Source organism: Centrocercus urophasianus, unplaced genomic scaffold, assembly GCF_019232065.1.
Source record: "Centrocercus urophasianus isolate 14NV4802_14NV808 unplaced genomic scaffold, USGS_Curo_1.0 seq_10, whole genome shotgun sequence".
Lineage (NCBI taxonomy): Eukaryota > Metazoa > Chordata > Aves > Galliformes > Phasianidae > Centrocercus > Centrocercus urophasianus.
This window is the reverse complement of record NW_024884142.1, coordinates 32983181-33127359: the sequence shown is the minus strand read 5'-3', so window position 1 is coordinate 33127359 and position 144179 is coordinate 32983181. Positions and strand designations below refer to the sequence as shown.

Below are 144179 nucleotides of genomic sequence, written 5' to 3'. Positions count from 1 at the left end.
AACCAATGCATCCCTAAACATTTAGTAATAAAAAATCTGTTGTTCTTTGGTCTCCAGGATTTAACAAGCCTAATCCCTGGGAGAGGTGATAAAAATTCATTAATCTAATTAAATACTTCTTATTGCCAAAGTGACTTTGTAGAGTAGCTTTGCTGAAGGATAAGTGCAAAGTAAAATGGAGTCCCAGCAGAGAAACAAATGTTAGACTTCAGCAAGCTGGTACACGCTTCATTAAACTCATAATTATCCTTTGGTTCTAAGTAGCTGATAATATTTAATGAGTATCCAAGATAATTTAAAGAAAATGTTTACTAATGAGGAACAAACAGTGCTACAGAAAACTGATATCTGGGGTACCATATCCGTGTATCTTACCTGTATCTTGTGTACTTGGTTTGGTACAAGTGATTTAAGTGTTCTTTTTAAGCTATTTAACCACAGGCTGCCACTGCTGGCTTCACTATGGCCCCCTGCACAGCACCAGGATCCCATGGCAGCAGGACTTGCTGCAAGGAAGGCAGTGCTGCAGGGGGTGGCAGTGTGAATCCCAGATGCTGAGCACCCTGAGATCTGGCCCTCTTAGTGATGCTGAGGGGTTTGCTTTGTCCAGAGCTTTCCCAAGCTTCTGGCTTCTCCATTTTATGCTGGGGGGATCTAATTTCTGGCTTCTGCAGGCAGATCAGTGGTCATGGCCCTGGCTGCACCAAAACTCGTTGTCAGGGCATCTTGTGTCTAGGTGACTTGCAAGATGGTCTGAGTGAGACCAGCACTCAATCACTTTCCTTCACTCCACAATATGGTTTTTGGAGGTGGCAAGCAGGGACAGCCAGTGCTGGCTTAAAGTCTTCACTGAAAGATGGAATCATAGAATGGCTAGTGTTGGAAGGGACTGTAAAGGGCAGGGCTTTGTCAGAGCTCGTTTGGGGTGAGCAGGGTGCCCGGAATGCTCTTTAGGTGCTGGGATCAGCACTGCTTCTTCTGCAGGAAAATAGGATTTCTCCTGGGAACTCATCTGGATTTAATTTTCCTCTTGGAAAATGTTACTCCTACCTTGAATGTCTCAGTGTCTGCAGTTTAATGTGTGCTTATTTACTTTCTTATCTTTTTTCCTTTCATATGGGAATTCTAGTGCTATGTACAGTAGTGACTCTCTCTAATTCACTGCAGCTTTTACAATCTTCAATTTTTATTTTTTTTACAACTTTGCAAAAATTTTCACAAACTTTAATAGGAAAATAATTGGACTCCTGGCAGACTACATCTTACCCATTTGTTGGTGAAGCAGTCAAGCACCAGCAGGTTGCTCTCCCCCAGTATTCCTTTATATGGATGATTTTCCTCAAGGGATATGTGACTTAAGCTCAGAACACTCCATGCAGAACACCCCAGTTTAACCCAGTAAACACCCTTTGGGGTGTTTACTGATCGGCCCATTTCTGGGAGCTTGGTCTACATTTCTCGACACCAAGTCTCTCTCTGCCCAATCATTTTCCTGAGGCTTTCCAGCTGGAGGGGCATTGTCCTGCCTCAAAACAGAGGTTGTCACCCCCATTTTGGTCAGGACTCCTTCTCTCAACCTTAACACTGAGATTCTGGAATGGATATTGACCACAGAGCCCTCCAAATCCACACAAGATTTACTGCAATGTGTGGTGAACCCAGATAGCAGCTGATGCTTTGAAACCAGATAGCAAACAGCAGAGCAGAAGCACACGTAAATATAAAATTAATGTAGATATTTCTCACTTTCATCATAACAAGAAAGCATTCTCTGTTCCAATATGCCAGCGTATAGCCTTGTATCCTGATGGCATACACGTATTATTGCAGGTATTCTGGAGCTGGAATAAAAGGAGAAGGGAACTGTGTGGATTAACAGACCACATGCATGTGCCTATTTTATGGCTGTGATTATCTTTATAAGGTGCTTAAATGTGGCAAGTGCAATATCCTATAAATGGGTAGGTAGATTAGATCTGCAGTTCACAACAAGGGGGTTTATACCTGCTTGGCTCACTTGGATGCTGCATTTCTCTTTAAATGCAGTATTGCTAGCTGCTTCTTTCTTCCTTTAACAACTGGGTTTCCAACTGGCAGCCTCATACGACTTGATGCTGCAACTTTGATCTCAGATAGATTTTTGTATATAGAAACATATTTCACAACAGCTTTACAAGCAGTTATGTTAATTCATTGCTTGTCTACTATCCTGGCTACAGTAAATTTTATGAATGTACATATGGAAAAATATAAGGAATATGTAGAGTACTACTCATCCTCGTACCCAACTCCGATCCCCAAATAAAATCCAGGGCAAACCCCTCACATGGAGAAAGAGGAAGATTTTGTTCCAACTCCTTGTGTACCAGATTGTACCTTTTTTTGGCTAATGGAAAGTTTATTTCAGAGAGGTTGAAAAATATCTGGTAGTTGGACCATAATGGCTGTGCTAGTGTCATATCACTGCGCTTCACTGCAGCCGAGGCTCTCGTTCAGATGCATTGGCAGCATGCCTGGACAAGGCGTTTTGTTGAGTTTGGTGGTCTGGAAGCAGGAATTGAGGAAGATTACTCTATAACAATATTTGTAAGCCTTGCAACCAGTTGATGGCTTTAAAGCAGAAAAAGCGTAATTCTAACAGCTGCCTTTGCTGTATTTGAGAAGGGCACTGCAGATGTGTTTCCTATTATGCTGCACAAAAGGTGCCAACCTAGCAAGCAGTCATCAGTCTATCGAAAAGAAACCTTCTGTTCACATTTTGTGAATGCAGGCATGTGAATGAGAATGGTTTATGCACCTCATCTTGGAGACAGGCAGGCTCCCAGCCAGTTCAAAAATGCCCTCTCCCTTAAAACTTGCTCTTTTCAAAATCCGAAGGACTCTTCCTATTTAGCATCTTAGAACTGAACAGAAACACTGATATGTTTACAGCTACAGTGAAGGGTAGAGTTAAGTACAGTGGTTATACGAACTGCAGATATCAGTGTAATATAACATTACCCTTGTGAAATGCAATTATTCTAGCTCTTGTTTTTAAATAGTTGTTTTTCTCAGTGTGAAAGCTAAATCACACAACATAACAATTTTGTATGTAAAGATGTAAGATTTCTGTTCCCAGCAAATTTCCTTGGATTTTACAGGTGAAATTACATGCAACTAAACCTTTTCTTAAAACCCACAGGGGATGCACAGAGCAAAACTGAAAAATGCCTTCCAACAATCCAGCTCAGGGGAGTGAGGCTAAAAGGGACGTCTTCTCCCCTTGTTTCACAGGGACAGGTAAGGGGGGGTGGATCACAGAATAGGAGCTTCCAGTGCATCCTTCACAGTGTGTCAATTTATCTGTTTACACAAAAGGTATCATTGGTTTCAGTGAGGGAATAATATGCAGATAGCACTAAAATTAGGCTGTGATTATAGGCTTAGAGCCTTAACCAGACTGTGATTCTTAACTCAGGATGTTTCAGTGAGATTATGACTGCAACTCTTGGCTGGAAGTGTTGAGAAAGAGTAGGAGCAATCAGGGGTCCAACTCTTCCATCCCAAAATATTCCACCTGAAATACTACAACACTGCAATTTTATCACATGAAGGGAAACAAAGGGATGTAAAAAGTTAAGAAAATTAGAAACTTTGGATAAAGGGTAGATCCCTTTTAACTTGTAAATTAATTCTCATGCATTCTTCATCATTCAGTATATAACATTTGACTCTCACAATTGAGATTTAATTACAAAACTGCACCTTTCACAGGTAACCTCTAAATGCAGCCATCATTTCAGCAGGACAGACTGAAGGGAAAGACGTTCTCCTCAATGATTTATGAGCAGCACGTATTAAGTATCCAATGCATGCCAGGTAATTGTACTGAGATACTAGGTTTTCACACCAGGTAAACAAATAAGAATAATGGAAAAACAACTGATTAACAGTTAGCTAAGTGCACCTGTGGGCAGCGTGCTTCGGCTCTGAAATGCAAAGCTTATCATGCAGACAATAGCTGCTGTCCCTTACAGGTCACCAGCTCTGCAGGGGTGAGAGCCAGAGGCTTGCAACAGGAGACCCTGAGAAAGGGAGGAAAAGATGGAGTGTGGGTGATGGTTTTTGTGGTAAAAAGGTGGGCAACTTGATGTCAGAGCTTCATCTATGGCAAGTTCAAGCATGACAGAAAATGTGCTGGCTCTGGCCATGCCATGGACAAGAGCACCAGTGCCTGACAGGCTGTGAGCATCCACATGAAATTATGCCTGCAAAGGCCCTGCTAGCGAACAGCCCTGCCTCAGCCCTAGATTTATTCCATCTGTTATTAATGATGACCCCGAAGAACTGAAAGGAAGCTGCCCCTGCTCCTCCTGAGGGTCACTGACACACCGGTGAACCCAGTTTGTTTTCCAGCATCAGGTGTCTGGGCCAAGGGCTTGCTGGCTGTCCCTCCCCAGCCAAGCTGTGGGAGCTCAGGGCTTGGCTGCCTGCAGCCCCTGGGCCTGGAGCAGGGCTGGGTGGGCTCACGCATGGGATGTGCAGCTTCCCAGGGTTGGGGTGAGGCTGGGGGTGCTGCTGGGGTGCACCCAAAGGCACTGCTTTATGCGGCAGCATGGTGGTACTTAGAGAATTGAGTTGAACCAGCCTATGGTGGGGACACGTTTGTTTTTGCATGTAAAACTTCACATCCATTATGTCAGGGATACAGCATAGCGTTCTCTCAAATTGTTTGTAATTCAGCATTTAAAATGATACGGTGTTGTAAGTTAAGCAATTATCAAGACCTCAATTCCAAGACACAGAGGTTCCAGGTTATAGGTCTCCTGAGTTTTATTTACTTTAATTCATGTCAGCTCATTATCAACCTCATCAGCAAGTGCAGACTTAAAAGTAAGCCTGGATCAGTCATTATTCTGGGTACACACATGTGGATTAGGGCTCTTTTCATCTGTGCAGTTTGGGAAAGGGGAGTGGAAATCTACATTGTTTCACTTTCCATTATTCAAATTTGGAAAATAATTTTTAAATGAGTCAGGAAGGCCACGGAGATCACTAATAACATCTTTTGTATCAGAAGTAATTTGGTTTGTAACTCTCTATGATAAAATCAAATAATCTTTTTATATCTGACCAAAATTACTTCGTAGAGTTCATGTTCTGTTGCTAATAATTATCATCCCAGTGTGTCTTTGAGCCATTAGGCAGTATGCTATGCCAATTTTCATGAGGAGGGTATGAGAACTAGAGACCCGATGGCTATGTCTGATGGATTCTCTGAGATGCACAAACTTTTCAGCTGGCTCCTGAGTAAGATGGGCACAAGTGGCCGAGCATAACTGAAATATCTCACAAACTACAGTCCACTCTGCATGTCCAGGAAGATGTCATAGTTCTCCATCACCCCATCCTCCACCATTCAGCCCAGCTTACTCCTTTTGAAGGATAACAACCAACTTTATAAATCATGTCACTCGGTCACTGATTAAGCACTATCATTCTCATTTAAAACCACGTTGTTTCAAACTAAGAACGCTGGATTTCTAAACTTCTGTGGGAAGGTGTCAACTTGAGGTTGAACTTGTTTCTTTTGTAAAACTGTGGGCAAACTTCTTCATCTTTGCAAAGTCATGTCTCTGTCCCAAGGGATTTCTTGCTGCACTAAATCTCATAGCTATGTTTCTCATTTTGGGCATCACTCTGCACAGGTGGAGAAATATGATTCTAGTTTCTTCTTGAAAGCTTTACTTTATTCAGATTTCAACATAAAACATAGTATGTATTGGTGTGCTAGTCAAAATTTCATAATTTATTGGCCTTGTGCTGATGAATGAAGAGGTGAAGCCTCTTTACTTTCCCTTCCACTCAGAGGTCAATCAAAAACCTACAAGCTGTTCTCTAATGTTAGCCACTGTATTAATTTCAATGTGGGGATGACATCCCTATGAGCATTTTCAAGCTGCATCCATCACCAGGATTTTGCCTGGAGCACAGGGCTGGTAATGCACTGCATATCTGCTACCAGAATGTGCACCGTGCATGTGGTAACAGCAATGGGACAGAAAGAGAAGCCCTCATGTTGCACTTTTAGAAACTATACACTCTTCTTCCAAAGGGCATGAAGTTGCAGAGCCTTAGGGTTGTCTGCTGCAGTCTCTGCCAGCTCGGCCATTGAGCTCAGCATGCATAGTGTCCTATTTAAAAGCAAATGTAAAAATGAGGCAGGCAAGGAGAGATCATTTCTCAGATAATCTGGAGTCAGGCCATTTGGGCCTCAGCAGATTGTAACTGATATCTTGATTTTCAGCAGGAAGGAAATGGGTGACCAGGACAGTGTAATGAAAGGCTTTATTACCATATGGCACCTTACAAAGCTTGACTACTGTAAAGCGACAAAGAATGAAAACTGCTTATTCAGATGAGCCCAAAAAGGAGAAAATAAAATCAAACTTTGCCAAGAGCCTAAAGACAGTATGAAAAAAGACCTTGGGTGGCACATCAAGTATGGTCCCCTCCCTTGTGGTCCTTGCTGAGATACTCCACTGAGGTGACATTACTCTTCTATCTAACATGGTATTGATACCAAAGTGCAGCTTTTGTCTGTGCAATCGCTGGATGACTGCTGGACTTTTTTTTTCTGTGGCAGAGCAATAGCAGGGAAGGCCAGCAAGGAGCAGCAGGTGCTGCAAGGAGTGCAAAGTTCTGGAGTGCGACAGAGCCTTGGCAGCAGCGGCTGGCGCTTGTTTTCCCTCACTTTTGGTGGAAAAGTGTGTCAATGGATGTCAAGGTAAATTCGTCTCTTTCTCCCTTTCTTCCCTTCCCCCTCACCTCCCTCTCTCAAGGCTGTCTTTGTGTCATCTCTTCAAAGTACACTACCTGTAAAATATTGATTCACAGCAGGCTGAGCTGGCAGGTTTAGATTTCTTTTTCACTGGCAGCAATAATAAACTACTACAGACAGTGCAGACTCAGTACCAGTCTCATCATTGCACCACAAGCACATCAGTCTGTCTTCTGCGTGACTCAAGATAATGAAAAAAAAGACCCAAAGGTATGTGGAAAGGAAGAAGAAGCTGAACAACAACCACCAGAGACATCAAAGGTGCCTAAGGAGGCTGTAAGTTGAGGATGTAGCAAGTGCCACCCTAAATAGCAGTAATAGCAGCTCTGTTTATTCAAAATAACTTGTCAGAAAAAAACAATACAATAAAACAACCAGTGCCACCTGAGACAACAAACTAGAATAAACAAACCCTCTCCTTCCTCTGTTCAGCTTGAAAACAGGAATACCACCCACTCCTAGCTTGGTCTTTATGTTGTTGAAAAAAGTGTCAGGAGTGATTACAGGAAGGTAAAAAGACCCTCAATAGCTTATGGCAGTGCTACGAAGATTGTGCCTGGTGGGAATGCAGGTAGACATACGTGTGCTATGAAATGTGTTCTGTTTTGATCACAGGCATTGCTTCTCTGGCTTACTAGCAACGAAAGGAGCAAGGAGAGGTCTTGACATAAGCCAGGTCCTGCTCTGCTGGCACTGCCCTACTCTGCAGAGCCGAGGTGACAGCAACACACAGGCAGGGGACAGAGCACATGCTGTCTGCAAACAGCTGGGGCCTGGGGACATGCTCAGGTTAAGCTGGAGCAGTGTATTCTTTTCTTTCGGTTAACACACCTGCTGTATTACTGTTCTGCTGGAATATATATGTATATATGTATGTATGTATGTATGACTTTTTTTCCATTCAACTGTCACTATTTTTATTCTAAACAGTTCTCAGGTAGGAAAAAAATAGGAAAACATTATCATTTCTGTTTCTTTTTTTGTTGCCATCTCCCTCACATTTAAGAGCTTGGTGGAAGGAAAAGCAAACTGATGATGCCTAGGATGACAGGGAGAGGCCAGGGCTCTAGCTCTGTGTTCTGCTTTTACTGAAGCTTTTAGAAAGTGGTTCAAGCAGTCTAGACAGAAATTGATCTAAATGTGGCTGGGGGCCTCCTCAACTGTCACCGCATAGGATCTTGTCCTCTGATGTCTTTTTTCTTCTCAGGGGCAAAGAGAGACAGGCTATGAGAGGAGAGCATTTTTGCAGCAAGTTGTCCATTGTGCAGGCTAGTCTCACCATGCTGCTCGTGGGGAGAGGTTTGCCATGTGAAGAACTAATCATACATTCTTGTTTTACTTATTTTGAAGGGTGTGGGGCAGCTTTTGGTTCCTCTTATTTAATGTCTGAGATTTGCACCTTGCACAGCTCCAGCAAAGCTGTTGATCAAAGGGGCCAGAAAGTACCTCTGAGTCCAGAAGAGACAGTCCTGCAGGCTACTCATCTACTCCTCAACTCCCAGGGCCACTGGGGAGCCCTTCCAGCAGGGGGATCTGGCTAGACCAAGGAGCCACTGCTACAATGTGGCCAGTGAGATGGAATTTTGGCTGTTTCTGAACCGACACTGAGGGACTTTGGAAGGTGTTGAGAGGAAGAATACTGCCCAGCTTTAGGTCTCTCCCCAGATGTCTGTGTCTAACTGATTCCCCAGATAGTCTGATGAAGATGAGGAAGCACTTTCAGTGTGTACTTTGCCTGGGCTGCTATGGGATTCTTGCTCAGGGAGTCATATCACAGCAATGTCAGTGCCCAGCCTCTAGTGGAGGGCTGTTCAGCTGCCATCTGACAAGGTGACCAAAAGGTGTCACACTCTGACAGTGCTGTAAAGTCTGTCTGAGTATGAAGTACTCAGAGACTACAGATGGTGTGACCAAAATAGTGAAGTTGCCTCAAGAACCCTTGATGCCTGGCCAGCAATGCTGATGGGCCTGGGGCTTGCAATGGATGTGTGTGCACCCACCAGGCATCCAAGGCCAGGCAGCATCTAACTGTGGAGCCCATGCTGAGCACAGCAGGGATTCATGTCCCTTGTTATTACTCAACCATTAATTTTCATGAAACCTGAAGGAATATTTTATCTTTCAGAAATCTTGCTCCTCTCATCAAGGGGATCAGAATTTACTAAGGAACAGCAGGTACATAAACATCATTTCCTTATGAACCAGGGCTTGTACTGAACACAAACTCATCTGGGTCTAGGAATAAACACTGTTTCCAAGATTCAGGTCTCAGCAACACAGACATCAGGAGGTGGTAATGCTGTGGTTACAATTTTGATGGTAATGCTGGGGTTGCAGTTTTCATGGGTACTACCATGGCTTTGGTGCTTGATGTCAATAATTTAGCATAAAGCTTTGTCAGTGGGGTTTTCTTGAGGCATCCACCAAGATGCAGACTAGAACTGGATGCAGGCTGTGTAATGTGTGTAGGGAAGGAAGCAGCTTCCTTCTCAGGTATCCTCTGCTTACTTGAATGTGTGTATTGCTGGCCAGGATTGTGGGCCTTCATTTTGTGCTTTCCTTGGCAGGAAGCCACACTCCCCTCTACAGGAAGGTGAGGATGAGGGAAACAAGGGGCTTGCATCCCTCTTGAGGCCATTCCCTGACTGTCTCAGCCATCAGGAAGATCCTTGAGCTTTAAGTGATCTTGGTAAACAGCTGAAGACCCAGTGGTTTGCTCTTCACCTGTGCCATTTACTCATTGCAAATACATGCCAGCCCTGCTGAGGGGGAGCTGGAGGCAGTGGTGCAATCTGGCCCCAGAGAGAGGGATAAGGATGCCCTGGGCACATGGTTGGCAGCGAACATTTATGAAATTTTCCTTTTTCATTCATTGCCAAATTTCAAACTTCTCTAAAATGAAGGAGAATAAGTGCTGGATAAGGCTCACAAGATGAAACTCTGAGAGAGAGTGACACATCTGAAATGAAGTCATTCTTTCTTTAAGTGTGGGCAGTGCCAAAGGCCTCTGCTCATGAAAAACTGCTTCCCTGCAGCTCTGGTGAGGACCAGCCCATTTCCACCCCACACCCATTCATTCTCACTTCTCCCCTTGGTTCCTGCATTCCCACCTTCAGTTCTGGGAGCTGTTTAAAGTACAAAAACTTCTGGGTTCATTAAAAACAAGTATGAGGGAGGAAACAACAGCCCCCGGTCCTTTTCTTTGAGAATGTCTCACCGTTTATGTACTGCCTCCTCTTAATCCGCTGTGCCTTTATGTGAGGTGGTGGAGCAGCTTTGGTGGAAGCTCTCCAGTCTGCACTACACTGCATGGGAGTTCAAGCGCCTCCTCTTGGTTCTCTTCTGGCTGTGGGCCCTGTGGGAGGAATTGTCTTCATGGGCTTCTGGTGAGAATGCTGGGTTTCAGTAATGCCAGCTTTCAGTAATGCCAACTTTATGGCAGAGGAGACAATGGAGAAGCAACGATGCTCTTGGTGCTTCTCCCCTCATGCCTGTCACTTAAGGATGTCTTCTGTCATTTTGCAGAAGGGGCCCACCACGAGGCAGGTGATACTGCTCCTTATGATGGTGAATTTGACTCTGCCTGCACCATTCAACACATGTCATTCCATGTGAAGTATATTTTCATTTCATTTCAGTTGAAACATGTTTTTCTCCTTCCTCTTCATCCTCTTCTCCCTTCCCCACCCCTAGGCCACAGACTATCTATGTCTTTTTTAACTTCTGCTTCACACCCCCTGAAACTTAAAACATTAGTAGCCAAGCACCATGTGCTTTATCTGCCTGAGCCTCTCAGGGCTGCTGCTATGATATCTTCTATTGCCACTGATCAAGGCAAGACAATGTTTCACCATATTCTCATTTGCACTGTATTTTTTTTTCATTTATTCTCTGACTTGATCAGTGCTTGCTTGCTTGCGTTTGGGTACAACAATCACATGGTGCTGCTTCTGCCCGTTGACAGGATATCTCATGCAATAAGGCTAGTACTGCAAACACTTGCTGAAAGTAAATGTTTGAAACGTGTTTGTGCCTCGGATAAAGGTATTTTGATGAGTGAGGCTGAAATTTGCTTTCTGTGGTCATTTAGCTCAGCACAGCTCAGTGAATGAAGCAGAATTCCAGGCCTGTCATTTACAAATTCTGTTTGTAATCTGGCGTTGCAATGAAGGCTAGACCACCATGTAGATGGTGAGGCAGTGGCACAGTTTGCCCAGAGAAATTGTCGATGTCCCATCCCTGAAAATGTTCAAGGCCAGGGTGGATGGGACTTGAAGCAACCAGGTCTAGCAGGAGGTTGGAATTGGGTGGTCTTCAGGGTCTCTTCCAATCCAAATTATTCTGTGATTCTATGAATTTCTGACTCCTCTATTAAGAAGCGATATTGCTCCAAAGAAATGAAAATAGAGACCTTTGCTTTTTCCAGATTCTGTTCAATGATGAATCCTGCATCTAATAACTACAGAGTTGGGATTCAGGTTGAAAAGAGTGATGGGGATTTCTTATGTCAAGACCCTGGAGAAAGCCCCAGCCTGGCCACAGCTGCAGAAATGAGCTGCAGTTCTCCTTGATCTTAAATTACATTTAGCAGGTCAAAATTATATTTTGCAGGAAAAAAATAATCTTTTTGCAAATTATTGTTTGTAACTCACCTTCTTTTTTTATGAATTCATTTCTTTTTTTGTCCTACGAAGAATAGTACTCACAGTCTTTCCCCTTTATTCCCAGTTTATAGTATATATTGAGCATGTCTGATTAATTTAGACTTAATTCAACTTAGTGTTTTAAAATCTTTTGTGTTTATATGCTCAGGCCTCCTTACTGGTGTCTCTGGTGTCTTTTAAATTCATTCTTGGTTTCATGCTGTAGACTTCAAAATTTTGCTTGTGATTTAATTCTGGATTCCTGTTCCTTGTTCTTCTTGGTTATTAAAAGCAGAGCCATTCACTAGAGGTTTGTCTCTTCTGGAATTGTTTTGTTTTTTGTTTTTTTTTTTGGTCACAGATTCTTTCCTCACTGAGGGAAGAGCCTCAATGAAGAGAAGTGATTTAAGAATCAATGTGATGGCTCTTGGCAAAAAGCATCCCAGAAAGCTTTTTTGATTTACTATTTTCACATGAAGGCTTTAAAGGATTTTTTTTGGAGGGGGAAATCCTCTGTTTTTGTTGAGATAGGATTGACAACACCCCTGGCAGTGCTGTCCCAATTAGAGGGTAAAGTCATTCTCAAAATTTGAAGCAGGGCATATTGTCACACACAGTATTTTTACTGTTTTCTCTTTCTCCAGCACTAGTTCTTCCTCATAATTTTTTTCTTGCATGATAACAAGGAAAAAAAAAAACATCCAGACAGTTTCATTTTCATCTTCTTTTTCATTAATTTCTTCATTTACACCAACTTTCTCTTTTCTACACTTCTGCACAGTGCACTCTGCACTGTGGTTGTTGACTCAACCACACCACGGCTTATCCATAACTATTCTACAAACATAAAGGAGTCTGCAGAGATGCAGTGTATTTTTCCATAACTAGCATCCTTCTCCAGGCTTTCCCAAACTGCTTTTCATGCTGTTAATGTTACATATGTGCAAACACTGTGCATGGCACTGAGAGCTTTACCATTCCTTGTGCAGGGCTATTGCTGAGAGTACTAATGCAAAGGGACGAGGCAAAGAGAAGTATCTAGTCAGTGCTAGGAAACAACATAGGAGAGAAAGAAACTCAGGAGTAAATAAAAAGCATGAAAAGCCATTTTAGGACAGTAACTTTGAAACAAGAAGTGGAAAGATGACTCTCAATGTTGCCTGACATTAACTTCCAAAACAAGCAGCTTTTAACTTTGGTTATGAAAATAGACATCTCTATTTTCTGCTTAGGGTAGTTTAGATTTTGGTTTTCCCAATGGAAGGTTTTCTCAATTCTGCCAATATGATCATTCCTGCATTAATGGCTGTTTATTGGTTAGTTTAAGCAGTCATAAGCTGAAGTGATCAAAAAGAGCATCTGCAGTGGGCTCTCAGCAAGCAGCAGGAAAGTGATGCCAGCAGTGGTGTAGCAGCGAAGATCGCACCTTGCTCTTGCTTTCACATACTTCTGCCCTTCCAAGTTATGGAGACTTATTTATTTTACAGACATTGGAAAGGAAAAGTAGGCACCTCCTGTACCACACTGCTGCAATGGGATTCTTCACTCATCAGACTACACAATTAAGAGTGGCTTGCTGAACACCAGAACTACACATGGAGCCTCCTGTAGCCAGTGTTCTTGTCTGGCTACTGAGCTTACTAATAGGGGATGCCCAGGTGGCTTGTGTACTTCAAGGGAATGGTTTGAGAGGAAAGCTGAGCAAATCAAGGAGAAAAGAGTATTATTTCATGGAAACAGAATTGCTGTTTAAATTATCACCTGTTGAGAAGCCTACATCTTCTAAAATAATACAAGGTAAACACATGGCTGCCAGGCAATTAAATCTCTTTTTAATTATTTTTTTTCTTTTAGAGCACTTCATGCAAATAGCAACTGAGGCAGAATCATGTCTTAATATTGCTAAACTCTGTGTTTCCTTGTGCAGTTCTATACACTGATGTATCAGGGAAATTTTTAATCCATTGTAGTGTTTATGTTAACAAGAGCACATGCAATGAATGCCAATAGCCAGAATTAAGGTTACCTTGGCTGCCAAATGGAAATTACCTTTTAACATATGGAAAATTACATTGAAGCATAAAAAACAGCCCTGCTGGCACGTAAGAGAGCATGAAGCATACACACAAGAGACCTTGGGTCTGAGCAGCTCCTGCATGGAGTCAGTGAGGGTTTTGCCAGGAAGAGAGGGGAGAGAAACTAATTCCTGTGTGCTGGAGTGAGTGCTGGGCCACTGCATCTTAACACTGTTAATGGTAGAATACAGTGCAACTTGGAATTGGACCTGCACAGCTGCAGCCATAGCACATATCTGCAGCTATCTGAAGCATCTGAAGCACTTCCAGCCTTGGTTAGGCATCTGCCTTATCTAGCATGGCTTGGGGCAGAAGCTGATGACACCAACATCATTTTGAGAAGGGGAGTTTCCTTAGTCTGACTCGGGTGATAGATAGCACTGAGATGTGGGTGGTGTAAGGTAGTGACCCAGGTGGCAGAAAGGAATGGCTGAATGGTGGCTCTGACTGAGAACAGCAGGAGCTGGGGATATTCCAGGAGTGGTGTCAGATCTGGCACAGACATTGTCCCCAGGCTGGCGCAGCACGCAGAGGGCAGTCTGGGCGCTCGCCCCTTCGCTCCTGGCTTGCAAAGGGAAGGACAAAAATGCACAAGCTGTTCTGAGCATTTCCAGCATTTAAGAGCTGATTGACTATCCTTTGCCGGGAAGTGGTGAGTGAGCAAGGGCAGCCAATCAGTGGGTTATGCTAAAAAAAATACTTGGGCTCCTCCTTGCATCCTGTTGGTACTCACAAACTATAGCCAACCTGCTTTTCCCATGGTTTTTTTTTTTTCTCCTCTTAAATGAGATTTGAGTGCTGCTTGGTAGCAGTCACAGTTTTCTCATTATTAGTGTTACTGTATGAGCAAAACACACTTGGAAGGAGATGCAGAACCTGAATAGTTTTAAAATAGAAGCACCAAGGTTTTCCTGTGAGTGTATATGTTTTCTCTGCCATTTAATTGATGGCCATATTCCCAAGAAAGCAAGTGCATGACGAGATGTTGATGTATCTCCCTTTAACTTGTTAACCCTAGCACTGACCTGTTACAATTCTCCACAAAAAGGACCAAATAAAACAGCACACTCACTGGAAATGTGAAAGATGGGACCCTGCTCCACGACTTGCACCAGAAAGCCAAAGCATTCATTGGGAGAAGCACACTGATAAAAACTGCACTGAACTTTGAATAAAGCAGAAGCATGGGTACTGCACATCTGAATACAAAGTAATCAGCTGTGAAGATTTTGTTCTCATTATACAGATGCAAGATGATGTGACTCAAACCACTGAAGTCATTTCACACTCAAGGCATATTCATAGGACCTCTCCACAAGATGGTAAGCAAAAGCCACATATAGAAATTTTGAAAAATATATCAAAATCAGTCTCTTAATTATTTGGTTATTATTCAAAATATTCTAGTGTTTGTGCAAGAAGACATGATGGACAGATGAGCCAGATTTTTACTATGCTAGTCCCTTTTTTTAAATCATATTTCTGAATTCAATGTAACACAATGATGATCACTCCACAGAGACACCCCTGGCCAACAGCATGACCAAAGCAGAGCGGAGGCTCACATTGCTTAGCTATTCTCCTGAAACAGTTTACTGTCTAAGCCCTTTCTACACAAGGGCATTGTAACAACTGCAATAGACACGTTGAAAACTTAGAAAATGAGGTGGTAGAAAGTCTTTGGGGGCAGGGCATCATCCTTGATCTTTTGCAAATCTTTTGCTAGGCATCAATAGTGGTCCCTGACAAGGGACATTACAAAGAGCCCATTGGCCCTGCTGTTTGCAGTAGAGGTACAACCCCTGTATTCTGTGCGTGGAAAAGTCTACCTCAGCTGAGTCTTAGGATGCAGTCTGCACAGTCTAGGAATGCTCAGACATCCTTGCTTGGCTGGTGCACACCAGCCTGGGGAAACCTCCTCTGCCATCTCTGGGCAGGTGCAAGTCTGCTCTGTCACATCCTCTTCTGTCTTTTTGTATTCCTGCAGTGCAAGACCAATACTGCAATGAAAACATAAGTCCAGAACAGTTAGAACTGAACAGATGAAATACTGTGAAAGCAAGGATATGTCTTATTCCTTTGACTAAAGGTAGATGGCACAGGAAATCTTTCAGCATTTTTGGTACAAATAGTTTCTGCCAGTGCTAGATATTGATTGCAGAAATGTATCTGCCACAAGACTGCTTTCAATTAAGCATTTCACCTTCAGAAGTGAAAATATCCATTAACCTTGTTGGCTACACTTCAATTGGCTCCCAAAGTGGAGTATAGGTTTGCATTGTTTTCTCTAGTCTTATTTGCCTGTTCCTGCAGTACTTGTTGGTCCAGTGACACACAGAGACTGCTGCTTCCTATGCTCTCCATTTTGCCGGTGGCAGGAAACACATCTGAGCAGGGGTGCTCCTGCAGCTCCTTGTTGTCCCTTTCCTAACTATCCTCTTGTTCAGGACCTGTGCTCTGGTCATGGTACCCTTGTATCCATGCACATGGCAGTGGGCTGTGGAGCTATTATAGGCTCATTCTTGTTTCAAATTGATGATGCAGGTGTCCTTCTAACTATCATAGAATCATAGCATGGCTTGGGTTGGAAGGGACCTCAAGGATCGTCAAGCTCCAACTCCTCTGCCACAAGCAGGGCTGCCAACCTCCATACAAAATACTAGACCAGGCTGCCCAGTGCCCCATCTAACCTGACCTTGAACACCTCCAGGGATGGAGCATCCACAACCTCTCTGGGTAGCTATGACTCTGTGTGGCCCTATGGGCTAATTCTCCTCAGGGTCAACAGGAGCCCTTACACCAGTGCTGCCCCAATGAGAGCCAGCTGTCATTGCTGAAGTCCTGTGATGCTGTTTTAGTGGTGTGAAGGGTCTCTAGGACTTGGTGTATCTCTGCCATCATTTCTGAAAGCATAGATGACCAAACCCTTATTAATAAAGAACAGTGGTGTTTAACATCACATCAGTAAGGGATTGTTCTTATCAAAAATATTGCAGTAAATGTGATTGGCAAAGGAGGTAGGATGTTATTAAATAGAAAGTGTTGTGATTACTTGTCGGACTTAAGTGTCTTTCATATAAAACAAACTGACACACAGGAGATTGGATTAATACTCCTTCTATTAGTGTCATGATCTTTTGCAATTTCAGATGTCCCAAAATTCCCCATTGCTTGTAGAACTGTAAATACGATATCAGGAATTATTGGTGTGATTATATTAGTTGATTGAAAGGCTGGCAAAAAGACACTGTTTCAGACTATTTAGAAGAGTATAATAATAATCAGCTGTGATTATATACCACTGTAAATTGAGGAGAAGTTAAAGATTTTTGCTCAGAAGCTCACAGTCCGTTACTGAAATTATTACCTTTAGACCAAGTACTTGTCAACAGATTGCATGTTTGAAAGTATCAAGCCACTGATCTTGGAGAATGTTTCTGGACATTAAGCACCTCTTACAACATGATTCTGGGAAGGGCAGCACTGCTGGGTCCTGCCCTCCTCTCTTGGGAATTGATGGCAGTTGTCTTCTAATGAGAAAAGCACTGAGACTCCGCACCAATGTCACAGTGGAGTCCCTGCTGAGAAAATGACACCAACAGAGAAAAACGTTCTTCTTTTGGTAGGGTGCATGAATATAAAGAGACTTATAATTGGATTTCCTTAAAGACTTGGAGAACTAACACTCTTACAACTCTTCACATTGAAAGGAAGTTCTTTTAAATTCTATTAGTTCTCCAGCCTACATTTTTTAGAAAAGTAAGATGAACGGCTTCTGAAGCAAACCAGGAACAATGAGGTGAGCAGCATTTGCATTCACAAGTAATTCTGTGGTGGCACATTGTCATCTTTTGTTGAAATATCGCAACTTTCAAAAAGAATCATTTGAAGCTAAAGAATTATGTTTCATCCTGTTTTCTAAAAAGTTACTCTGAATACACACTTTGAAATGACAATGTGAGATCTGACTGCCCTTTAGCATTGGTCTGTCACCTAAGATGCCTGCGTTCAAATCAAGGTCATTGTGTTTTCTCTCATCTTCTGATCACAGTATACATGAAACTGTATCTACACCACTGACATCCCAACATTTGGTCTGAAAGTCTGTGACATATTCCATTTAGAAAATGATCAAGAGTGAACTAATAAGGGCACTGGATTTAAATACCAATCTCTGCATTAAATGGTTCCTCCAGATCAAAGTTAAAATCAGTGCAGATAGATGTGCTATGTGCTATACAGTATTAATGCCTTACAAGATTGAAAAGGCGATGTTTTAAATATCTGAGGAGTGTGGTGCTGAAGGACTTCTGAGCTTACTAATTGGTGGGAGAGCGTTGTCCCAAACTTTTAAGACAAAGCAACTACTGCAGAGTTAGGAAACATAAGACTTCTCTAGTCTGCCAACAGTTTCTGCCTTTAGGCAAATTGAGGCAAATAGCAACAACAGTGTACAGTCTGGCTTAAAATGATCATTAAAAGTGTATCTGTTCTAGTATTGCAGTCTGGATCAGGTGTATGCCTTTGAAACAAGCCTTTACCCCATGCTGTGCTTTAGCTGTGCTGTGTAAAAGCCGCTGTTCTTACAAACTTTTAAATGAAGCTACACTTGCAGATGAGCTCCAGGAATGCACACCAGCCACACATGGGCATTCAGCTCATGGGACCAGACTCAGAACAGCCTGAATTAAGGAAACATGTCCTGGGATCAACATTAGATTCTCCAAAGTACCTGTTTCTCTCTTGCATCTGCAGTTTTCGCCCTGGTCTGCACTGTTGACTAATGTAATTGGCACAAATGAAAATATTTGGGCCTTTCACTGAAAAAGACCAAGAACTTCTGGATTTTCATTTACTTATTTACAGTCTCACTGCTGTCTTATTTATTAGCAGTGTGCTTTTGTTCAGAAAGATGTTTCCAGAGTCCAGTCCCATCTTCCATAACCTCTTCTCCACAACTCAGGCAGAAATCTTGCCTCAAGTACTGGTTTTTCCCCATTTACTAATGGGAGAATGGTAGATTTGGGGAAACTGGTGAGCCTTGTTTTATCATTCTGGGGAAAACAGGTTTTGAAAGTGAGCTATATAGGGATATTGTTTTCTTTTTTGTTATTTTTGGGCTAAGTTCTGAACACCTTACAGAGGCAAAGCCTCTGAGAAGAACTGGTGACTGAGCCAGTGTTTCAGTTTCTGATATCAGTTTGGTGCTGCACCAGAATTGCCAGGTCGATGAATCAATGAGCACTAGGTGAGAAGACATGGCTAATCCAGGAAGCTCAGGTGCAAGCAGTGCACCTGAGTGATGTGGGTCCACCCCTCCTCACTCTCATTTAAGTGTTAGCAGCCAAGGCAGCAATTCTTTAGGTGTTTCTTGGAAAAGTCTGTCTAAGATCTTTTTCCAGGTAAGGGAAAAGCAACCCCTTCTTTGTAGTGCTGTATGTCTTTGCTTCAGTACTGGAAGAACTTAGTTCCCAGGCCCCATAATGCCTCCAGTGAGGTCTCTGTGTTTTTCTTTCTAGTTTTTCTTTCTAGGGCTGAATATCTGCACTATAGAAGCATTGGGAAGATGCTGGGGTGCCAAGCATTTCAGTACCTAAATTCCAGAGGGATTTTAGCCCTTTTTTGGCTGCTGGGAACTCTCCATCTCTTTGTGTGTCAGTGCCTTATTTGTACAGTGGAAATAATAGCTCTACTCCATCCCATTTTGCAAGCTGAAATCCATGAATATAGTCTTTGGGGTTAGCAGAAAGACTATGAAGATTGGGACCGTATAAATAGCCAGATAGATCTGGAAACAGATGGTGGAGATATGGGAGGGATTTAATTTCCCTTTGAACAATTAAAATGAGAAAATGCCATAGTTCTAACTTACAAAATAAGGGAGTAAAAGTGGACTGGATTTTACTCTGCTAAAATGAAGTAATATGCAGATTTTGTAATTAGGAAGTGAAATTCTCTGATACATTGAGTTGCTTTTACTATCCAATGGTTTACAAAATCAGAGTTATCTCCAAGACTTATCGTAATGGGTTTAAATGTACCCAGTGCCAATTAAAATGAATGGAAAAGGTTGTACCTGAACAATCACAGGTCTGGAACAGTGTGAATGTTAGTAATGTAGCTTATGGAGAAGTTAGTTAGAAGTTAGCAGAATTTACTTGAGATTTAAGGAGGAATTAAATAATTTTCTGGTTCCTGCTGCTGAAGATCAGTGGGAACTGATGATAGGAAGGCACCAGATAAAAACCATACTACAGTGGCCTGTTTGGGCATTAGAAATGAAAATCATTTTAAAATCAGCAGAAAAGAATGTGTAGGCATTATGACTTCTAATGCATGCTACTCCATTTCTACTCTCCTGAGCTTCTATGCATGTGATTGCCATGTTGAGTCAGGTGACCAAACAGAGGGACCTCAGCTCAGCCACTGCACAAGCTTTCTCTTGATAGCAGTGTCTTGGGTGAGCAGATAGGTCCTGGTGGGCATTGTGTACCAGTGCCACAATGCACACTGACTTTGTTGCAGTAAATGCTGATGACATCTGCTGCTGACACTGTCTGTTGGTCCTGCTTCTTTTGGATTGAGTATTTCTTAATGTACCTCTGGTTTTTATTCTGTTTCCATCAACATTCATTTTGCAGCCTCCTAGCTTGCAATTATAAAGACTGAATGTTATGAATGATCACTCTTTGCTATAATAGCACCACTGTAATGGTCTCAGAATAATCTCAACTCTGTTGCTGTTTATTCTACTGACCTACAGAGACCTATGATGTGTGGCTACCACTCATTAAATCCTACCTGTCAGGAGCTGAACTTGCTGTTTGTGTCAGTCCCAGAATTAATGGGACGGTAGTAAGGAAACTCCTGGTGTATACAAAGGAATAGAAACTCTATCATCTGCTTTCTTGGAGTTCCCTATTTGGTAGTTCCTGGTAATTAAGAGAACAGGATGCAAGATGGGAAGATGAAACCATTTCCATGTGTTGCAGATGTTTGCAGGGCACATGTGGAGGAATGCAAGCAGAACCCCAGCATCTAGGAAGGATGGCATCCTGAATTTCCAGCCACCTGTGGTTGTAACGGAGTTTGTCAATAAAGATTAAGTAAACCTATGTTCAAGAAAAAAGACTGCTAGCTTGTAGGCTGGCAAATACATTAGTCCTCAAAACTGAGCCGACAATTATACCTTTTAATAATTACAGTCCTAGAAAAACCTTTCTGCTAATCTTAATACCTAGCAACCATTTTGAGACTTGTGATCTCATAAGCAAGTCAAGGAGTGAAATACTCCCTCACCAACTTTGCAGCTTAGAATTTGATGCTTATTGTCTGTGTTCAAAGCGGCCTCTCTGCATGCTTGCTGCACCTGTGCCTCCTGCACCAAAGTCATCTCCTGACAGAGCTCCTGTTAGACCAGTTCTCATGGTAGCTTCATGGATAGGACTTGACAAAACAGCCTGTCACTTACCTAGGAATCATAACATCCTCTCTTTTATTTTTTGTTTCGTGGAAATGAGACGTTGGGATGAATACAGGTGGGAAAATGATGTCAGAGGATAATCAGCCTTTGTTATAATGACAGTACTGGTGCATCTGTTTGCATGTTGCATGAGAATCTGAAACAATATGGTAATGTTAGTGTGTGTGGGAAGTATGCTTAGAGATTTCAGATTGTTCATCGCTGAAAATGCGGTCTGAGAGGAGAACATGACTGCATTTTATGTTTACTTCTAAAATCTCTTTTCCCCTGGGTTGTGTCCATAATTCAGCCCATTAATAATCAGGAACTTCCCATGAATCTATTTTATTTGGAAGCAGAACAGGTGTGAGGATTTAGTCACCCATTTAAATTGTATCATCCAGTGCGCAAGCTGGAACATATAGTTACACAAATACTTGCTGACATTTCACATAAATAAGGTGATCAAAGGCAAGACAAGTTCTCTTGGACTCTGAAATTAGGCAAACTATGTTTCCAGAAGACATCCTGTTCTGCCAGCAGCCATCTCCTAAGAGATTTTACCACGCACAAGGTACAATTCTCTAGGAAAATGACTTGGAAGCAAAGGTCCCAGGAGCAGCGTGTTCAATTAAGATCAACCAGTTTATTTCAAGCTCTGGCACACCGCTATTTCCTGCGTATGAAAGGAACAGTTCTGCAGGAGGAGGTGCTGGAGGAGATCACTTCACAACGGGGCCTCTGGAGGGGGCTGGGAGCTCGGGCCAGGAAGGAGGATAGGGAGGCACCTGCTTCATTGGGCTGAGGAGCTCTGATACTGCCTAGGCAGACAGCTGATGGGGGCACCGTGCCTTATAGAGTGTGTGGGCATTGTCTTTGACTCAATTGTCTCAATTGTCATTGTCTTTGACACTTACTTCTCTAGGAAAGGAAAGGCTGCATCCTGCCACCTTTCTTTGTTTGAATTCAAATAAGTCATGTACAAGAGAGCTTCACTGAGAATCAGCTAGAAGGGAGGAACCCAGGACTTAGTTTGGTTTGTTACAGCCACGCATCTCCTTTCTACACTAGCCATTATCATTATTTCGTTCCAGTTAATAACATAATATTTCTATCAGAAGCTTTTGTTTGGTAAAATCATGTTGCTCAAAGTGACTCCTAACTTTTCCAAATGTTGCATTCATTGTTTTCTGCTCAATGCAATCGGTAGATTCTCCCATGATTTGACAGGAACGTTAATAGAAATCACAGTTCCCTTTTACAAGAACAGACCCTTTGTGATTGGCCTCTTGCCCCCTTCTGTGGTTTTTCAGAAATTCTGTTTTAGAAGTCTTCAGGAATGGTATTAAATACTACTGTTGTCATTTTTTTCATTGAACGCTTTCTTATTCTGAAAAGAGATACCTCATCTTAGATACAGGATCTGCATAATATGAACAGCAAAGCCTAGCATCCAGGAGACCTTCCATGTTTTTTTCCTTATTTTCTTTCCTCCCCCTCTTGCATTATATTCTTCAGGTGCTCTTCTACTTGCTACAGAATAAATACTCCTTGCATAACTTAAAATTTGCTCTAAAAGCAAAGGCATTTGGGTTAAATTTAAGTTTTGTATATGCTTCCATAGCCTTCCCTATCTTCTCTCAGAGTTGATTATATAAAGATAAAATTTCTTTTTGAATCCATGTATGCTTGAGACAGTACTGAAAAGCATTTAAAAGTGGGAGAAAATATGAAATTTTCATGTTGCAAGAAATTCTGGAGAGTATTTGCTGAGAAATCTGCTGTTGTGCTCCACATCTAGGCATTTTTATGTTGAAAATGCTTCTGAAAGTGCAGTGTGCCTGAAAGCATGACATAAATGAGAAGTTGTGCTGGTGTTGCCTATAATTGTTTGAATCATTCTAAATCTTAAAAATGCCCAGGTATTTATATATATATTATATATATATATATATATATTTTTTTTTTTTTTTTGCCTTTGCCACTTTGTCTTGCAAATAAGTCTGTTTAGAACACAGTAAAAGACTGGGCTGAAAGTATCAGCCAGAAGGAAAAAAACCCCACTCAGCTTCCCTCATTCCCATCTCTCCCAATTTCCACCTATGTTTTGATATCAAAACACTCCTTTACTTCATATCCCATAGTTGGAGGCAGTAAATTTTCTGCACTTTTATTCATTTTCTTCTGTCTTAAGAAAAAGAAAAAAATCCATGTTCTTGCCAGAGAGGTACAGAGTGGATATTATCTAAACTTCCAGTGAATCACAGCTGACAGTGTTGCTATTTCTGGGCCACAGAATCACTCTTTGAACAAAATGCAATCGCTATGTCTTTTCAACCTGTGCTTCAGCAGAGTGAAACAGCAGGATTCCCGTACTGTATAATAACTGTCAGAAACAATTTCTGCTCTGTAAGTGAGGTGAAGCAAAATGTCAAAATATTTGAATACATTTCATTGAGGATATCTTCTTTTAAATTAGTGAAGGCTAGAGAAAGAGAATCCTATTCTCTCACATAATAAATATGCATGGAATAGAGGGGACAAGTGAATTCTAATAAAGCCTGGTCCTCGCTCGTTAATATGTTAGAGAACCACAACAATAAAACACAATAATTGTTAGTTAAAGAAATGCCAGCATCTGCCTTTTACCAGCACTCCTGAAAATATAAATTGCTATAAATTTGGCCTGTCTAAAGGCACTGTGTTAATTACCATATTTTATAAAACGTTGTGGGTAAAGGGGGGCGATCACAGGAATCCAGCCTAAGTATGTATATCTTGTCATAAGAACCACTGCATTCCTTGCTGCTCATTAAGTGACCTGCATTAGCTTTGCTTGTACACAGAGAAGAACGGTGAGGAAAACTTGCTAAACAAAACCTCATAGTTTTACAAGATTTTCCATCCCTGCACATTCTAAAGCGTCTTGTGAAGGAAATGGTTGAGGTTTTGCAAACTTATAGACTTGAGTTTCTTTCAATACTGTCTCAAACTTGCAAACAACTCTCTTGTGTTCTCATTTAGTGCTTGCGTGCAGGAACTGGAGAGAAGGCACATGTGTTAACAAACCGCATGCCCTCCACTTAGCAGCTGTACAGTGGATTCATGTTCAAGAGAGTGCATAGGTTGAATACCCAATCTATGTGCCCCAAGAGCTGCCAGCCATAAAACCCTTTTAGAAAAATTAATACCAGAGTCATGAAAGCTACAGAGTGCCACAAGAAAAGAGCAGCAACAGTGAAAGGTACAGCTGGCACCTGAAGTCCCTGCAGCAATGATGAAACTGTGCAAGTTCCTCAACTCTAAGAGACTAGACTTCACGTGTGCCATAGACAAATGAACCCGCTATTCTTCTAGAGTTCTGCCAATCTGGTGCACCAGAACACTAGGAACAGAGGTGCAGCTGACATGTTTAATCTCCAGCTACAGCCAGTCTGGCAAAATTCCCAGGGTAGTGAAAAAAGCCAAACTAAGTAATAAGGAAAGGAGAAGGTACCCCTAGCTCTTGCAGTCATCTGTGGGAAAGGAAATGTCACTCTGGTGTTATGTTAAAAGCAAGCTAAAGACGTGTTTGTAAGTATGATTCCAGTAAAAGGAATATGGGAGTCTACAAAAATTTTCACTCCGTTTTCCTGAATGAGTGTTCTTGGTGACTATATTGAAATGTTGAAGTGGCTTTATCCTTATGGTGTGTAGCAGAAATAACGAGTGCACTTTAATGAGATAGACGCACGTGTGCATGCACACATCCAAAGGCAGGAATTCTGTGTCAGTAAAAATTTGACTTGCCCCAAATTGATTTAGGATTCATTAGTTCACAGAGCTAATAATGGCACACTATGAAATAAGAGATCAGCCTTATTTATTATTGTATAATTCCTTCAGTATTTGATACTGATGGACAACCATCTAATTCCTACTGTTTGACATTATATCCTCTGCCTATCTAGAATCCACTCTAAAAGTCTGAGGATATAATCAGACCTTGCTATTGCAAATTACCATACAGTTTCAGAATGAAACACAAAAATTCTTTGTTAGTAAGTATACATTTATGTAGATATGAAAAATAACTTTGTTGTGTGGTTTTCTGCTGAAACTAGCATCAGTCAATAATGCTGTTTTGAAATGTTGATCAAATTGTTTGCATTCCCAACCTGTGGTATTAAGCTAGATTAAATCTAGTGAATATCTAGCTACCCAGCTATAAGGAGGCATTTTGAGAGTAGTCCAATGCAGAGTGGGTAATGATAGATTACAGCACAGTGCCTGCACCGAGTGCACTTCCAGTTCTACCAGTTCTGAGAAAAGACATTATTATTGAAGTTTTGGTTTTTGGGGGGGGTAGTTTTTGGTTTTTTTGCTTTTTTTTTTTTTTTTTTTTTGCATCTGACTGATACATTTCCCCTGTAGACAAGAAGAAAGCTGTGATTGCACTCGTTGCATTTACATTTTTAAGGCAAATGGGCTGTTTTATTCTGAAGGCAAGTGATAGCAAACAAATCATTTTGTTTTCTTCCAAATAAAGCCTTCCTTGTTTGTGAGAATTCTGATTGTTGATATGATTGCTGAGCTGTATTATTTAAAATCATGTATCTAGAGATTACAGGTTCTTTGGTAATACTGGGATGAAATTACAAACTATTTTGGCACCATTCAGGGGAAGATAATGGCAACTCTGGGTAATGTACAGCAGTCTGTCAAAATTGCTGAAAAGAAATGGGAAATATCATCTAATCCACATTAATCGAGTGTAGGGAATATCAGACTCTCTGGAAAATGCTTGCTTTAGTTCTGGTGTGTCACAGGTAGCTATCTAGGGTAGAATTTAATCTCAGCTCACCAAACCATAGCAAATGCAGGATTGGTCGCAATTGCATGTTTGCAAGTAGTTTGAGTAAATTCAATAATCATCATTGCCTTGTTTTCCTCCTCATTTCTTTCTGTTCACCACTCTGCCTAATCTCTCCCTTTTTCTTATATTGTCCCACCCCTAGAATCAAGGTTTTGTCACTAATATGGTTCAATACATCCTTCATTACCCATTTCTTCTCTTCTCCACGCCATTTAAACTCTGGCAAATTAAATCTTATTTTGTCTATAATATCCCTGGATATGGACTCCTTGGCAATTGCTTCTTGCCTTGCTTACACTTTTTTGCCATCAGCTCTGATAGCAGGTTCCAGAGGACTCACTTTTGAGCCTATGCTGTGCATGTAGCCAGATGGAAGCCATTCGAATGAGAAGTTCAGTACTTTTTTCTTAATGAACAACCTTTCAATGTATACTACTCTTTTTGCTCATTGCATAAAAGGTGCAATGTTGTTTTTTTTTCCTCCTTTTATTTGAAGATGATTGCTCAGGTTTTAGTGGTCTACCTGTTATGTTCAGGTAACCTTTCAGGTCAATCACGATGAGCAAATTTAAATGACAGATATTGCATTCAGTTAACATAGAACCATAGAATGATGGCTATTTTCATTCGTATATACACAAGGGTAACAACTTGCTTTTGGAAGAATTTACATGGCATATATTCAAATGGCTTAAATTCCTTGAACAGCATTTTAAGTGTATGAAAGAATATGCTCCTTGGTAAGCATTAGGGAACATGCCATTTGCATTTCATATGTCAGTACTTTTTTTTGCTGTTACCCTGGCACCAAAGCATAGACACAGTACTACCGTGAGGTTTTCAAAAGTTTAATGTTTAATAAAAAATAATAAAATAAATAAATAAAATAATGTTTATATGTTTTATGTTTTTCTGTATGCTTATTCTAAAATGTTGATGGGGTTCTATCTGAATTTTCAGAAAATGCTTTACTGAGAAGGAAATCAACCATAAAAAGGTTTGCAAAGGTGGATATTTTGCTAGAGTCATAACCTTTCCTTACTTGCTTACAATAAAAAAGTCTTTCAGACTTGAATGTGGGAGTTCGATAGACTCAGTGGAATAAAGATGGTTTTCAACAAATAAATAATCGAGGAGGTACCGTAAGTCTGCTGTTGCCTTTCATGTATGCAGTGAGTCCTGGCTAATGTCCCTCACAGAAGCCAAAGCAAGAGCTGATGAATATAATTGACCCTATTCCAATTTAAATTTCCTGGATGATTTGATGTAGAAGGTTTGGATCGAATGTATTGAAGCAGGATAGCAGGTTTGGATCAATGCTTTTTTATATTACTGTAAGAGTAGAGCATCAAAATTCCTGTAAATATTTCTCATGTGGTTGCCAGTAATTATCCATGTAAACTACAAATGAAAAGCTTTAAAACTCTCTATAATTTAAAGTATTAAATCAAGTGTATTCCCTATCTTTCTTACTTGTCCTGGGCTTTTATCTTTTTATCTCTTTCCTCCCATAGACTATCTTTGTATTTTCTATATCCCTTTTCCTTCAGTCTTTATCTGGTCACACATTTGTTTTTGAATACCAGCCAGATCCTCAGGTCTGTGGTCTCCTTAGAGCCTTCCATTTAAGCAACAAATGGAGTGCAGTGCAATAGAAACAGGACTGTAATGAGTGGATCTATAAACTAATTGCAAAACATCTCATATTGCGCCTTGGATGAAGAGTGGGATGAACAGCAGTGAGCATCAAGGTGAGGCCCCTGTTTTTGGAAAGGCAATATTTTGCTTGCCTGGGACAGCTGTAACTGTGTTAGCTCAAGAACCATCACAGTGAAAACCTTTGGAGGATGTTAAACATGTCCAAAAAGTTGTACCAGTTCCCAACAAATATTACATCTTTTGCCTTTGTGCATTTGTAGGTTAGCAGAAATAACAGCTGCACACTTTCTCATTTCCATAAAGAAACAAGGTTTCTTTTCACCTAAGTCTTTCAAATAATCACAATATTCTCCGGTGATATTCATTATACTAGAAATACCTCTTTGGAGGTAGATTAAGAACTTACGTGTTTTGGTTACTAATAGGATTCTACAACAACTTCTTTCTTAAATTCCAGTACATGCAGTTCCTTAAAGACTACTAGAATTGGTAAAAGAAACAACCAGATTTCTAGAAGTATCCTAAGTTATGAAGTCTGCTTTGCTGTAGGAACATCATATTTGTAGTGAGATATATTTGTTGTACACCCAGTGAGTTAAATGTTGTGTTTCTGGTGTGTATGATGTCTAACAGAAGACCTGGGACTTGTGCCATCCAACCCATCTCAACGCTTCAGCCATCAGAAGAGCCTGAAGATGAGTCAGGTACAAAAGGATGCAATCTGAGCAAGCTTTAACTCACTGAGATGCGGAAGATAAGGCAAACAAATTGTATCTTCTAGATGGAGCGTTTTCTCCCTTGGGCACAGATGCAAAAAAAAATCCCCTACAAAATCTATATACTGTGTGAAGATGTATTTCCATGACTGAGACACATATAGCTTGGAAAAAAATGTTACTAATGAAAAATACTATTCTGAAGAGCACAAAAAACCAAACCAAAACAAAACAAAAAAACAACCCAAACTAAAAGTAACTGAGTAGAGCAATCAATAATGGCAAAAGGCTAATTAGCTATGAAATTGAGAATAAAAATGTCTATAGGATTTGACAGTAGAGCAGCATCTTATCGAGAAAAAGAAAGTCTTGGACCCTCTCAGAAGGATTTTGGTGCAGACATAATTCAGGAGAAAATGAATTCATTTAAGGCACTTCCTTAATCATAAGATTCTGTGTTACAGGAGAAACGAGACCTACAAAAATAATTAGGGGCATAGAGTGAATTCATTTACAAGGCGAAAGATAACTAGTTATCTTTGGTAGGTGATGATTAAGAGCAGAGAGGGATGAATAATAAGAATTTACAAATATTACAGGCATAAATATACAAAAAGCAGATTATGAATATGCAGTGAAGTATTTTTAAATCCAAGGACCAATGTTTGGACTGTAGGTGACTTATTTGCTAAGGGAAAAAATACATCAAATAGAGCCTTTCCTCTGCTCGAATCTGTCCCTGACATGGTGTAACTTTGTTATCTAAAGGCTATTTAGGATTCTGCTTGAAATGGATTTACTCCTCTTTTGGAAGAAAGTGTCTTCATTACAAAGCCCTTAGCGTGAACCTGTGCTGCTTCTCATTGTCTCAGCAAGGCAGCAGTGGAATGCCCTGCCCCTTCCAAATGCTGTTGTACTGGTGTGGAAAAGGCTGGGAGCCTTGTATCACCCTGTGCACTTGCTCTTTTACTGGGTGCAAGGAAACTGTCCCTCAGGAGCATCAGGAACTTAACTGTAATAAGCACAGGTAGGTCGTGAACCAGAAAGTGGTTTTATGAACTCACATTTCTGCAAAAATTGCCCATGTATGAAAGTCAATGGGAAAGTCTTTGCAGAAACAAGTTGTCATTAATTGCATGATATGGAGAATAGCGGGTATTAAATTCCAGACAGATGAAAGAAATGTATTAAGTACCTCTCTCATATAATCCTAAAGTTTCATCATAACAGGAGTTCTGTGCTCCTCAGTGACACCCAGACCAGCATGAGGATTTTTTGAAAGCATCTCTACTTAAGGATTGAACCATCTGCTGCACTGGGCAATGTCAGCACAACAAAGAGGCATTGCAAGCCAGCGTCCTCCCTACTTGTCTTGCCACCAAGCCAGAAGTGTCCAACCTAGCAAGCTCTAACCCACTGTGTAATCACAGCTGATCTTCTTGGTAGGCAGGATGTTTCACAATAGCTGCAGGCTGTATCACTGGTATGAGCATCCAGAAGACACACTAAGAAAACAATAAAACGAGAATAAACAACACTAGCAGGTAGTTTGGCTGCTGCCAGCAATATCTGTGAATTAACTTGTTCTTTTAGAGTAGGCTGGAAAGCATTTCCTGTAACAGAACGAAAAGCAGTTTTTGAGCTGCCTTCTCTCTGACAAAATCTGCTGTGTACACCCGTTCTAATCCTGGTGGCATGAAACACTCCTCTCAGAAGTGCTGCATGTCAATTTTATTTAGAAGGGGAAGAGCAGCTATCTCATTTGCTGAAAGTGAGAAAGGTTTGTGGTGTTCCCTTCTGCTGCACAAGAGCAAAAATCCAGTGCATTAGCTCTCCTCAGATAGATATTAATTCACTGTGAAAGAATTCTGAAACTTAGAGTTCCTTAGAAAGTGGGTTTGATGATAATTAAATATGTCCAAATAGGAATAAGCTAATCTCTAAGAAATATAGCAGTATATTTAATTTCCCAGTCCTCAGGTTCCTTTCCAGACCATAACATGCACGATCCTTTTAAGCAGAAGTCTCCACTGATTTGGGCTTTACTGTCTTTAATCAAGCAAATCCACCTCTGCATCAATTAAGACCTGAAGAATTAGCTCTGAATGTCATAAAAAATGTGTATTTTAATTACATCTACAATGCATAAATTGATTACATAAAGCAATCTGTTCCCCCAGTTTTCAGCTCTCCTCGTGTGTCCTCCATCCTGCCATTTGAGTAATACGGTTTGGAGCAAGAAAGGTCAGGATTGTGATACCTGTGTCAATGAGCTCCTCTGCAGTACAACAAGGGACCTCTTTTTATTCAGTTTTAGAAGTCAGAATATATTTTTTCATTTCTTCATCACTATGCTTAGGTCTTCACAGTGTGAAATGTGATCTCGACCTGTTTGAATTATCGTTATTGATCACCAAAGATTTTTAAAGAGATGGTGGAAAAATGCAGGCATCCTTTACTGCTGCTGCAATTCTAAGAACAGATGTTTTGGAATTTCCCTAAAATATCAGAGCATGCATTTTGTTGTTTGTTTGTTTGTTTATTTCATTTATTTTGTTCTTTGCTTTTAATTTTATTTTAATCTTTCTAAGAAAGCTGGAGTTTGGGGAGCGGGCAGAGATTGTCTTCTGTGAATTAATGCCTACAGCTGCAGGCCATATGGGTTGAAATGAAGCTATTTCACAGCTCTTTTTCAGGTAAGTGGTTATGGTTGGAAGACTCTCTTGTTACCAGATACAGTCCTAATAACTATTATACGAGCTGGCTTTCTTCTGCAAATGTGAATACACAGAGACGATTTAAAATGTTGTACCTGCCCTGGCTTGGGAATAGCCATAAATGGCCTATTTCCTTTACACTAGCTGCAGGCTTTCTGAAGAACTGCTTCTATGTTGTTTTCAGGGAGTCCAGATGCTCAATAACAGTGGGAAAAAGAAAAGGTTCTTAACATTTCACTCTCAGTTTTATCAGCATATTAATGCTTGTACTGTTGAAGGCTTCTCTTTCGGCCCTTTGCTGTCAATACATTTAAAACCCAGCATCTAGCGGTACAAGCCAATTAAATCCCAAATTCACTTGTCAGAGCATTCCCTCTATGTGTCTGCCATGTTCTGGAGCCAAGTTCTTCAGTTTCTTGGTTTTAGTCCAAGAGGAAACATTAACAATAAATAACTATGAAGATCAGTGTGCTGGGAATTAAAATGGTATCTATTAAAAGCACTCCATTAAAATGATCTTGAAATACATTATGTGAAAATTAAATAAAAGCTGTAATATTAAATCTCCAAAGAAATAAATGGAATAACTCCTGAAAAAAAAACCAAAAAAAAAAAAAACCAAAAAAACCCAAAAAACCAAAAAAAAATCCAAACCAACCCAAACCAACTGTAAATGAGGTGCCTGGTGTTTTTAAACTGTTCAGATATTTTTGGCAGCTTACACAGTAAGGCAGTGCTGTAAATCAGAGAATTCCAAACAACTTTCAATTGCCTTTAAGCGTATTTTGGCCTCAGCTCTCAGTGTGGACAAATGTCACAGAGGAGAAGAAATCTGGCTCAAAACTAGTGAAGTATGAGCTCTGAAAAAAACTTACATATGCACAATATGTGACATTCTATTATATTTTTAACAACATTTCAAGGTTGGATACATAATTCATGGCATTTTTGATGTCTTGAGAGAAAGTGTAGTGGTGTAAAATTTCTGGATCAGCATATTTTGGCTTGGGAGTGTACCCATACCTCTGAAATTTTTTCAGTTCCCTTGAAACTATTACGAATATAAAAACTCCAGTGCTACGATCCAAAGCCCACCGAAAAATCATCCCACTTATTCCAAAATGTCATCTGAATCTGCGTGCACTTTTTAACAGAAGGGATTCATTCCTTGTGCTGAGTAGGTTATGTAGAAATAAAAGGCAATATAGCAGCATCCATTTCAGTGAGCTGCTCCTTCAGAAAGCAGTCATCACTTAGAGAGGGGCCCACAGTCTTCTGAGTTTTCTATTGTACTTTTCACCACAATGGTAACACAAAATGCCCCATACCCAGCAGGTATTCTTGGCTTGGCATCGCATGAGCTTTGTTTTTAAGGCAATGTCCAGACAGTCACTGCCCTCAGTCCACTCACTGTCTTGGTGTGATGCAGCATCCCCCATGCTCATCCTACAGCTGGGCCTTGTCTGGAAGTGTTGAGAAATGGGTAAATCTCCGTGTCAGCAAACTCCTGAGAGTTTGTTTTCCCTTGAGTGGTCTAAATCTGTTCATTTTTTTGTTGGTGGAAATGAAAACTGAGTTATACGGCTGTATACAGCTCTGACTCACGTTGGTGCTGAGGTCAGCCTGAACTGAAGCACGGTTCACCCCTTTGGCATGCCCTGGCAACCAACCAGGACTGAAGCACTCGCAGTGCAGACACTTTCATCAGCTCTGAGAGGCTCCCTGGACTGTGTCAACTCCCCTGAAGCTCTGTCATGGAGGCTTGCCATCTTAGTGTGCTGGGCTGGAGGCCCATAGGGAAGCCCTTCAGGGAAATCAGGCAGTAGCAAGCAGCAGCAGAAGGAAGAGTGCAGGAAGAGGGAGCACTGTGACAGTAAGTACTGTGTTATGTGCTTGAGACTTGAAAAGAAAGTGCTGTTAGAAATGAAAATAAAGAATAGGTAATGTCCTTAGTCTCAGGAATGAAATATCCCTTTAATAACTGTTTTCCTTTGCTATTTTTATGGTGATGTCAAAGTCTTGTGATTTTGCACAGATCTCTGGTGGACTAGAATGACTCAGGGCCAGTCACACCCAACGCCCATAGCACATAACAGCAGAACAGTCAGATTCTTAGGGGGCTTGTGAGCATCACTCAGCTGGTGCACTCTTCTCTCCCTCCCCACAATAGATCAATTTACAACCAGGAAACATAATAAATATTATAATAATATAAATTATTATAATATATATATAATAAAATATTTCATATTATTATAATAATATAAATAATAAATATAATAAATATCCACCCTAGAGGCTCTTTAACTGTAGATGTCCCTGTTCATTGCAGGAGAATTGGACTAGATGACCTTTAAAGGTCCCTTCGAAATCAAATGATTCCATGATTCTATTATTCTAGGGTGATTCTTTAATCCAACTCCTTGCCATTGTGCTTTATTGCTTTACTCCATGGTGATGCATTCCTTGGGGTTCAGCCCTGCAAGTTGTCCCCCTACAGGTGTGGTTGCTGTGAGAACAAGACTGGGTGGAGAGTTCTCATACAAGTATATTGTGCACAACTGTTCTAAAAAGCCTCTTCCGTAAGTAGCATTACCAATAGGGAGTGCCAAATTAAGAGCAATGTGAAATCCTTGCAAATAGTGACTAAATGATGGAGACAATAACAGTGTAAATAACTTGGTAATTTAAATAGCCGGTTTATAAATAAACCAGAGTCAATATATATTCCTGCTGGTCTCTAAAGAAATTAGACCAGTAAATTCCTGTGAATCACAATAAGGAACATATTTTGTGCATTTAAAATAAATCTCAAAGCTGCATGATGAAGTACTTTTAATTATTGCAGAGTGGTACAGGCAGCAGCTTTATATATTTTATCTCTCAAATCAATAACAAAAGAAGTGCTCTGTAGGAACTGATGCAGTACTTTCACAAGAAAAGAAGTTGTACTTAAAATGATACAGTCAAATGCTAACCTCGGTTTGTCCTTGCTAGTCATTTTATTTGGAATATATCCTAAAATGCAGTTGGTTACTTCATGAAGGGTTACCATACTTAGAAGAATGTGATGTACCTTAAGCTGGTTAAAATTTTGGTGGGGTTTGCATTTTAGTTATAACTTAAAGGAAAAAAATGCAGAAATACTACTCTTTGACTTTATAAGCAACAGGCATGGAAGCAGGGATAATTTCTCTAAACACTCTTTGTATTTAAAATATTTGAAAGGAGCTCTGCAAGGTGGGCACTTGAGAACAGTATTTTATTTTAAAAGAAGCTAAAAAGTGCTCACAGTAGGCAAAATCCCCAAATGGAGCCTTTAGGCCGTTGCATTCAGCAGGTAGCCTGGATTGTTAGCATAATAGTAAAACTCCAACAGTGACACTTGAAGCAAAACTTTATGCATTTTTAAAGACAGCTAAAAAAATGAATCCGATCCTTGCATTCCTGTTTTCAGACACCACTGGAAAAAATAAGCCAATTTACAGCCTTGGTAAACCAAGATCAGCATTCCAGAGTGACCTCTGAATGCCTCCTATTCTTGCAGCACGGATGCTTAGGGGATACTGGTGCCCTCTGAGGTCAGCGTAGATCCATCTTCAGAAAATTCAACTTACTTATAAGCTTCTTCATGATCAAATGACCCCCATCTGTCCTACAGACCTTCATGACTGTTTAGGGCCATTCTTTTGCAGTCTCTTCAAAAATACGTGGTCAGTGTTTGTTGCTGAGCACATGTGCATGAACTACATGTACACGGGGCACCATGTAGCTCTAAAGAGCAAACAGCTGTGGTGTCTTCTGCCCAGCTTGTCCCAGCCAGCCTCTCTCCTCCCACAGGAGGAAGCACAGCAGGAAGGAGCACTTTTCCCAAGAAAAGCTTGGCCATGGGAGGGGCACTGATTTCAGAAGGCACACAGGAGCATTGACTCAGCTCAGGTCATCAATCCTCACCCAGTAGAGACAGATGCACTGCTTCAGAGTGAAAGAGAGCCACGTTCTGAATAGCAGCACTTTCTACTGCTTTTTCCTTTTGCCTATGTGTGCCAGCCAGGCTCCATGCAGAGTAACTCTTTTTAGCTGACAAGAGTCAGCATGATCTCAGTGCAAAGCGACACGTTTGCCATCTGCAGAAAGCCATGGGTTAAAGCACAACTGACCTTCAAACCTTGCCAGCATTCGCAGTGCTCTGCTGAAGCTAAATGCTAGGCTAATTTATGAATGGGACAACTCATCAGCAGAATTGTAATGAATAGACGATGTGCCCATTCATTATTTTTCCATCTCTAACTGTTCATAAACAGCCCAGTGATAATTAACTGAAATTCTGCCTTTATAGAAAAGTGACACTCCATAAATGCCAAATTGTGCAATTGTCATATGTACACACTGGGTTTCCATGAATGTATAAATTCAACAATTACCTCTGGAAAAGTAGTTTATTAAAGAAGAGGAAAGTCATACAGCAATTAAAATCCAAGAAACAAACAGAACGTCCTCCTGATTCAAACATTCAATGACAGTAAACAGGGCAATACAATCAGGAAGAAAGGCCCTGCCCTAATCAGTGAAGGTGATTTTTCACATAGCTAAAGATGCTGCTCAGTGAGGGATGGTTCAGCCCATCTGCAATCAGCTGAGGGAGGCTTTGAGACACTCAGCATCAGAAATTTATGCCTGGGGAAGCAGGACCTCAACTCACACAACTCTATCAGAAGGTCAGCTCTCTTTTACAGAACAAACAGAAGCCCCCAAATTTTTCAGCCTTCCTAGAAAATTACCCTCCAAAAGATGAACTGACCTTTACCAGCCCTGGACTTCACACGTGGCTGAAGGAGGTGTGAGCTGCTGCTTTCATCTCAATGAGATGTTAATTCTAATTTCTTGTTTCTCAGGGGAAACACTGACTCCCACCAGTAGGGGTGGCTGTGGGAGTTGGGTGGATGTAGGAAGTGCGACATTTCTGGGCACTTAGGGTACAGCTGTGACAGGAGAAGGGAGGAGGATGCTACTGCTGAGAAGGAAAATTTTCCTCTAAATGCTGATGAGCTGTGGGGTGGTAGGGAAAGAGACTGTGGCTGACACCTTGGTTCATCATCTCTGGAAAGATGAGTAAAAATAGAGTCAGTTGAATATTCAGCATACGATTCTAGAGGAAATTGGGGAGTACAAAAAGCGATGCTGACCCCAGCTCTGTTAGTGTGGGTGCACGAGCAGTTCTGGAGACAAAGCTCTCCTATCCTGTCCTCAGTACTGGCTGTGTTTGGCTGAACTCCCCACCAGAGCTGTGCAAGCTGGGAGCATGCCTGCACAGAGTGGCTAATGGTGCCTTCTTGCTGGACCGAGGTGCTGTGCCCAGCTGCTTGAAGGAGTTTGTCCTGTATCTCCATCTCTGCATGGGGAGGTGGGGGACACTGACACAATCAGCTAGTGACACTGGTGGCACAAGCATGTTCAGCTGCACTGCCCTTTCCCATTGCAAAGAGGTGCCTTGCGCCACAGCACTCTTTTATCGGGGGAATACCTGGGCTCTCCAGCTCCCACGTGAGTGCAGGTGCTGGTGGGACGAAGAGTAGCACTGCAATGTGAGTGAGGAGCAGAGGATTTTCTGTTTTTCCAGACATGCCACTTGGCTTATATTGCTACTTCACTTGCAAGCCCAAAGTATGAGTCTGAGGCCCAGGGCAGTCAGGAAATGGATCCCCCATGCTGACTTGGTGTGTGCACACACAACTTGAACAGTGTGGTGCTGCTTTTAGACAACTCTTTGCGAGCCCTTGTCTGCAGGCAGCAGTTTTCCAGCGGTCAGAGTGATGAGGAGATCCTCCTGTCCACAGCAGGTGCCAGTGTTGATTCATGGCTCAGCCTGCACGGTTGCTTAGCTATGCAGCTGCCAACCCCCTGCTTCCCACATCTCCAAGCAGTTCCTGAAGTGAAGACTTCTCCAGCGAGGGAATGCACTGGGCCTAGAGAGGCAACTTCTTTTGATGAGGACCTTTCAAACCTCTTTGACCTGACCTCCCTGACAAAAGAGCCCTTCAAAGAAGATGAACTGTTTCATGTGGCAGCAATTTCTCATGTCAATCAAGAAGATTTTTTTTCTTATAGCAACAACTCTCTATCCTTTCCCCACAAAATTATTCACTTTAATACAGCTATCCTCCTCTCTACAGTGAACACCCTTGGGTAGCATCTTCCAGTGTGTCACAGACACACTTTTCTATTCATAATTTCCATATTTTATTTTCTTTTAAAAAGGGGGGAAAGGGAGTGAATTGAGCTTTCTTTGATTAATATTCTTCTTTTGCATTTTTAAAATACACATCTTCTGAAGAGCAAGCTGCTGCTTGAGATCTGGTGGTCTTCTGAATATCTTTTAAGGAATAGATGCTCAACTTTCTCTTTAAAAAAAAAAAAAAAAAGGTGGAATGTTTGACCTGTTGGCCTTGAATTTTTAACTCAGCTTTCTGCCTTAAAATATCACTGCAGCACTATTTGAACTTCTATGACATTGGGAGATAGAAGTCAGATAAATATTTTTGATCTTGAAATAACTATTAAATTGCAACGGGAATCTGTAACCTTGAACCCATATTTCAGCCATGAAGGAAATAATATGGCTGCACAATTCAGAGGAAGTCATAAAATCTGCTTAAAATGCCCTACAACAGATTTCCAGCACATGAAATTTTCCAGTTTTGAAAGGCCATTCTCTTACATTCCTGCCAGGCTCAGAGGGAGCCTTGGCCTCATCTGTGACTCAGGAAACTTCTATGTCTTTGGGACGGAGAGATTTCCTTCACGGTGATTTAAAGCATCTGTCATGATCCTTGAGGAGGAAACACAAAAGCAAGAAGAAGAAAAGAAATTCTCTAGTAGATTAGTACGGAAGAAAATAATATGTCCTCCTTAATCTGTTTAGAGATCTGCAACACCTCAAGAGCTTCAGCCGAGATGGATGGATGGTCAGGAAATCAATGAGGTGGTCAAATACATATCCATGGTTTAGTTGTGTTGTCATTGTTCCAGGACTTCCCTCACATTTCCACTTTCCACCATATGGCTGTCATTACCTCAAATGTGCGATATTCATAAGTGCTGGAGATGTTCATAAATAGAATTCTATGATGCTAATAGTTAAGAATGTGTATAGCCTATGTCCATCCTCTTAGCTGCTTCTAATTACTCTCCACCTCCTTTCCTATGAGGAAAGGTTGAGGAAACTGTGCTTGTTTAGCTTGGAGAAGAGAAAGCTCTGTGAGGACCTCATTGTGGCCTTCCAACATTTGAAAGGAGTGTATTTTACAAGGTTGGATAGTGACAGGACAAGGGGGAATGGTTTTAAACTAAGACAGGGGAGGTTTAGGTTAGATATTAGGGGGAAGTTTTTCACTTCCACAGAGGGTGGTGACACACTGGAACAAGGAGGTTGTGGATGCCCCATCCCTGGAGGCATTCAAGGCCAGGCTGGATGTGGCTCTGGGCAGCCTGGTCTGGTGGTTGGCAACACTGCACGTAGCAGGGGGGTTGAAACTTGATGATCATTGTGGTCTTTTTCAACCCAGGCCATTCTATGATTCTATGATTAATCTCCTGCCCAAACATGGATTTCTAACTCCTCCTGCTTATTCCCCACGCTGCATGCATTGGTGTACAGGCATTTCAGGGAGCGAGCTGAGCATGCCCATTTCACCCTAGTGGAGTGGGAGGCTAACTGGCCTTAATCAATACTAGAGTGCTGCCCCACCAGTGCAAGTCCAGCTGCAACCTCATCCCCTTTCAAATCCAGCTTTAAGCTCTCAGCATGAGCCCTGCTAATTCCCGTCCCAGAACCCCTTTGCCACTGTGACATAAGCCTTTTCCATGCATTCCTGTCAGGTCTGGTGACTTACAAAACCATCCACTATCAAAGAATCCAAAGCCCTGCCTGTAGCACCAGTCTCATAGCCAGGCATTTGTGCATTGGCAGAGGCTCAACACCCCGCCAGAAAGGCTGCAGCCAGCAAGGTGCGCACACCAACACCGTTTGCTCACCCTGTGCGCTCTGTGGGTGGCAGCTAGCTGCTGCCCTCCCGGAGGCTACTTATGGCCAGGTAGCCTGCTCCACAGTGGGCAGTGCCAGCTGCGCCCTTGCGAGCTTGGCAGCCTGACCACAAGCTGGCAGCCCCCTGACACAGGCAAAGCACTTTTGCTGGCTGGCTTCAAGAAGCCCCCAGAGGAGCATTTCATCGGCCCTTTTTGCTTCAGATCCCTTCCCCAGCGCAGTCTTACATGCTCTGAAGCTGTTCATTGCAGAAAGAGCTTGCTCTTATTGCTAAAAGAAATAAGGATAACAATTCTCTGAAGGGTAGCGAGACTTTTATTAAATTATCTTTTTAAAAATCTGAAAGATCTCAGTCTGAAATGGTATGATGCAAACGATGATCTTAGGGCTGAGATTCAGTTCTCGCTTAGTATGTTGACAATAAATCCATAACAATGACAGCAGTGTTTAGGTGCTGGCAGGTTTCAGTACTGCTGTCTCCTTTTCTGCAGGCTTGAAGCTGGTCCTGGTGTTGGTCCTGCAGCTTCTCCAGCTTCCATCTAGACTCTGGGAAGTGCTGGGGAGGCAATGCAATGCTCAGAAGACCACTTGGTCTTGCTCTTCCACCAGCATTTCCCCTCCTCTGTTTGAAGGATGTCCTCATGCTCGTTTGTCCCTTTCATTGGTGGCAGCGTGCAGGAAGAGCTGTCAGGTGGCTGCTCTTCAGTTCCGCTGCCTGATTTGTAGCAATCGTTGTTAGTCTTGGATCGTTTTAGGGACACCAGGAGCTGCCGGTACAGCCTTTCCATAGCGAGCAAGTCCGATTTCTCTGTGCTCCTCTTCTCACGGAAGCTGGAGTTGAAAGACTGGCGGGTTTCAGTTTTGCCAACTGCTTTTCTCTCCAGGCTCAAAGCTGGTCCCCGGGATGGTCTTGCTATTGGTCCTGCTTTCTTGTGCACTTTGGGAAGTGCTGGGGAGAGCATACGCCAAAAACGCCTCTTGGTCTCGTAGTCCCGCCAGCGTTTTCTCTCCTCTGTTTGAACGAGGCCCACCTGGAAGACCTTCCCTTTCACTGGTGGCTTTGTGAAGTTGGAGATCTCAGGTGGCAGGTCTTCAACTCCACCGCCTAGCCTAGGACGCTGACTGAGCGTCCCGGGGGTCCCGCGTGCCACCAGAATCTGCGGGCGCTGGTCCTGTCTGGGAAGCCTGCCGGGTTTCCCCGCAGAGCTCGTGGTACCAGTGGCAGAGTCCGTGTGTAGAGAGGGGCACCGACTGCGCAGCAAGAAAGGCCGGATCTTTCCTGGCTGGATGAGATGGGGCAGGATGGGACTGCCCTGCCGTGGCGATGCTTGCTGCTGGGAGCAACGTGGCCTGCACAGGGGGCTCCTGTGCCTGCCTGCCTGCCTCTCAGCACCTGTAAAACAGGGAGCGGGCATGAGCCACAGTAGAGTAGGGGGGCACCAGGGATCTTCCAGGCCCACCCAGCCTGGCTGCTACGTGACAGAGGCTGGTATGAAGCTTGGCTTCTCCCAGGGGGCTGGCCCATCCTGGGAACGTGCCAGGCTGACCCTCAGGGGACTCACCTGACTTCGATGTCACCACTTGCAGCCACCATGTCCACCATTGCTGGCGCCGGTCAGAACCCTACGGGCACATGAACGTGGCACAGTGAAAGGACTTGCGGGGCAGCCCTCACCCCCACCCCAAAGCCCTTAGTCACCTAGCCTCAAGTGACTCCCATCCTCAAATTTCCCTACCTGTCGGCGCCAGGAAACGGTGAGCAGAGACACCCCAGCCACCAGGAGCAGGAGGCTGAGGATAAGGAGAACGCTGTCGACAACCATCGCTCAAAGCTGGTCACGACCGCACTGGCAGAAGCAAAGTGCTGACTGCTGGATGACATGAGCAGAGCCATGAGATCATAATCCAGCGGGTGGGGATAACTCTGTGAGGTCACAGCCCACATGGAAGTAGGCTGGCAATAGCCCCCAGCATGGGGATGGGGGGAGTTATGGACATAACTTGAGTATAATAAAAAATACATAAAATTGGAGCTTTGACAACAAGTGAACACGTGTCCCAGTTTGGGGAGCATCCTTGAGATGTGCTGCTGCCATCCTTGCTTCAAACACCTGAATTAGGCTCAAGTTAGAATGGGAAAGCGGTTGGAGTTTGCTTTTAGTTCTCACCATCCCAGTTCTTTTCAATGGGTAATTAAATGAATCCTCTTCAAACTGAAACTGCTTTGTGCAGAGTTGTACCTGGTGTGTAACCTCCCCCTCCTTATCTGAGCTGTTCCATCATATCGTTCACCCCACCACTGTGAGCAGGGTAAGCAAGAGAGCAGTTGGGGGGCGGGGGCATGGCAGTCAAGGTCAGTGCCCCCACAACTTCAGGATTCTCATAAGGTAGCATTCCAGGCACTGGTGTAATTGCTTTTGTCTGAGCAATGCAGATCTGGGCTCCTCAGGACAGCCTCCAGCACTACAGACAGAGACAGTGAAGGCATTTAGTAACTCCGCCTTCTCTGTATCTTCTGTTACCAGGGCACCCACCTCATTCATCAGTGGGCCTACACTGCCCCTGCTGTTAGTTTTGTCTGCAGTGTACTTGAAGAAGCCCTTTCTGTTGTCCTTGCCCGCTCTTGCCAGGTTAAACTCTAAGGAGGCCTTAGCTTTCCTAGTTGCCTCCCTTCGTCCTCTGACAATACTCTTATATTCCTCCCAGGTGGCCAGCCCTCCTTCCGTGATCTGTAGACTCTCCTCTTCGACTCGAGTTAGCCCAGCAGTTCCCTCTTTATCCACACAGGTTTCCTGACTCCCTTTCTTGACCTGCTACCTGTTTGGGATGCTCTGATCATGAGCTTGGAAGCTGCAGCCCTTGAATGCTAACCAACTATCTCGGGCCCCTTTACCTTCAAGTACCCTGTCCCATGGGATTTCCCCTAGCAATTGCTAGAAAAGGACCAAGTTGGCCCTACTGAAGTCCAGGGTGGTGAATCTGCTTAGTTTTCTATTCCTGCCATATGAGATCCTCAACTCCATCATCTCCTGGTCACTGCAACCAAGGCTGCCCTCAACCTTCACCACTTCAACTGTGCCCTCCTTGTTAGTGAGAACAAGATCCAGCAGCGCTCCTCTCCTACTTGGCTCATCCACCGTTTGCATCAGGAAGTTATCATCAGTGCACTGGAGGAACCTCTTGGATGGCTTGTGGATGGCTGGCTGAGTAGACCTTCTGGCAAAGATCAGGGTAGTTAAAATCCCCCCTGATAACCAGGGCTTGTAATTGCGAGGCTGATACCACCTGCCTGTAGAAGGCCTTGGTGGCTTCCTAGTTCTGATCCAGCGGCCTGTAATAGACACCCACAACAGTGCCACCCATGCCAGTCTGCCCCTTAATTCCCACCCACAGTCCCTCAGCCCGCTCCTCATCCAGCCCTGGACAGTACTCCATGCATTCCAGTTGCTCTCTCACATAACGAGCAACTCCACCACCTCGCCTTGCTGGCCTGTCTTTCCTGGGAAGGACACAGCCATCTACGACCACATTCCAGCCATGTGATCTGTCCCACCAGGTCTCTGTAATTGCCACCAGATCTCAGGGTGGAGGCCAGTCACAAGCGGTGTCCCCCAGAGGTCGGTCTTGGGACCGGTCCTCCGCAACATCTTCATCAGTGACACAGACGAAGGCGCCGAGTGCACCTTCAGCAAGTTTGCAGGTGACACCAAGCTGAGTAGTGCAGGCGATACACTGGGAGGAAGGGAAGCCATCGAGAGGGACCTGGACAGGCTGGAGAAGCGGGGCCATGAAAACCTAATGAGGTTCAATAAGGCCAAGTGCAGGGAGTTGCACTTGGGTCGGGGCAATCCCAGGTATTTATACAAACTGGGGGCACATCTCCTTGAGAGCAGCCCTGCGGAGAAGGACTTGGGGATCCGGTAGATGGGAAGCTGGACATGAGCCAGCAGTGTGCGCCCGCAGCTCGGGAGGCCAACTGTGTTCTGGGCTGCATTAAAAAGGGGTGGCCAGCAGGGAGAGGGAGGTGATTGTCCCCCTCTACTCGGCTCTTGTGAGGCCCCATCTGGAGCACTGCGTCCAGGCCTGGAGCCTCCAGTACAGGAAGGACATGGAGCTCTGGGAATGGTCCAGAGCAGGGCCACTAAGATGAACAGAGGGCTGGAGCACCTGTCCTATGAGGAAAGGTTGAGGGACCTGGGCTTGTTTAGCGTGGAGAAGAGAAGGCTCCAGGGAGACCTCATTGCGACCTTCCAGTACTGGAAGGGAGCATATAAACAGAAGGTGGAACAGCTGTTTACAAGGATGGATAGTGAGAGGACAAGGGGGAATGGTTTTAAGCTGAGACAGGGGAGGTTTAGGTTAGATATTGGGAGGAAGTTTTTCACCCAGAGGGTGGTGACGCACTGGAACTGGTTGCCCAAGGAGGTTGTGGATGCCCCATCTCTGGAGGCATTCAAGGCTGGGCTGGATGTGGCTCTGGGTTGAAACTCGATGATCATTGTGGTCCCTTTCAATGCTGGCCATTCTATGATTCTATGATTCTATGATTTTTTTAGGTACCAGTAAACATAACCATTCTGTGCTAGAACATACCTAACCTGTTTATTATTTCTTTAAAGGTAAAATGAGAATTTGAAATTACCTTTGTTGTAGCTCTTCTTTGGACACGTAGATAAGGGGCAGGAATTCTCACCCAGGTCTCTAGTTTCCCCAGAAACTTGCACTGCCTGAACTTCCACCTCTAATATATGTATATATATATTTCAATCCAGAGATCATTGATGCAAGCAGTTTTTACAGACTACAGCTGTCCAACAGATGAATTTATGAGAACTCTTGAGGATCAGCACCTGCACAGGGCAGTGACAGGGAGTGCTGTGCAGGAGGTCTCCTGGTGGAGGAGCTCGGAGGCAGGAGTGGGAGCACCGCAGCAGCCGCGGCCGCGGCGCCCGGCCACCGGCTGCTCGCTGGCCAGTCCTGGGACACGGCCGCTTTGGGATGGCAGGGAGGTGACAAACGGGGCGGGGGGCGAGAGGACGAGGGGGCTGGGGAGTGCCGAGGGAGGGTGCTGAGGCTGTAAGCGGTGCGCGGTGAAGATTTGGGGTTGTTGCACGCAGGCGGAGGAGGAGGGGAATGAGAATATAGGACACGGTTTCATCGTAAACTAGGCTTCACTAATGATGCGGCTCTCAGAACTGCTTGTTTTCAAACTTGCAAAGAGTCTGTCAAGTGCTGCCTTTTTTTCTCTCTTAGGCTTTTCTCCTCATTACTGTGTTCTTTTCTTTATTGCTGTCCCATGCTGTGACTTTGATTCTCCTCTCTGAGTCACAATGCATCAGCTGCCTCTTCATATCTCGAAACACATTTACATCAGCGTTAATATAAAAGTGTATTTTGGCATAGTAATTATATCCAGTTATTGACCATGTAATCAGTAGTGCAGTTCTGGTAGAACCTTTGCTGTTGGCTCAATCAAGTCATCAATCAAAGCAATAAGAGTTTGAATATATAGCCCTGCAAAGGTCCTAACAGTTGCTTTATTTTCAAAGGGCAAAAGGGGACATGAGTTTTGTTTTTTCTCCTCCTGACCACATACAAAGCTGCCACATAAGATAATTTCATCCTTTTGTTCATACTTCAAGCCACCCTGGGATGAGGCACAGACCACCCCAGGTGCTGGAAGCAGATCACGGGTAGCCCTGGGCTGCACAGAGGAGGACAGCAGGCCACATCACACCTGGACATGGCAGGGCTTTGGGGGGGGGGGACCTCAGCCCCCTCCCACCATGAGGGCACTGCATTCCCTCAAGAAGTGAAAATCAAGCTGTCACATCAACATGGGACTAGGGAGCAGGCCTGACCTCCCGCCAGCCACACACCTTGGCATGCCCTTGGTGCATGGCAGATTCTTTCTTTCCCCCCCAGTACAGCTGGGATGTGCCTGGCCCCTGTTCTCAGCCCTCCTCTCAGCCATCTTGCACCAAGTCTGGATTATCTGTCCGTCCTGCAGCTCCCCTGTGTGAGCACCAGGCCTCTGCTTCCTGCTGGGACAATGCTACTGTCCCAGTCTGCAGATCCTCCTGTTGTTTCAGGGCCAAATGCAGTAATGGCAAAACCAGAGTGCCACGTTTACCTGTTAGGTCAGTAGGAGCATCCCAGCGGGCCCCCAGTAGACACAGCATCAAATGCCACACAGTGTGTGTTGGTCAGTCTGTGCCTTTTTGAGCCTTAGAGCCAGAGCCAGCTTCTGGATAGCTGTATAGACACCACGGCTGTGGCTAGGCAATGAGAGCACTTGGGTGGAGCACACTTCTGCAAGAGTGTGTGAACTGGTGGGAGGCAATGCACAGCTCTCTCATCCTGTATAAGGTGTCTGAGCTATTCTGCTGTCTTAAAGGAACTTGATGTTCAGGTAAAGTGAATTAGCACTATAGAAACTAAGACACTTAACAGAGCTTTATGCCAGGCATCCAAGGGGACTGGTTTGCTGTCTTCTGCTCCTATAGGATACGTCATTATGATATAGGAGAATCTCTAAATGATGCACTCTTTCCAGCAGCATGACTTGGTTCTTGCACATTCCAGTTTAGAGGTGAATTACTTTAATTAACAAGTTTTACCAATATGAAGTTTCAGTGCCAACATACATGAAATAAGAGGTGGACGATGGTTTCCAGGGTTCAGAAGAGATTGCCCACTGCTAGCACTAACCTCTCTGTTGCCAGCTGTCAGACTGACGCCACAGCAGTTCCGTGTTGGTTTGTACTCTTTGCAGGGTATATGGGCTATGATAGATGTGTACACATCCTTAAAACTCTTCAGTGCATCTGAGACTGCTTGTTTGATCAAAGTGCTTCAGGAAAGCTGTGTTTTTAAAAGGCAGTTCAGAGACTTTTGAGAAAAGAGTATACAACGTGTTGCTTTTGTTCCTTTAAGACTTTCAGTATAATGAAGGCAACATCGTTTATGTACTCCAGAGTCAGCCTTGCCCTGTGTGCATAACACCTGTAGCTCAGGCTTTGCGGTCTCACCCTCTGCAGTGAGATTTCCTGACCATGGGTTCTCCCTCCTTCTCCCCTTCATTCACAGTCATCAGGCCAACTGAGGAACACAGGAGAGTCCCCAGAGTTGGGCTGCAGCAGGGTTGTTCAAGGTACCTTCTAGGTAGGGGCAGCTCCCAAAGCCCCTTGCAGATCTCTCCCCACCTCTCATCTCAGCCCTCAGTCCACATGAATGCTTCCTGTGTCAGGTGGGACTTTTACAGTCTGAACAGGTGGCACAACGTGGTTAAAGCTATAGTTCAGATGTGAATTTAATGTACGACATAAATGCAGCCTGTGAGTAAAACAGGGAGGCTCAAAGTTTGGACTGTAGTCTGAGACACTTGTTATGTGTACTTTTACAACCATGAGCTGGCCACAAGTGGTCCTCCACTACCAGTTTACAGATCTTTCTGAAATCTGACTGCAGCATCTGCTGGCAATGTTGTCAACATATATGTTAGTTTTGTTTTGTTTTTTTTTTGTTTTTTTTTTTAAATGCATATTCATGTGGTAGGTCACTTATACATAGTATAAACAATAACAGACCAAGGACTATGTCTGGTGGAACCCAACAGAACTAGGCTGAAAAGAAGATTTAGTGCTTCTCGCAACAATATTTTGTTGGCAATTTGACAGCTTTGACCTAAGCCAAGTGACAGTGTTAGGTGATACACAGTATGCTGACAACTTATTACATAAAGTATCATGGTTGGCTGTCAAAAGCTTTCTTGGAATCTAGAAATATAGCTCTGGCCAATTTTTATGGCAGTGAAAATGTGTTCAGTAATTTCTACCAAGGCAGTTGCTGAGTGGGAAGGCTGAAAGACAGAGCTGATGGAGAGTTATTTGATAGCAACAACAAGTTGGCCACCTACAATTGGGCAGGTTTATCCACATGGTTTTGTAACCTTCTCAGCGGTGATTCAGACTTTATGATAGTGTGGATGATTCCCTTTATTCTCAGGGGAAAAAAAAACCCATAACCCCAGAGAAAATAACATGCTACCTATTTCCTTTTTAATGTAAACGTGCATTGGGCAGGAGTAGCAATGGATGTGAATAATGAAGTGATGGCAGGTAGAGTCTGACTCAGAAATAGAGGGCAGCAGGCTCATGCTGTGGAGCTGTGGAGCTCTGTGATGGCCAGTGGGCTCTGGTAGCCTTGTGTGACCTGCTAGAATTTAAAGAGCCCAGAATCTGGTCCCACAGGAGTCAAAGGTTCTCTGAAATTTTGCTTGTAATAAAGAAGAGATGAAACTTAGACTGTGTCATACAGTTTTGATAGGAGGATTAATATGACAGGAGTGGTCAGTTTGGGGCACCAAAAGACCAAAAGCACTGGGGCTTTCCTGAGCATCCCTCCCTTTGCTCTTGCGGAGTTCAGTGCACATCCAAGCAGCTGGAAGAATGCAAAGTGCACAGGAAAGGGCAGGTAACTGTACTGCAGAAGCATAAGGCAGCAGGCACACGACCCACATACCCATCAACAGAGGTACCCTACAAACTTTGTCCAGATTGAGGCTTTTTGATGTAGTCCCTTTCCAACCTCAACCATTCTGTGACCCTATGAAGACCCACTGCCCATTTATGCACTTGCTGGTTGCTGGCCACCAACCCTAGCTCTTTGGCCATGGTTTGGTGGCTGTGCAGGAGCCTGACCCATGGGACATGGAAAAGAAGCAAAACTGGAGTTGAGGCACAAGGGTTATCAGTGTCACTCTCTCCTTTATGTGTAGCATTATAAAACAAACCAGCATGGTGACTGAGGTAGCCACAGGCAAACATTTTTGACTGTCTGCACATGATCAGACAGGCAGACCCGTTCTCCTGGCATGTCTGGCACAGCCTTAATTAAGGAAGTCAGGAGCTGGAGTTGAAACTGCGGTATCACATTTCACATAATGTGAGAATTGATGGTTTCCTACAGTCAGCACTGACAAAAATCTTTCCTTCCTCCAAGTTCAAAGCAATTGTTGAACATGCAGATGGGTCGTATCTACACCTTTCCCCTCACAGCAGAAAGTGCGTTAGATGATTAAGAATTTAAACTGCATTGTGAGTGAGGATCCCTGCAGTTCTGAGGAATAAGGGTTTCCTTAGAAACCAAGAAATGTAGTTTAGGAGCAGACGTTTATGAGGGTGAATATGTACACCATCAATTAACACCTTGTTTCGTTCACAAGTTCAGTTATATTTACAACACTGCTATGAATCAGTGAAAGCAGACAGTTTTGTGTGTGCATCAGGGCTGTGAAAGATGTACTCTGTGCTACCAGACAAACAGGGATTCACACCATATGGCTGATTCAGGAGTTTTGACCGATTTAGAGCAAATGCACAGTAATTTCCCCCTGGGCTGGTTAGAATGAATATTAATAAAGATCAGAAATGACAAATAGGGGAATGGACAGTGATTGTTCCCAGGTTACAGCCCTCTAAACCTCATGCAAGCTTTTGAAGCTGCTAACTTGGCAAAGCCAGTGGTTTGCACCTGGCTTCCGTGGTATTTTCGTCTGGTCACAGTAAAATCCCACCAACTGTTCCCGGGTCAGAGTGGAGGACAGTTGGCTGCAGTCTGATGTCTGGAGGAGCTCATAGGCTGAACGTGCTCAAAAAGCAGCCAGGAAGGCCACAAGGAGACTGCGGAAGATGAACTCGGCACAGACAACCAACCTCTGGTGTTGGTTTCCCTGGAGCCAGTTCTGTGTCCATCCTGGTACTTGGGCACCCTCACATCACACGTCCACAACCTGAGATACGGCCATTACAAATAGCGCAGCAGTGCAGCTGACAACCAGAAGAGTAAACGATTGTGGATCCAGCTGGCATAAAATTAACTCTGGTTTTATCTTGCTTTCACTGAAGGAGATTTATTCTCCTCCTTTGCAAGAAGATAATTTAGAAGATAGTTTATAATTGGCTACGAGAGTGTTCTCAATTCAATTTCTGATCAGCTTGTGTAGTGGAAATAATGAATAATGGGTTTAGAGCCCAAACTTGAATTCCGTGTTTGGTGCTAAAGCAGAATTTTGTGTCCCCCCCTGTGCTCACCAGCTGCCACAATCAGAGCGCAGCACCCCCTGCCTGCAGAAGCACCATCGAGGCTGCACCCAAGGCAGGCTGATCCCTGAAGGACAGACTCTGCTTGCAGCTGGAGGAGGTGGGAGATGAAATTTTTCATCCAGTGGCTTATTTCAGGAGAGGTGAGCTGAAAGAATTCAATTAAAAATGGCTCAGCTAATTCTGAGAGGTGGTTAATAGAAGGAATGCTTTCCTGTGTTAAAAAATTCATCTGTTTGAGGAACTCTCTCACAAATGCTCTGGAGTAGTGTCTTCCTATTTGGCAGGATGTGTGACTTCCCTATGAGAGATTTGGGTTGTTTTTTTGTTTGTTTGTTTTTTTTTGCAGTAGTTCTGAATATTCTCATATACGGGAAAACTGGAATTAATACACAACCTCTAACGTGAGAGTTGGTTTTCTTAAACTGAATGATTAAGTAAGTTGATGACACTTTGGGAATTTTATATGACTTCTTAATATTCTCTTCTATTAATTCTCTATTTGGATTTTGGGCACCAGTGTTCTACAGTATTCATTTTGTATGCATTTTACTTCCCAAGAGAATACATGAGGGAATATTAAGTTAAAAATTCAAACCTTAAATAATACCCAAACTTCATCATCCCTTGTCCACCAGTGTGCACACCAAACTGTAAAGAAAAACAACTTTTTCATCAACTATGTGCCATTTTATGGTTAATAAATCATAGAATCATAGAATGGCCTGGGCTGAAAAGGACCACAATGATCATCAAGTTTCAACCCCCTGCTACGTGCAGGGTCGCCAACCAGCAGACCAGGCTGCCCGGAGCCACATCCAGCCTGGCCTTGAATGCCTCCAGGGATGGGGCATCCACAGCCTCCTTGGGCAACCAGTTCCAGTGCGTCACCACCCCCTGAGTGAAAAACTTCCTCATTTATTTCATTTCCCTTTTTCAGACTGCTTTATTTTATGCCATTGTGTTTTCTATATGTTTAATTTCTGGTCCAAAAGTAGGTTTTCTTATTTTCCCATGGCTTGCAAGGTGCTCCTCATGGAAATAGCTTCCTGATTCAAATACAGCTTTAATTTTGCAACACTATTGGCATCAGATAGGAGTGGAAAGACAACCACAGCCTGGAAATGGTCTCCTTTCTTCTGGAGATGCACTGCCTCATCTGCAACCACTTGAGCAGAAGAAGCAGAAGTCCTGCACAGGCTGCTCTGTTTTGGACACAAGCTTGTTTCAAAATCTTCTGGCTGATGGTAGTAAAATCAGTTTTGAACTAAAAAATATAGTTATGAAAGTAATACCTAATGCAGATAATTACAAAGAGTTCAAGCTAAGGTTTTTCAAACAGTCTCCACTGTCACATAACCTATGTTTTAGGATTTGATTTCCCCACCTGTGCAATATTCTCATTCAGTTGCTGTGTAGCAAGTAGATTGTCTATCCGTTAACAGGAAATAAAAACATAACAGACCTAAGATCTATGTAATCAGAAGAACATGTAGGAAGGAAAAAAAAGCATGGCCAGGCTGGGCGTGAAGGACCACATCCTGAATGGGATCTTTGCGACTTTTGACCCACTGCAAACATGAGACCTCAGTCTGTGAAAATACAGTGGGCGTAAAAATCCAGTCAGCCCATGGCAGCCGGGGGAGCCAAAGAGTGGCTTTCCATCTGCCTTTCCATCAGGGAGGCTGGTGGGCACCTTGTGAATGCTTCCGTCAGGCCTCTGGCAGATGTGCTTGCGTGTGCTCTGTCTGCTCAGCCCAGCTCCCAGTGCCTCTTGGCAGAGCCACGACAAAGATAAATGGAGGTGTGAAAGCTATATTTACACAGCTTTAAACATACTCTGTGCTGAAGATTTAAGGGCTTGCTGAGAGGTGATGCGACAGGCTTCAACGGGGAGCGTGTCCCGCGGAGCCCTGATGCCTCATTCAGGTCATGCCTCTCCTATGACTTCTCTGAAGAGAAATCTTCCTAAGGGAAGAGATGCAGCGTGTTGTTTGGATGTTTGAAAAACAGACTTTTTTCTTTTTTTTGTGGGCAAAATCCATTTGGTAATGAAGTTTGATCCCTAATCTCAAGAAAGCAGGAACGTTGCTCTCCCAGAAATGTTCTTAACTATTCAAAAAATCATTTTAATCTTCCAGATAGCAAATAAATCATATATGAAAAGAAGTGAACACTGGAAGCTGAAATCCTACAAAAAAGTTACTTTAAAAAAGAAGCTGATTTCGCATCATTTGTCAAAAAGCAAACAAACAAACAAACAAAAAAGCAAAGGTAGAAGTATTGCATTAAGTTTTCATTGTTTGCCATTTAAATAACATCTTAATTTGGCGTACCTTTAAACATTAGTCTTACACTTTATAGCCTTAATATTAAAGCTGGAAAAACAGAAGCTGCAAGAAATCTTTGTGGCAACGTACATTTTCACTGAGATGAGTCTGTTTTCAAATTCACATAATAATGACAAAGCTGGAGTAAATTGTTGATATATTTTGAGGACTGTCAACCTATTTTTCCTTCAGGATGACTTTGGAATTTTATGACAGAGAGTGGCATAAAGCAGATATTGAGACAAAAACATGTCTTTAATAAACAGTACTTTACTGCATAAAGAAATCAGCATCCATTCCACATCTCCTTTCAAGAAATCCCTTTTTGATTCTGAGTCACTGATAGAGAACACAGGGTATGAATGGCAATAAACATCGTGATATAAAATAAGAAATAAATTTTCATTGTAAAATATTATTTGGCTAGGTCTTGGATGCTGAATAAAATATTTATGCATCAAGGCAGTCAAAATCTTCATGCTGCTGCTTTGCATGTGCAAGGGATGAAGTACTGCTGCTGTTACCAGACAGTAAGAAAGGGATGTGGGCCATTTGTGCTACTAGCACAGGTAGTGAGTCAGCACTAGCTTTTACACTGAAGCAAATGAGGTGGGATTCAACTGTCCAGATTGCAGCCAGAGGCATGTGAGAGTTCTGGCCACTGCTGTGGGAGGCTGTTTTTCTCAAAAGCCAGTTCTGATCCTCAGAGGATGAAGTTCCAATGAGTCTGCAGTCCCTGGAGAGATGAAGGAGACAGTGACAGAGAGGTCTGGCTGCTCTCCATTGCATGCAGGAGTTACAGCCCTTCCAGCTCCGGCTCTTCTTCCCTGGCCTTATTGTACAGCAAAATAATTCAGCAGAAAGAAAAGTAAAACGCTTGAACCAGGTGAAACTTAAATAGTATAAAATTGTGATTTGTGAAGCAAAACTGCTGAATGAGTAAAAGAAAAAGAACCATGAAAGATCTCATATTAGGTTTTCCATTTCAAAAGACTTGCCTGTAGAGTGACCCTCCCTGCATTCTTCAGGCTTTAATTAATTAAAAGCAGGGAGAAAGTTAGGATTTTGGTTCAGGTTAAATATTCCAGACTCGAACAGAAGATGTTGCTTTAATGACCTGGACACTATCCAGGAAGTATGCAAAGGCTAGCAGGCACTTTTGACAGCTAATATATCTGATAAAAAAGAGCATTCTGGCCAATTAAAGAACTGGGGTAGAAATAATGGTTTGTCACCAAGTGTGTAGCTGAGGCCAATTGGTCCAGATTAACCAATGGGTTATCCTTTGTAAGTGAATTTAAAGGTCACAATGAGCTGTCTTGGTGGGTAAAAGATAAAAATGTTAAATTAATATGGTGGCAAAAGATTTTCAAATGTGAGACACGGAAATAAAAATTAGATTTGCAAATCATGCAGAATCACCTGGAGTGGACTAAGCAAATTGCTCTTATGGTAGAAGGTCATTAAGAAAAAAGTGTGAATAACAGTACGAATTCCATCCACTATAGAAAGCAGAGGTTTCCTTAAATGTATGCAGGTAAATATTCTCCTGAAGGTCTTCAGTATAAACTAACAACTGGGAGCATATGCATCTGTACTCTTGCACAGAGCAAGGGGGGACTTTTTGGGGCTGTCTAGTTTCCACTTTCTACAATACAACACATCATTATATTATTAATAGCTGACCTACACAACACTACTTCATCATGAAGGGACCACCTCTATTCTCACTGCATGTGTCAGTATTTTTATTTTAGTTAGTATTTTAGCACAGACTGGTCTGGGGACAAATCCCACCAAGGAGGACTTTTCCATCCTGTTTTTCTCTACAATTTTCCATTGCACAGAGAGGTGAAGTTTGACACTTGCTCTGGACAAAGAAGACTCCAGCATGTCCATGTGTTGTATTGGGAACTCTAGGATGGCTGTGGTGCTACTGCTTTGGTGTCTGTGTTTTGGCCATGGTAGCCTGTAGTCTAATGCAGTAACAATAAGTCTAATGGTCAGACCAGAGTCACTAAGGTTGTGTTGATTGAGTATACGGAACCCAGGCAGCAGGGGATAAAGAACTGAACACAAAAGCTTACACTCGGTGCTGGGTGTGATACCTGTTCCTCCCAGCCTTGCTCTACACTTGCTTCTTGCTTGGTCCTGCTCACTCCTGATACTCTGATAAAGATGGGGATGTGAAAAGCCACTGTGGGCTGAAAGGATGTTTATATTGTAAATATTGACTGGTCAGCCAAGAACTGAACAAGGAAAGATTGCATCTTCCTGCTCCTTCCATTCTGGTACTGTTCTGTGCGCATATGTGTATTTCAACATCCTTCTTACAACCGCAGGTCCAACTGTGGTGTGCAAACTGCCATTCCAGCAGGACTGCCCACCAGAAAGCAGCAGAATCCCTGAGGGGGCTCAAAACTCCTTTTAAAAGCATCAAACTCCACTTGGGCACATAGCATTGAAATACTGATGCCAAGCTTTGAGATTTTGGGACTTCAAGAATGGATTATTACATGCATGCAACCAGTGATCATAAACTGTATTTATTTTACTCTATGTGAGTGCAAAGAATACCCCAAACACACATAAAGCAGCTATTTATTTCTTTGTGGAGCGTTTAAAATACTTGTTCTTCCATGGATTACCCATATGAGTGAATGAACTTAAACCAATAAGCAGCTGATTCTGAGCCAAATTTTCAGTGGATATTAAAAAAAGATGTACACGTATCTATGAAAGTGTGCATTGCCACATGAGGTAAATGCATGTAAATGAAGATATCCAAGTACAATGTCCATAAACTGTTGATGAAAGGTTCTTTATTGACACTGAAGTCACCTTGTTGAATTGCAAATTTTGGCTTCATTTCCTTTTCTGTAACCAGTGCAAAAGCAAAGAAAGGATCTGATTTCCTGGAAGCAGGTTTGTCTTATCTGTTAATATATGGCCCCACCTTTTACACTGGATGAATATATTTGTACGTCCTTCGTTGGCATAACTTGGAACAAAAAGGAGGAGATATCTTGATTTTACGGAGAGAAACAGCTATTTTGAGAATGAATTCTAGGGAAGTATTCTAATATTTCTTTAAAGAAAATGTGGAAATAAATCACATCTAGCCAGAGCAGTAGGAAATTGTCCTTTCAGTAGAAGGAATTACAGCTTTTAGTACATGGCAGGGGAATATATACTGCTTTATGGGGCTTTGTAAAAGATAGCCATGTTAAAGTTAGTTAAAGTTATGTGGGAGATTCTTAAGGATGGGAACTTTAGAGACAGTGAATGATACATTAGTCTAATTCTCATTTTTGAAAGTAATTGAAGAACTTGGACCTATGCTGAATTTAGAGAGCACATGAGAGCACACCTTGGTGATGGTGTTGAGGATCCCAACTGCTGCTCCAGCTCTGATGTGATTTGTGCCAACCTGCAGCACCGCATTCAGCTCTGAGGTCCCTAGCATAAGAAAAGCATGGACCTGTCAGAACAAGTCCAGAGGAGGGCCATGAGGATGATCAGACATCTGGGGCACCTCTCCTATGAGGACAGGCTGGGAGAGTTGGGATTGTTCAGCCTTGAGCAGGTCATGGCTTTGGGCAGACTTCATTGCAGCTTTCCACCTACAGAGGGTCTATAGAAAAGATGGGGAGGGACTCTTTTTCAGAGAATCTAATGATAGGACAAGTGGAAACGGTTAAAAACTGAACGAGATATTATTAGATATTATTAGATATTATGAAGAAATTCTTCATTATGAAGATGTTGAGGCACTGGTAGGTTGCCCAGAGAAGCTGTGAATATCCCATTCTTGGAAGTTCAAGGCCAGATTAGATGGAGCTTTGGTCAGCCTGATCTACTGGGAGGTGTTCCTGTCCATCGCAGGGGTATGGAGCTAGATAGTCTTTATTGTTCCTTCCAATGCAATCTATTCCATGATTCTCTGATCCACTGTTTGCAGTGCTGTAGAGAATCTAGAAATTATGTTTAGTACTTGATACTCAACATTGTTTTCAAGACAGCACTCAGGCAGTGCCATTTTATCATTTTCTGCACCAACTTAGTTTTACCAAAGTCCTACTCGTACTTAATTTTGTGCAAGCTCCTAAATGCCTTGCTCATTTTTGTAGGATTGTTTAGGATGCTTCTGAAACCCCGAGAAAGTGAGGTAATTGATGCAATACAAAATACATAAATATACCTATTCAATATTTGACATTTCAATGAAAACACTATTCTGCTTAGAGATAGTATTGTCTAGAGTGCTAGAGTGAGAAACATCGCAACTTAAATTCACAGAACTGGCAAAAACTCCTTCTGAAATCAAAATATTTCTTTCATGAGATGCAAAATACAAAGCAATAAAGCTCAGTCAAACTTTTCCTCCACTCCTGGTAAGTAATGTGTAAAATGAAAAAAAACCCTATCCAACAACAACAAACAGAGCCTCCTTGACCCGGCTGACTTCACTTGCTGGTGCTGTTTCTCCCTATCCTCAGCTGTCATTGCATCTCACCTCCTGTAAGCAGCTCAGTCTCATTAAAAGCAATATGGTGAAACTAGCCACATCATTATACTCACTTAGACCAAGCTCTTGTAGCCAGCACTTACTGCTCATAATAACTGCCACTTAGGATTTGTGAACCCCTATTGGCACCTTCATGGTGGTTTGTTGTTTGTTTGTTTTTTGTGCGTGTGTGTTTTATTTTTTTCTTTCTTGGAAATTTACATGTCTTCAGAACAACTAAAATTCACAAGAACAAACTAATTAATGGATTCCAATTTTGACAGCTACAAGAAGACAGATGAGAAAGTAACATGCTTCTGGCAGCGTGTTATCAATTGGGAGGCACCAGTGCATTGCCTCTACGTGGCACAGTGAGCTGGAACCGACACTGACAGATGACACAGCCCTTGACAGTGAAGCCTGTATGAGCTGACAGCTCCACTCCCGCTCAGGCAGGTCCACATTCGGCACTGGAACTGAACCAGGATGATTTGCAGAATATGCTTGCTTTTATCTTCCCCTGGATATACAGTGGGCAAGCGGAATAATACTGCCAAGTTCTTTACATCCAGCAGTGGATCCCAGGATGCGCGCTAGAAAATTACAGCTATAACATGCATTAAGACTTTACTATCTGAACATAAAAATGAACTAAAACAATTAACAAGCATAATTACCTCCCTGGCTTCCCACAGACTCGTCCGTGTCTCCTAGCTGAGCTCTCCAGCATGCACCATGGGGCTTGCTTCAAGTAAGCCTCTGCTGCATCTAGGCACCTGAACCGACCCCTGTTACGTGGATCCTGCAGTGTCAACAAAGGGGTGAATACACACTCCTGCCTTTCTTTCAGGTGGATATTAATTGGGTTTCTCCTCAGACTTGTAGGAACTTGTACCTGCAGGCCTACACCCCTCTGCCAAACTTGGTAGGAGTTGGCCAAAGGCTTAAAGGGGTGGAGAGAGGATGTGGATGCACATTCAAAGACAGAGCATGACAACATAAAGTGAATTTCCTGCGAAAACAAGGCTAATATGGCAAAGTCAGGGTTTTGTCATTCCAGTGATTCAAGAGAGATATCTACTCTTAAGAGTAAATTTAGTTGGAGTGCAGAGGCCCTGACAGCCTTATCTAACTCTTCTCTAAGGGGACAGGGATGCTGGAGGCACCTGCGTAAGTGCTCTATGCTGTGGTGAATTACATCCCAACAGCAAGTATCTCGTCATTAGTGTGGTAGGTAATAGGTCTTAGTATGATAGGTCTTTGTTCCAGTTCTCCTCACTTAGAGTCCATATATGAACTCAGGCAGAGACTGTACTTATTCAAACGGAGCAGAATACAGAACCAGTGTTCTCTTGTGGATTTAAGAGTTTTGACTTAATGAAGAAACAGTCCAGACAAATTAGCTTTAATCCGCCCAGATCTTCAAGAAGTTTTTTTCCTTCATCTCTAATACTATATTTTTTTTTCTCAGATAACATTACAGAGGAACTGAGAGCCCTATTAAAGGGAAAATACATGTTTTATGGCCCTGGTGAGGAGGTTTATTGCAGCCAGCATATCTAAGTCCCTCACTCCCTACAGCTCCATGTGGCCCCTCTGGCCACTTCCATCCTGTTCATTACGGCCTCCTTTGGCCCCTCAGAGCAGCTGTCAGTGCTCCCCTGGCCCTGCACTGAGGTGACACGGGCAATAATGCCAGCATGAGCCAGAGCAGCATTGGGCACACTTGGTCACGCTCAGCACCTGTCAGTGGGAGCTATTGAGAAGATTGATGGGGGGTTATATAGCCTTGTTTGTGCACATGTGCTTCAGAATAGGGTGTATAACTAGAGAGAGCATAATTCTGCTAGCTTCAGAGGGACCATTTGTATCCTTAATATCATGTTCATGTTTTAAGGACTTAGCCGATTTGGGACCTAAATATGAAATTTGTGTTGGAGGCGCATTTGCCTGGCTTTCTCTGTGAGAGCATGGCCCATGCATAATGTCATTTCATCTGCTTGGGGTTTTGTAGGACCACAGAATAGGAAGTGCTTTTCCTACAGCCTGTTTTTGACTTTTTTGAAGTTTGTAAGAAAAGAAAAAAGTTCATTAAAAGATGGTCTATACCAAGGCGGCTGTTTTCTTCTTTTAAGTGCTTTTCTCAGTGAAGATCTATGATGAAAACACTGTTTTTTTTAGATACTGATATTTTTGCTTACTGTTATGCTTTCAGGTGATGTATGTAAAAAATTCCGCTGGATGTTCTCAGGAAAAGCTATTTAGGGAGGATCCAGATCAACAAGACTTCCCCTTGAGTCAACAAGAAGGAATCTGTACTTCTTCTTCCAGGCTGCCTCTGTGCATCACACTCTCTTTCCTGAGAAAGTAAACAGAATCCACAGCCTGGGTTACTCCAGCTTCTCAAGTGGATCCTGTCATTGGGAAAAAGCATGTTAGTATTACTGCTTGTCTTATGCTAATGTGCATACAGTCCTATCCCAACTTCACAGTTAAGGACAGGGAGGGAAGAAGAAGCATTTCTCTAAAGCTGTGTTACCATCCCGTGTCAGGCCATGAAGCTCCAGGTTCTTCTGAAGCAATGGCACAAGGCACAGAAAGCCATATTCTCATCTCTATTTGTTCTGAGTGCAGAGTTACTGCTAAGTACTTCTTTCCAATACCTTATAAATATCTGAGAAGTTTCCTCCCAGAAGGAAATTTCAAATCTCTCTCTTCTTAGCCCAAAACTGTTTGAAACAGAAGAACAATGGCTTTCACCATGAAATTATTTTCAAAGTCAAAAGCATTACATTTCCTGGATCTAGGTCCTCAAACACATATGTTGCGTCAGGTTAATATTCTAAGGAGAAAATGTTTGGATAAGCTAAGGATATGTGAGGAGATCTCCTTCTCTCTTAGTTCATGCCAGTGAAAACTTGTTTCAAAGAACCAGATAGAAAAACATCAGTGGTGTTCTAAATTTGTAGGCATTTAAAAAAGAAACACACCCTTGTATGGGGATGAAAGTATCTTACGGATACTGCTTCTGATTTAGGAAAAGCCTTCCCAAGCACAAAACAAACATGCTGTGGAGGTGCTCAGCAGCATTATAACTGAGTGCCCTGGATGTTCTTCTGTAAAGGTCAACTGAAATAGTTATTTAGAAATCAGGTCCTCACTTCAGTCCCTCCAATATGAAATTGAGCAGTGAATTGACTACCCTTCATAAAGCACCTTGTGACAAGAAGCTCAGCTGTTTGGCTATTCAGTACTGAAAGTATTGCCATTCCAGGCTTTTTTTTTCTTCGCTCTGATATCAGTTGTGAGAGTTGCATCCTTGTACACTTACAAAACAAAGCAAGATCACTCAACAGGCAATTTGTGAACTCTGCCTATCTAGGGTAGGAGCTGAATCCAAATTCAAACTAGATCCAGATGAAATATTTATGAGTACTCACAGATAGATATTTGCACAGAGGTACATGGATATAGACAAATTCAGATTATCTGGTTTTCTCCCCCATAATCAGACTGTTCCTGGATGACTCACTTAGATATATTTTAAATGGCTTGTATTTATATTCATGGTGTTATACATATCTGTGTTCTTGCTGGCTTAGATAGATTTTAAAATGCCACAATGAAATTTCATGGAGCCTGATAAAGCTGGATAGCAAACTTTCTTAAACAGAATGAAATGGTACTAACATCATACAAGGCTATCCAAGATATTCTTCAGCATCTTTAAATGCAACACTAAATGTGCTGTTATTTTTCCTTGACATTTTTTGATCAAGTTTTCTTTAAAAAATCCATCATTTATATCTACAGCCCAGGAATACAGCAATATTTCTTTACAGCCTTGCTTATCAAGAAACTCTCGAACAGGGGAAGCTATGGTGAGCCATGTTTTGTAATGCTGTAAGTGAGGAAGCTCACTGACCTCATGAAGGCTCTGGCAGTTCAAGTCAGTAGGACCTGACTTCTCTGCAGGATCCAAATTATGGAGATCAACATAACACACACTTAACATACACAAGCTGAGTATGTACTGTGATACTGTCAGAAAAGAAAAAAAAAAAAGGTACATTATGCACACAGAAGGAAAAACTAGCATAAGTTTTTTTGTGGCATTTTCACTCTCTTTCCTCCATCCTGCACTGAGACACATACAAGTGGTGTCCTTGATTGTTTCCTGTCTTTGCTAGGAAGCCACCCATGGAAGAGAAGTCCACCAAAAGCTGTTAAAAGCAGAACAATATCTCTGTCTCAGAAGAGATGCATATTCATGGTTTCTAGGAGAGAATTTGGGGAAATTTTGACTTTATGTTTTCCCTATTCTCATACTTTTCTGTAGACACCTGCCCTTGGACACTGCTGATAACTGCATGTTGGGCTAGATGATCTTTTACTCTTTAGAATCGAAGAGGCTGAGAGCTGATGTAAACCCACACAGTTTAAATTCTGAAAGTAGAAATGCTAGCTGATATTTGGAGTGCATTAAATGCTGATAATGACATTTTGCACTTTTCTAGAGAACACACTCTCCAGGATTTTTGTTGAGTAATCAGACTCACCTACTTGGAATATTCTTGCAAAGCTCCTTGTTGTTTGGCTCTTTTATCTGGAAGGGGCTAGTGTGTTGCTTTTTGTGGTGAAATCACAGCTGGCATGTGGCTGATGGGATTCCATGCTGCATGAAAAGTTTTTCTGCTGTACCTTTGAAAGACAGAAATGAGCAGTAGGGAAAATGCAACGCAGATAAAAAGAAATGAGTAAGTGGGAAAGAGTTTATTCTTCTGTGAGCATTACACATTAATGACATTGGAATACCCTTTTTTTTTTTTTTTAAACGTGGTTTCTTTTGTGGTGAGGAAGAGATTTTCCAGTGGTTGAGTAACAGAGCAGAGATTCAGGTTATTTGGCTTGAGTTTTTGCCCTCTCCCAATAACTTCATGCACATCTATATTGCTAAATGAACGAGGACCAAAGATGAAGCATTCACTCTGGACCCAGCAACCCACCCTACTGGTTGTTTTCCCACTCTTGGCTGTGTTTGGATCCCTGCAGACAGCTCATTCAAAAACAAGTCACCAGCACCTTCTCCACTGAACTTGTTCCCTGAAGGGCAGTGGGGAGGGGACTGCCTTAGCCCTGGCTCTGTGAACCCAATGCAGCCCTTGTCTGCAAAGTGGAAGTGATAACTCCTTCTGCTGTCCTCTCTGACAAATCTGAGTCAGGAGCTGTCTTTAACAACAGTTTTTAGGCAGCTATATTAACAATGTCATGATCCCAGCTGGAAACAAGAAACACTACTGTAAGCTTACTAAATAATAAAAATGTAGGTAGTTTTTGATGAAGTGACTCTAGTAGAAAATTACAAGATTTCCCTTTACTCTTCCTGAATGCGACTGCTTTTGAAAGATGTTTGGAGGGATCATCAGAAATATACATAGGAATTCTGCTTCAAAGCATTCTCAATAATTTCCTCAATTAGCCATCCATGTTTACTGTACTCACAATATGTGCTGTGTTACATTTGTTATCTGTAATCTCTTTGTTGTTTTTGATTCTCCTGAAAAGCATTTTCCCTTCCAATGAGAAGCAACCAAAAAGACTTTCATTCAGGGAAATATGTTTGGCATCCAAACGTCCGGGATACGTAGGAGTTGTATCCTTTCTATGCAGTTGCATTTAGTGCAGCTTAACTCTTTCCTGTCTCTGCATAGTGAGGTCAGACTTAGGAATGCTGCTGTAGAAAATGATGCTGCTGCTGCACCAGAGTGCCTGCCAGCTCTGACCCAGCTGAGCATCTGCCCCAAGCTGGGGCTGCGGGAGGCAGGGAGCTCAGTGGGTGCTGGCAACACGGGGCTGGCTGACCTGAGGAACTGGCTGAGATCCTTACAGGCTTTTTCACTCTGAGAGAGAAATATAGAAGAGAAGGCAGGAACTAGCATCTGGCTCACCAGCAGAAAGGTTTCAAGCCAAATGACTCACTTCTGGAGGAGTCAGAGCTCTTCAGAGAATATGACTTATGAGGGAATTCAGTAGCTGGGATTTATTTATTGTTCAGGACTTGTTGAGCTTTTTGTAGATCTTAAACAGTACTGCATACAGAAAGAATATAGACTTCAGGTTCATGTGCTTTACTTTGAGGACAAACTTCATAAATGGTCACTTGCTGTGAAATACCCATAAGAGATAGCCAGTTTTAAAATTCTTATTGTTTTCCAGATCGTAAGAGCTTGATACCTATTTATGTGAAGATGGGAAAACAAGCACCCGCCTATGTTTGTGGACATGTTGTTTGTGAAATTGTTCTGCCTGGATGAGAGAAGGACCTTCTTATGAGGTCTCCTCTTTTTTTTTTTTTTTTTTCTTTTTTTTTTTTTTTCCCTTGGTTCTGCAGATAAAGCTTTGCCAAAGAGGTTGTGTAGACATCAATCTCACAAAACTGAGTCACCTCATGTACTAACCACTCTGCTTCCCTGCCTCCCGCAGCCCCCGCTTGGGACCAGTGTGGTCAGGAAAAAGCTAAACTGATGAAAATGTGAACATCCATTTCAAACAGCTGGACACAAAGTAAGATCATAGACTCAGAGGATTGTGGAATCATAAATTTGTAGAACCGTTTGAGATGGAAGAGATCTTTAGACATCATCTAGTCCAACTCCCCTGCAGTGAACAGGGACATCTAGGTCAGGCTGCTCAGAGCCTCGTTCAGCCTTGAATATCTTCAAGGATAGATTTAGATTGGAAAAGACCCATAAGATCAGAAGGTCCAACCATCACATAACAAGACGTACCATTGTAACACAACGGATTACTTTGAGCACAATTTGATTTTCATTACCTTTAATATTTCACATGATCTGCAACAGCTTATGCCTTTAGGACCTTCAAGTGTTTGCTGCAGCATAATAATATATATCAGAATAAATCCACAATTTACTCTGGGTGTCGCTGAAAATTAAATGGAACGTAAGCCCGAAATCAGGGACATTATCCTATATAATAATCTTAGTGGAGCGCTTACCTTTGCAGTAATAACCAGAAGTGATTATACTGTATGATTTTAGAGAAGAACCTCCCCACTGAAAATTGCTTGACACGTGTTGGTATCTTTTCCCTTCAACAAGTGACATAATTTGGGCCCCTCACTGCAAGAAAGATATTGAGGCCCTGGAACGTGTTCAAAGGAGGGCAACAAAGCTGGTGAGGGGTCTGGAACACAGGCCATATGAGGAGAGGCTGAAGGAGCTGGGAATGTTCAGCCTGGAGAAGAGGAGGCTCAGGGAAGACCTCATTGCTCTCTATAACTTCCTGAAGGGAGGTTGTAGTGAGCTGGGGGTCGGCCTCTTCTCTCGTGTCATTAGTGATAGGACCAGGGGGAATGGCTTCAAGCTACAGCAGGGGAGATTCAGGCTGGACATTAGGAAGTATTACTTTTCAGAAAGGGTGGTCAGGCACTGGAACGGACTGCCCAGGGAGGTGGTGGAATCACCGAGCCTGGGGGTGTTCAAGGAAAGGCTGGATGTTGTGTTGAGGGACATGGTTTAGTAGGAGCTATTGGGAATAGGTGAACGGTTGGACTGGGTGATCTTTTAGGTCTTTTCCAACCTTGGTGATTCTATGATTCTATGATTCTATAAAAGATTTTTTGAGTAGCTTTTTCCACAACACTTCGCAGCTTCAGAACAACCCCTTCCACATGGGACAGAGAATGATCTGATATCTGCTTGTGATAAACTTACTGCATATCATTGCTGCTTCACTGCAATATGACTTGAAACAATCTGAATTGAACTCTTTAACAGCAGCAGTCCCAGCATGGCAGTTTTGGAGTAATTTGCAAGTCTGTTTTTAATTAACTGATTTCATTGTATTTACTATAACTGCAAACAAAACACACTAACAGAAAGATTTTGTGTTTAGAATTTTTAAATTTACTGGTAAAAACCTTGCCAGACCATTGTCTAGGGGAAAAAAAAAAGTTGCATTTTTCTGTTCCGTGAGTGTTCATTGTTTTGTTTGTCTGTTTGTTTTCTTGTCACAATGAAGGATAATAGGAAAAGGTGATCTAAAGCAACTTCATACAGTCCACTGTATGAAGTCCACTTGCAGGTGGCACTTTTACTACTACTGCCCTGATTTACTCATTTCAGTAAGTTTACATAGTATTTCCATATTTATCTGTTATGGAAGTGAAGAACGGTCATAAATAATGCAAGAAGTCTCCTAATTATGAAGAAAAACATATCTAAGAAATTTTAAAACTATTTTACCAACAGACTGTAGCTACATTTTATAATTACAAGGAAGTGTAATGTTTTAATGAGCTAAATAGTATTGTTTGTCTAAGCACAAGGAGATGAGCTAGAAGAGTAAAAATTTCTGTCAGTAGCTGCTATTCTTGGACCACATCTCCTACTCTATTGCAAGGTAGAGCTGACATTACAAACATTTGCCTTTTGACACCAAGCAAGCCAGAATAAAAGAAGGCAAAATTGCTACATGAAGTTTTATCTCTTTCCCCCTGGAAAGCAGATGCAGGCAAAGAAAATGATTTTGAATGTGTTGTCCTGGTGCTGGAGAGCTGCTGGCCTCCCACACACTGCGTATGATCAGACCCTGCCAGCTGTATTTGCAGCTAGGAAAGGAGCAGGTGGAAAGACTTCAGTGACGAGGCACCCTGCTAAGCAGACCCTGCCTGGGCCCTGCAAATTCCCCTATCCAAAACACAAGGGGTTTCCTCTTTTCTGAATGATGGGTCCCCCAGGGATCCCAGATCTTCTGAGAGGGCAGGGCTGGGGCCTTCATCTTCATAGCTGCAATAAAAGGAGGTGCTGGCAATGCTTCTGTGATTGACACAGTATAATGCTACTGTTCCCCTGCTCCTTGTCCCAGCAGCAAGAAAGCAGGAGTGGGGATATGCAGGGAAGGTGCTAGATGCCCAAGAAGCTGCTTTAATGTGCTATTTTCCTGCCAGCAGCAGTGTGAGGCATTAGACAAACTGCCTACGCACGCAGCCAGCTCTAACCAGAGCACTTGGGTTTTGGTGGGGCTGGGATTTTCAGTGTTTCTGAGTTTGGACACCTGAGGAAGGATTCATCTGCATTAAGATACATTTATTTAGGGTTGCAAACATGGGGGTTTAGTGGCATCTTACACTAGGCTTCCAGTTGCTGGTCCAGAGGAATGAGAGTTGCTCATAGGTGCTAGGTCATGTCTGCCAGTCACAGCATCACAGAATGGCCAGGGTTGGAAGGGACCTCAAGGATCATGATATTACAGGACATCTCAAATAACATCAAGTGTTTATATTTAGGTAACTAAACATGGAGATTGCTACAGGTGTCCACCAACAAGATGTCTATTTATTGAGACAAGATCTTACCTACCCCCTATGCAGGCACTTAAACATATGCATATGTATCTGGAGCTGAGAATCCTCCCACATTCTTTTTTCTTTATCCATCTAATTGGCCATCCTTAATTGTTGATGAAATTGTGGTGACGTCTAAGAGGTACACAATTTGAGATTAAGTAATGAATTAGCAAAGTTAGCTTTAAAGATAGGTGTGATGATGGCAGACAGAGAATACTCATCTGTAGCACACTGGCTTACGTGGCAGCAATATGAGCTACTTACTGCAGAAGACTACAGAGAGTTAACTGACTTTTAGTGTCAGCATGCAGGTTGTCCTCCTGCTGACAGTAAAATGGACTGCTGTGGAAAGCAGCATTTCTTCTAACTGAGCTTTTACCATACTCCATTGCAAGATAGTCAGCTTTTGTCAGTCTGCCAAAATGTGGGTCTACTACATAGAAGGTGTACCTGGTTGTCTGTGCTTGAATTTGGACAATCCTGTTTGTTCCTGTTCAGTCAACACCACATCAGATCAGAAATTTTAAACATATATCTGCCAATGTAGGAATCATGATGAGATTTCTTAATTTCTTTCTGATGCTGCAATTGAAAGTCCAAAAAGGAGAACAAGAAATAGTCTGTTTCATCTAGATGTTGACTACATATTAGAGAAACAGCAGGAGGAAAAAAAGTTAATACTAGACTGGGCTGAACTTGAAAAGTCTTGGTGGGTGATGAAGAAATGCCATTGGATAAACTTGGAAAGCTAAAGAACGTTGTGCAATTTATTCAAGCAACTTTATTCACTTGCATTCAGCTCACAAAGCTTGGTGCTTAAATAGGATATATAATCCCAAATTTAGGTGCTGTAATGGGCAATTATCCCTGGGTGAATAAAAATAAGACAGAATTTGTGCCCCCTATTGCAAATACCTACGTATGAAAAGTTGGATTCTAAATATTTGCTTCCCTCGCTCAGAACAATTATCAGACTTCATATTTTAAGTACTACACTTTATAGCTTGCAAACAACAGTCATGGGTTTTAATGTATTTAATTTTACTGGCCTGGCTTTCAGATATTTTAAGAGCTTTCTACATTGCATTGGCAGCACCGAAAAAAAATTAACTTGCCAGAGGGGAATAAAGGGTCTCTAAATGAAAGTCAGGTCTCAGTTACTCTATTTCCCAACATCAAAGTCCCGGGTATTAGGCTGTTTGAGGTTTCTGCTACCTACCCTACATCCATATGAAAGTGAAATTATGCAGTGAAAAATGTGCTAGGATGAGTGAAATATTTTCCCCTTCTGTTGTTGTGTTTTGTCTCCTTGCAGTTAAAAGCAGCATAAAATGTGCAATTGAATCCTGTTCGCTTGATATTAAGATAATAATTTCATGCACTTGCCCATACAAACAATACTGCAATGAAAACTGAATACATTCCTGCAGCCTAGAAGCACTCATAGTAAATAGCTCTGATCTAAATTAAATAATAAAACTTTTCTAATTAGGCATGGTAGAAAGGCTAAAGAAGAGTGATGGCAGGAAATACCTTTTTCCTCATGCTATGGGGATGGAAATGCAGTGACATCATTTCTGTTGCCAAGCTCTAGAGGAGATTATAATAGGATATAATTGTTGCTTGCTCATTTGATTGAACTCCAAAACTATATCAAATAACACTTAATTATACACATGAATATCGTTTCGGAAGAGAACTCAGAACTGAGAGCTCGGTGTAAGCAGAAGCATTTAATAATTATACAACTCCTGTAGATGCAAATAGATAACTCACTGCTAATTAGTCTGCAGTTTTATGCTTGCAATATCGTAAGTAAATTTGGTGAAAATTAGTCAGGAGCCTGAACATACAGTTTTACTATAGCTCCATCTGGTACGTGCCCTCCGATTACCCAGCACGTTGGCTAGCTGTTTGAGGGATGCATTTGATATCTGGCCAAGTTGAAAGGTCTACCGGAGGTAAAACAATGCCCACCCTTTTACAAGGGGATCATTGTTGTTTAACAATAAAGCTCTCTGGCTTATTTGAATGTCAACAATTCAGAAAAGTTGATGTTTGGAGCCATCAAATAAAATGTTTTTGTGAAACAGTTTATTATTTCAGTGGTAATTATTTGAATCATTCATGGTAAAGGATGTTTGCTAATGAGAGCTTGGCTGCTGTAAATTCCAGGGAGACTGAATGCTCTTTGTGCTGACAAAAAGGCCCAAATCACTGGAGAGAGACTGACTGGACAAATCATTCATCTATGCAAATGCCAGCTGAAATGGTCAGATGCATTTATTACCCTCCTCATTATAGTAAACAAGGCAGAAATCGTGACTGGCAGTTATCAACTTGCCCTGAAGTATGATTTGTTCTCCTACCACTATTTAAATGAGAGGAAGAAAGGCATGCCACCAGGGACTTTGTCGGTTTATAAAAGAGTAAATGTCACATAGCTCAGTGCTTAAAGACTTTTGATTGACAAATGTTTTATTTGACATATCAAACAATAATGGTTTTCATATCAAATAGTTCATATTTGTTAGCAGAAATTTAACCCTTGAAAGAGTGAGCACTGACTTTTCAGATTGCTCTGAATCCAGATGGAAAGTTACAAATAAAAAGAAACTCCAACTGGGTGCACTGGAAAGACTCACACAGCATCAAGAAAGATGTTCTTTAACAGAGGCTTCAAAAGAACTGCTGTCATAAGGAAGTGGTATACAACTGAAGAAAATGAAAGACCTGAAGAAAATACTGTATCAGTTTGAAGAAGCTCTAAAAAGAATCTGTCTCACCCTCTGACCACGTCCCCAGGACATCAGTGGCTATATCAGAACAGGCTACAGCCCAACTTGTCTGAGGAATGTATGAGCTTTGATTACCAGAAATAATACTGGGGGGGGGGAAGGAAAAACAAGAAAAAAAAGAGGCAAATAAATATAAAAGCAGTTGTGGCTTATTTATTTATTGCGTACGTTTCTGTGTTGGTGATCTGTCATTATTGAATATGAACCTATTATGATATAGATGGTTCCAAGAGCCCATATAAATGTCTACAAAATCATGCCTCGTCTACTGTAATTATATGTCACTAAGTGATGTATTTCACATCATTTGCTGATTATATCTTTTCACCTTTGTTAGTTGGTACAAGAATCAGATGGAAAGAGTATGAATGCTATAACCAAAGGTGAATGCACAGTTTTAGCATTTGAGAATGATCTCTTTCAGCTTTATAGGAAAAGAGGACAAACTCTAAGTCGGGTCCTTTAAAGCTTTTTCCATCCAGAACACTGAACTGGATCTCAAGAAAAAAATCCTGATGCAGAGGAAAAATGAAAGATTGTAAGGTATTGTAAGAGGAAAATAAACTTCTTTGATAGTGACTTGATGGGAGAGAGAAAACCCACAAAACTTCCTACCTACCTATATCTTCTAACATATGCATACTGTTGAGATGACATTCTGCACTTCAAGTAGCCTTGTAGAGAAATATTAAGTGGAAAAGAAGCAAGAAAAAACCTACCAGAAGGATGCTCTGCGCTACTGCTGGAATATAATGTGATTTTAATAATAGCATGAAAATGAATAATACTGCCTATTAGCTAGCATGATAGAGCAACGAGTTAAAAGCAAACAATGTCTATATAATGCTTTATGGCTCTTGTGAATCAAACATTAACTGATTCGTTTTTTCATTAGCTCTATGAAGTAGAACTATTAATCCTCCTTTGTGATGAGAGAACATCTGCATATGTAGATAGGTGATAGATATTTAAGGTCACTTAGCTAGCTGCAGCAGACCCAGGTGTTACTACTTAGAGCATCTGATTGCTGCTTACATGCATGGCTATTACAGTATGCTAAGACTATGTATGGAGACATTTCCTGCTGAAAATGGATTGCCACAGCATTTACTTGTACTGCATCTCTCTGATAGGATCATTTAAAAATCCCTCTCATTAACATAATTTTAAAAACACTTCTTGTCATCATAGCTGTTGATACTGTCATTAGAAATGCAGTATTTTTCATTGCAACCTGAGTTACTGATTCCAAGTACCAGTTTCCTACATGTGGGAACGGGCTGGCCTGGCACATCAAAGTAATAGCCTCTGATAGTTGGGCTGTGACACCAAGTATATGGCAGGAGAAGTCCTCCTCCGATATGATGGAACCACAAGGACATCTGATGAGAAACACATTAGGACAGAAGACTGCGAGCATTCTGGCTGATCATAAAATAATCCGACAGTGCAGAGAAGAAAACATCCCCTCCCCCTTTTTTTCCCTAACTTAGCTTCTATTATTATATACAAGTTCCTCTTGCATTCTGTTCCTAATGCAGTCTGAATACACCTATAAAAGTCATTTGTTACCAGCATTTTATAGGCATTTTGAGATTACCTTTCTGTCTCAGGATACAGCCAAATTTATTTACGAGAGTTCCTGCTTCTCCTTCTTTCTACACCCCCATATTTCCCTTTTATCATCCTTCTGCTCCTAAATCCTTCCTCTGTCTCAGAATCTGGGGTGTTTAACTACTCCCATTGGCCCTGTGTTCTGGCTGTCATCAATCTCCTTCAGAACTGCCACATCATTCCAGAGCCACCCTTTCTGCAGGTGGTGAGGGTGCTATCACCACGGTGCAAGAGGCAGACAAATGCTTAGTTGTGGAGACAGGACAAGGCACTGCAACCTTGCAAAAGCTATAAATAGCATTCTTGGCTCCAAGATTTTGCAACTGAAGAGGAAAAGCAAGGTGCTAATGAGGCAGGGTGGAGCTCTTGCTCTTTGATGACATTGCTGGTCTCCATTTTCTCCACTGGAGAAAAAGCTAAAGAAGTTGATTAATGTAGCACAGGAAGGTTTCAGGATTAACTTTCAGGAATGTGAAGAGAAACAACATTTTCTCAAGCAGTCAGTATGTTGCATCTACAGCAATGCCACCTTCAAGATTTACAGAGTGCCCAGAAATAGTGATTGTCAGGAAACTACGAACAGGACAACACTGGGTCCACAGGATTGTAACATCAGGAGAGAGAGAAAATCTCACTGGCAGTGCTGAATAACTTGCATTAGTACGTACTGGAAGCTAACAGCAAGAAGGAAAAAGCTGTCTCATCTTTGCCAGCTGCTCCAAGTGACTTGGTGTCACTTGGAGGTGAGTGTGTCACACATACACAGTTTTCTGTACATCCCAAGCCTCCCGAGGTTGAACAGGAACTGCAGATGTCACTGCAGCTTCAGGCTTGGACTGCTGGTCCCCAAGTATGCCCTGCAAATAGCACAGAAAGCTTTTGGTACCAGCAAGTACAGAAACCATAAGCAAAAACAAACAAAAATCAACCAAACAAACCAAACCAAACCCCACTCTTCTGGTGACTCTGCTGTATTTAAAAGCTGAGGATGAAGTAGTTCTCCCATGAAAAGACATTCCAGCGTTCTTAGCAACTCCACTTCGTTACCTTGTTTTTGGATGAACCAATTATTTACAGTACCAGTAATTCACTGGCAAATCTCAGGCATGACATATTGGAGGAAAGAGCTCCAGGAAGAACTGACCTACCTACAATCTTCCTTAAATGACTTTATAATGGGGTAATTCCAGACACTTCAAAGGACTTACCCTCAGTCAGAAGTGCATAAATCAGTATGGAAGTAGGCCAAATATTTATATATATTTGTAGTCAAAAAAATATTTAACAGTATTGTAATTATCTGAAGTCATTGGCAGATATGCTGAATAGCCTCAAACATAAGAGAGAGTGGAAGAAATAAAACTGCAAAGACAGTTTTACATTAAAAAATGGTTACTTACTCACTCTGATCTGTACCCCATACAAAGATATTAATACCAGTATTTTCATTATTCAGAACTCTTTCACTGCATCCAAATTAACATAACCATCTATTTCCATGTGAGCAAGAATTCATGCTAATTGTACATTAATTCCGAGGATGAATAATTGAGGTATCAGATGCAACAGCTCAAAAACCTAAATCTTGTTTAGTGCTAAAGTAGCAAGTTCTAAGCCTTAAGTTAATCAAGAAAACTATACATAGGTCTTCATTAACACACCAGGAATCAATCCCCAGCTGATAAAATCATAGACCACACAGGCTTAACTCTATCATACTTCAGTTATTCTGAACACCTCTGTGTGTTTCAACTTCCACGGCACTGATAATGCTACAGTTTGAAACTGCAGCCACACATTGTGCTTTGAGTCCTTTTTCCAAAGCAATAATGGAATGTGTAGATCTGGAAAATAATTATTTTTAAACTGCGCCTACTCTTTTTTGTTTGTTTTGTTTGTTTGGGATCTTGTTTGTTTGGAAGCTAGCATTTACTTCTGCTTCTTTAAGTTTCTCTATAGCAGTGCTGCACAAAGAGCTACGTGTAGATATCCTGCAGTGTATGATTGCTCTACATACACATATGACATTATGTTGCTTGATAATGTTGTTTATTCATGCTTTCTCTATAAAAATGATCTACATCACAAACCTTCATCACCTACGAAAAACAGCCAAATTCCTGCAAGAAAATATGATGTTTTAAAAAGCTCTAACCATACAAAATAGAAAGGAGCTGGCTAAATAAATAAGATGCAAAAGCTGATGAACTACTTTTAACTAAGAGCTAGCTTATTAATGTCTAGATGTAAGATGGAAAGAGAGAATTCAATTCACTAAGGTAGAAAATCCCACTGTAATTAATAGATAATAAAAAAGTCAGAACCTTGAGTTCTACGTTCTGACTGTTGGAATACTATGGTGGTATCCAAGCTCACTGACGAAATGTCAGTCCAGTTGTTTCTGTTGATATAGAAAATTCCTTCTTAGATGGAGATCCAGATACATTATTTTGTACTTGCACCGTGTCCCTAACTTGTGGGACATCAACAAATTGAAAAATCAAAGGTATTTCCTGCAAACATGTGTGCATGTGTGCACACCTACACAGGAGCTGTTGGTTGCAAGGAAGGGGGGGTGGCTACAAGCTCCTTAGAAGCCAGAGCTCATGAAGTCTTTCCTGAAATTGGCTGCTAAAAGCTTATATATTTTATATATTACAAATAATCTGCTGGAAACAAAAAGTAGAAGAAACACCAGAGACTTCTTGCCAGTAGCAAGTCCTCTTTCTCAGTACATTCTTCTAGTTTGCTCGATATTCTGGAAAAATGCTTAAATGACAAACTCAGATGGATCACCTGAACCCACTTACCCCTCATTTGGGAGGACTGAACTTCTGATGATGAATAAACCTTATCTCTTTGAGATGTGTTCCTTTTTTTGTGTCCTTGCATTCTGAAGAACTCATTAGGTTAATCAAGAGGCCATTAGGTCATTAAGTGCCTAAATTTTGTTAGATTTCCCACAACTTTTTTCGAGTTTTTCAGGAATTATTTTGTTTTAGAACAAGGCAATAAAATAAGATGCTATATTGTAATCTGTAGTCTGATCTGTTCCATCACAAAATAAGTGCTGCAAAATGTTTTCTGTATTTCCACTTTATTCATTTATTTAACTATTTATTAATAAAACATAGCAAGAAGTAAAACCTCCTTCAATATTTGTGGGTAGCATTTTCAATACTGCTTTTAAACATATCACTTTTGGTCTCATGCTGATGCGATATCTTTAGCAGTGGATAAATGTCCTAGTTAATAAGCACATGTCTTTATGTTAGCGTATTCATATAGGTGACAGTGGCTTTTCTGCATGTAGCTGATGCACACATTATTTCTGAAAGAAAACTTCTGCACATCCGATCCTTCATTGGAAGCTTAAGACACTGGTTGAAAAGCACTGGCAACTCTGAGTTCATTGGCACTGATAATAATGCTCCTATTGAACTGACTGGAACAGTGATAGGAACTTCACAGTACGTTTCACAGTTCTCCAGATTTCTGACCCTTGGGTGGAATCAACTTACTGTTTGTCTTCTGTAAGCATTCAGCTTTGCTGAGCTCTTCTCTGACTGATGTTGCCATTGTGAGATGTGACAGCATTTGGATGAGCCACAGATAGTTTTGCCACCATGGAACTCAACTGGCATATAAAAATATATCTGGTCACATGAACATGTTATAAAGGACTGAAAATAGTTATGTGATGCTCGATGAGAGGCTAACAATGTGTTTTTGTGAAGCTAAATGACATTATCTCCATTTTAAAAAAATGTGGTATTGAAGTACTGCATTGCACCTGTATATATTCCCTTGGCTTTTGTGCTAAAAAAAAAAAAAAAAAAAAAAAAAGCAGTGTAGCCTTTACACATAACTATTTCAGAACTACCAGTCATCTGCCCCTTGCTGCCAGTCAGGCTCACACAGCCATTATACAAGAAAATATGAGAAACTACTGGAGTGATAAAGGAAACTTCAGCCGATCAATGATTACAACCGATTGATATAATGAACTCAATAAAACAGAGTCTTGCTAATTATTAGGACATTCCTTTCATCATGAAAAACAAGACCTTGCTCAAATGTACCTTACAGCTCTTTCCAGTTGTAATGTGAAGAGAGAATCGACTATCCTCATTCCTTGAGCACAGACTCCCGTGATACTGTTCTGCACTCCTAGCAGCCTGCAAGGAAAGCCCAGAGACTAGAAGCAGCTGGCAGTGCAGCAGAAGCACTTGGCTTCAGAAATCTGACATTCAGAAGGTTAAAGCAATGGGTCCGGTGTGAGGAAAGTAGGTGTTTTGCCAGAACTGCCTCTGGGAAAGTTTTTACGACATAGACACCTACAGCATTTACTTGTCTGCTGGAATAGAGAAGGGGTGGTAGCCCAAGGGCTAAGGGAATTTCTTACTTATTCTTTCAATTGTTATTCAGGTTTCAATGTTACTGTATATCTTACTAAAATGTTATGCGAGCTTTACATTCCCACTCTTAAATTTCAATTGAGTACAGTAACAAGCTGTGCAGTGTCAACACAAAAGCTTAATAAGATCGTATCTCTCTCTGTCTCTTTAGATCCCTATACGAAGACTATTGCTGGTTAAAATTAGCATATTATCCTTACTGGATCCTGCTGTTGCTGACAAAGGATTCTGATTTAAAACTTGTCTGAAGATTCTTGCACAACAACCTCCTTGGATACAGTGCTTTTTATTATCTCACATTTCCTAATCCTCATTAAAAACCTTAAGAAATCTTCAGTTAACACATCCTTTCCAGGCTCCAGGATTACTGCTCATAGGTATATTTCTGCAGAAAGATAAAAAAGAAAGAATTTTTAACTATGATAAGACAGGTAATGCTGTATTTTGTTAAATTATTTTTTTTTTCTGATTCTTTCTGTTTTTTTTTTTAAAAAAGTTTAATTACATCTCAGGCTGAGTGCTTCTGCATTAGTCGCAGTCTTTAGGTACTCAAATGCTGCAACATATCTTGTTGTATAATTTGATAATACATACTAGGTGCTTTGCAGAAGACAGAGCAAGATATTGCTCCTGCCCCAGTTACTGCAGAGTCTAAATTGTGTGTGACCTGCTGAGAACCAGTGCCAAGCAGCAGAGAGACTGTTAGACGAAGTACTGCAGAGGCTTAACTGTATATAATGTTTAAGGACATACTTTGATTGTGGCATATCCTTCTCTTTATCTTTTAATAAAAGCACAGGAGAAAAAAAAAAAAAGATAAAATGCAGCAAATGTAATTAACTACAAAATTTGGTGCTTTCACAGAGCATAGCTGAGGATGCTATGCAAAACAGTGTGACGTGGGAAAACATAAAAGAGAAAATAAAAAATTTCCTCTGCAAAAACAGCCAGAGGAATAGAAGGGAATTCTTTTCTCACTTCATTCAGGCTGGCACGGAAAGCAAGGACTTGTTAGCTCTGGTTCATGAAAACACTTACAAACATTTAAACTGAGTGAAGAGTCTCATTGACTTCACATACTATCTCTTCCACTTCAAAGAATATATGTAATTTCACAAATCAAAAAGCAGGAATGCTAGCCCAAGAGGCAGCGAGCTGTTTCCTATGGTGGGTTAATATCCTGGGATGTGGAGGAAAACAGAGAGAACAACTCACTCCAATAGCAACAGTGCCCTGTGTACACAGTGCTGCTTTGTGGTTAACACTTGGCTAAGTCTGTTGTATTAAAAATAATCCACTGATTAAAATGATCTCATCATTTTTATAGTTTCACTGAATACTTAAAATACAAAACTTTGCTAAGGGATAACAATAACCAGTTTCCTACTGGGAGCAGAAAATGATGACTTTTAAAGTTGGGTATTTTTTTCCATGCTTTATTTACAGAATGTTTTCAGAAAACAAACTCAGGTCTCCCTCTTTTTTGGCAAATTTCAGTAAAGTGATACCCTGTTTCAGGAGGAGCTCTTTTATGACTCTTTACCCCAAGCTCAGGTAAAGCTTCCTTGCTGAATAAGCACATTTTTCCTTCTCACTACAAACATTTTTGTCACATACTTGCACTTCTGCTATGAGAAAAGGTTGAGGGAACTGGGATTGTTTAGCATGGAGAAGAGAAGGTTCTGGGGAGACCTCGTAGTCTTCCAGTACGTGCAGGGAGCATATAAACAGGAGGTGGAACAGCTGTTTATGAGGGTGGATAGTGATAGGACAAGGGGGAAAAGGTCTTAAACTGAGACAGGGGAGGTTTAGGTTACATATTAGGAGGAAGTTTTTCACCCAGAGGGTGGTGACACACTGGAACAGGTTGCCCAAGGAGGTTGTGGATGCCCCATCCCTGGAGGCATTCAAGGCCAGGCTGGATGTGGCTCTGGGCAGCCTGGTCTGATGGTTGGAGATCCTGCACATAGCAGGGGGATTGAAACTGGATGATCACTGTGGGTCCTTTTCAACTCAGGCCATTCTATGATTCTATGATTCTGTGATTCTATGATATACATTTTCAAAGGTTAGCTTGGAGGTTTATAATTGTTTTGAAGACGTGGTCAAAATCAGCACCAGTATTTCCTGCCCTAAGTGCAGTGTACTGGGGCAGTGCATATGCTAACATGACTTTGGGTGATATTTGCATCTGTTTCAGCTTTATTTCATTTTATTAATGTGTGTGTATCTTAATGTAATACTGCTTAAGGATTGGGAGTAAGTTAAAAAAAAAAGGTACTCATCACGTTTTGCAGCTTTCCTTTAGTCACTGTTCGGAAAAGATTAAATAATAGACTTCTTTTGCATTATGTCTCACAATAGACCTGTTTTGTGTTATGCATCACAACTAATTTCTTGTGCCCGTGCTGCAGATTGCCTCATTTAATGATCACTGTTTTCCACGTGCTCTAATTGCCTGCACATGAAACCGCTGTATGCGTACAAAAAAACAGATATCGATGAGCTTGGGTGGTATTTTCCGAAAACATTAAAGATGATTAAAGATCTCTTACCTAAAGGCAAGTGCCAGGCAGCACAAGGACTGCCCAAGAGCTTCCTAGTGGCACGGTGCACCACCACCACAGCCTGTCAATGCCTTCTGCAGCCCCACCTCCTGCGGAGCGCTGCTGGGAGGAATGCATGGCCTGACAGTCATCTCCGTGAGCACCGCAGGACCTGGAAACTGGGCTTCAAAAAGCACGAGTGCTTGGGCATGTGTATCAAATTAAGGAGTACGGAAGCAAAAGATGACACTTATTTTGCAATGTGCCAGTTAGGGCCCCCAGAGCCACAGCGATGCGCTGGAGCAAGTACTCATTAGGCTCAGCTAAAATCAGGGCTCCCTGATGGCATGCCGGCACCTCAGCACGACTGGTCTGGTCTAAGAGCCTGGTCAGGCTGGGGCTGGAGTTACAAGCCGCTTTTTCCCAAGTCTTAAGGACTAAGTACCACGGACACAGGCCGGACAAGAGCGGAAGGGCTTCCAGACAGCCGTGACAGCCAGCAAGCATCAGGCAAAGGAGAGAAAACAAGAAAGACATAAGCGAGAAAGGACTCAGCTCAACCCCCTCCATTGCTTTGACTGCACGCGGCAATTAAAACCACCGAACGCCGGGCCGAGCACACCGCGCGGCCCAAAGCCCATCCACCGCCCCTCCTCAGCGCCCCGCCCGTCACGGCCGTAGCGCCCGCCCCCGCCGCGCCGCGGGCACGCGCAGCCTGCAGCCCCGCCCCTTGCGGCGACGCCCCGCCCTCCCTCGCCGTGCGGGGCTTCCGGCGGTGTTAGGCGCGGCGGCGCGGGGGGCTCCGCCCTGCGGACGGGTACGACGGCGGCGGCTCAGCGCGGGGCGGCGGGGCGGGGCCGGGTGGCCCGTCGGGGCTCCTCCTCTCGGGGCAGAGCGGGGAGGGGGCGGCCGGCGGTAGGCCGGGCGGGCGCAGGTGTGTGTGCGCGCCGGGCCGCGTGGGCTGACGGGGCGCGGGCGGGTGGCGGCGGGGTGCGGGAGCTCGGCTGCGTGCCGGAGCTTGGCTTCGTGCCACGCTCCGGTGTGCGGTCCTAGTGCTAGGCCTCGGCCCGGAGTTGCGGAGAGCTGGGCGTTGGGCGGGCAGCTGGGGGAGCGCACGTGTCTGGGGAGCTCGAAGGTGTGCGAGGTGTGCCTACGGCGTGCGTAGCGGGGCGGCGCCGGTGGCGTTGGAACGCGTGGCGTTAATGTGCTCGGAGCAGCGGGCTGTCCGCTGGTACCGGCTGCTGCCCGCGGGGGGCACGTGTAGTGCTGCAGCTGGCGGGGCGAAGCAAGGCCAGCGGGGGTACTGCCGAGTGGTGGTGGGTGTCTGCGTTGGGCTGATGCGTGCCTTGTGAGCTGTATGTCATCCGTGAGGTCTGAGGATGGGCGGTCGCAGCGTGGCCTGATGGCCGCAGGGCGATGACCTGCAGGAAGGAAGCGGTTGGGCGGCCGGTCAGCGGTGTGCAGAGTATGAACGTGTGGGGTGGTGTGAATTAACAGTGAGAGAGTGGCCTCGGTCCGCTTACTGGGAGCGGTGCTGAGTGAGGTGGTGCACAGGTTTGGTGTGCTGCTTGCGCGTTGCTCATACCTGGGCTTCCTGAAGCTTGGGGCTGCAAGGTGTTGGGCTTTTACACAGTGACAAGAGAGAGCTGGCTGGAGCAATGTGAGCGACACGTGGCTTTCTTTTTTCCTGAAAGTGGGGGTTTCCAGTGCAGGCAATAGGCCAGAATGAAGTGGTACAATGCTGTTGGCTTTATGCTTTGTTTAGGAGCTATTTTTAAAAAGGCTTACCTGGTGATTTGCACGTAGTGGGAAGTAGTTTCTGCGATGTCTAGACAAACTCCAACAGGCAGTGTGGTCACCTTGGATACATAACAAATGCTCAAGAAACATTTGTCTCAGCAGTACTTGCATTCTAAGCCATTCAATGAGCTCTGGTCCTTGCAGGGAGGAGGAGCAACTTGTGAAATAATTTGAGATGCTCAGCTTGTGAATGTTTTGTTGCTCATGACAACAGCACAGTCAAGATTTTAAATGGACAGAATTGTCTTCACATTCTGTTGTTGTTGCAAGCTCTATGTTGAGAAGTTTCACATATGTGAAATGGCAGAGTTTTACTGCCAGATGACATTGCACGAAGAAACAGAAAGTAGGGCCTGAGTATAAAGTACATTGTAAGAGCTTACTGATTTCTAATTAATATCAGCTCCAAATCTCAATAGTTTGAGTGCAGACACTGATATAATCTTCATAATCAATAGTGACAGATGCTCACCTATGGTAAAAATGCTCTGTTTTAGCCTATAATGTAAGGCTCCAGTATTCTCTCTGTGCATTGATGTGTGAAGAGATTTCTCCCTGATCATCTTTTAGCTGATACACATACACTAAATCACATTAATCTGTTGTTTCTGTCATTTATGTATTCAAGTTGTCATTGTTGCTGTTTCTTTTATATTCAAGTGAAAGGAAAGTACAGAGACACCAGTTTGAGATTGGCAAAGCTGCTGTAAAGAGAAGTTATTGCCTGTCTGTCTTTTAAAAATCAAATTTGGTGTACCAGTGGCTCATATATACAGCATTTACTTCTCTTGAAACAGGATGAACTCTGCTCTAACACAGTGTGTTGCTCAGGGGTGAAATATGCCAGCCTCTATTTTTCTAGGTATTATGTATGCTTTTTACACATATCCTTTGCTTGGGTGCCCTCCAATATTTTTGGTATGTACTTCCCACATTTTTCTAGCTTTCTGGCTGGTAAATACCTATGTATTGCCCACATGCCCTACTTCTGTACTTGTAGGAGAAGATTGAATACTAGAGAGTGGAATTGATATGCCCTGTAAAAGAGGATGAAGTAGCATAGAATCAACAGGGTAGGAAAAGACCTCCAAGATGATCTAGTCCTACCATCCACCTACAACCAATATTTCCCTACTACATCATGTCCTTTAGTGCAATATATAAACATTTCTTGACCACCTCCAGGGATGGTGGCTCAAGCACCACCCTGGGCAGCCCATTCCAGTTCTTGACCAAAGAGTCACACAAAGAAATCTAGCGCTCCTGAATGCTTTTGTTTAGTCAGTGCCTGTTCCAATTAAATATGTGAACAAACAACATTTTTCTTTAGCAAGATGTGTTGAAAGAAAAAGAGGTGAATTAGTCTCAGAAGGCTTTTCATGTGTATAGTTAATTATATAGAAGGGAATTTCCTTGCACAGTTGTCAATTAAGTAATTGATGAATTTTGAAAGAAAGTAGCATTTCTTTACAAAGGAAGTTTTACTCTAGATCTAGCTTAATTTGATTCTCAGAGTCCCATCTCTTGTGTAAAATTGAAGGCACCCCTTCCATGGTGCTTTGAGCTTGGTGGCTTGGGGATGTTGTAGTCTGGCTACCCCTTTGTGCCAGCCCTGATTTCTGTGAGGCAGCCATGAGGCTTCCGTGAGGAGCTGAGCTGCCTGAAGTTGGCCCTGGCAGGAGAGAGGCAGAATGGATCTGAGTAGGCCCCAGAGCTGAAGCTGCTGCAGAAACAGGGCCTGCTCTGTGGCTATGAAGCAGGAGTGTAGGCAGGGTGAGGGTGTAGGCAGCTGAGCTGGGGGGTGCAGGGGCAGCCCTACCCAAAGCAGGGGGTTGGGGCTGGGTGGACCTTAAGGTCTCTTCCAGCCTGAACTGTTCTGTAATTCTATGAATTTTCTATGACTGTACAACAGCACAGAGGTACTGTCAGTGATTGAAGATAGAGCTGAATGTGTCCAAGTGGATTTCTTAAAAATTATCAAGCAGTTTAGGAAGGAAAAAAAAATTCTCCACGTAAACTCCAGAGATGTTTATCCTGATGCTTTGCCTAGCCCTGGGCCTGCTTTTTTATGCTTGCTGGATTAGATCCCTTTAATCAGAAGTCTAACCAAGTGGTAGTTTCTGAGCATCTGTCTGTATCACCTGGCCATACTGATCTATGTTTAATGTAATTCTTCACTAGCTTATTATCCTTCCACTTTCTCAGCAATTTTTCGTTGGTCTTTTAAATCCTCATAATTCTTAATGCTTTTAAAATGTCAGAGGAAGAATTTATACTTTTACGGTAGTCCTAGTCTTTATTTATCCTAGTCTTTATTTATCCTTCTTTTGTGATATTTTTCTCTTTCCTCTTACTTTACGTAAGCTATTATATCCTGTATTACTTTTAACTCTTTAATATCCCTTTACTTGCATTGCTCAGACTTGAGTGTTTATATGAAAAGCCATGTTCTGTGCTCTTTTTCTTCATACTTCCCAACTTGAGCCTGTTGGCTCATATCAGCCAAAATAGAAGAAACAGTGTCAATCTCAAGGCTATCAGATTCTTATCGATTTTACAAAAGTCATTAAAGTTGACAGGGGGAATGGCCCTCAGCCAGCTGGTTTCCCTCCTTGTTGTGAGCTACTAGGAAGCGTGCCTGAGTTTGTGCTGCTCATCACGAGCAGGTCGGTAATGTGTTGGGCTGTGACTGGAGGAACCTCAGAGTTCACACTGCAGGCGTGAAGTCATGCAGGGTGCTTGTGTGAGATCAGTGATTTGCAATTCTCTTGACATACTCCCAACTGGTTGACTCAGAATTGAGCTCTGTGAAGTCCTAAGTTATGTGGAGCAGGTTTCAAACTGTGCTCGTCAGTGAAACTTTGTGAGAAGCTCATGTCTGTGCTGATTGGCACATGATGCTGGGGCTTGGCACCAGTGAGTTTGTTGACGTTTAATGTCTGTTGGCATAACTGTAAAGAGACTTCATTTAAGAGGGGGGAAACTGCAGAAGAGGAATGTATTTTTAAACTTCACTTGTGTCTTATGGCAGCCCCATGCCCAAATTATAATCTTACTATTATTATTTTAGAAGAGATCAGGAGGGTTAGCACTTTTCATTCCTCAGTGTCTTTTCTAAAAGATGGTTCAAATGGGATGTTTGGGGAAAATGTGACATTATTTGGCTTTGGCATTCCAGCAGAGCTTAAAGTGGATCCAGAATGCCATCTTATGCATTTCCTTCTGCTCTGAATGTCAGGAGCAATTCATGTTGTTGACAGCTATGTCAACACGTGAAGCTGAATGAAGGACAGGAGCTAAACAACAAGCTAATAATAGAAGAGGCAAAGAAGTGAGAACTGAACACTTCATTAGTAAACTTTCTCACTGTCTTGAGTAAGAGGACCAAACAGTGCAGCCAGCCTTATCCATTCCTGCATGTGCCTTGTTGACAGTGTTCTAACGGAAGAGAGCTGTTCGTATGTGCATTTTGTGAGTATAAGTTACCCAAGTAACATGCACGCTGACCTGCATACAAAAGCTACTCTGTTTCCTGTCTATTTTGCTTATTCATGTACTGTAGTTTAAACTTCTACTTTGAAAAGAACTCTCAAGTCTGGCCCCTTATCTTCCTGTTCCGTATGGCAAAATATGGCCCCACATGCACCCATTCCAAATGGTACAAGTGCTTTTTGTCTCCCAGGCAATGAAGAGGCATCATGTTAATTATGTTTGATACATTTTCTGCAGTTGAAGAGTCCTCGCTGTTGGTTCAGCGGTTAGCACATACTCTGAGATACGCTAACTGGCAACCCCAGCACAGGCTGTTGAAGACATTTATTCTGAGATAGGCTTAGTCATCTCTGTGCCAGCCCCTAGCAGGTTGCAGGCACTGCTCCTTGTTTTTCCTAGTAAAGCAGACAAATAAGCTAATCTGGAAGCTGGCAGAAAAACAGTCTGCAGTAGTGGAGGGTGTGATTATGTAGTGTGGTATTATTGTCCTAGAGTGTGGTGTACCACTAGCAGAAATCAGAGAATACAGTCCAAGTTCTGTTGTGTGGTGGTAAATCTGACAGTTTACGTCATGCAGGTATGGAGTGGCTGCTAAATATGGGACAAGCATGTGTAAGAGGATCTGTATTAGTAGGGAGTATGATACAGCCCTTCTGTGTCCTGAAAAAACAAATAAACATTCAGCTATGAATATTTCTTCACTGTTGTAAAGCTTTACTACAGAGGCTTATCTTGATTTTGTCTTTTTCTAGTAGTTATACCTACTTGTTTGTCTTACTTGTGGCTCAGTTTAGGCTATGTACAACACACTGGTATCTTTAATTGTGCTGATTTTTATTTTTTTTTTCAGAGTGCATCTTGAGTACTGTTGAATTGTTACATAAATTATTTCCTTTATCAGAATTGAAATGCTTTCAATGGGCACTTCTGCTTCTGATGCCTTCACTCTTCTGAAGACTTACTTTGTTGCATGGCTTAAAAGAAGATGATACTGTTAATGAATTGTGAACATCCTTCAGGAGGCTGGCTACCCTTCAGTGGTTGGTTAATGCTGTCATGGACAACTTCAAAGGGTAATGGCAGTATTTTTGTGAAACTGTTTGGTCTAGTTCTCTGATCTGGGAAGGATTGAGTTAAGTTTATGGTTTAGATGAATTGCCTGTAGCAATTTTGTTTTACTCTGAATAAAAATGACAAGCTGGAGTAATAGGTTTGCTGTCCGACTTCCTGTATGAACTGTCTTTGAGCAGTGTGTTTATTCTCCACACTTCGTTATAGTCTAGATATATTTGAGCTCTCTTTAAATTAAGTAATCTGGGTCCTGGGAACAGTTTTGGTGGGAATTGCAAGCAGTGAAGTAACTTAGGTTTTGTTGCACTGTATTTTGCTGCAGCTTGTCTTGGTATCCAGCTACTTATTTCAAAAGTTGGTTTTTCTTTAAATTATTTTAAAAGTACACCACGGGTAGTTTTATTTGTAAATTTGGAAACAACTTCTGTAGTTGTTTAGAAGTTTTAATTTTGTACTTGACTTTGTGAGTCAGTGAAATATTTTTTCTTTTATTGCTCTTGGTAGATCCTTGAAAATAACAATTTCAGTATTGATGTTTTTGTTACTTGAGGGTTAGTTTTGGCTAATCTTTCTTCATAATCTTCTTTTTTAAATGTAGTAAGTGGTAAGCCACACTTAGTAACTTGCAAATAAATAATTGTTATAAAATGTGATAGTTTGTTAATGTTTTAATAACAGTATGTTGTTTAAGAGATATTTGAAAGACTAAAGTTTGTTTCCTAGGACATATTTTATCTGCTTACTGTGTTTCTTCATTCTGTTTTGTCAGCTCTATTTCAAAACACCACAAGCTGTTATTGCACCTTATAAAGGACTCCTGACCTTTTGCATCTTCATGAGTCATATCTAGATGCCACCGGTGTTTCCCATGTTAACAGTTCTGAGCATGTTTTACTATATGTGCCTTCGGCGCCGAGCTAGGACAGCTACAAGAGGGGAGATGAACAGCCGGAGGGCTATTGAATCAAACACCCGAGCCTTACCTATCAATGTTGAGATAGTTCAGTATGCCAAAGAAGTGTTGGATTTCAGCTCTCATTATGGTAGTGAAAACAGCATGTCTTATACCATGTGGAATCTGGCAGGTATTCCAAACGTGTACCCTAGCTCTGGTGACTTTACTCAGACTGCCGTGTTTCGAACTTATGGGACCTGGTGGGATCACTGCCCTAGCGCTCGGCTGCCGTTTAAGAGGACTCCAACCACCTTCTGTAGCCAGGACTATGTGGAACTTGCTTTTGAGGAGCCAGTGTATCCCACTGCAGTGCACATTCTGGAAACGTATCATCCTGGAGCTGTAGTTAGGATTTTGGCGTGCTCTGCAAATCCTTATTCACAAAACCCACCAGCTGAAGTAAGGTAATTTTTCTTTTTCTTTTTGTGCTTTAGAACAGGCTTTTATCCTATAAGATGTTAAATATCTGACCTCGATGTTTTATTTCTATGTGTGTTTAAAGCTATGGTGACCTGTCTTTGTAGCGACTTCAGAGATGTGGATTTATTTCCTTGTATCAGTTAACACAGATCCTACTATCAGATTTAATTTGGATAAAGACAGTTTGTGTTGGAATTTTCAGAGCAATTATTGCTACGTATGCTCAAAAGTCCCTTGTGAATTGGCACTTCTCAGTAACTCTCCAATAATAAGGGAAAATTGCCCAGAAGGTACTCGGGATTTGTGGCTGCAGTATCACCCTGCTGCAAGTAGCCATAAACTGTTCTGTCTGCATGCAGTAGGTTGTAGGTTGTATGTACGGTAGAATTAGGCACTGTAACACATTTCATGTGGAAATAAGGGTAAAACCAGAAGTATAGAATGGTCAGACAGAAGGTGATGTCATCAGTCTGATATTTATTTTTGATCTGATCGACAAGTGTGAGTCGCACTTGATTTTAGGTTTGTTTCACAGACCAAAAGCAATCCATTTGTTTTTCCTCATAGCTGGAACTTGTGATGAATCATAGAATCACTACGGTTGGAAAGGAACTTAAAGATCATGAAGTTTCAGTTTGGGAGCTGGGAAGATGGAGCTGGGGAGAAGAAAGAGTAAGACTGGGGGAATGTAATTACGATGATAAAGGAAAAGTGAGGTGTGATGAGGTGTGAAGCTCATAGAGAGGAGGTCTGGAAATAGGACAAAGAGAGAACATGTTAAAGTACAGTGGAGAAAAGCTGTAGATACATGCAAAGTATTATCAAAAAGGGATGAAATTATACCAGACTTCCAAAGGAAGGGAGAACTATTGGACGAAGGACCTAACAAGACATGTGCTATGGAAAACAGAATAGCAGCAAATGGTATATTCACCTGAAGTGCATACTTTGGCAGTATAAACCAAAGTATAAGCTAATGCTTAGGTGTTGGATGTTTTTTCTCTAACCTGTTTTTTAAAGATAAAACTAGAAAGCATACTTTAAAGTTTTAGTATTCCATGCTTCCTACTAGTAGTCTGTTGATATTTATTCATATGTCCTAGAAAATAGCTGTCATGTTATGCATTCAGAATTCCCAGGTAATCTGTTTAGTGTGGTTCTGTCAATTATTGTTGATTAGTGAATTATACAGCTCTGTAATGCAATGAGTAGATACTGTGTGGGTCTAAATTAAACTTCTGAATTCAAGGAACAGTGATAGGTCAAACTATTAATGGTAGGTCTAACTTAAGAAGTAGGAGTGTTTGGCACTAATATAGAACTTATTTATAGTACCGTCTGATGTAAACACAGCTTTTCAAATTAAGAACCTAATATGTAATGACATCTGGCCAATTTTCTGTGAATTTTAATTTTACTTGTTTCTTTAATGATATAGGATAAATTTTATGTAGAGATTATTTCTGTAACTGTTGACAATATTGCATTAGAGCCATAGTAAGATAGGGTGCTTCAGTGCAATGCAAGGATATACTTTTGAGAAATAACATATGCTGTCTTATGGAAGTCTCTAACTAGTTCTTTCTTCCTAAAATTAAATTTGTTTCAGTTTAATGTAAAGATCCAGAAGTTTTCAAGAAATGTTATGAGAAGAAGCTATTATAGTGCACTGAGGGGGAAAAAAAAAAATTAAAAGGTGCAGATAGCTGAAAGAAAATATAAGAGAAAAATACTCATTAAAATCTTTAGGATTTGTTTTATAGCTCTTGGGGTGTGGTCAGCTCTGAGATAAAGGAGACCAAATTAATTGTGGAATCTAATCTGTTGTAAGAGGGAGAAGGTCTGTTGAGATGTTTAAATGTTGTATTTAGTGGGTTGTACTAGGCCAGCTGAATAATCTTTTTTTCCTCCTTGAACTCAATATTTAAAATGTCGCCATGTCCAAGAATTTGCTGTGTGCAAAAGCTTATAAACTGCAAGAGGCTCTGTAAGGACTTGGTGTACTGCAGTCCTTGTGTAAGAAGATTTCATGTATTTTTTGTAGAAAAACATCTGTAGCCCATAGCTGGCCCACAGGTTGCCCTGTTGTTCACCAGATACTTATGTCAGTGAATCTTCTGGGGAAGAGGAGGCTAAGGGGAGACCTTATTGCTCTCTTCAAATACCTGATAGGGGATTATGGTGAGTGTGGGGTTGGTTTCTTCTCACTGGTGGCAGGGGACAAAGTGAGGGGAAATGGCCTCAAGTTGCACCAGAGGAGGGTTAGGTTGGATATCAGGAAAAACTTCTTTACAGGTTGTTATGCACTGGAATAGGATCCCCAGGGAGGTGATTGAGTCAACGTTCCTGGACGTGTTTAAAAACCATTTGGATGTGGTGCTCAGAGATGTGGTTTAGTGGAGGGTTGTTAGAGCTAGGATAGTATGGTCAGGTTGTGGTTGGACTTTGATAATCTTGAAGGTCTTTTCCAACCTGAGCAATTCTGTGATTCTATGAATGATGTGTTGTAGGTGTTCAGAAAAGGATTCTCAGTGATGGACTTCTAGTAGTGGTGAATTATATATTTTTGTCAATTACAACTTTACATGGCACTACTCAGATCAGGTTTTTTCAGTCTTTTTACAGGTGGGATCAACTCTTCATGTAGTGGGAGAAAGCATTAATTTATGTTTGAGATTGGGATGTAATTGTGCCTAACTAATTCTAGTGCTTACACACAACAATTAATTTGATTTTTTTCATTATACTTTATCCACAACTTTCAGCAATTACAGTACTGTCATCTCATCTTTTTTGTGATGAAGAAATCTCCCCTGGTTTTGTTATATTATGCTTACTTTGTTATATATGATATATTTGTATCATAATGCACAAAAATGTTTGTTCTGGACTTGCTGGTGGAGATGAGTCCCTCTTCAGCCAGCAGAAGAATCACAGCTCTATACAGCAGTAATGGGGCCATTGCAGCTGATCTGGCTTCAGCTGAGCCTAGCCAGGAAAGGGAGACCTTTTGTTTTATTTCTCATACTGTATTTGATGAATAAGATATAGGTAGATTCTGTAATGAGGACAGCGTTTCGTTTTCCTCCTCATCTATCCAGAATGTTTACTCCTGACAATTCCCTACTGACTTCTTTGGTATCAATCCTTTTGAAACATTCTGATTCTCCCAATGCTTTGTTAGTTGCTGTCAGACAGGAAGAGTTTGTGTGTGTTTAAATGGGAGCTTTCAAGTCAGAATTTTTTTTTCCTAAAGTTTTCAACTTTTTCCCTTTACAAAAATAACTTTGATTTTTAAATTTAGAATATAAAAGAAAAAAATGGTCCTTGTTCTTCTTCAATCATTTTTTTTTTAACTTAATTTGACAGTTTCTCTTATCTCATGTACCTTATAGCGACACCACATATTCATGTACTTTTATAAGAGCTCTAAAGCAGCTTTCTAACTAGTCTGTGGCAGTGTTTGGGGATGTTTCATACTGTATGTCCTCACTGTTATGCAATGATTACTTTTTTTGTAGATTGGGATGTTTTATGTGGTTTTTTTGCTTATTTACTTTAGTGTCTTTAAAATTTTTAATTCCTCTTCCCCTGGCTTGTTTTCCACAGATGAAGTATAACACTAATAAGGTTGTTTTTCAAAGGTGAGATGCTAAGCATTCTACTGGCTGGGAGCAGTTCCGGAACTACCAGTGGCAACATTCTGCTTCTTGTGGTCATACCATTTCACAGAATCAGAATCATAGGGGGTTCAAAGGGGCCTTCAGAAATCAAGCCCAATCCCTCAGCAAAGCAGGCCCCTACAGCAGGCTGCACAGGTAGGCATCCAGGATGGTCTTGAATACCTCCAGAGAACGTGAATTCACAACCTCCCTGAGCAGCCTGTTCCAGTGCTCTGTCACCCTTACTGTGAAGAAGTTCTTTTGTATACTGGTGTGGTTCCTATGCTTCATTTTATGGACATTTTCCATTGTCCTGTCCCCACAGACTGCTGAAAAGAGGTTGGCCGTGTCTCCTTGACTTCCACACTTAAGATATAAAGATTAATAAGATCCCCTCTCAGTTGTCTTTTCTCAAGGCTGAACAGATCCAGGTTGCTCAGCTTTTCCTCATGAGGGAGATGCTCCAGGCCCTTCATTATCTTTGTGGCTCTCTGCACATTCATTACTGTTTAATTTTTTTTCATGTTTAGAATTTTGCTTGATGTTCTTATGAAGTTGAAGTTCAAAATTTGATTTTGTTTTTGTAGATGAACAGCCTGGCTCAGTATTTTCAGCATTAGCTGTGCTTGCTGCAGTCAAGTCTCATTTTCTTTCTTAAGGTCTTGAAGCCTATAAGCTGCTGCAACGAGATCAGCAGGCTAAGGAGATTGGATAGTGTGGAAGATTCAGTGTCCTTAGTTAAGGGAACTCATTTTATATAGGCAATAGACTCTCTGGAAGTCTAAACAGGTGTGAATGTCATTAATTTCTTTTGCTAGCAGATGTTTTTGAATTAAAAAATAAGAAAATAAAAAACTTCTATTCCGATAAATGGAATGAAAATAGGAAGATAGTGTACTGAATTCGAACAGTAGATCCATGACATTTGAAAGACAGTGGCATTCCAATGGTGATTCTACCATTTGTTTCCTGTGAATCTCAGTTGAAAGCACCCCAAACACTGCTGTTACTATCAACACCTTACAATGTGGTAAGGGGTCTTCAGGGCTGTATCATATTTGTCTAGCTAAGTTCTAACTGTTTGCATTCTTACTTCTTGACATCCTCAGAGAAACAAATTTTAATCTTGTCAAGTTGACTGTTGCAGAGGAATGAGTTTTGAGTTTTTGGGACAGTCATTTTTGAGAAACACTCAAAAAGCTTATTTGGAGAAGGCAATTATTTCAAATAACTTTTGCTATTTTATATACCCTTTGAGCATTCTTGTACTCCTGTTTGCTGTTCTGCCACCTCTGTTATTTCAGAATTGAACTTGAAGTAGAAATGAAAATCTACGTATTCCTTTATGGTAATTAGACTGCTTAGGTGCTGTGAACTCTGCTTATCACCTTATCAGAAACTCCATAAAATCTAAATGGAAAAACTTCACTGAGGTTCCCATTTTGTCTAGTCTCTTAAACACATTACAGATGTGACTTCCTCTCTGTGGCCGTAAAGGCTGTGGCTTCCTGGCATACTGCTGGTAGAAGCTTCTTATTGAAGCAGCATTAGTGTTTTGGAGTATTTTCATGAGCCTTGACTTGAGGACATCTGCTAGAGTTGAGGACAATGTCCTACCTTCAGTAATTTGATTTAACTTGATTTTTGAGAGCGCAGAGAGCCTAGTTAAAGAAGGGGGGAAACAGGAAATTTTCTTTGAATTTTCCAGATATTTGTTCAAAGGCAATTTCTTCTTCTTGGTTTAAATAGATTCTGGAGAATTTTAAGGCTGCCTCTGTTTGTTCCAAACTCAGTAGTGAATCACAGAATTGTAGGGGTTGGAAGGGACCTCTAGAGATCATCGAGACCAACCTCCCTGCCAAAGCAGGTTCCCTAAACCAGGTCGCACAGGTAGGTGTCCAGGCAAAACTTGAACATCTCCAGAGAAGGAGATTCCACAGCCCCCCTGGGCAGCCTGTTCCAGTGCTCTGTCACCCTTACTGTAAAGAAGTTCCTTTGCACATTTGTGTGGAGCTTCCTATGCTGCAGCTTATGTCCGTTTCCCCTTGTCCTGTCTCCATGTACCACTGAAAGAAGACTGGCCTCAACGCTATGGCCCCCACACCTCAGATATTTATAAACCTGGATTAGATCCCCTCTCAGCCTTCTTTTCTCAAGGCTAAACAGACCCAGTTCACTCAGCCTTTCTTCATAGGGGAGATGCTCCAGGCCCTTCACCATTTTTGTGGCCCTCCGCTGGGACAGGGCAGAGTAGAGGGGGAGGATCACCTCCCTCGACCTGCTGGCCATGCTCTTTTTAATGCACCCCAGGATGCCATTGGCCTTTTTAGCCACAAGGGCACACTGCTGGCTCATGGCCAACCTGTCGTCCACCAGGATGCCCAGGTCTCTCTCTGCAGAGCTCCTCTCCAGCTGCTCATCCCCCAACCTGTACTGGTGCATGCAAATATTCCTCCTGAGATGCAAGACTCTACACTTGATTTTGTTGAACCTCATCCGGTTTCTTACTGCCCAGCTCTCCAGCCTGTCCAGGTCTTGCTGAATGGCAGCACAGCCTTCAGGTGTGTCAGCCAATCCTCCCAGCTCCGTTATCATCAGCAAACTTGCTGAGGGTGGCCACTATCCCCTCATCAAGGTCATTGATGAAGATGTTGAACAAGACCAGACCCAACACAGATCTGTAACCACTGGCTACAGGTCTCCAACCGGACTTGCACCACCAACGACGACCCTCTGCGCTCTGCCAGTCAGCCAGTTTTCAACCCACCTCACTGTCCACTCGTCTATCCCACACTTCCTCAGCTTTGTTATAAGGATGTCGTGGGAGACGGTATCAAATGCCTTTCTAAAATCAAGGTAGACTACATCTACCACTCTTCCCCCATCCACCCAGCATGTGACAACATCTTAGAAAGCCACAAGGTTGGTTGAGCACAACCTCCCCTTGAAGCTAGACTTCCCCAGAAGCTAATCAGGTACCCATCCTCAAACCAGAACTAACTCAAAACCCTTTAGAAGAGAGGCATTTTAGATAACTGTAATGAAAAATACTCCAGAACATAAGAAATGCAGTTCTTTCTGTGGCTTCTTGGAAACTTAGGTTTCTTTCATCCATATCCAAGTATGCAGTCTTTGTTCCCATTCGAATTGTAGCACAGTGAGAGTCAAAGCACTGATCCTCAATGAAGAGACTGCTTCCAATTGCATTAGTGGGTGTATTAAGAGAATGAGTACAGTAGGGAAGAGCATATCTACCAACCCCAACTCAGAGCAATTACAGTGACTTGCTTTTGTGTGTGGTGTCACCAAGGGAGAGAACAACAACAAATGCAACCTTGTAGACTGGAGGTTTTGTAGTTAAACCAACACCTAACTCCATGGAAGATGGATTAGTGAGTGGGCTGTTGATGAAAAAGAGAGAGCAGTATGAGGATGATGGAAAATAGTTACTGATCTTGTTCATCAGCACTTGGTTTGTAATGTGGAGTCTTACAAGACTGTAAAAGTCCTGCTGTGTCTTTGATTTACTGTTCTCTAGTTTATTACAAAAACTGGTAGCTGGAGGCACTGAAGGAGATTTTTGCTTTGCAGTTTGATGAATCTAGACCTCCAGAGGCATTTTTTTTCTAGATCTACTGCTAGTTAATCTTCTCTCTAGGGCCTCAAAGGAAAAGTCAGTAACTAAGGCACGTTCTGTTAAAAGCAGATGGTACTGTACATGTTATTTAGTGAGGAAAAAAAATAGCCTTGAGTTTCCCTTAGGATAATCTGAGTGGGTATATGAAAGTGTTTAAACAAAATAGCAAGTGGTGATCTGAGTATGTTCAAGAAAGGTCATGTGTGGTGCCAACATTAAATATTTGCATAGGGAATTGACCTGTGCAAGAGAGTGTGACAGTGAAACTAAATCTTATACTTTTTCTGAGAGTTGAAGTTCCTCTCCTAAATTAATGAAATGTTTTATAGCTTCCAGTACCTTGGGGACCTACAGGAAAGCTGGGGAGGGACTTTTTAGAAAGGATGTAGAGACAGGACAAGGAGAAATGGTTTTAGACTGGAAGAGGGTAGATTTAGTTGAGATATTAAGAAGAAATTCTTTGCTGTGAGGGTGGTGAGACACTGGAACACATTGCCCTGTGAGGTTGTGGATTCCCTTTCGCTAGAGGTATTCGAGGCCAGGCTGAATGGGGCTTTGAGCAGCCTGGTCTGGAGGGAGGTGTCCCTGCCTGTAGCAGGAGGGTTAGAACTAGATGATCTTAAAGATCCCTTCCAACCTAAAACATTCTATGATTCTCTTAGAAGAAAGTCTCTCACAAAAATACAAAATATTGAAAAAACAAGCCTGTTAATCTTACAGCAGAGTGTGTATGTACTGCTGACATGCCGTGTGTTCACCAATCCTGTATGTTTGGTTTTAGTTCATTGCTTTTTGTTTCCTTTTGACAGAAGACATCTGCAAGCCTCCGATTGTGCTGTAAGGTATTTGTGGTCAGTGCCATGATGCAGGATAGGAAAATTTATCTGTGCTTTCCTAAAAATATCTGTTGTGAAATGGAAGTTTCAGCCAATATGGATTTTCATATCCTTGAAATTGGAGCAAATATCAAGTTTCTCTGCCTTGTTAATATTGTATTATGTTTTAGTGGAAGTCCTTTCGTATGTTTTGCTTTCTGTTACAATGGACAGAGTTTAATCTATTCTGGAAAACAAACCATGTGTAATATTTCTCTGCACTCTACCGCACCTGTCAGTCCTGAACAATATTTTAAAGCTCATGTTAGTGACAACTGTTATGAGGAGCAGAGCTACTGAGATGCTTCCTAGTACCTAGCTTTCTATCAGGCCTCGCATCTCTGAGGCCTGTGGGACAAGACAAGCAGGCTGAGAGACATCTCTGGAGTTGGGATTGGGCTGATATGAAAAAGGTGGAAGAGATGGGGAAGCGTCTGGATTTTGCACTCAGATGGCAGTAAGCATAAACCAAAGAATCACAGAATCAAAGGGAGCAGAAGCAGTGACTGCTGGAGGTTTCTTTCTTGACTAGAAACTAGACTTGAGGATGAGGGAGAGGAGAGGAGAAGGTGCTCATCTAATGGAAGAGATTTGAAGTTTGTGTGCAAGTATGTATGCAAGCTCTGTCTGTGCCCTGAACAACCTTCTGTCACCAAATCAAAGATAAAAATATTTTAGTTTAGCAGTTAGACAATTTTAGGGTTTTTTTTCAGCAGACTGTTTTAAAGAATGATGTGAAGATTATATTTCTCTGGTAATATTTAACCATTACATTAATGAGATAATTTGACAAATAAATACTTCTAAAAGTAATATTTTGCTTACTTTAGATAGATAAATCAAGTACGGGTGTTTTTTATAAAGGAATTTGTTGATGTTGCAGTTTGAACTACTTTGATGTGAATGAGTGAGAACTGGGGGTTTTGTTTTTTTCCCCTCTTTGTATATTTTGTGAAAACCTTGTGTGGGAAGTGAAGTCAACTGAGTGTATTTGAGTTGCTTGACAGGACTGTTCCCTGCTTATTTGTACTAACAGGCAAATTATTGTCAAGAGATCTTTTATCAGTTGGTTACAATAACCTTACCTGTGAAGTGTTGGAATAATTTGTGTGTATATAATGGTAATCTAACACAAGTGCATGACAATGAGTATACAGTTTGCTTGGTTAGCAACGCAGAGAAAATGTGCTATGATTGTAGTGTGTCCTGTTAAACTCATCATTTGGAAATTTACCGATTCTAGTGACAAACATTACTATTTTCATTGGCCGTTCAACTGTTTTTTCTCACTTCTTAAGTGGTTCTGGCAAAAGCACCCTGTCTGTGTTCAGAAATTGGATTTGTAACTTTAATCTTAATCTCTGTATTTGCATGCACTTATTTTTACAGGTGGGAAGTCCTCTGGTCTGAGGCACCTACAAAAGTGAATGGTCCCCAGGCTCGGCAGTTCACACCTAGTATCAAACAAATCAACTTTCCCACAAATCTAATTCGGCTGGAAGTGAACAGTTCTCTTCTGGACTATTACACTGAATTAGATGCAGTAGTACTACATGGTGTGAAAGAGAGACCTGTGCTCTCACTTAAGGCTTCAATGATTGATATGAATGATATTGATGAAGATGAGGATGAAGAGAAGTATGGCTGTGGAATGGATACTCTCAATAAGCAGTTCAGCATCGTTGCCCTCAAAGAATGGCCAAGTAATGGATATTTTGATAAGCTGCCTTATGAGGTAAGAAAAGCATGTTTATACTTAATACAGTTGTCTTAATGATTGAATGTAAAGGTGATGTATGGGGTAGTGATCAAGACTGCTGTTTTTTCCAGTTCCTTGCATTTTTTGTGAGTCTCCTGCAACTATTGTATAGATATGCCTGAGTTGCAGTAGTCAGTCTGCTTCAATGGGTGGCTATTAACAAGTCAGTTTGCCAGTATATGCATAGTTATGGTACATTTATTTCTCAGGATTCTCTTTGCTCATGCACAGTTTCTTATGCCTGTTATTCTTGCCTTTCATCTCTGGCTTTGTACAACTGGAAGATCCTAAGTTCATGATACAAGTAGATTTAGTCCTTGGCAAAGAAGACACAAAAGAGAGTAAAGAATGAATGTGACCTGCAAGTAGGGATAGTTTGTAGTTGGTTAAAAGTTTCTTTCCCTGATCTCTTTATAGAATGCCCAAAACTTGGTTCTTGCAGCTGCCATGAAATGTTCATATTCTATGCAGGTGTTCTGAATCATGATGCAAGCTACACACACACACAAAAAAAAAAAAAAAAAAAAAAAAAAAAAGCTATAGCTGAACTTCTGCACACTCTTATTTTGATGCATTTGCTACTTTTTAGTCTATCACTGGCACAGAAAATAGTTGTAAAGTATTCTTTTCAGATCCCCTACCAGTGGAGCAGTTGCAAGTAGGCTCAGCATCTGTGCAGGTAAATATCTTTTGTCCTGTCGTTTCCTATGTGGTATTGCTGAATATTGCATGCTGACCTGTAAATTTCTGCTGGAGTGTAGCTGTTCATGGGAGACTGATACACCAGTCAGAGTAAGAAAGGAGAGTCCAAATGATCACCTTTGCCTCTTCTAAAATAAGCTGGATTAGCAGTGGAGAGGAGCTTCTACTTGGTGCTCAGAACTCTGGACTTGACAGTCAGAATTCTTACAATTGACAGTTCTTGTTTACTGCAGTAATGCATCAAATGCAAAAGAGTGCTTTTGGCTTGAATCAGGTAGGTTCATTTATGAAAGCAGAGAGGAGGATGATGAGAAATGCTGCCACTGATTGCAGAACACATTCAGAAATATGTGATTTAATCAGATAGTTTTGTGTTTTTTGTCATGTCCTTTTTTTTCGATCTGTGGGATTTTCTTCTGTATTGAAGAAAAAGAAAATACACCAAAAGGAGAGAGAATCATTATCTCCTCTTTTAAATGTTTATTTCCATTCATGAGTTGTTGCCAGTGCTGCAATGGAACAATGAATGAGGGTGTTGATTTCATCCTGAGTTAGCAGCAGCACTGTTTTGTTTTTTTTAATTCTCTAGGGTGCATATAGTGGTCACTGTATTTCACTGTTGGTCCTTCTGTATCTGTAAGGTGGTTTAGTGGTTATGTAGGGGTGTGGTTGAGTCCACAACATGTAAATGTCTCTCTCTTTTTTTTTTTTTTTTTTTTTTTAGTGTCTACAATTAATTACAGAGAAAATGTGATTTAAATCTGGGAAGTCTTTTTTGAAAAGGCTTGATAAGTTGATTTGTAGTATAGTTGCCAATCAGAGAGGCAACTATTAATCTCATTTTTGTTCTGCATAATTATACAAATCATCAAGATTCTAATATGTATAATTATATGTGGTCTTATTATTCCTAAGATCTTCTGTCTCTATGTACTTTATTGTGCTTTTCTGCTTACTTTTTTTTTTACTGGCTTTCTTTTTTATCCATTTTTTAACAAGTTTGCTTTCATGAATGCATTTATATGGTCTATCAATACCAAACACTTTTTTTTTTTTTCTTCTGCTTTGATTTAAGGAACCTGAAAATATGGCTAGAATACTTACCAGGAAACTACAAAAGAGTATTCCTGGACAGGGTTTGTGACAGCAGCAATAGTCTCTGCTTTCTCTGTCCAGCTGGAAGGCTTGGTTACAGAAACAACAAAAATGTTGTGCTTTGTAGTGTGGCAATGTTTTATCCCATCTGAAATGGGAACGGTATCTACATGCTGTTTTTGAGAATGACAAATGTCAGATTTTTCTGGAAGTGTTCAGAGAAAGTACTGGTGAAGTAAAGAAAGCACCAACTCCTTCCAGTTTTGACTTTGATATGTTACATGAAGAAGATGTATCTTTTTATAGGATCCTGCTGCACATTATGAATGTGAAGCTGTTCTTAGTCTTCATACTTGCCTGTTTCTTACTTCAGCTGTTTCAGGCTCTTCGTACAACCCTACATAATTCACGAAATGTTCAGCCTGAATGGTCTTCTATGCTGATCTTAAAATAGACAGCAGTTCTTTTGCTTTCCATGTCTTTCTGAAACTTCTGTAGACCATGCTTTCTTAGATTATGTTGCTTTCAGAATGGCTTACTGAGTGTGAGCTGTAAAAACATTGTTATGGTCTAATTTGCACAAAATAAGAGGATGCTCACATCCTGGGGCAGAGAGTTCCTTAGAAGCAAAGAGCTTGATGAGAGAATTTTCCTTGCTTGCTCATGCACTGCTTAATATTTTTAACATCCTTAATGTCTGTAGAGTACTTGTTCTCAAAATTAACTTAACGTTGAGAGAGGATTTTGTAGGAGCATCTTCATGTCCTTTCGCATTTGATTAGCTTGTGCTGCTTGTAAGGTGGAAGGAATAAGGCCTTTGTCATATTCAGATTTGCAGAGTGCTTCAGACTTGGCGGCCTGAACAACAAGTTGAGAGCCTTCAATAAAGAGGAGGAATGCCTGCCATGGTGTGCTGTGTGTGCAGTGAGAGACTCACTATGGTAGTACACCAGGTCCTGAGAACTTAACTCCTGTTCTCCTCAGCAAAGCAAGAGAAATACTTTGGACTGCAGCATGCAGTATCCTTCTGTTTTGAAAATTTGTATAAAGAAATAAAAGAATCAGATCTTTGTCATCCCTTGAAGCTATTGTAAGCAGCTTCAGAAAAAAAGAATAACACAAGGTTTATGAGCAATTTGTGTCTGTTGGGAAAGTGAGTTTTTCCACTAAGTGTGGATTTGACACCTGCATTCCATGAGGAAAGGGCCTTAAATCTAAGAGATGCATTGAATGCAAGCCCTTAAATGTAAGGCCCTTAACTGATGCTTAAAAGAACTGAAATAATAAGCAGGACCATTTCTCAGTCATATGCTTTTTCCCCCCTCCTCCCAGTAAACTTCTTGCATCATTCCAGAATAAATGCTTCAAGAGTAAATATTTGCAGGCTTTCAGATAATTTGTAAGATTTTGTGCCTCTCTTTGGATTGAGAATCTCACAAGGGTCTTAAAGGCTGTTTTAAGCTTTTTAATCACCATATGGCATGAGATCCCTTCAGGTAATGGCTAATATACTGCCAGTTGCTGTAGCAGACTAGGCTCTGAGTGATGGCTTGTGGAGATCTTTGCAGCGTTAGTCTTTCTGAAGCCTTGATAATTTGTCTATCAGTCTATCAGCAAGATGCTTTCTGTTCTTCACATCAAGGGGGGGGTTAAAACCTTCAGCCTTTCATTTCCGAGGGGTTGAGTGCTTGTATTCTTGTGTTATAAAATGCTTTGGTGCAGCTGAACTTGACATGAGTAGAATAAAGAAAAGGAGAGATTAAAATGGTAGCATGCAAGCTATAGGATCACGGAACAAGGGACTGTGTTTTCTTAAACTGTGCTGAGGAATGCCAGTAGTCACAGGATGTCATCATCTGCTTCCTTTCATCCTTCTTTTCCTTTTTGTGCACAGATCCTTTATCTGAGCATTTCTTGATGTCGACTCTAGTTCTTTAGAGTAAGTTGTGGCAGCTCTGGCTGCAGAACAAAAAATAAGTATTCCTGAATTATAGTTTGTATAGGCCGATGTGTTTTCATATTGGAAGGGCTCAAATAGAAAAATTGAAGGAGGAAATTCATAGTGCAGAAATTTGAGGATTGTCTTCTGACCTAATCAATTTCTGCATTATTGTACTCTAGCCAAAGAAATTGTATTATTAGTTATAAATGATTATTTCTTGCTGTGATTCGTATTAAAAAAAAAAAAAAAAAAAAAAAAAGCTGGAGAAATGTTATTGGTAAGTGCTATTAGAAGCTGTGTGCCTGGGGTTTTATCCTGTGTGTGAAGTGTGTGATGGTGATCCTGTCTGAGCTTATGAGTAAACTTTGCACTGTATGAGATTTCTGTTTTTTGAAGATGTATGTTTTGAATTTATAATTCAAATTGAAGGTGAATGTTTAAGATGCTACAGTCAGGGACTGCAGTGATTTAAACAAAAACAGCAGGCAAATCAGATATGACTCAGGATCTTTTTGTTGTGCAGATAGCACAGCGAATTCATATGTTGATGTTTGCTGGGTTGTTGAGAGTTACTATCTGGAAACCTCCAATTTTTGGATGTTCTCTCAAGCATTTATTGATCTCATCACATCTCTGAATCTGGACATACACGGTGTGTTTTGCCTGGAAATGGGACAGAAAGTACTTCTGTTTTCATTTTTGATCCATCGAAGGCAAGCAGCGTTTGTGTTAGCTATATTTTCTTTTTATTTTTCCAATTATCTGTGTTTTTACTGAACAGCTTATAAGAGTGTGAAGCAACCGTGGTTGTAATAATTTTTCATAAATCCGGAGTTAAAGCTAAAATGTGATGGCAGGAAACAATGTTGTAAATAGATTTTCAAAGTAGATATTCCATTCTGTGGCGTTCATGGAATTACTGTAAGCACAGCATAGCACAATGGGAGCACGTTTTGTCACACACAGTGGTATCAAATGGTATTCTGTGCTGGGATACATGTACGCAGATAGCAGACTGCTGACAGATGCCAGTAGTGGTTAATGGGTATTAGCATGTAGATTTGGATCCTGTTATATTTGTTTAATCAAAAGCAAGAAAAAAATTATCACTACAACAATATGAAGTATTGCATTATATTTTTTTAATCCCAGATATTTCATCTTGGGTGGGAAGGATTGCAATATCTCTGTGTTATGAAATACTCTATGAAGTTATCAGTGAGTGTAAAGTATATTGAGGCATCTGTGGTTTCATTCACCATTACTTTTGCTGCTCAGAAATCATAAAGAAATTTTTTTCCCCAGTGAACAGAACTAGTGTTTCTCTGTACCAGACATTAATTATACCAAATTAATTGTAGACATAAATTTAGCTAACTGCAGCTATAATGACTGAGCTCTTTGCTATAGAAAACTTAATAAATAAACATTGGAAAAGTCTGAGGGAGAAGACAAAATAGATATTTAGTTGGATTACAGAATGCAAAGTAGCTGAAAGGTTGCAGGACAGCTTGAAATTGTTTTTAGAATATTGAAAAATTGTTCAAAGTTAATAGATGATCTTTAAAATATGTGTATGTATTTAGATACATGCTGAAAGGACATAACAGCAACTTCTAAGCTTGAACAGTAGGTCTGAACAAAGCAAAATAACCCCCAGATGTTCGCTTGGGATCACATGTGTGGTAGCTCCTAGTCAGCTTGCAGTGTGTTGTATCAAAACGCCAGCAACCAAAGTGTCAGTCTAGGAAGTGACTTTTGTTGAGTGGTGTTATGTGGTAATGTCTGCCTTGATCTTCAGCTTCCAGCTGAGGTAAAAAGCCAGAGGTGTTTTTAGGACAGGGAAGAAGACTTGAAATCAAGGTTTAGAAAACCTCAGTATATGCAAGCACTTCTGTGGCACTGGATTTAATGTTAAGTTGCTGAAGAGTTCGTAGATATGTGGAATGTTTGATGTCCAAACAGTAAATCTGGGGCTGAGTCAGAAGTAATAGGGCTTGCTTCAGATTAAGCTGTTGTTGTTTTAATTTACACTGTCTCACTGATTCATTGAAGAGAGTTAGTTTTCCTCCTCTGCTTGGAAGCGATTTACTCACTTAATTACATAACCAGAGTGCTGGTGCTGATAGCTGTGAAAGAGCCACAGTAAACTAAAGGTAATTTTTAGACAGAATTTTACAAGTGCGCTTTCTCTCAGATTTCTAAGCTAAGGGAGAAATTTTTATTGAAGGTTTTTGTTATTCCCTGAAGTGATATTTCTGTTAATCTTTCTTCAGAAAGAAAAACAGAGCTTGATAGGAGATGGGATTTTTCTTCATCTGAGTGTAAAAAGTCTTTTTAAAAAGGTATATAGTGGTGCTAGTGAGAAGGGCTGGTGATTATTCTGAAGCTGAGATGATTCAATTTGATAAAGGCAAAAAGGGGTGGTACTTCTCAGTTTTGACTCTCGCATACAACCAGATAAGAGATTACTTCGTAAAAGACAAGCTGAATCTATTTGATTTTTTTTTTTTATCTTGTTGCGAAGTCCAGCACTGGTGGGAGAGAGGAAAAGGATACCAGGTAGAAGACAAAACACTGATTTATTTATTTATTTTAGAGAAGGGTGCAGAGGAATAACTCTGAAATCAATTCAGGTTGTGGGGAAACTGGGGCATGATCTGATTATCATGTACTCTTCAACTATGCTACCACCTTATAACTAAATCCAGAGAATAAAGAGGATCCCAGCACAGTGTTATGATCAATGAAAGTACAGACATTATGAAGGGAAATATGTAAACATAGTGTTTACATATATATTACTGTTTAAATTAGCATAGGTAAAGAAACTTCTGATTTGAAAGCTTCCTGTCACTTTCATTTGCTGATCTGCTTTTCCCTTTCTTGTTTATTATGTTGTCAAATCGAGAAGGAAGTGCAATCCTACTTAATAGTTAATCAATGTTCTATTTGAAAAGTTACTTTTAAGTAAAAGAACTTACCTTTCTTTGAAGTTAGAATGCATTTTCTTATTCCTTTGCAGATTTTCCTTAGCATTTCAAGTGCTGTATGACCATCTGTGCCTTTTTTTCCCGTTTTTAATATAGCTCATCCAGTTGATTTTGAGTCACCTTACAGTACCAGACCTGTGTAGACTAGCACAAACCTGTAAGCTGCTGTATCAACATTGCTGTGATCCTCTGCAGTACATTCATCTCAGTTTACAGCCTTATTGGGCAAGAATTAATGACACATCTCTGGAGCACCTACAGTCTCGCTGCGCTCTCATCCAGTGGCTGAATTTATCTTGGACTGGAAACAGGGGAGCCATTTCTGTTTCTGGATTTAGCAGGTCAGTGCTAAATGTTTGTCAGTATTTTGACAAGCTGTTTGCAGAGCTGCTGCACAGTACTTTGTCACTGAGTAACTGAAACCTTGCTAAAAGACAGGAAATGTCTTTGATTTACCAAAAAAGAGTGTGATTGTTATGATGTGGGAGGGGACGTTAAAACAGTAAGAGGTGCTAAATAGGGAAGTAGGAGTCTTTTCTGTCTGTAGTGTGCAAGATCCAAACTGCCTGTGATTGCTGCCTGTGATTGAGTGGTTTCTTCCAGTGGGAGAAGTGTTTTGCTTTCTTCTGGGATTCTGAAAGACTCCATGAGAACTAAGCAATAGGAAATTCATCCTATGAAGAAGGCATCTGTAGTTGTTCTGTGTACAAAGGAGTCATCAGCAGGACTGTATTAGAATGGCTGTAGTAGTAAACTGATTACAGTGCATGGTTACAAGGTATGGGCCCTAAGTAATCACTGGAGTGCAATGTAAATGCAAATATTTTCATAAAAATGATTTAAAACATTAGTCCTTTTGGAAAGCAGGGGGTTTGCGTGTGCGTCTTCACACTGAGTTGAAAATATGTCTATGCTATAGGTTATTAAAGCAGCAAATATGCAGGGATTCTTCTCTGTATAACATCAGTGTTCTCTGCTTCCTTAGCATATCATTTTTTTTGCTGCTTCACTCATTTGCATTAGTTAAACAGCATTTATCAACACATTTCATTTAAACAAAAATTGCTGTTTCAACTAAGAGATAATCAGCAACAGCGGGTGAACTTGACTGATAAGAAACAGAAATGTTTAATATATTTAAAAATGTCTTGGCTTTCATTTGTTTTCTGAATTAAAAGGTTTAAAGGAATTGGAATGTTTTCTTTCCTTTGGTGTCTGAGTGCCTTCCTTGAGGTACTAGAGGACAATCATTTGAGGAAATACTTCATCAAGATGAGAATGTCACTTCCTTTTTACTGACCTTAAGGTATAACCCAAGGGCCCTATGCTGTGCTCGTTTGTTCTTGTTGGGAGAAAAAGGAGGTGGGCATCACCTAGTTGAATTGGATACAAGATATCTACTAAATTTGGATTTCACGTTAGATTATGCTGAATATAAATGTATAAGCTTTAATTCAACTCTGAAATAGTGAAGTGTTTGCTTTCTGATGTTTAGCTTATTAAGTTGGTCTTTATGAAAACTTAAAGATGTGTGTCTTCATATGATATTTTTCATTTTTTTTCTTTTAAATATGCAGTGCTGTTAAAAATTTTGCGTAGCATTGAGAGAAATGAATGTCTAAGCTCAGCGAATTGTGAACTTGCAATCCTGTCATATTTGGCTTCCAGTTAGTTGAAAACATCTTTTAACTAATTAACTGTTTTTACTTTCTTGGTTTTTTTTTTTTTTTTTTTTTTTTTTTTTTTTTACTACAAAAATAATAGCATTTACTTTCAGTCAGCATTTCTAAAATTACTGTTAATCGCATGATCCAGTACGTGCTAGTCATGAACTCCCAGCTTTTCCTTTTGGATCTCTAGACATTTCTCACCTCGCCTGCCTTTCGGGATTTATTAGCCAAACCAGAATTTCCAAAGAATGGAATTACTTTGACTTTTTTAGGAATTCTATTTCTTTTTAGTTTACTCTTCAGTTTACCTTCAATGGAGGAGGTTTGGCAATCGTCCAGGGAGGATGCATTGCTTGTTTTCTCAGTTACCAGCTGATACCTTCCTGAAAACTTATTCATGCTTTTGGTTTACAATTGTCCATTGCAAGAATGAAATACTTATGACTCTTTGTATGAAAGCAGAGGACATTACCACTATATTATTAATGTAAAGTCTTTATTAATGTAAAATCTTATCTTGCTGCTCACTGTGTGTTTCTGAAAACAATTGCTGGCTTCTTTTTATGCTTCTCTGACTTTTTCCTGTTCTTGGTATTCTTTCTTTCTGCAAATAAAATTTTAGGTATGGCAGTGAGGTGTCCTGTAGAATAATGAGCTGTGTTTTGTTTGTTTTTCATTTTGGGTTTAGTTGGTTAAAAACAATAAAGTCTTCCTGTAACTTGAGGCTCAAACTAACCTAAATTGCTTGTTCCAGTACTTCAGGTTTGATGCCCCATCCCTGGAGGCATTCAAGACCAGGCTGGATGTGGCTCTGGGCAGCAGCCTGGTCTAGGGGTTGATTACCCTGCACATAGCAGGGGGGGGGTTGAACCTGGATGATCACTGTCCTCTTCAGCCCGTGCCATTTTATGTTTCTGTGATCCATTTTATGGTAAGCTGCTGTATAAGCAACCATGACCAGCTGTCAAGCCACTGCAGTGGAAATATAGAGAGTTCTGCCTGGAAGCTGTAACAGTCTGAAGGACACCATTACCTTGCTTATAAAGACCACGTTATGTTTGTCCATTTAAAGAGAGGAAAAGTTATTTTCTAAACAAAATTCCTAAGTAACCTTACAAACACAACAAATTGCTGCAGTATAAAGTCAACAAAATGCTAAAACCTAATTACCTTATCCTCAGTAGATAAAAGACATTTAACTTTTGCAGAGCCTCCTTTTGTTTTATTTTTGCACTTTTCTCAGTACTTGGTATTAAAATTTGCACTGTTGAGTTGAAAACCACTTGAATTAGTTTGATTCTTCCAGCTGTCCTGTTTAGATTCTGATTTCTGCAAGTAGATGCCTACTGATACTCTTGCTTGAGTTTTATTTTGGAAAATATCTTTAGAATGTTTTTATCCATATTTTCTTATGAATCTTAGAAGAGGTGGATTGTATAAATGTGTGCTGCTTAAAAAAAAAAAAATCCAAATGTGTTTTCCTGCAAAAGTGTACTGAAGTAGAAACTTTTTTTTTAAAGAGTAGTTTAAGAAATGACTGAAGCAAATTTTGTGTTATCATGAGCAGATAGAATGCTTCAGGCATATGAACATCCTGAGGCAAAGCTGAAGGTATTTTAACTTATTGATAGCATCTGCTCCTTAGGGCTAAAAATGACTATCATAAAATTTTCAGCATATAATATAAATTAACTGAACTTTGTCTTTTAGATTGCACTAAAAGTATACAGAAAAGTGAAAGACAAGTGTTTGAGCAATCTCAAGTGTCTGGAATGTAAAATGACAGGGAGTAAACAAAGATTTCACAGAAAACTTCGCATAATCAATGCATTCTCTTGGCATTAGAGGTGTGCAGTGAATTTGTTCATGCAATGGGAATGTCAGCATGGGACAATAAGACCTGTATAGGAAAAGGGAAGCAGGTTGATTGGAGGTATAGCAAACACCAAGATGTTGAATAATTGCTCTGAGTTTTTAACAGGTGAATGTTGATGACAACTTAGAAACAGACTTCTGCGTGCAGATTTCTGTGTATCATTGGTAGTACAAACAGTGTGATTCTGTAAAATAACCACTAGAGCAAATGTGGTGTGTTCAAAACCCTCTTTAGTACATGTCCAAAAGTGTTTGGGAGATTTTATTTGGGAGGTCTTAGGCAGTCAACTCTGGCATGAACAGTGCTTCTCTTGTACCTTGGTATTTTAATTTTGAATCATAGGAAATATTAGATACAGACTGATTTCAGAACTCATTCTCCAAGTCTAAGGTGGGATAGAGCTGGGAGGGAGATGAACATCAAAGCAGTGCTGGAAAGTGAGAAAGGTGGCAGGGCAGTTGCAACTAGATAATTTTTAAAGGTCCCTCCCAACTTATAAGCCATTCTATGATTCTCTGAAAATAAACAAAAAGACTGAAATACTGTAGTTTAGAATGAAGGTGAATTTAAAACTCTGTTGTAGTGCCTAGCAAACTAAGTGTACATATTTAGATTCTTCTAGGTTGTTTGATCCTATTTCATAATAGGTAAGAAAGGAAATAACTTCAGAAATTGTCTGAAGCACTGGTAATAAAGAAAAAAGACTAATAAGATGAGTGACTGCAGAAAGGAAGAGATCCTATAAGTGGGATGCAGTCAGTCTTCAGTGAGTAAAGGAGAGGTATGTGAGGAAGCATTCCTTTGGATAGCAAGTGCTTTTGCTGGAGATGCTGTTCTGAAGTAAGTCATTGCCAGGCAGCCTTCCAGTATTTGCTGAGTCTCAGGAATTTGAAGGAAATACCACTTCTGTTCGGAAAGCCTGAGAACCCATGTTCTGCCTTGCTATAAGCCTTTGGAGATCTGCATGGAAAGAATTTAGAAAAACCTGCCCCAAGCAGGCTGTGCAGTGTAAGCAGAGGATGGGGAGAACTCAGAAGTACTGACTATTGTACTCTGCAATGTTCCGTTTGCTGACTCCCTCAAATTTCCCTTTCTTTTTCTGTTCACTGCTTCCCTTCATGCCTGTCAGTTTGTTCTTGTACCCTGCTGTGTCTCCCTTACTGCCCTCGGCTTAATTTCTTCTTAATGTCTCCTAAATAACTTATTCTAAAAAGGAAGTAAAGTCACAAATAAGTGCAGTGCTCATTGCTATTGCTGGTTTTGCTCAGTCCTTGTGTTCTAAGTATAATGAAGATAAAATGTTACCAGGATAACTCTTTAAGCTGGTGTGGTTTTTCTTATCCAAGTCTAAGGGATCAAAGAATGCTTCTCTGACTTAGTAATGTTAACTTCTAATACTGACAGGAGAAGAAAAGTGTTGATCTGTAGCAATATTTATAATGGCTGAATCCTGTTAAATTATATGGCAGTTAACCTAACATCCATTATTGTAATGGAATAGTTAATAAAATATTTATCCATTAGCAAATTGGAAGCTAGAGGCATAATAAATGGCAATTGACAGGGTTTTATGGAAACTATCACCACTGGAACAAACCCAGTGATTTGTTGATGAAAGAAGCCATATGAATGTGTTGTTAAAGCACTCAGTGAAGAGAGGAATTGGCTAATTGGCAATCAGCAGTGAATCAGTACGTCCCTACTCAAAGTTCCAAGGAATTTACTTCCTGTTTCTCCACGACAGTGTTGAACTCTGCTGCTGGTCTGAAATAGCAGTCTAATGTTTAGATATCAGGTATTAATTCTGCTGAACTGTCAAGTCATTTTGCTTCTGACACTCTTCTGTAAGAAAGCTCACAGGTCTAGCTTACCGGTGAATTCAAGGTATCTGGTATGAAAACAACAAATAACTGCTTGATGTTTGATTACTTTTTACAAGCTAAAATGGATTCTGAAGAGAGACTGTGGGGTTGCACAAAAATAATGGAAGAGATTTGAATGCCACTTAAGAGCATACTTAGCAAAACCCCCAAGTGCTCTGTCTCTCTTTCTCAGAGCCTCTCTTTGTCGCTTTCCGTAAGCTCATGAACATTAGGGACCTCTGAAGGTCACCTACTCCAAGCTCCCACTTGAGGTGCTGCTGACCCCAGGTCTGGATCAGGTCAATTGAAGTTTCAGATGACTCTTGGAAGCTTCCTGGAGTGGACGTTGCACTCTGCAATCTCCTTTTCTCCCCCTGTTGCGTAGGATCTGTATAATGGAAAGTAAGGCAAAGGGAGCTGGGTAGCATGCAAGATGAATCAGGAAAGTTGATGATCATGAATAACAGGTAGACATAAGTGTATAATGAAAAATAAGGAAAGAAGATTTAATAACGTGCATCTTGAGAAAGGGACATCAAGTCCTCATTATTCTTTAGTGTCATTTTGTAATGCCTTCATTGTCTGGGAGCAAATTGCAAGAAGGAAGCATCTTCCAACTTTCTAAACTGAATATTCAAGGCCAGCAAAACCTTTGTTTTTCTTTCCCCCTTGCAGTGATGCTTTTGCAATTTGCTTTCAAGGTAGAATTGTTTTCTACAGCTGCTTTAATGACATCAGTGTCCTCATATCATGTATAGCTTAATATAGTCTTTTGTGTTTCTTAAAATGTATGTGTCAAATACTGTTTTATACAAAAACTATAATATCTAGGTTACATATGGTATCTAATGCTGATGAAACAGTGTTAACTGTCAGACCACCTTTAGTTTTCGAATATTGATGTCTAACTCAGCAACTCATTAGTTTGCTCTTCAGGGTCTGTACAGATTTGGTTCACAAGTAATTTCTTCAGAGTGGTTATGATTAATTTACTTTAACCTAATCATATTTTCCATTAATTAATTCAGATGTATATCTGAATTAGTGCTGTGGTCTGTAGGTTTTTCATTGCTGGAAGAAAGTATTTCCTGTTTTACCATGCTTACCATGCTTACAGTTTTAACATTATTCAAAGATTTATTTTTCACCAGAAATGTGAATTTTTTTGCAGGTTCTTGAAAGTTTGTGGCTCTGAACTTGTACGTCTTGAGTTGTCTTGTGGCCATTTCCTCAATGAAACATGTTTGGAGGTCATTACTGAAACGTGTCCTAATCTTCAGGAATTAAATCTCTCATCATGTGATAAGATACCACCTCAAGCTTTCAACCACATAGCCAAAGTGGGCAGCCTCAAGCGTCTCATTCTTTACCGAACAAAAGTGGAGGTAGGAAAAAGTGTTTTAATGCCCAGCACGCGCTTCAAGTTGTTTTGTTGGTTGTGTTTTTTTTGGTACTCCGTGTGCTTCCTCATACAAGGTTTAGCTACTTGTAACTGTGCTAGAGTTAATGCAAGATAGTTAGAAGGTCAACCATCTGGAATTGTAGGCCTTTGCTATAGGTTTTGTTGGCAATTACAGCAAAAATAGTGTCCCTTAATAACTTATTACTTCATGGTATTTAGTCTGTGTTTTGAAATCTTACATACTTAACATTTACCTTTTTTTTTTTTTCTTCTCCAAACTAAAGAATTGGTCAGCCCTGCTTTTAAGTGCTTTTGGATGGACTTCTGATTCATTCTACCTTGGGTGTATCGGTTGTGTTTGTAGCTCTGTAGTCTTTCTGTAAATCTTGGGTGAATCTCCTTACCTCATTTTGTGTGGGCTTTGTAGTAGAGATAATTGGTGCAGGTTTTTCAGAAAGAAAAGTACTGGTCATCTCTGTGCTCTGGCAGAAATCATCTTCAAGGATCTGAGATCATTGTATCAGATGATCATTGTGGTCCTTTTCAACGCAGGCCATTCTATGATTCTATGATTGTATAATTTTGTTTCTACTGATGATGGAACAATCTTCTTGATTTTAGTCAAGTAACTTAGTTTGAGATTTCACATTTGTAATAGAGCATCAGCTAAAATACCTTCTGAACCTGACTGGTGACTGTCACTTCTCAGCTATCATTTTGCTGAGAAGAAATTGGATTGGCTGTAGATAGTAAAGATTCCCTGATTTTTTTTTTTTATTATTTTTATTTTTTTTTTAAGCTTTAAATTGACTTTTGTGTATGAGCAAGTGCCTGCTTGTAGCTGACAAGAAAATTTGTTCACAATCAAACTTGGGGATTTCCTTATTTATTTGTTGGTTTGTTTTTTTGTTTTTTTGTTTTTTTTTTTTTTAAATAAGTTTAAACAAAAAGCACTGCTCCTTACAAAACATATAAGAGAAATTTTTAGAGACATAAGTAGGCAAGTTGGACAGGATGCTTTTATGTTGCTTGTTATTATGAAGCTTTTTACCAACATACACGGTGCCTCACAGGTGAGAAAGTAAAGGAAAATGTAACATAGTATTTGAATCAGAGGATTAGGGTTACAGAAGTGACAGTTCAATAAGAATAACTTTACTTTTCTCCCCATTACTTTCTTTTCATACAAATGTCTGTTTTTTTTCTGTAAAAATTAGGCTGCTTTTCCTTCTGTGCTCTTCATCTGATACTAGGATGTTAGATAGTAACTACACGCAAACAAGACTAGATAGATAGTTTGATCCAGTATGCTCTGGAGCAAACTGGACTTCTCCAAAACACATCAGAGAATTGTAAGCATTCTTGGTTTTTTTTTTTTGTTATTTTATTGGTTTTTTTTTTTTTTTTTTTTTTGTTAAATATCTACTGCTGATTCCTTGCTGGAGCTTCAAACAATGGAGCAATTCTAATGTTTAATCAGTAACTTGGCATTATATTCTTATTGGAATAAGGCTGGAACTGCTCAGAGAGAAGATTCTGAGGCTCTGAATCAACTACAGAAAACTGCTAACAAGTATGTGTTTGTTAAGAGAAAGTAAGAAGGTGAGATGAGCTAAGCTGTGTGTGCTATGGTTCTGTGCAGAAATTCTTTCTCAGAATTCAAAAGAAAAAGGCAAATAAAAAATCCTTTCATTCCATTTGGTACACCATTTCCTTAAATAAATTAGTAGCTTGTTTTTTTCTCTGAAGAACAAACCAAGTTTTTTTTTTTATCTTAATTTTCTTCTCACATCATATTCTAGAGTGGCAAAGGTTCAGGTCCTATCATAAATATTAACATGTAATTTATTTATTTATTTATTTATTTTGTGATGCAAAGATGGCATCCCTGCTTATTAATCTCCTTGATGTAGGACTGGGACGATGTGCTTCTGGAGAAATTGAAGCCGTTGTGAAAACGTGAAGAGGGAATGAATATGGAGAGAAACAAGTAAAAGGTTGACTTGAAATGGGATGTCCTGTAGGGTATCACAGTTTTCTTTTTGTGCATCTTGCTGCACAATTAGACACAGTCACTGAAATTGAAATGCAGTGAAACTGGATCAAATAGAGAAGGCGATACCTTTTATGCTTGCAAACAGTCAGACGAATTTATTGTCACAGCTGATCAAAGTAAACGCAAGTTGAATTATTTAATGGAAGTGATCATATTTCTGTGTGCCCCAAATGGCAACACTAAAGAGAAAAATAAAAGAAAGAGATAGGAATTAAAGCTTTTGCTGACATTTGAAGAAGTACTCCTCTGTTATTTGTGATGCCTGTGTAAAAGGGGTTATATTCTTTCTCTGCAAGTATCAGTCCCTGTTGAAAATGCAGTACTGTGCTAGAGCACATCTGCATAAACAGTACAGCTTGTTCTTCTAGTTGTTAATTTAGGTGTGTCATTAAGTAACATAGATTATGGAATTAACCTTCTCTGTCCGTCTTGTCTGTATGATCGTAAAGCTGTTTGTGTTCCTGCATCATGCTTTATAAGGTACAGCATTAACATTAAAGAAGTGTTCAAATAAAAACAAATTACCTGTCCTATTACTCAGACTACATCTTGCTTTCTCTTTTTTAATGGAAAAAGGGACAAACTGACATTTAAATTACTCATACTTTTCTGCTTATGTGATTATGATGCTACAAGATAAGTTCTGGGAAAATACTCTGCAGAAAATTAATTTTTACACGTGAGACATAGGAAAACAAACTGAAAATTTGCAACATATTATGTAATCACCTGAGCAGTCCTTTTGGCAGTTTCTTGTTTTAGCTGTTACCTTTGAACAGATTTCTCTTTAAAAAACATGCTGTCTCCGTAAGCTCCAAATTTTAAGTGCGTGCTTTCAGTGAAATGCGCAATTCTGATGTTCTTCTACTTACTGTCTCTCAGCATGATAAACACCTCTTATATTTTGAAAGAGTTTATGATCTTTGGTCCTAACCCTGCTGAATCTTAAGGCAATACATAGTGTTATTTCCTTTACGTACTGAGTGGAATTTTCTGTTTACAGAGTTGGTTTCCAGCTTCTACAGTGCAGCTCCCAGTATCATGAAAATATTCCACACTGTTTTTCAAGGAGTACCCAGTGACTTCTGCTAACTTGTTTGAAGCCAAACAAAAGCAAAACAAAAATTCTTAGATCACTATGATTCTCTGCACTGAATGCAGCTGTTTTCCGAGCTTTAAATTCATTAATAAAGGTTTTGATTCTACATCTGCTTGAAATAATTTGTAACATGCTTTGAGAAACAAATCCCAATTTTTTGTAAATGTTAAGTTCTGCTAGCTCAAGTCCCCTATTATATTTGTGAGTTTTTGTGCTGGAAGTTCTGGTATTTGCTGATACACGACTCCTTAGCATTTATTCATTGAGAGCATATTCTCAGCATAGTTTAAGCACTTGTTGGCATTGATGTGTTTGAAAACCACAATGAACAAAGATGGCATTATTGTGTACAGTAATGGGCAATGCGTGTCTTTATGGCTTGAGTCCGTTATCTTGATGTAATGCTTATTACGAGGTATTTCAGCCATACATGCAGCTCAAATTCTATTTTAAAATCAAAATTAAAATTTAAAGTCAAAATTCTATTTTAAAGAAACCGAAGCCACAATTACAGTAGAAAAACTTCATTCTCATTATTGCTGGCTGTAATTTTTAATGTATGATTGTATATTTCATGTTGCATGGTACGATGAATTCTTTATAGCACGTGAAGAAAAAATTTAAAGCTTGTATTAGAGATACAAATTGAAATACAAAATGAACTGACTTAAAATCATCTGGACAAATGACTTTGCACACGTTTTAAAATATTGTTTTTACAAGTTATAACAAGATATCTCTGAACAAGAGCAAATTCAGAATTTGGGCCACTGTTAGAAAAGATATTGGAGGATTTTGGATACCTGGAAGACACATAGGAATCTTGCTTTTTTTTTTTTTTTTATGTCATGAGCAATGGAAAAGTTAACGCTGACGTAAAATCAGATGTCTTAGAAGTAACCTCTTATGGGTGATGCTGTATTTCTGACAACTGTTGTCTGAGACTTTTCAGCCTGGATAAAATTTCATTGGCTTGGGCACAAATCCTTAGGATTAAGAGTTGCTAAAACGGAAAAACAGTGAAAGCTTCTAGCTAGAAGGTATGTTCTTAGAAGAGAATTGAGCCAGTGACAAATAGGCAATACAGGGCCTTGATGCCTGCTGATCAGGGAGTTTTCTTATTTGTGTGCTTTTTTGACAAAGGAAGTTCTAGTATTATAAAGCATTCTTTGTTGTAACTATGAAATATAACTTCATTGACGAAAGATCAAGACTGTGATAAGTAAGAAATTGGTTACAATATATTGTTTTTTAAAGGACTGATGGAAAATACTCATAACAATTTTTCTGTATTTTTACTTATTTAAGCCAAAATTGGATCGAATTTTCTCCATTGCTGACAATGGGTTCAAATTATGAGGTTATCTTTTTTTTTTTTTCTTGCAAGGAGTTGTATTAGAACTTCCTTTCATCTGGTTTTACATACAGAAATAAGTTGCCACTCCAAAGGTACTGTAGTCATGTGTAGTAGTAGCTGCAGTTCAAAAGAGGAATTCAGTGATGTGCTGCCATTGAGATTATTTGTCTCCACATTACACAGGTGCACATAGTGGTTGCTATTCACTAAGAAATTTCCGGAAGCCCCAAAGCTGAGTTCACATCTAATTAAGTGTCTTGATTATTTTTTTATTGTAGTTAGAAGTAATTATCTTCACTTCCTGAAATATCTTGGCAAAAGCTATATGTGGCAGAGTTTGTGGTAGTGAGAGGGGAAACTATAGTGCAAAGGACAATAATCCAGGATGTTTCTTTTAGGGGAAGAGTTATCAGTGCTTTCAGAAAGGTCATTATCCCAGTGGCAGGAGTTTCTTGTTTCCCTGGAAGTGGGATGCAGGAGGTGTATGCTGCCAGTGTGGCCTTTGGGCAGCCCCAGGTAGCACGCTCTCCTTCTCTTCCTTTGGGCTGTGCAGAGAGTGCTGTACAGGACTCCTTTACCAGCAGGGCATACAAAAGATTTGCTTTGTTTCCTTAGCCACTTTGAGGTTTCTACACTCATAAACTTTAGAACTTCAAAACGTCACAAAGCAAAACCTGAAATGGTTGAGAGCAGTGAAGGAAAGCTTCACCTGCCTGTTGAGTGGAGAATGCTTAGTCTGCAGGAGGTGTGCGTGATTTTTGGGGTAGCAGGCCATGCCCACAGCCGTGCCACAGTGCCCATTGCATCTCTCACTGTGACTTGAATTCTGCTGCCAGCCATCATCATCATTCTGTTTTTCTGTTCTTCACCTTTGAACAGTTTATTTGACTTTGAGTGCATCTAATGATAATGACAATGTTGGTACTGCAGCTGTCTAGAATGATGCAGCGAGAGTGTTCGCATTAAAAGATATTTCAGGTGTTTGCTCTGGTAGACAAAACAGCTGAATTTGGTTGATAATAAAACAGTATTTCTTATAGGAGTTCAAGGTGGGGTAGGTATAGTATGTTCATTTGCTACTTTCTTTATCATCATTATTTTTTGACTGCATGACAGTAATTGCTGTGCCGTATTACTTTTGTGCAGAACAAGGCAGTTGTCAATGAAGCAGTTTTGTATTTGCAGCAGTAGAGGCAGCACTTACTATGTGTATGCTGAAGTTTTGAGCAAATCTGTTCCCAAGCAAATAACTGTAAGTTTGTTGGCCTGAACCAGCTGGTTCTGATCTCCTTTGTTGTAAATTTAAACCTTTTGAGGACAAAAGGAAAGCCTCTGTTCACATCATGAGAAAGGTTTCTGTGAATGAATTTCTGAGAATATTTTGAAGGCTCAACTTAGGACAGTGTGGGTTCAATTGAAGGGTTGAGAGAGATGGTACATTTCATTGGCCTCGCCTTAGTCTGTAGTAGTCTGTAGATCTCCAGTTTTCCATCTGTTTCTTGTTGCAAAATTTTAAGGGACAGGACACTGACTGTGACTTCTATTAGGAAGATAGAACATTTAAGAGTACTCTGCAGTTATCTCCTGCTTGCCCAGTTAATACACTTGTGTTTTGGGTTTTCACTTAGGTTATTAGTTCTTACTGAAAGGAATACTGTTGTCAGGTGTTCTGTCAGATTAGTAGCATTCCAAAGTATAACTGTGTTGCATCACATGTATACTGTTTTTTGATGTCCTGTAGTAAATGTCTGATTGCTATATCAACTTTTTTAGCTGAGTGCATTGAGAAATGTGAATTTGACTTGTACACAAACAGTATGTGACAGCTCCTGCTTGACTACTCAGTATTTGGGGTTCTGTAAATCTTTACTGTTTGCCTGATGAAATCTTTTGATAATTTTCTTTCTGCTTTATGAAAAGGTGATTGCTCATGGAATCAAGTTGTATAAAAGTTATCTGGTACAATTGTTTAATATGGTTCTAGAAAGCCTGATTCTAACCTGAAAGCAAATGTTTTAAACAATATTTTAACATAGATCGGTAAAATAAGATGACAGTGATGCCTACAATCATCAGTAAATACTGTGATAGCACCTGTTATTAAATATAACAACTGCAAAAACTCATATGCAAGAGCAACTCGCTGCAAGGGCTCTTCAAGATGCGTTTTTAAAGGAGAGATAAGTAACTGAAATATGAGAAAAGAAATTGTGGTCTTTAGGAACTCTCTTAAATTAATTCCTTGATATTATGGAAAAATGCAATATTCTCATTGTGGTAAGCCTGCAAATATAGGCATGTTATCTGATATTTGCCTGAGACTAATGTCATATAACTACGTGAACGTAAGCGGAAACAACAGGGTTGGGGGCATGGGGCAGGGAACATTGGAGATGAGGTTGTCATTTGGAACTGATAAGAAAAAATAATAACAACTTTGTCCTTTCATATAAGGCAATTATGGAGGGAAGAAATTTAAGCTTTTTTTCTATTCCTAACTTGAAATTTTAATGTTGAAATATGTATTCATGCAAAACTCAGAATTTTTCATGTGTGATTGCCAGAGATTTAGTAATTCAGTGATCAAAAACATAGGAAGCAAAGGAAGTCTAGTTTAAAGAATGGAGAAAGCAGTCTATCAGAATTTGAGATTCTGTCAGCATTTACTTCACTTAAAAAAAAAAAAAAAAAAGAAAAAAAAAATTACAGGAGAAGAGAGTCTTGTAAAGGATTTAGGCTGTCTTGCTTCATTGAGGGGGCTGCAAGAATTTCCAGTCTATGTCAGACACGTTTCTTCTGATTGCACTGTAGGGGAAAAAAAACAGTCTGGTTTTTTTTTTTTTGTTCCCAGCATTAAAAGTAGAAGAAGTTTAAGATCTTTTTGTAAAGAGTTTATAGAAACATGTAGACCTATCCCAACCTTAGAAGTGAAACTATGTTATTTTTTCTGTAGTTCTTCCATTAGTATTCCACAGGCAAAATGTTCTTATTATGGCAGAGCCAGTGTATCATAACTGTCTTTTGTATTTGTAAAAAGCTTTATATTCTGGACTATTTGACGGTGAAACTGCAGCAAGTAGATGTTCCAAGACTGAAAGTGCATCTTTCATGAGTGAGCCAAGTGTACTATAGACAGAAGGGGCTTTTCTGTTAAGCGATACTAATCTCAGGATATCATATCTCTTGGATGCTTTCCTTATCATACCAACATCAGAAATAATTTGTACTTCTGGTTGGATCATGAATGCAAAAAGTCCTGAAAAAATTGCAGTGGGATTCAGCCTTACTAGATATATTACTCCGTCACCAGTATTTGATTTCTCCACTGTTCATTCAAGCCAGCTGCACTCTTGCAACTTGCAAGTCAGAATGTACATGTGATGTGTAAGGTCTTTATAAAGGCAGGTAGGATGGAAGTTAGTCCAGTATCAGCTATTTAACTGTGGTATGCCTAGCACAGAAATGTGTTCCAGGCCAGCTGTGTTACCAAATGAAAGACTTATTCATGTTTGGGCAGAACTCTCTTGTCTCATGTGGAATGAGTTAGGATTTCAAAAGGTAATCTCTCTTCTTGTCCAAGACAGGATCAACTCTGCTGATGTCGTTTCTGACATGTTAGTCTAGCCTGTTCTTAAAGACTTCAGAGACTCTTCAGGGTGTCTCCTTTCCATTTCTGAGGTTTGGGACTAACTGTTGTGCCCTAAAATATTTCTATAATCTGTTCTAAAAGGCTGTGTTTAACAGCAGTATCATGTCATCCTTCTGTGCAGCTTGATGCCAGTCTTCTCTCCTCAAGCAATTTGTGCATGACTTCAGCTGTAAGCATTTTCATCATCTAAAAACCATTCCTGGAAATGGATAATAGGATCTTATTTGACTGCTCAGAACTCTTCTTCCTGCTGTTTGTGCTGTCTTATAAAAATTGACTGTTCACCAGTTACTGCTTTGATTGGATGGCAGAAGAAATTTGGACCACTGAGGTGTCTACTGTTTTCCTTCTGCAGTTTGAGCATGCATGAAGGGGAGCCGGTTCAAAACCAGCCCTTACCTTTGCTACAGGGCAACCTTAGAAAGTCTCCAAACTATGCATATCTTGGCTACTAAGCTCACAAATGAAGTGTTATGTGGGGAGTCTTTGATTTGACAGCCTCTGCTTGGCTGAGGAAGTGCAATTGGATTCTCTCCAGTTGAAGCTTTCTGGTCCAGAATTTAGGTGGCCTGTGCTCCTCTTACAACGAGCTCTGACATCTGAGGTTTGGCCTGCCTTACAGCTTCAAGGTCAGGTGATTCCCTCATTCTTCTCTGCTTACACAGGAATGTTATCACTCATCTTGTGTTCAAGACAAGTCAGAGAGATGAATTGTACAGACAGATGGCTTGAAACAGAGTCAGGTTATTACAATGATAGTTCTTGATGTGCAGTGCGTATGTATTCTGTGAGCTGCCATTCTTTCCTGCTATTTTGATGTCCTTTACCACCTGTATTTGCAATTGACTGAGGTTCAACTAGGCATATTCAAAGAAAGGTGGTTGTTTTTTGTTTTTCTTTTTTTTCCTCTTGACATATGCAGAAACAGCCTCCAGTTATGGGAGAACAGGCACAGCTTCTGAAGAAAGTCTGCTTTCTTGTGTTGAGGCATGTGCGTGCCCCAGAAGAAGAATTAGCCTACACTGAGTGTAGCTACTATTGAGTAACTTATTGTTTACTCTTGGGCTAGATTTGGCAGGCTGTGTGATGGTATGCTATGGTGTCCTACCATGATGCTTTTTTATTACTCGCGTTTCTGGTGCTTACCTTCTTCCTGTTGTTTTTTTCTTCTTTTTTTTTTTTTTTGTTTTAAATTGTTGTTTAAAGTAATACTTTAGCTATTACAAGTTGTGAAAAGACCTCTGAAAATGTGGACTCAGTGCATGTACTACAGGAAGGACTCCCTTGGACTAAAGTATTCTGAGAGAGTCACTAAATTCCTGTTCACATTAGCTTATTTTTGTGATCAAGACCACTATGAATATTGATCTCCTTACCTAGATCACTCTTCCCTGAAGGAGTGTCATTATGGAATAGATCTTACGTCCTCAGTCTGCTCAGCGTATCTATATGCTTCTGAATTATGTCAATTAAGGAAAAGTATTGCTGCTTTCTGTCCTTTCAGGCCATTGTTTAAATTTCACTTTAGAAACTATTGCAGAAAGAAACGTGGTCAAATACATTGAGTTATTCAGTTTTATTGTAGAGTCACCTGGAGGAAAACCTGCTCGGCATTGGATATTAAGAGACTGATGCATTTAGCTCTGATATTTAAGATTTATAGAGAGATGTAAGGATTTATTTATTTATTTTGGAAGTCTGAGTGGGTTCTAAAGTGCAGAGTTTTCAGGGAGGGAAAGAATAAAGGATGTCTCACTCTATTAGAGTTGCTCGTTTATTCATTTTTAATGCTCCAAATAAAGCGCTTACTTAATAAGTACTTTAGTTTAAACACATTGGATATTTACGCATTTACTAGCTTTAAAGTGCTCCTAAGTGTTACCTCTTTTATAATGACTTTTTAATGCTGTTATGTTTAATTCCCTAGTTTACCCTTCTCTTTAAAAACATAAATGAAAGTCAGTTGAGCAAGCAGACAGTGGCTTTGTAAGACCTCTGCAAAGATGTTTGTGAGGAAGGCTTGTTTGTATCCTCAACCTTCAGGCTGCTTTTGGGAAATCAAATCTCAGAAGGCCAAGCTGGCAGCTGAAGTTCTATCCATGTTAAGTATTGGGTGTTTCTAATTGCTCCCTTGAGATGCCTAAATTAGATGTCTGGAATGGTCTCCATGAATACTCTACCCACTGTCTGTGTTCTGCATCTGCCAGTGTTTCAGTGCAAGGGATCATGTAGTTCTTCACAGTGCCATGAAAAAAGATAATGGTCCTGCTGAGTTTCTTCAGAATATAATGACTGAAAAAACTCAGTAAAGCATTTTACCATTAGGTTTGTGAAAACAAGCGACTTTATATTAGCATATATAGATAGGTATCTTTTATAGTTCACGTGTCTACAAATAGTTTAATGGTATTCCTATAGAAATCGTACACGTTAGCAATTGATTTTGTCCTTTGTATACTGCTTCTTGTGTGTGTGTGAGAGACACTGTTGTGTATCCTATATACATACACAGACTTTAATTATCTTACGGAACTTACTGTAGTCTTCAAGCTTACAAAAAACTAATTAAGTGGTAAATGCTTCAGGTATGGTGCACAGATATTTCTGTTTTGAATCCCAGGCTGTGTCCTTCTCTGCACTTGTTTATATTTCAAACCACAAAACAGAATATGGCTACAGACAATGCAGAGGAGTCTTTTTTCTATTTTAGAAATGCAAATAAAAAACCATGAGGTTTCACTTGTCATAGAACAGAATAGCCATGTACTTAGCATTTTGTAAGATACATCTGCGTTCCAGTATAATTTCAGGCTGAGTAGCGTGCAGTACTTTCTGAAAAGAATGGCTGTGATAAATGGCAGAAACATGACTGTAAAGTACACATTATATCTGTTTCAGCCCGCATGCTGGTAGTGACAGGTGCTCAATGGTTGTCAGCATCCCTGTCAGCACGGAGACTCCTTTGACATTAAAGTCACCAGCTTGGTCCCAATGCTGCGCTGCTCTATTGGCAGTTCCATCAGGCTGCGGCCGATGAGAGAATGTCAGTGCTCTGCTGTTCTGCTGGTGTGTCACCAGCCCTTTGTGATTTTGGTCTGGCCTTGCCGGTTGTTTGAACTTGCCACACTTATTCTTCAACAGCTTTCCTGGGGGAAATGAGCTGATAGGTCATGAGTGGATAGGTATCTTCAGGGCAATTCTAAACCACATCCAAAGTGACTTGTGTAAAGGTTTGTAATGATTACTGTTACTTTAAGCCAATCAATGGGCAGATTACCTGGGGACTCATTAAGTGGCATTTGTTGTGTCTGTAACAGAGTTTTGAGCTGTGTTTCAGGAAATGCAGTGACAGCCTTTAATGCTTAATTGACCTCTTCTCTTTGTTTCACGTTCCATATTTCCTTCTGATGCATTCCCTTGTGGCAGCAAACAGCCCTGCTCAGTATCCTGAACTTCTGCTCAGAGCTTCAGCACCTCAGCCTGGGCAGCTGTGTCATGGTGAGTAGCTGGAGTGCTGTGTGCACACACCTGTACTTCTAAACTTGACCTGATTGTGTTTCACAGAGTTGTGTTAAATGCTGGGTTGATGTTAGATGAGGTATCAAACTTCCGAAAGATTCGAGCTGGATGTAACTTAATCATCTTTTTAACGATTGTATGTCAGTTTCACAGGCTTAAAATCTAGCTTGTGGTTTTTTTTTTCCATTGTTCTTCATCCTCTTCCTAAATTTTGGAACATTTCTTATGTGCATAGTCACCAAAACAATTAAGACTTTTTTTTTTTTTTGAAAATTCAGACCAAGTCATAATTCGTAGCAAACCAAGACTTGTGTGTGACACTACAATCATAAACACAAGAATGTTTTCAACAGAAGCTATTTGAGTCATGTAGACTTCCTGGGCGCACACACTGAATTGAAGAAAGAAAAAATGGGGCTTGGAATCCCTGCACAGAGCTCATCTAAACTTCATTGAATATGCATATCAGGGTTGTATGCACTGGGACTTAACTTGCTGTCTCTGGTGATAAACACATCTGACAACACATCAGGTAAACTTCCCTGCAGTTTCAGAAGCAAGTGACAAAGCAGAATTGACTCAGCCTTCCCCACTTTGACTCGTGGGCAGAGGAGGAAAGCAGCGCGTTATTTTCCAGCAACTCTAGTCTTCCTATGATTTTTGATAGTGAATTTCATTTCTTCTACCTGTGGAGTTGGGGTACTTTGAGCACCTTTGGCTTGTCTGAGGTAAATAGTAATGTTCCCATAAGGAAGTGTAGCAGGTGATCAACCTAGAATGAAAATAGGTGCCCTCTTTAATGCAAAAACACTTGTAGTTGCTGTTTCTATTGTCATAAATACAATTTTAATAATCTCTTGAAAAGGAGGGAGTTTTCAAAGAAAATGAACTTCTAACTTCATTTTCACTGATCCTCAGTGTCAAGTGAATATAAAAGCACGTATGTCTGGGAGTAAATAGGAACTTTATTTTTGTCTCATGTAGGAGTAGACCTCAGTGTACAGTGAGTAATTTTCAGAGCTCTTTAGAAGCGACAGATGCTTAGGATGGATCTGTGGATGTGTTAGCAAGTAAATCTTGAAACACCTATGTGTGTCTAGAAGGGTGGTATACATGACAAAATGTTTATTTTCCTTGCAGATTGAAGACTATGATCTTATAGCAAGCATGATGGGAGCAAAATGCAAAAAGCTTCGCAGTCTGGATCTTTGGAGATGTAAAAACATAACCGAAAATGGAATAGCAGAGTTGGCTTCAGGCTGCCAGCTTTTGGAAGAACTTGATCTCGGCTGGTGCCCCACGTTACAGAGCAGTACGGGTTGTTTCACAAACCTTGCACGTAAACTCCCGAACTTACAAAAGCTCTTTCTTACGGCCAACAGGTCTGTGTGTGACACAGACATTGAAGAGCTTGCAGCTAACTGTACTCATTTACGGCAGCTAGATATATTGGGTAAGAAAATGTAGGAATATTGGTAAATGTTTTATCGTTCTCAGAAGCCTGCGAGTTATAAGAGGAATCCATGTGGTCAAAATGCTGCCTAGATGTATTTATATATATTTATATGTTTGTATAAAAATATGGCTTAGCTTGTGGAAAGAAATGAGAGATAAGTAGTAACTGCAATTGTTTTCTGACACCTAAATTCTTTAGATTCTACTAATTGTGTAATTTGATTGTTTACTTACATATGTTACTTAAGCTAAGAATTGTGTATTTGTTCCAATAACTTTTAGTTTCATGATAATCAGTATATTTAACGGAAATCTTTTGATTTTGCTTCAGAAGATGCAGTCTCCTCTTCTTGTTTCTGCTTTCGTTTTTTAATTTCTATAAAGTGTGACAAAGTATATTGATAGTGGGAATTCCTGATCAATAAATGGGTTTCTGCTTTTGCACAGTATAGGTTCGCCAGGCAGTATTAGCAATCTTTGTCACTTTTAACAGGAATTGAATTTGTCTCTTGAAAGAGAAAAATGTTATTAATAACAAAACTTTAAATGGAATTACCACTGAGGTGGAAAAGAAGAGATGCAAAGAATGCATCAAATCTTAGATTTCTAACAATCTGTGCTGTCTATAGCTAAAAACAGTTTGGGAAACCCAAACTAAATATGTGATGGATCTTGAGTAAGGACTTTGGGAATTGTAGTTTTATTCTTTCTGTGGCAGAATGTGGGATTATCTTTAAAAGGAACAGTCTGTGACAATTATGGTAGTCTTAACATTGATGTAGGGAAAATTTCTTCATCCTTGTCTTAACTTATTTTCACAGGGTTGGTTGAAAAATGAAGATTTAAATTATTAAAGAGAAGAAAGTAGCTGTACTGCTTATTTTCAGTATTTAATAATATTTTGAGAAGGTAATACATTTAGGTTGGTAGTGGTGCTCCAGAGAAACAGTGCCTTTTACTCAAAGAATGTTACAAGCAAGCTTAAGCCTTACCTGTATTTCTCATTACAAAAATTTACCACGTGGCTGCAAGTTGTCACCACAATATAGATAGTAAATGCTCTTTTACTTAGTTTTAGTTTTACTTTACTTAGTTTTAGTTTTACTTTACTTAGTTTTAGTTTTACTTGTCTATAAATTAGAAAGCTACCTTCTCTCCAACATGGAAGGAGAATGAACAGATGAAAACTTAAGTCCACTTAGTACATATTATTCTGGATTAATGTGTAAGTTTTCGGGTGTTAATATATGCTTTTGCCTATGGTTAAAGGCACATGTTTTGTAGCTAGACTAGCAGGGATATACATTTCACTGTTCAGACATGAAAAGTTTCCAAAAGGCATAATGAATACAGTCTTTCATAAACATGTATGTTCTCCTGACCACCCACATACATGCTGTTACAATGGCATTGTGTCTGCCCACAAATCGGTCTGACCTTTTCACTGTACCAAAGGCTGCAGAATGAATAGCTCGGTTGTGTTAAGCCTGCAGATAAGTCTGCTAGTTCTGCTGCCTCTCTGCCAGCACTGAAGGGTTTTTGCCACACTTCTCCTTTAACAATTGAATTCGCATTTGAATTCAGTTTAACATCTCATTGATGTTTTTGTTGAAAAATGTGTGAACGTAGAGTGGAATTCTCTTCCATTCCCTAGGTGCCTACCAGTGTTACTGAGTCAAGTGGGTTTGTAGTCAACCTTACCTGATAAAGCTGCAAATTGTGTTCAGGAGGGTGCTCTCTAGAGGATATCCAGTTGAATTATCCACACCACAAATTGTTACCAAAAATCTCAGTGTCTACTCTCATGATTTGCTTTCTTTCTTCAGAGTAATACTTAGCAGAATGCAACTTTTTTTTTTCTCTACTATAATCAGTACATTCTTCACAATGTATGTGAAGAAGTGATCCAGCTATTGTGGTACTAGTAAGAAAACTCTTCGTGTCTTCTTTTAAATATGGAAGCCATTACATTACAGTCTGTGGTTCAAAGAAGGAGTGAGTTGTCAAGCAGAATCACAACCTTGCTGAGATCATTTGGAGGTAGAGTTGCCAGATATTCAAATATAAATTCAGAAATCTCTTTTAGGAACCCAAGACCTGCTCTCTTACATCATAAGAATGCTGAGAAAATCATAAATCTCATTATGTGCTCTGACTTCTGGCTGCTGATGTAGGACCATGCTATCTCTATTAACTGTGTAAATTCTTAATATGATTTTTTTCCTTTTAAAGAAGGATGACAACAGGTCTGAAGCTATTAGAGGCTCGAGGTCAGTTCTCGGCTTTGCAAGATTAACCTTGAACGTTGGGTCTCCTCTATGATGTGAATGAAAAGGAGATTCTCGTACTGCATCCTTTGTCATTTCCCAATTAAAAAATGGCTGGATTACACATGCATATGTTAAGGGCAGACAAGTATTACTGCTGGGTTAGCAGTGCATGCAGCAAGAGAACTTACTTTGTCTCAACTACACTGCATAAAAGCTTGATTTTATTTTGCTGTATACAGGAACTTACCTAAGTAGAGATCAAAATGTCTTGCCTTGCAGCATAATCACCAGTGTGGACAATACTTTGCTTGTTTCTCTGTTCAACTGGTAGAACACACAAGTGTGGCAGGGAAAAATTCTTGGTTCAGTTACAGAATATTTATACTCCCACTGTGTTCAGAACTGAAGGAAATCTAAGCCTCTGAAAGAAAGCTTGTTGAACTGTTCTTCATTTAAGTATTAAAAAAAAAAAAGGTTACATGTACTTTGGATGCCAAGGTGGTTCTGCAGCTTGCTGCCCATCTATCCTTTTCTTGGTGTTGCTGTTATTGTTTGCTAATTCCCTTCTTGATTTAGTGCAATGAAAGAAGATGAAAATTGCGAGTTTCTATGTGCTGCGTAAAATTATTGGCCCACGTGAAGCATTGTTTGATGGGTAGCTTTGTTTAAATTGTGTGTAAAGCATGCTTAAGAAAGTAAGGTTCTGTTAAAATCATGGTTTGGTTTCATATCTGCTGTATTTATAATACAGTTTGGAAGAAGTATGATGAAGTAAGTGTATCACTAAGTACATGAGTATGTTTCTTGGGTTTTTTAGTTATATTTCTTTTACCCAGTACATACTGAGCTGCCTATTTACAAGTATCTTCTACTTCTCTGCCTGCATCTTTTCCACTAACAGTCAGGGTGGACTATGCAGGATTTATATCTTTTTGTTCACCTGAGGAACGTAGAGTGATCCAGCTACGATTATCTTATATTTTTATAGTGTTGCAGTACAATGTTCAGTGTTACCATACTTGTAGAAGAAACCTCATGTCGAGACAGGTGACCGCCTGAATTGGCAGTGCCAATAGCTTTAAATGTATGCCATATCAGCTGCTTAGTTGTGTTGCTGTGAGTACCAGTTGTTATCAAGGAGAACAGTAAGTCATATTAACCTCATTTCCCAAAAGTCTTAACTTTCTCTGTCTTGCACAAAGAGTAATAAAAAGTAGGCACCCTTGTTACTGCAGAATTTGTATACTATCTGCATACCAGCATGTCCTACACATTTCTGAGCAACAGCAAAACCAACAACCCCCTTGCCAGCTGTCAAAATCTTCAGCTTTCTCTTGAGGGCATCAACACATAGCTAGTCAAATCAAACATAAATGTGCACTACATTTAAACTTTAATTAGAGTTCTGTAAATTGAGTAGAGTGTAAAGAATGAAAGGCTAATCTGGTTGGTTGGGGAAGAAAAGGAAAAGTGAGAGTGATTGGGAAAATAGCGCTAGTTATTTCTGGGTATCTTTTTTTTTTTCTTTTTTTCTTTTTTTTTTTTAGCCCAGCAACATGTGTGTTATTTTTGAGTAAAAGATGAAAGCTGTTTTTTCATGTGCATCCTTTTGAAAGGTTCATAGTAGTGTATTTTTAACTGAAATTACTGGAGGCCCATTTAAAAAAAAAAAAAAAAAAAAAAAAAAACACAACTTCAATATTGTTCTTAATTATCATTTGTGTATCCGTCCCTTTTGCCCCAGAAGTTGTGACTCTGGCAGTTTTCCAGATGTGGTACTTCTGTAGTCATCATACACTCAACTGCTCTAGTATTTGAGGATTTGGATGTATCGTGCATATAGGTGAAATCATTTGCAGCTAATATACGTAACTGTTCTTGCATATAAATCATTACTCAAAGCACCTTTCATGAAAAGGATATCAGGTTTTTTTTCAGGACTGTAAACTGAGCGACAGAAAAAAAGGCAGATGTTATGAATTTACTCAAAGAAATGGGCAATGTGGGAGAAACTGTAGTAAAATAGTAAAGGTCCAGAAGCCTCCAAACTATAGGAAAATGTGCAGTGTAGCTAACTAGCATATTTTGTCCAGTTTTTGAAAGGCAAGGAAATATATGCTGTATTATACTTCTGAAATGCTTTTGAATGTGCTTTTGAGAAATGTGTCTCATTAATTCGGCATTGTATAACATGGAGTAAGTCTGTGGATGTTTGCTTATTCCCTGGTCTGAATGACCAAACACTGCAAACACCAACTAGCCTTTTTAGCTTTGAAGAAGCTTTTTCCTAATGTAAAATTTTAAGTCTGGGGATGAAGAAAGTAAGAGGTGCAATAAAGCTTGTACTTAGATGACATATTTGGTTCTAAATCCATTAAAAGTCTTAAATTAAGCCATAGGTCAACTGTCAAAGTTCAGATAGGAAGGAATGAGGAGGACCCTCTTACTACACACAAAATGGCTAGGCATCTATATATAGCATTTTGTAAAAAGGTTTGGATTCTTATCTTAAAAGCTGAGATGGTCAAACAAAACTAGTTTTAAATGAAGATGCTAATGCAGTAGCAATTTTAGGTGTGGTAGAAGTATGATAGTGTTATTTCAGCTGAAACATTAGAGCAGATCCTTCTGATAGGGCAATGGTACTATGGTACAATTATGATTAAGGGAAGTAAATAACTAAAGAATATCACAAAATTTGTGTGTGTGCCAATAGGACTGCTGTATCAACTGCCTGACCACTGTGGTGACAGTGATTATATGATGGTAAGAGTGAAAAGTCACAATAATGATACGCCTTAATTACCTCCCTGTAGGTGAGGTAGAATTTGATAACATGATAACAGAGACAGAGTAATATTCCTAAATAACTAATTCAAGATTCTACTGCAGAATAGGTGAAAACCACAGTTAGAGACCCCTGTGCTTACACAGAGAACTACAGGAGACTACTAGAAACAGTCATCTTTATGGAAATGAGTCCTGTTCAAAGGAGGAAAATAAGGTGAAACAGCATCACAGTAAGGCAGAAATGAACCATTAATGAGCTATTGGCTAAAGGTAGTGCTAAAATGGCATTTCAGGTATGTTGGAAGAAGTTTACAGGAGAATTACGGAGGCTGGTAGATAAACAGTGTGTCTGGCCACTCAGATATGAGAAGGCTCTTGTAGGAAAACATCTTAGTAGTGCTTGCTGCAAGGGGGTTCAAGTAGGCTGCAACCCATTCTCTCCAGAATAGCCTGGAAAGCTGTCTTAAACTGGAATGCTGATACAGGAAGCTTTTGAACAAATTAATATGTTGAGCAGTAATAAATTGTTAGCACTAATATTTATGCAGTATTTCTAAACGAGCTCACATGCAGAACTGTTAGTATGATTTATCACTTAAATTGGCCCCAGCGCTGGAGAAATGAAGGGCTGAAACGTGCAACTGGACATGAAGATTGTTAAGATGTTGTGAAGGGGAGCTCCATCCCTGTGAGATCTTTCACCTATTAGGTGTTTCAAACCTAGAACTTCAAACACCGATACAATCTGGATAGTATTGGATTTTCAGAAGTTTTTAGCAAGGCTGTTCTGTTTTTGTAACAAGCTGTTTTCTGTCTTAGAGAAGGCGTTTAAGTGAGAGAAAGCAAAGGATAAGAATATATTGTCACTTTTAAGTCACTGCTGTAGTCACCAAGGACCATAATGTGATAGGTGCTGTCTCATCTGTTAATGAGTAATACAGGCAAAGGAGTGAATAAGCCATACCAGAACTTGCTGATAACGCATAAGCAATTAAGAAAGAAAAATCTGAAGCTGAAGAATTTAAGGCTGAAGATTTGCAAAATGATCCTGTGATACTTAATACCAGATGATAAAGCAAGAGGAAGAAAGAGTTGCATCGGGTTATGAATGATTTAGAAAAAGTGGAATGTCAGTGCTTTACCAATAGATGTCTGCCAGTAGATATTCACAGGCCTGCTGGATGCGTAAGCTCTTTAGAGTCAGTAGAAATTAAGCAGTGTGTCACACTGTGGACATCCATGCTTGGTTTACTTTCTGGAATAACTTGCCTGGCTACCAGCTACTCCATTAAGGTGTGTGTGTGTCCAACCTTTAGGCTTGCTTGAGCTGCATTAAGTGAAGAGGAATTGTTCTTGGACTGCATGTCATACAATAATAGAATGGCTTAGGTTGAAAGGGACATTAACGATCATCTAGTTCCAACCGCCAGCCACGGGCAGGGTTGTCAACCACTAGATGAGGCTGCTGGGAGTCCCATTCAACCTGACGTTGAATGATCCTTTCAAGGGTAGGGCATCCACAAATTCTCTGAGAAACCTGTTCCATCACCTTACCTTCCTCTTGAGTAAAGAACTACTTCCCAGCATCAAACCTGAATTTCCCCTCTTTTACTTCAGATTCCCTTTGTCCTATCACTGTTAGTGTAAAAAGTCCTGCTTATAACCTCCCTTTAAGTTCTGGAAGGCTACTATTAAGTCTCTCCAGAACCTTTTCCTTTCTGAGCTAAACAAGCCCAACTCCCTCTTCATAAGAGAGATGCTCCAGCCTTCTGATCATCTTCTTAGCCTGCTCCAACAACTCTGTATCCTTCTTGCGCTGGGGAAAATTGAACAAACTAGGCAGGAGTCGAACCTACAGTCGTCTTATTCATAGCCAGATGTGTTATCCATTGCACCACTGGCTCCAGTAAAATGCATAATGTAGTTAATATAATAGGCAACTAAGCTGCTTTTATTTTTAATATATTTTATTAAAATGTAAAAAAAAAAAAAAAAAAAAAAAAAAAGCAACAAGGACATAAAACTAGTGGGTTATTTGAGTTTGTTTTTGTGAAGCAAATGCACCATTCTGGTTTGGTGAAAGGTGCTGCAATCCTCAGTGAGTTCTTGAGGTGTTCATCAGAGATTTTTGATGAAATTTTACATTCTTCCTGCTTCATCCTTGCCAGCAATTGTTCACAAATACACGTACTGCCAAAAAGTGATGATGTGAATAAGGCGTGATTGTGAAGCAAGGGATATCTTTCTCAGATGAGATAGGTCTTATGAAAGTTTAGTAGAGACATGATCAATTTTCCTTTGAGTCAAATATGATTGCAACTCTGTGCGTTCCAATTTGAAATTCTCGGGTACTGTATTCATGTAGACTGAAGGTGGAGTTGCAAATATATCAAAAAATTGATGGTTTTTTTTTTTTTTTCCAATCTTGAAACTCGTTGTCAAATTCCTTTATCAATACAGAAAGCACTGCTGCCTGTTTTTGCTGTTCACAGGACTGTGTATAGCCAAGGTGTCAAAATGCATAGAATTATTTGCCATAATTTGAGCCAGCTCTGCACTGCGCCCTTCCCGTGCCCCAGACAGTGTTGGTCAAACAGCAGTGTTTGGTTGTCGCTGAACAATCTGGGTGTGCATCTGGAGCCAGGCTGAGTCACTCGGTGCGGGAGAGCCACTACCACAATGGTGTGACAGCAGTGGGGTGGGCTGCAGTATGAGCTGTGCCAGGCAACATACAGCCCACAGGCCTTGGGTTGGACGTGCCTGCAGTAAGGCGTGGGTCTCCTGTCAGTCCTGTGACCTGTCTGCCAGGTGTGTAGTAGTCTTTTGAGAACCGTTCCTGCACGATGTGGGTGTAATACCTGTAGCCACTCTAGAGCCCTAGAAGCCTCGCTGATGTATTTGGAGTTGGAAGAGCCTATAGCAGTGTGTGTTTTGCCTGGCATTGCAGCCAGCAGAAAAGTCACAAGAACATGAGTGTAGTGTAGTATTTTCCTGCGTAGCCAAAGCCCAGGATCTAGTCACTGGCTCTTGTGGCTTTGGATACTTTGGTCAGCTTCTGTATTTAGAAATTTCTCTTGAAGTTGTAAAGTTTATTCTAAGAAGCAAACGATCTAATTGAATAGCTGAGTTAGGAAAATGCAACAGGCTTCTTAAAAACGAAAATTATACAAAGACTGCCACTGAAGTTTTTCATTTGAAACCTAATTGAAATAATGTAAATGAACATTGCATTACTAGCATTCTTTTTGTGCAATATTAGCAGCTTTAAAACAAACAACAATTCTTTTTAACTTTGCATTTTTTCTTTTTTTTTTTTTTTTTTTTTTGTTTGTTTGTTTTCAAACAGGAACGAGGATGGTAAGCCCAGCATCTTTAAGAAAACTGCTGGAGTCTTGTAAAGATCTTTCTTTACTCGATGTGTCCTTCTGTTCACAGATTGATAACAGAGTTGTCCTAGAACTGAATGCCAACTTTCCTAATGTGTTCATAAAGAAGAGTTTCACCCAGTGACTCACTACATATGCTGCTATGGAATTCCTTTGACAGTTATTTCCTGTGGATTTGTGCTGATTTTTTTTTTATGAAGAGTTCCTATGAAATAGTGGATTGTATTAATTACTTGCACAAATGGGTAAAATACATTTTAAATTTAAATCTATTATGCATTTCCTAGAGCTGATATTGTACCTAATAATTGTTTTACTCTGTTAATCGGTGGCACTGCATGTTTTTAAATACTAGCCATATGTATGGCTTTAATGGCAAGAAAATGAAAAACATCTCACATGTCCCTTTAGGGTGTTATACCCAGCAAATATGTTAGTATCTAGATAAATGAAAATGTTGAATAATTACTAGAAAGAAAAAAAAAATGGGTGCTTCCTTTTTTATTTATGTGTATATGTGTGTATGTGTATATAAACGTGTACAGATCTACGTGCACACATATGGTAGCATTTTAATTTGGTCTGCAGCACAACATCTTATGGTCGGGCCTACAATTAGTTATTTGAAAAGCTGTTTGAGCTTCATTAAGAATGGATTGGAAAGACAGGTTTTCATTTTTTGTGGCAATGAACTGCATCTGATAGATTTTCATCCCTTCCTCCATCTGAAATAGATGTAGTGATGTTTTACAGTCCAGCCTAAGTGACACAACAGATAAATTCAAGAACCTTCCACCTGAACTTGTAGCAGAAATGAAAGAGAAAATTGCCAGCTGCTTCTTGGTGTTGGATATAAAGTTTGAGCTGTACACAGTGTCATAACTGATGTGTAGAAAATTCCAGACCAATTCTCTTTACACACTCAAGACGGTTGGTTTGTATACAGCTAATAATCCTGCACAGTATGTAAAATATAGTACTTAAGTTAATGCATTAGCAAATGTCCCTTGCACAGGAATAAAATCTGTCAAGTTGTTAAGAACAAGCATGTTTGTTCAGTAAAACAGCAATGAAAATAGAGTAGTTTTGGAGGGAGAGCAATGCATTTTGGTGGCTTAGTAGTCTAAGGTATTGGATTTGAGGTTTTTTTTTGTGTGTTTTCTTCTTTCCCTAGAGGTGAGAGCTCTAAGTACTGTTGTACTCTCTCTCTTCAGCACTGTTGAAATGTTGGAGAAGGAAAACTGTTGATGAACTATTTACGGGTTTTGTTCCTTTTGCACTTCCTTGGATGAAGCTTTTCTCTTCTTTTCTTTAATACCACTGCTAGAATATGTTGTTGTGTACATCAAGAATTGAAGTTATTTTTTTTACCTATTCAGCTATTACTGATGAATATGGACCATGAAATACAGCTTGTCGTTTGATATTGGCTCCACTGTTACTGTCGCGATGGCACTTATTACCTACTGGAAGAAGAGGCAAAATACTCATCTGACAGAAATACGTTATTGCACTGAGGACCACTGGCAAAGAATACTTCTTTTCATGCAGTACATAACCATCCAGTGGTAGAGGACTTCTACAAATTGTTAAAGATTTGACAATCTCTACAGTTCCTGAATGAACACTCTGAACTCTTGTGCAGGTGCCAATACTTTTCAAACTGTGTCACAAAACAGCTAGAAACCCATATCTGATTTTTATAAGAAGACCTCATTCTTTTGATTTTTTTTAATGTTACAGAATCTTTTGGGAATTCCAGATCCAAAGAAGGGCAATGCACAGTTGGCTTCTTGTTTCACTTTTTTCCTCTGCACAGATGGCACTATGGGATTTCCAGCCATATCCATTCCACTTTGTTTGTTTGTTTGTTTTTAGTAACCTGGACATTGTCAGAGAACTTTGAATTCAGATTTTGTGTTCCCCGCTGACAGACGTCAACTTTGGCATAATTCTGTGTGAAACCTCATTTCTTTCAGTCAGGTTTAGGTTGATTTACTTTTCTGGGAACTTTTAATGTTTTTTTTTATCTATAAGTAATATTTTTCATTGTAATTTAATATTGAAGGTTATTGTCAATATTGCTAATATTGTTATTGTCTACAGGTAGTTATCTACCTGTAGAAGAATACAGGCTCGGATAGTGGGACCTTAGAAAGAACAGTATTTTTTTAAAAATGTTTTTGTTGAAAAATTTCACTTCTCAGGGTGCATCTGTGTTCATTTTTTTTGTTTTTGTTTTTTCTTAAGAGATCTTGTTTTCCACTGTAAATAGGATGGGATACGGATGAAGTGATATCCATTGTGCCTTTAAACTGGTAAACTAAATAGTATAGAGTCATTGCTGTAGCATCAGTGAATCAAATAAGTGTTTTTGTAATCATGTGTGTGTGAAGGATTTCATTCTCTATTGCTTTTTAGGTGGTATAAAGGAGGTTTAAATTGACATTTAGTTATTCATACTAAGGGATATTTTTCTTTCTTTTGTGCCTTCTGTTTAAAGCTGGTTTTATCAGAAGTTCTCTACTGTAATTGGAAAGATAAATTGAAATCTACTCTTTATTTGGGCTATTTCAAGCTTGGCTGTTGCTAATATAATTAATTCAAATAGCTGAGAAATAATTGGGGAAGACTTTCATCTATAATTGTACACTTTAACCTTCAATCAGTGGGTAAGAATCTCTTTTAGCTATGGCTTTATACCTCCAAGATGTCTTCCAGCAAAGCGAGGAAAGACTGGACTTCGTATTTCTGATATTTCCATGATAAGAAAATGAGCTACATTTAGACCTTCCTTATTTCACAATGAAGCAAACATAAGTTGCTGTATTTTGTGGTAGTTTTATTTTATACTTAGGCGTGTATATATGTACACACATATGTACATTTATATATACACTTATGTATAAATCTCAACATTTTTCATTTAAGAATTACTTTAGTGAAGTACACATAACAGCAGAAGGTGTTTTCTAGCAGCTGTGTTTTAAAATGTTGTTCTACAGCTGATGGAGAGGACTGCATTTCTCTCCATCTGTGCAACAGGAAAAACCTGGGGCCTGGGCAGTGCAGGTGTGCTGGGTTTCCTGTGTTGCTTTGCCAAAGTGCCTTTTGTTCGTCTACAGGTGAGAGATATTACAAGCTATGGTAGAGTGTGAATGCAAAGTCTGATAACTACTGTGGTGTCTCTCCATGTGAAGTGGTCATATAGAGGGAAATTTGTTTTACTTTCATTTAATCCAAAGTGAATGATGCCAATTGTTCTGGAACTGAGTGGTCTTTTCCAATGGTCAGCCATCCCTCAGTCACATTATCTAAATTCTGTTTTTAAGGATACTCCACTTTTTTTTTTTATCTTGTTTTTTGATGTTGTCTGTCTTTCCTAATCATTGTAAAAGATGTGTTTTGGCAATGAATGTTAAAAAATGCATTGCTAAAATGCCTTTAAAAAAAAAAAAAAAGTGACATGCTGTGAAGTTCTCCTGTTCTTAAACTAAAGGGGGATTTGCTGTAGTGTATGAATGAAGTTGGCATGAGCTGTCATATAGGGAGAGAAGTCGTGTTTAATGTCAATGGGAATTTAACCATTTAAAACAGTTTCCCAAATTTTGATGTTTCTAATTCAGTAGTATACTTGTATTCATAATCATGAATTGTTTTGATAGACTAAATAGCTTTCTGGACATGGTTGAAGCTGCTTATGTTTAAATTATGCACTTGATTAAGTACATTAGCGTGCAGGACTTGTGTAGAAGAACAACTTTTCACAGCAGTTTGAAACTTTTAATCCCTATGTGCTTAGAGATCTAAATTTGAGACAAAAAAAAAAAAAAAACCCTGACAAAATAGGGGAAGCTCACTGTATTTCTTGCCCAATTGTTAGGGCTCTCATGTCATCCTTTCCAGATATAAGCTGTCCAGTAATCATGGTACATAGCGAGTGAAACTCAGTAAGTGCTTTTTCTCTGAAAGTTTGACATCTGGTTTAAGTGAGGAATCTGGGCACCTCTAGAGAGCTATTAATCTCCTCCTTAGATGTTTGAGAAAAGTCAAATGAATCGTTTCCTGAGGCCTCCCTGAGGAGGCTCTGGAAGCTGTGATTTAGCTCAGGTTAGATACTTTGCTTCAGAATACTAACCTGAGGTTAATTCCATCCAGCATTGTTCTACCAGCCTTGGAATAGCAAAAAAAGTTAGAACAACATCCATCCCCAAACATCAAAACTTTCGAAAATCTATCCAGAAGGAAGCAAATTAAGGAGAAGCTGAATTGAAAAGTCTGTCTTTATAATGCCAGGAACTGCTTCTACTCTTGAGTCCCTTGGTAATGTCCAGGGTGTCTTTTTCTTAAATTGAAATGCATCCCCTTTCTCTATTTTAAAACATCATCTACCTACCTATCTGGCTGTACGTATAATTCTGTAAATGCATGAGATTAACTGGGAAACATAATTAATATATTGCAGTTATTTTTATAATCTTTCATATTGCTGTAATTAAGACTATGACTACTTTAAGTGCTCTCCTGTCATCAGAAATGTTACCCACTGTGTACTTGCAAAATTGTGTGTTTAGTCCTAGTTTATACTGTGTGTACTTACTGCATCTTATGGGATATGTTTCACACGTGAAATCTGCAGGACTGCTCAATTTACAAAAACTAGATAAAATGTAGCATTTTCTTATATGGAGCTTGGGAGTGGCTTTATGTATTGATTTACATGTTCATTATTACTCTTTTGCAATGATTCCATATGTTGTAGCTTTTGATATTGCTAGGCTAAAGATTTCTGGTTTAATGCATCTGTACATGCTGTGTTAGACACGGACAACTTTTTTCCAAAATAAAAGTGTTTGTCTTTCACTGAGATGGTAATTTCTGTGACTCCAGGTTTCTGACTAAAGGACTCTTTAATTAAATCTTACCATGTGAAGGACAAGGTCAGTCCTACACGTCCTCCTCTTCAGTCTGGAGAAGAGGAGGCCCAGGGGAGACCTTATTGCTCTCTATAACTACCTGAAGGGAGGTTGTAGTGAGCTGGGGGTCGGCCTCTTCTCTCGTGTACCTGGTGATAGGACCAGGGGGAATGGCTTCAAGCTGTGCCAGTGGAGATTTAGGTTGGACATTATAAAATAGTACTTCTCTGAAAGAGTGGTCAGGCACTGGAATGGGCTGCCCAGGGAGGTGGTGGAGTCATCGACCCTGGAGCTGTTCAAGGAACATCTGGACATTGTGTTGAGGGACATGGTTTACTGAGTATATTGGTGATAGGGGGATGGTTAGATTGGATGATTTTGAAGGTCTTTTCCAACCTTAGTGATTCGGTGATTCTATGATGTGATAGTTGACATAGGGAAGCATCAAGGCGTGAGTCTTGTTTGTTAAGGGCCTTCAAAGGACTTTGGCAAAAGGTAGCTCTTGTTAGGAAGATTCAGTAATAGCAGACAATAATGGCATTTGTCTGTTTAGTTGATGGATAAAGTACTGTTATTTTAGTTTGAATTGTGGAGCTCTGGGTGGTTTTGATTTAAGAATATCTGTTATGACAGACACCCCAAGTTGTAGAGGATCCTTTGTGAGGAATGAAGTTTTTCTCTTCTGTGTTTTGTTCTCCTTCTCTAGGAACAAACGAATGTATTAAACCAGCAAACCCAATAAACACCAAAACACAACTGTTTGAAGTCTCTTTTCTTGGATACTGAAGAAATACCAAATCATAGAATGGTTTGGGTTGGAAGGGACCTTTAAGATCATGTAGTTCCAACCCCCTGCTAAGGCAGGGACACCTCCCTCTAGACCAGGTTGCTCACAGCCCCATCCAGCCTGGTCTTGAACACCTCCAGGGAGGGGGCATCCACAACCTTTCTGGGCAGTGTGTTCCAGTCTCTCATCACCCTCACAGTAAAGAACTTCTTCCTAACAAATCTAGCTGTTAGGAAGTCTAATAGTCTAAATCTACCCTCTTTCAGTTTAAAGCCATTTCTCCTTCCCTGTCACTACGTGCCTGTATGAAAAGTCCCTCCCCAGCTTTCCTGTAGGCTCCCTTCAGGTACTGGAAGGCTGTTATAAGGTTCCCCCGTAGCCTTCTCCAGGCTGAAGAGCCCCAGCTCTCTCAGCCTGTCCCCTCAGGGGAGGTGCTCCAGCCCTCTGATCATTTTCATGGCTCTCCTCTGGACCTATTCCAACAGCTCAATGCCCTTCTTCTGGCAGCCCCAGAACTGGGTACAGTACTCCAGGTGGAGCCTCATGAGAGCAGAGTAGAGGGGCAGAATCACCTCCCTCCACCAGCTGGTTACAGTTCTTTTGATGCAACCCAGGATACAGTTGGCCTTCTGAGCTGCAAGAGCGCATTGCTGGCTCATGTTGAGTCTTTTGTCAACTGACACTCCCAAATCCTTCTCCTCAGGGCTGCTCTTAAGCCATTCTCTGCTCAGCCTTTATCTATGCTCTGGGTTGCCCTGACCCCCGTGCAGGACCTTACACTTGGCCTTGCTGAGTTTCCTGAGTTTGGCATGGGTCCACCTCTCAAGCCTGTCCAGGTCCCTCTGGAGACAGCATTCCTTCCCTGTAGCATGTCAACTGCACCACTCTGCTTGATGTGGTCTACAAACTTACTGAGGGTGCAGTTGATCCCACTGTCATCCACGTTGCCTACAAAGGCAGTTTAATAATATTGGTCCCAGCACTGATTCCCAAGAAACACCACTTGTCGCCAGTTTCCACTTGGATGCTGAGCCACTGAACACAACTCTCTGAGTGCAACCATCCAGCCAGTTCCTTATCCAGCAAGTGATCCATCCCTCAAATCCATTTTTATCCAATTTGGCAACCAGGATGTTGTGCGGAACAGTGTCATATCGAGTAAGTTGAGAAAATAAGCAAATGGGAGGGAGGAAGTTCTAGGGAGATAATGAATCTAATATGGCAAATTCACCATCCTTTGTGTGTTTATTTACCATTATACTATTGTGAACAGCTCTTGGCTAGTGACAGTTTTACTGTCAGTATGATCTTCTGAGGTGGTCAAGAGGTGGGTTCTTAACATTGCTCTGTTTAGATTTACTTTCCTCATGGTAATGCCATAGACTTCTGCACTTCATACAGCACTCTGCAGATGGAAGCCACTTGTGATTTGGAAACCAATGGCTGGGCCATGCTTGCAGCTAGTTTGGAATAGCTACCAAAAATGACATAAAATCATCAGGAGTTAGTATGTTCACAAGGGAACACACTTGCACTTTCTGATTTAACTTTCAGTTACAGACAAATCCTAATTACCAGCTGTCCCTTGAGCCATCTTAATAGAATTGATTTGATAATCTCATTCACAAAACTATTACAGCTCTTCAGCATCTTGTTGGCTTTTGGCATTCATCTTCTCAGTGGGCTTGTGAAGGATGTAGAGTGTGTTAAAGCTGACCAGATCTCCGCAAGTGAGGTGCATCAATAGCCTGGGATGTTTTTCTGCTCACACTGTGTGTGTGTATGTATGTGTGTGTGTGTGCACTGTCTGAAGGAGAGCCATTTTCAGACCTGCAAACATAAAACCTGAATTCATTTTAAAAGGATTTCTCTCTCTCCTGCCTTGTCACAACCAATGATCTGATCATGAAGAAGTGAAATTGCTTCTGACGCATTCTTGTGATCCCAGGCAAAGTATGCACAGGCAGGCCAATAGTCATACGCAGAAAGAAGAGTTAAACTCACCCAGCAAGTGAGGAGGCTCTCTGGCTGCACAGCTCTCCTTTGCAGGAAGCAGCCTTCATCCATGAGATGCTCTCCCTTCGGCAACTGGCCCTTTTATGAGCCCAGGGTGGCTCCACCGTGGGTCTACCCCTTCTGGTCATGTGGAAAGCAAAGGTGCAAAACAATATTTTTCTTAATTTTCTGCTGTTACAATGAGAGTTTAACAACAAGCTGCTTCTGTGTTACATTTTAAAGGGACTAATCTATATAGAAGACCTGCAACTGAGGAAACAGTTCCGGACAGTAACTGTAAATGATTCTGATCTGCATGCAGCACCACAACCAAGTTATGCCCTGTTTTTTAATAACAAATCAAGAAGGAGAAAAAGGGTAATGATCTCTGAGCATGTTTTCTGTAGCTGGGGGATGTTTGTGTCATCTACTTTTAAATGTCTAGAATAGGGGCTGAAGTTAAGAGATTGGTATCGCAGGATCTCTTTGCTCTTTATGGCTATGTCTCTGCACATGGCAGCTCAAATCAGGAGATCAGTCTTGAAATGGCATCTGGAGAAGCTTCCTGGTGTGGGTGGATGGGTGGACTCGGAGGAAGAGGCTGTTCATCCTGCGATGTTCCCTATCAGTCCCTTAGCTTCCCTTGCATCCACCAAAGCTTCCACAGATCTTTCTGTGCCCTGTTGGTTTAATTGCAGCTGATGGCTTCCTACAAAACATCTTGGCTGAAACAGGAAAGCCTTTTCTTTTCTGCTATTTGAATGTTTAAATTGAGTGCTAAAACCAGAAGGAAGCAGGCAATAAAGCACAGTGAGAATAACAAATAACAAACAAGAAGCAGGCAGGAGTGTGTTGGTTGGGCAAATGTCTTGATTTGAATTAGCGTACGTGAGGACAGCTACTTCTGATTTTGCTTTAGGACTCTGTAACTTTTAGATACATCCTCTCACTAATTCATCCAGAAGATATCCAAACCAAGGCTGTTTATTTTCACCTCATAGCAGTGGTTCAAACCCTCAATATTGCTGTGAACGTATGAGGACATAGATGAGTCCTTTTTGGCTTCAATAACTTTCCTAGTTAAGGTCTGTTAAGAAGCAGACACTGGGAAGTTCAGTCTAGAAAAGCAGGCAAGTACATATTTAGGGCATGTTGAAGACTTTAGCAAAACCAGAAGCATAAAATGGTGGTAGCAATTCATGGATGTGCTTTTCATGGCTATTTCCTGATATGAGCTTTATGGGCCCACAAAGGTAATATCCACGTATTTTGCAGTTGCAGTCCTAGAATATTCTGAGAGCTATGTCTGTATGTGTGATCTTCGATATCATGTTTACTCTCTGTGCTGTCATTTCATAAGTCGTATGCATTCAGCACTCACCCATCTTTCGCTTTGAGCTCCTTAAACTCTAGCAGTGTTTACCTCGGTGTTCTGTATATTTGTATTGAATATTTCCCTCTGAGGATTTTTTTTACTTGACTACATTGACTACATTTCAAAATGATCTTTTTTTCCCCGAATATTCTGCTTGACCAGTAGTAAACTGAAGATATGTTATCAGTGTATTGCTCAGATTTGACTGCTGCGTCTTCTCCACATCTCCACATAAACCCAGAGATCTCTGCAAGTGCAGGCACAGCTCAGGTCCAGACTGCCTCCTCCTCGGTTGGATATCTGTGGCAGATACCACTTGGCATTTGTTTGTGGTGTGAAGTGTCACATGACAAAAGGGTTTTACATGTGTGTGCACAGAACAGGGAAGATAGACCTCTACTCTGCCCTCGTGAGGCCTCATCTAGAGTGCTGCATCCAGGCCCAGGACCCCCAGCACAAGAAAAATGTGGAGCTGTTGGAGTGGGTCCAGAGAAGGGCACGAGGATGATCAGAGGGCTGGAGCATCTTTCGTATGAAGAAAGGCCAAGGGAGCTGGGCTTTTTAGCCTGGAGAAGACAAGGCTCCAGGGAGAGCTCACTGCATCCTTCTAGTAGTTGAAGTGAGCTTATAAGCAGGAGGGGGCTGACTTTGTACACAGGCAGACAGTGACAGGACAAGGGGGAATGATTTTAAACTAAAAGGGGAGAGAATTAGGTTAGACATTAGGAAGAAATTCTTTACTAACATGGCAGTGAGGCTATGGCACAGGCTGCCCGGAGAAGCTGTGGATACCCCAGAGCTTATTATCAACACTATTAAGAGTGTTGTAGTTTTCTTCTGTTACTGCCAGTATAAAAAAGTTGGAATTAACGTCCTTACCGAGTTGTCAGTGTCTGCTAATTCAGAGATGACAATCGTGTTAAAATATATTCAGTGTACAGTGTTTATCTTGCTCTGAAAACTTAATTTGTATCCCTTTGATTGTGTTGCAGAATATCAACTGTGCATAAAAAATTAATAAATAAAACAGAAAACTATATATATTTATCTACACTCATTGGTCTTTTGTGCACTCATTTAAAAAAAAAGAAAAAGAACTGAAATAAATCATAAGATATAAGAACAGTTTGAGCGTATTTTTCACTGTTCATTTTGAAATGTCAATCCTGAATGTTTTAAGAGACAAATCTGTGAGTTTTTCTTTCTAAACTGTATTGCTGCTTAATATTTAGATTACTGTAGCTCTATTAAAGCATATAGGACTTGGCGCACTGCACATAGTGTTTCACTGCCTGAGGCAGTTTGTGATCTAGGTACAGAGCGAGAGACAGCAGATGGATCTGGGCAGACGGGATGTAAAACAGAACATGGAGATGACAATGTACTGAGAGAGGCCTCCTAGAGAGTAATTGCTGTATTTCTTTCCAGAATGATTTCCTACTTGAACACAAATGATGTGACCACAAAGTATTTCCAACCCTGTTAGTGGTAGGGGTAGTGATGTATTTGTATTTAGGTGCTGCAGAACTTCTGTAACAGGGTGGCTTAGCAAAGATTTCACAGAGTTCTGTGCCTTTGAAAGTAGGAAATAGAAAGTGATGGGTTATTGGCTGGACTCCATTTGTCCAGAACCCCCCGGAAAGAGCTGATTGGGTAGACTTTGTCTTCCCGCTTCATCACTGGTCTAGAAAATTTGTTTTCTGATTCAGAACTGTTTCCCAAGTGCATGTAGGTGCAATCAGTGATCATTTGCTTTTAGACAAGGTTCACTAAGAGCGTTCCTTGGATTCGCCTGCTGTACTGTTAATTGTTCGAGGCAACGCTCCTGTAAAAGCTGCTAAAATGAATACTTTGTGTATTTCTTGTGTCTCTGAGGAAACCTTCCTTAAGACTTCTTTTAATCTCCAGCACCTGCAGCCTCAGTTTATGCTTTTGTCTCACAGCTTTGCCTCAGGCCAGCATCGCTTCACACATGCTGCAACCATCTTCTAGCAGCACCGTGCAGCTGCCGGAGCTTCTGGGTGTTGAGAACTGCTAAGTATGAGCCTGGACCCTTGTTCTGTGTGTCCTGACAAAGTGCAGCTGGCTTTTGGTACATGCAGAGTGCAGTTTCAGGCTTCATGTCTGTCTGTCCTGTGTTTGACAGATTTCTCAGCGCTGCTTCTGCAGTTCTGAAAGTTCACGTGTCTGAGTGGAGGATGTCAGGTGACTTTATGTGTAAGGCAAACTGTTAGGAAAAGAAAAGAAAAAAAAATGACACAAAACCAACACAGACAAACCCAGATTTTAAAATATTTCAGGATTTCCAGATTTTAATGCCTGGGAGGTTGCAATGCACTTTATCACTTTATTGTCTGGCAGGAGTGCTTTATTATTTGAGGAAGCGAAAGCAATTACGTGTTCTCAATACTTATATAGATTTACATGTTATCAGTCCAGAGGGACTGAGGTACATTTAATGTTCTGTGAAAATGTTCAAAAAATGTCAATGTGGCTCTGCTGCTTTAAGATGCAATTGGCAACTTTAATTGAATGTAAGCAAAACAATGTAGATCTGATACCATGCGTGCTACAAATGTGTATCCACTGGTGATATCAAATGTTGTTGTATACAATGCAGACGTTTATTGTTTTTATGTAACACTTCCTACTGAAGTATTGGAAAGCCTGAAATAGAAATGCTCTGATGTGATGACCATGCAGTCCTGAACTGTCAGACTTCTAAAGAAGTGCAACAGCATTTTTGTGACAAGGTCATATCCTTTTCTCTCATACACATGGTTATGTTTTATTAGGGTTCTTATTTCGCTTTTAGAAAGTGCTTGAAAGCAGCTCAGTGCTAATGAAAACTGGAATAGAGATAAAGTTGTGTTTACATCTAGGAACATGATGGATTTAAGCAGTTCTCACTCTTGCAGCAAGATGCTGCTGGAAAGTTTGGTCTGATGTCTGCTATCACTTTTTAACATCTGTTTGTGGGACCCTGTGCTGGCAGCAGCTGTTGCTGGGCAGTGACTGCAGTAAAGTGCCAGTGCTGAACTGTTGAGGTGGGCCTTTTGGAAATACCTGGAATTGGTGTTTGGGGATGAACTTGCTGTACAGTATCTGTTTAGGCATTTTAGAAATAAGACAGAGTCTTTAGCAGGGTTTGTTGTGATAAGACAGGGGGAAACGGTTTCAAATTAAAAGAGGTGAAATTGAGACTGGAGCTAAGGGAATTGCTTGTTTACAATAAGTACGGTGTGGCACTGGAACAGGCTGCCCAGAGAGGCGGTAGAAGCCCCGTCCTTGGAGACTCTCAAGGTCAGGATGGACAGGGCTCTGAGCACCCTGATCTAACTGCAGGTGCCCCTGTTCATTACAGGAGAGTTGGACTAGATGACCTAGAAAGATCCCTTTCAACACAAACCATTCTATGACTCTATTTTCATTGCATTTTGGCAGTGACTTTTGTTCAGTCATTGTGGGGCGTTTGTGCATGCATTGATCTGACCATGCAGAGGGTTTGGTTTGCTGGAGGTGGTGAAACACTGCTTCCAGTGTTCGCATTTTCCCCCATATACTGCACTAAAGTATAGTGTGACTCAGAGTAACTTATTTCCTGCAGAACTTCTTTCTGAGGTCTGTGGCTGCAGCCCAAGGCTGAGTACGAGGTCAGTAGGGCCTGGGCGGCAGCAGGGCAGGAGCCCCTGGGCTCATGGTGGCTGCACTCACTGACGAGGCTGGGGCGCATCGCTGAGCTCCCCACCCACTCTGCACGTGGCTGTGATCAGAAAACGTTCGCTGCACCGCGTGCTGATCGATCCGTGAGAGCTCAAACGGGATGCGAGACTGAACCTTTGAATTAGCTAAAAGAAGGGATTTGAAAGAGCAAAATATAGCGAGTGCTGATCCAACCTAGAGATCTACAGTGCAGCTTTGATTTTTATGTTTTTTTCTAATACTTTTAAATAATTCAGTCTCTTCCAAGCACGACGGCAGCTTTCAAGTGAAGGCATTGATCCATCAGCTCTCCGAGAGGCACGGAGGCCCAAGATGGCAGCGCTGCAGGAAGGAGGCAGGAGGGAGGGGAGCAAGCTGGGTGCCGCCTGTCACCTGCTGACAGGAAGCGGGCAGCTCACAGCCCACCTCACTCTGGTTTGTCACATGCGGTCTGGGAGCGCTTTTTGTGTCTGCCAGTGGGTGAGAGCTGAACCTAAGGTGCTCCCTAGAAGACTCTTGCAGATGACCTCCATATGTTGTGTTTTCAGCCACCCATCGTTTGGCCTCGGGGCTGCCTAAGAGTCACTGTCCCTTGAGCAGGCCCAGGGGCTGGATGGGAGCCGAGGGGCACAGGGCAGGACCCTAGCTCTAAGCCGAGGGGCTGAGCAGTGTGTTTTTATGGTGGACTGCTTGAGGGAGGCACCTGTGTTCTACAATGGAACTGCTTGGCTCCGATGTGCGGTTAACACACTGAGGGTGTTTGGCAACACCGGTGCGTGAGACAGGTCAGTGTTCTCCAACTATACAGAGCGCCCGCAGCAAAGCCAGCTCTGCCCTTTCGGAGCTGGACCTTCATCGTCGCTCCCTGCCTGCTCTGGGAGAGCCCCGTGCCTCAGCTGACATGGGGCTGACACGGCCCCGAGCCGCTCTGGGAGGTGCCGCCACCGCCGATCCCGCTGCAGCAGCCGGGGCACAGCACTTGTCCGTCCCGCTATGGAGCGCGTCCCCAGCCGGAGCCCAGCCACACAGCGGGGCGTTCCTTCCCGAGCAGGGTCGCGCTGGGGCGTTCCGTGCCGCCGGGGTGTCGGCGGTGCTCGGTGAGGGCGTTTGTTGAGGAAAAGCACCCGGGCAGCCCGCGCACCCCCGTCGTCTCCCAGAGGCCCCGTCCCTCGGGCGCCCGGCGCCGGCCGCCAGTGGCGGCCGCTGGGGGGAGCCCGCGCTCCACGCGCGGCCCCGGGCGCTGCCCAGCGGGGGCCGGGACCGGGGGCGGCCCGGGAGCGGGGCCGCGCCCGCGGCGCGCCCCTGAAGAAGGAGAACGGGGAGCCCCGCCGGGACCCCACCCCGGGCAGGGCGGCCGTGGGAGAGCGGACAGAGGCCGACGGAGGCGGCCGCGGGGCCGCGCAGCCCGGAGCGGCTCCTTTGCCCGGTGGCGGAGTCGGCGCCCGCCGGCGGCCGTAGGAGGGTCGGGCCGCCGCTGCGTTTGTGCGCCCCGCGGGGTTTGTGCCGCACGGCAATTGGCAAAGGTTAGCAGCGCGTCCGGAGATCCCGCGTAATCCCAGCTTAAATATTAAAAGTCTGAGCAGCCCGGGCCGAGTATTTACCGATGTAACTCCATAGATTTCCCTCCAGAGCCGCACTTCTAAGAATTTACGGGACTTCTTTTTAATTATTATTATTTTTTTTTTTTTTTCCCTGCATCTTTTCCCACTCCTGGGTTATGCATTTACCAAACTAGCGGGGAGGGGGTTGGGGGAGGGCCAACAATACCCGGGGAGCGGTCTGTAACGTGAGAGAAAGGCGAGATTCGGCCCCAGAGCCGCTCCAGGGGATCCGCAGCCACGGGCGGACCGAATCGCGCAGCCGAAGCCCGGCAGAGCCGGAGAGTGCGACGGGAACGAGGCTCCGCTCTCAGCGCTGCAGTAGCCGCAGCCCC

The 144179-nt window shown here is 41.0% G+C and overlaps 1 protein-coding gene across 8 annotated transcripts; it reads left to right on the top strand.

The window, feature by feature from the left end:
* The first annotated feature begins 77426 nt into the window (after positions 1-77426).
* On the top strand, positions 77427-134338 carry FBXL4 (F-box and leucine rich repeat protein 4). 8 transcript variants are annotated; one of them, XR_006168884.1, is made up of 10 exons: positions 77428-77494; positions 82820-83042; positions 83810-84399; positions 93979-94324; positions 101177-101421; positions 107660-107873; positions 119478-119549; positions 120711-121023; positions 129432-129716; positions 130851-134338. XR_006168884.1 is itself a non-coding variant. In XM_042819304.1 (10 exons), exons 3-10 carry the CDS (start codon positions 83891-83893, stop codon positions 129593-129595), a joined length of 1785 nt encoding a protein of 594 aa, XP_042675238.1. In that variant the 5' UTR covers positions 77428-77494; positions 82820-83042; positions 83810-83890; the 3' UTR covers positions 129596-134338. The 8 variants fall into 8 exon arrangements, 6 of the variants coding, with proteins under 6 accessions (XP_042675201.1, XP_042675238.1, XP_042675191.1 ...); XR_006168883.1 differs by having other exon boundaries at positions 130686-134338; XM_042819304.1 differs by having other exon boundaries at positions 129432-129442; positions 129521-134338.
* Positions 134339-144179: the final 9841 nt, after the last annotated feature.

Excerpts from the sequence above, each read along its gene's own strand:
- FBXL4 (XM_042819267.1), top strand. The coding sequence starts at position 83,891 with ATGCCACCGGTGTTTCCCATGTTAACAGTTCTGAGCATGTTTTACTAT. Across the intron at positions 94,325-101,176 it reads TTGATAAGCTGCCTTATGAG|CTCATCCAGTTGATTTTGAG; the intron begins GTAAGAAAAGCA and ends TTTTTAATATAG. Across the intron at positions 119,550-120,710 it reads GCCTGGGCAGCTGTGTCATG|ATTGAAGACTATGATCTTAT; the intron begins GTGAGTAGCTGG and ends TTTTCCTTGCAG.